Source organism: Nyctibius grandis, chromosome 2 (genome assembly GCF_013368605.1).
Source record: "Nyctibius grandis isolate bNycGra1 chromosome 2, bNycGra1.pri, whole genome shotgun sequence".
Lineage (NCBI taxonomy): Eukaryota > Metazoa > Chordata > Aves > Nyctibiiformes > Nyctibiidae > Nyctibius > Nyctibius grandis.
This window is the reverse complement of record NC_090659.1, coordinates 39,971,013-40,092,908: the sequence shown is the minus strand read 5'-3', so window position 1 is coordinate 40,092,908 and position 121,896 is coordinate 39,971,013. Positions and strand designations below refer to the sequence as shown.

The 121,896-nt window shown below is 43.3% G+C and overlaps 1 protein-coding gene across 3 annotated transcripts; it reads right to left on the bottom strand.

The window, feature by feature from the left end:
• Nucleotides 1–411: 411 nt before the first annotated feature.
• GPM6B (glycoprotein M6B) lies at nucleotides 412–118,224 on the bottom strand. Of its 3 annotated transcripts, none has more exons than XM_068418654.1 (7): nucleotides 118,074–118,224; nucleotides 14,188–14,374; nucleotides 10,395–10,551; nucleotides 7,046–7,217; nucleotides 5,042–5,115; nucleotides 4,666–4,731; nucleotides 412–2,318 (listed from the first exon to the last, which is right to left on the bottom strand). In XM_068418654.1, the coding sequence occupies exons 1-7, from the start codon at nucleotides 118,075–118,077 to the stop codon at nucleotides 2,169–2,171; spliced, it is 810 nt and encodes a 269-aa protein (XP_068274755.1). In that variant the 5' UTR covers nucleotides 118,078–118,224; the 3' UTR covers nucleotides 412–2,168. The 3 variants fall into 3 exon arrangements, with proteins under 3 accessions (XP_068274755.1, XP_068274751.1, XP_068274762.1); XM_068418650.1 differs by lacking the exon at nucleotides 118,074–118,224 and adding an exon at nucleotides 33,007–33,072; XM_068418661.1 differs by lacking the exon at nucleotides 118,074–118,224 and adding an exon at nucleotides 33,007–33,072 and having other exon boundaries at nucleotides 2,227–3,959.
• Nucleotides 118,225–121,896: the final 3,672 nt, after the last annotated feature.

The following is a 121,896-nucleotide window of genomic DNA, read 5'->3' as shown; positions in this document are numbered from 1 at the left end:
AACATGATGTACCAAAAACTGTGACAGAAATAAACTTTGCTTTTAGAAATTAAGATAAAAAGTGGTTTGGTGGCTAGTCTAATTTTACATGCTGCTTAATCTGGTGTTGCAGCAAAGCTGGCATTTACAAGATTTCAGAGAGACGCCTCCTGTTTGATGTCAGGGAGGGGAGGGGTAGTGCTTGTTGCAGTATGCTGGCCTGGACCAACTACCAACACTTCATGCTAAAACACTCGCTGACTTCCCATGCGGAAGGGCACAGCTACAGGGCACCCCCCTTCTCAGCACAGGAGCAAATAGACAGATACTACTGACCAAAACACGTTTAACTTCAGACCGAGACTGTAAAGCCTCGAGATGCACTAGTACAGAGCAGCTGTAGGTCTGTTTTCAAATAAGCATACACAAGTGTTGTCTATTATCTACAAATATTTATTTTAACACTTGGATGTAACTACAGGAAGCCCTTGGCACTGATAGAAAATATTGATTCACTGTTAGGTTACAAAAATTTATACATAGCAAAATTTAATGCTCTTTACATAAAAATATTAGACTACTTAAACAAAACTTCAAAAACTCCCAGTAATAGCTACACTGAATTAGAAAAGAATTAGGCTTTAAGACACTGCCTCCATTATTACCCTTATGCAAACACTGGGCTAGAACATCACCTGCATTGCTGTAGAAATGTCTCCTTCATGCAACAGGTAACAAAATACACTAGGCTATTTCGTCATATTTGCTCTACATTGATCAGCTCAGCCCCTTTTTTGAAACTGTCAAATTAGACTTCAATATTTCACACAAAAAATCATATTTGAAGTTAATACCCCCAAAAAACACCTTTTCTCTTAATACTGACTTGAAGAAGTTTGTGCTTCCTTTGAGTTATCTTCATCAGTCAAAACTATCAAACCACCCGTCAGCTTAACATGGGTATGAGTTGAATATTTATTTTTTTCCAAATGACTGATGTATTTTACTTTTCCCCCAACATTTATATATGTATATATATATATCATACAGAACAAACACCAAATATACCATCACTAATACTCAAGATATCACTGAATGCTTCTGAAAAAAAACATTAATTAGAAGGCAGACTTCTATGGGAAATTACTTTAAAATGGCACCAGTTTGTTTGTGGTTTTTTTTTTTTCTGAACACCACATTTTCTTAATGTGCTAATTAATTTGTAAAAAGGAAAACAGATAAGCACTGACTATAAATTTGCTAAGCACCAAGATAGAGAAAGGTGGACATCCTGTATTCTGTTTTATGGCTGTAATTTTTATTGTTCGTGTAAAACTCTGCAAACTTTCCCATCTGCTCATTTGGAATAGTCAGATCAGCGTCATTTTAAGAAGGTAACACTTTTCACTTACTTAAAATGTAGGATAATGGTCTCCTGCCACTATATAAATGCTAAGACATTTATAGAAAATAAATATTAAGGCAAAGCTGACATTTATTTTCAAAGAAGGGGATCATTATCCAGATTTGGGGATCTACATTCCATTAAATAGTTAATAAAAAGACTAAAACTTGGGATATCTGCTCAACACTCACGTAAGCACAGGAGCGTGACTGCTCCATCATAACAAAGTGTGGCACAGAAGCGGCGTGCTGTTCCTGTGGCCCGTGGAAGAAGTGGTCATAGACTGCCCCGTTGCCACTTAGGAACTGCTGCAACTGTGCTGTCACGTGAGCACGAGCTGCCAGAAATCTCATCCAGCTGCTCTTTTGTTTGGTGTATGAAGTGAGGTACTAAGTCACACACCGTACGCGTGCCTTTGCCTAAGGTCTGTACAGAGGCCGCTGCCTGCTGGTTTGGAGCACCTGCCATCGTTTTGTGCAGGACGACATGCTGTAGAACACATCAAATAGTAAATACCAAAAGTCTCGAAGAATAACAATTTGGTCACCTGTTGTGAAGTGTTGCCTTTTAAAATGCCTGGAATAAAACCTCCATTCTCTGTATGAAAGGATGGAAGGTTACCCACGGGAAGATTTCCCTATGCATGCGTTCCAGGAGCTGGAATGTGAAGCTTTTGCACTTCTCGCTAATTTTGTTTGGTAGACACACATCAGTACTGCAGAGCAGCTATTTGTTGATTTGTCAGAGCTACAGAATTCTTCTGCTGAATTACTGTGGCAAACATTTATGTGTAAGAATTGAGTTGCTCTTTTGACCGAGACTGGATATCCTGAAGCTCTTGCTCTTCTTTTGCTTTGATATCTTGGTAGGCCTGCATTTTGCTTGCATCCTTTAAGTAGGCCCAGTTAGAAGACAGTATCATGAGGAAGTGGATCTGGAAGAGAAGGGTGAGCATGATGGCTAGTGAGCATGTCAAGAGGCAAAGCAAGCTGCTAGTTCGATTAATAGACGCTCTTTAAAATAACAACCAAAAAATATAGTTATTCTACGTTAATATGCATTCTGTTATTAAAACAAGCACAGAGACTATTTTCAAAGATCTCCAGAATTTGGCATGCTAATATTTCAGTTGGTTATTCACCATTTAGAGAAAGTTAGTATAACAGTAATAAAATGAGCTACAGAGTTGTGAGCATCAATTAAAATGCAGAATGGAGGGAAGCCGGAAAAAAGTTTTGTACATGGCAATATATGTAATCTGTAAACTACGAGGTGCTCAGAAGAACTGCTTCCTAAGGCTGTGGTGTTTGTGCATATCCAAGCCCAGATCCTGGTAATTCTTTTCCCCCAACAAGCAGATGAGAATTCCACCCTCCCCCTGGAAAAAGCCTGAAATTGTAAACAGTTTTATTTACGTGAACAAGGCTACATGAACATAGTGAAAAATTAAACAACAAAACGAGTCCAAAACTAAGCAAAAGCATGCGATCTCTGGGTTAAGGAGTCTGAGTCGTATATTTTTATGACTACAGTGTATACTTCCATTGTCCAACCTCAGGTGAAGAGTTTTCTATCATATATAGCAACTGGTTCTTTTTTTATTATTATTGTTATTGTGTGGATTTTTTCTAGCTTGTGCATTCATCTCTTCCCAGCTTCTTTTCACCATACTTCAAGCCAAAAATCTACTTCTGAAAACACTGATTCACTTCTTTTTTTTAATCCCAACAGTGTAAAAAGGTCTCTAAGATCTATGCATGGTTTTGCTTCCCATCCAGTCATACTTTCAGTTTTGAGATCTGGCTACTGAGAAATCAGTTACTAAAGTGCAAGCCATACAAGAACAGAAGCTATTTATATGCTGTTTCTTACTAGTTCAGGGTCCAAAAGAAAGAATGTGATTGTTCTACGCAGAGCTAATACAAGGATGTATTTCCCTCCAGAGAGGGTGTGATTTGGCAGTTACTTAAAAATGAAGTAAAGAAAATAACCAACTTCTTCATCCGTGCACTGGAAATATAAGCCAAAAAATTCATAATACCTGGGCTTCTGATTTCTGCCAAAAGAGACTGGCACAACTTTACTATTCCTTTTCTTTTGTATCATATATATTTTGTATGCTCAGGGGGGTTGTATTTGGTGTTCAGGATGAAGAATAAATTAATAATTCTGACCCTGAACTGTTCCAGTATTTGTTTGAGATGACTGTTAGAAAGCAAGTGGAGACTTGAAGTGGAAACATCCCACCTTCAGAAGGATGCTTTTATAAACACCCCTGCAGTAACTGAATCCTCTCGACATGAAAAAATAGCCAGATCTCATCCACATCATAGTTCATATACAAGAAGTCATTTTATTAATCTGATAAGCTAAATGATGCATACTGAAGCTATTTACAATTACTGTAACAAAATTCAGAAAGCTAGACTTCTAGCCTAGGGTGTCAGTGGTATTTCAAGCTACGCAATGCAGCTCTGTACTGGGCTTATACAAATTAGAATTTAGTGCAGCAATCTTCCCGACTCTTAAACTTCAAAACAGCATAGTTATATGTAGTAGCCATCATGTAGATCAGCTGGTGGAAGAGAACAAAATACAGGAGAGTAAGATACAACAAGGTGACGGCTCAAGCCCGCACGGGCAACAGTTGATACTTCTACAGCAGACGTTACTCTGACCTTCTTCCAGGGTGGAGATGCAAGATAAATAACTTGCCATTTATCCGGAGAGGAGAACCTACATACAGATCTAAGGCTATTTCGTCAACAAATAGTGACTATCACACCTGGATTTGGCTGACATGACATTAGAAGCTGGCAGCCAGAGTAAGTGTTAAGACATATGAAGCAAGTCATCTTGTTAACATCCCTTTTTCCAACTGCTACCTGTAATTGGCGGTGCAGAGTTGGACTAGTCAAACTGCCTGGGTCCCAACAAAAAAAACCAAGAGCTTACAAATGACTGATCAAATAAACTACAAAAATTAAAAGAAATAGCAGACGTAAAAACAGAAATAGCAGGTAGAAGTAGGATTTCCAAAGCACATGCAGAGAATTCTCTTCTATGGATGGGGGAGGTGGGTTAAGATGACTTCTTAAAGCAAAAGTTCGGGACCTGCTGACCAGAAATGACCAAACCACAGCAGCAAATAAAGGCGATTACAGCTCACCCTCCTTAATGTCTAGTATCACTATTTTTAAGATGGACAAAATTTAATCTTAAAGCATCTTAAGCCTGAGAGGAACATGTTACACAATAAAACAACAAAAAATGCTACCCACCAATGCTATGACAGTGGCACCAGCTCCAGCACAAGCCACAATGAACAGGTGGTAAGACATGTAGAACTAGAGAAAAAACATGTTAAAAACATTGAAGTAATTGAAGATAGTAGAAAATGCATTTCAACTGTTCTAGAGAATAAGGATAATAAACCCATCTTTTTAGCAAGGTATTCAAAGCTTTAGAAAATAAAAATGTTCTCAAATAATTTTCATTTTCTGGATGAGATAACACAATAATTTCAGTGTTTTGTTTAAATGAATTCTCTTTATACTATTAGTATTAGTTTTCTCCAAAAAAATTCATCAAGTTATTTATTACACTGTGCCCAAGCGACTTGCAGGCAAAAGCTGCACACAGGTTACATGTCTGTACCTCATTCGTGTTGCAGATGTTCTCTAAAATCAGGCCACAGGCTTTGCCAGGTACAGCATTCCAAGGGATAATACCTGAAATACCACAGCAAAAGAAATCACTAATTTTAGAAATCAACACACGCGTTCTGTTCCTCTCTCATCTTTTCCGCCCACTTGCCAGTTGTGTTCCCATTCTGGGCAGCCGCACGTTGACCAGCACAGCTTTGAGTTGGCAGGAGGAATTAAAACAACTCGCTCAAGTTGTGCTTTCTCCCTATACCACGGCGTGCTGCCAAGACTTGTTCTCAGATGTGGTTTTCCCATACGGCAGACGAATGGTTGGTTGGGTTTTTGCACCTCAGGTCCAGTCACATACTGCCTACTCCCCCACTGAGCACTGAAAGGGATAATCTGCACCTCAGAGGTACTTGGCACCTTTCAGGATAGCACTTACTTACTAGATTAAGTTCTACTTGAACAAGTAACTACTACTTTAGAATAGTGTGAACATGGAGCTAGAGGGAAGAATTACAAACGGATTTTTCTCTGTTTTAGTTCCAGTAGATAAAAAAGCATTAAGTGAACACTGCTACAAGAAAATTCAGTCTGCTGTATCTCACGTACTCCCAATTACTTTTCTTACACAACTGAAAATCTGAAAAGTCACAGGATCTAGAAGGTTTAAAATAAGCTAAACTTTTAGGCCTCTAACAGGTATAAAGCTTAAGGAAAAGCCATTTGAAACAGGAGAAAACCAGTTTGTCTCCTCCATATAACTTGCATTTCAAACTCAGCTGGCTGGAATTAGCAACTCTGTAAGGGGCAGGTCATTGAAATTATCTCAGGATGGTATGGCTTGCTAAAAGATTTTATAGGATTTACTTTAAAGACGTCTTCTTTGCAACTGCAATATACACTTGAAGCCTTTTAGCTACCGGTTCCACCCAAAAACGTGAGGACAGTTTAGTGACACAAGTCGCCTGTTAAGGAGCTGCTCTCTCCCATCACTCATTGAAACCCAAGTGATTTTACTGATCAGAGGAACAGCACAGCCCCACATGGCACTCATACTGCTGTGAAACAAACAGGAGAAACAGAAAGGTGGAGAAGCACATCTTCCCCCTGCACTCCTAGGCTTTGCTGCTGAAGAAAACACCTTCCCAGCCTCTTGCTGTCAGTAGCTACAATAGGATGCAAACATTTAACTCATTCGGGACTTCTTGCTTTTACAATTAGTATATCTTATCTTCTCCTACTGGACTTACAGCCTGGATAGGAAAGCAAAACCAAGCTTGCTTACTTTTTCAACTCTCAACTCATTTTCCCAGCTTTGAATGACTTAGTCCAAAGACAGAAACACTCCTAGAAAATGCTAGCTAAAACAAAGCCAAAAGTAACAGTGACAAAGCTCTTCTGCACGAGGGAAGCTGAAAAGATTAACTTCAGGAAAAATTCACCTTAAGGAATGAACTACTTGAAAAGCCTCTTTTAAGCTACTGTCCCACTCCTCTGCTACCTGCACCTCCCTCGAATTTCTGTGTGTCATCAGAAAGCAGTATTAATTCATTAATAGTTAAGGCAGACTCTTGATTGCAGGTTTTTGGTCTTTTAACTGAAAGTAATTGTTAGAGCAAAGTTCAGGTGTTAACTTCATATTTAAATGTAAAAACAGCTTTTTGAAAGGAAAGAATATATGCATATGGGTTCAAAAACCAGAATCTGGTTATCTGTTTCTCAGCGCAGTTTCTAAGCAGTTTATTTTGAGGCTGATCTATTTTTAAACCTAATATTATACTGCTGGAAACTGCTACAAAATAATTTTAGATAAATGACTTGCCAGTTCAGTTAAATTGATTGCATGTGGAAAGAGATCAGTGTAATGTGAATTAATTAGAAAAGTAATAGCACATTCAGAGCTACAAGATGCTTTTACATTTGGTTGATTTGATAAGGCTGAGACAAAACTACTGAAGACAGACCAAGGAGAAAGGATAAGGCATTTAATCAGGATTAAAATAAGTACCGTATTGCCTGATATCCACGCAGATCTGGTCCCCTGGAACAGTCACATTTGTCTGAAGAGATTTGATGACTTCGCAAGTTGACCATATGTTATAGAACATAAAGACAGGCACAGCAGAGAAGCCAAAGACCCCAAGCCAGGCCACTCCAAGCACATAGGTGAGGAAAACAAACTGGGCAGAGAAAACACAAACAGTTCACATTTGTTCTTTGAAAAGACTACTTGAATTTTGATTAAAAATGCTTCAAAATAATCTTTAAGCATACTTTCAGAAATCAAATAATAAAACATTTGATTTTCAAGCACGAATAAAATCAGTATTCTCATTGCTTACAAATACTTTGGTAGTTTAAGTGCTACTGAGGAAGTAATTCAGACATTTCCTTTTTCATCAGCCTGATTGAGTAAACAGCTTGCCCTCCTGAAAAAGCAGTCCATTAATTTCTCAAGATTCTCAGCTAAGCAGTGATGCTGGTTGTAGGCTAAAACCAATAAAACTCCAACAAAAATCAATTTAAGGAGTTTTTTTTATTAACTGTAGCAAACTATCATTTCGATACAACTTGCAAAATCAAAACAATAGAGTGAATCCATGTTCACAGAGCTCTCCCGTATTCCCTGATTTATTGAAATCAATTTTGAATGTAACATTTGAGAATACCTGTTAAAAATAGGTATTAAATTAAAATACCTGTTCAAAACCTACCACGACCGTTACAGCAGATCAGAAAGCTTCAATTGATCTAATACACATTGCCAAGAAGAAAGTTAGTTACTTCACTTTAGAGAATAATGGATTTTCCATTGAAATTTGCTGGTTTGGCTTTGCTCTTTAAAAAAAAAAAAAAATGTGCATTTTCTTTGGTAAGATTATAAGGTATGGCATGCATTGCTTTGGAAATCACTGGCTTCCCCCTCCCACTGTATCTCTTCCCTCTTCTTCTAAGTTTTATGGTGAAACAGTAGCTCTGGCATCAGTTCTTAGCTCCCTCCTCCTGCTGAGACTAGGATTTGGATCCTACTTGGAAAGCAGGGGAATGCTGTTACATCTTCTGTCTTCCCTTTTCACTGTTGTTTAACTGTAGGTGGACTGGAAAGACTTTCCTTCCGGCAAAGCACTGATACTGTACTATCTCACTTGAAATTCGTGTGCCAGAGAACAGCAGCAAGGATGGGAAAGGCTCTGAAGGGGGAGGTTGTCTCAGCCTGACCCAGAACTGATGGACTGAACTAATGCTGCAGTGGTGGAAGTTTGCATCCTCGTAGGTTTTTGTGCAGACGCGCTGAACAACACTGCAAACGTTACAGCAAAGGCTGAGCAATTGGTTAGGTTTTACAGTCAACAAAGGTGGTATGCATGGGACGTGGAAGTGCTTGCAAAACTGAGGCCCATAAAAAACCCAGCTAGCCTTTAATTTATACACAACTGAAACACCCTATTTCATATTAGATAGTGCCATACACCAGACCTGCATGTTTTAGTGAGAACTGAGAATTCTCTCTTTGGATTTGGTAAGCACCAAGTGGATCAGTTTAAAGGAATTCTACAGATACACTGTATGTAAAACGTGGTTTGGCATATGTGTATGTGGAAGTGTGCATGAGAGGAAGGACACAAAGCCAAAAACACACTCACTCTCACATTTAATGTGATAACTGAGGGAATGGCTATTCTGCATTACCACAGCCAACACAAATAATTTAGGAGAGCTGGAAGTCCGTCTTCTGTAATAACCTTATGCAAGATGGAAGGGACTGCCTTTCAGGACTTCACTTGGTAACGTACAGAGGAAGAAGCAGAGGAGCTCTTGATCAAAAAGGAAAAAAAACAAACCTCTGTATGTTCAGAAGCTTGTTGTCTGCACCTAGCTGCAGCCACTAATCTGTTAAGATACTGTATCTCCTCACAAACGTTCTAACCCTGGTGTTCTAAGCAGCTCTATCACTACACAGCAGCATACAGGCATTTTTACGCCATGACTGTCACCACTGACCACTGATGTGTCTTACTAGAGCTCCAAGCCATTACTCAGCTGCTAAATTCTCTCCTTCATTGTGTGGACAAATATAGGCAAACACAAAAACATGTTTTTCTGTCATATTTCCATGTGTCACATTGGTATTTGTATAAGCAGCTTGCAATCATGTGCCTGCCAATTACTCAACTGCACAAGCAATTGTTTGCACTAATGAGATGCAGGTATGTGTATGTTTCTACTGTATTATGGATCTTTAGAAAACACTGCTTTACATCTAATTTTGCTCATCCGTGAAGATAATACTTGCTAGGAAAAGAACGAGCGAATAGCGGCTTAACTGGAAAATGATTGGATGTCTTATTTTTATTAGCTCTTGAAAAATTCAATAAGTATCCAACAGCACAGTGGAAAATTGTTAACCCTCTTGAAAATAAACATGCATCTCTTTTGTATTTAACCAGCTGAAAGTACCTATTTTTTAAGTACAGGATATAGATTGTATATTAAAATGCAACAATCACATCAAAAGCCTCTTCTCTTTTCACCCACACTTCCCCGTGGGCGATCTGTCATACTGCTTAGCTTCCTCCGTAACTATGAGCTTTGAATTCAGGTTTTCAGAAACAGCTTTGAAATCCTGTCTCAGAAACATAGTTATGTTTCTGTTCTTGCAGAGTGCACCCTAGGGGGCAACGTGGGTGAGAATCTGAAGTTTTATTTTTAGTTAAACTTTGTTTAAAATTTTGTTCTAACACAGAAGTATACTGAAGGGAAGATGGCTGGTAACTTTAAGGCTTTAAGTGTTTCAGCTTTCAGAAAAAGACTCACTATTACGTCTGTATGCCTTTTGGCATCTGCAAAAGCAAGACAGCAATACTTGATTCAAGTGCAAAGATGTTGCAAAGCTTCATTCATTACTGTTTGTCTGAAGGATCCAGACATCCTCAAGCAGAATTGACTATGGAAGTCAGAGGCATTACTGTTTGTTATTTAAATAGCTCTGCAAACCACAGCCATCTGCCTTTAAGCATCACTAGTGTGCTCTAAGTTTAAAAGCACAAATTTCATTTTGTCTCACATTGAGTGTTTTAAAGTTAGCAGTCTCCATCAACTTAATGCAGACCAGTGGGTCAGCTTTATGATAGGGGAGGCCACAGTAGCACCTCGACAGTCCATCTGCAGAATTTGGATTTGACCAAGCATCCTCAAAGTTCAAAGAAGGACTAGCTACAGGGACTGACTCTGACCACCCATAAGGAGTTAAACAAAGAGGGCAGCAATATATTGTGGTTCAAAAACACAGGAGTCAAACCGAGCCCAACAGGTTTTAGCAAGTGAAGATAACTCTTCCCATTTCTAATGCTACTCACCATTCCACTGATGCACCGGCCACAGGCTGTCGTTTTGAACTCTCCATGCAGCTCCTTCACAGCGCTTGTTGTATAAAAACCTTCTGCCAAAAGGATTATTCCATATAAGAAGAAAAATGATGCAATTCCATAAATTACATACTGCATTAGCTGTATTCTAAAATGGAAAGAAAAAAGATACAAATAGATTTCAGTCCTATAAAAATAAAGTCAGTTCTCCCAAATCATAACAGGCATGAGGTAACTCCTCTTCTAGAAATACAGTTCAAGGTTCCTTAATGCATTTTTAGCAAGCAGGCTGCAGGAGAGCACCAGTATGACTGTCACACTTCTACAGGTAAGCAATAATGATATGCATCAGTCTTGCATCCACTCGAGCATCCTGTTTGTGCTGCAGTTCTTACACTGACTGGTATTAGTCACCAGCTTGTAGCTGCCATTTCATGCCTCCACTATGGAGATTTTTTTTTCCTGTTATTGATCCTGACACCTAACTCGGGGAATGTCTGACAGGGACAACATAGGGCTTTGATATGGCAAAGGCTGAAGCTGAACTACTGGCTGAACTACCAGGCTCCGTGGCGATTCCTTTCGCTTAGGGAAAGGAAGCAGTCCCTGAAATCCACTGTTTCCACCTGCAAAATCCAGTTAACGTATGTTTGCAAAAATTTGCAAATGCAGTGATACTTCCCTGAGACAAAACTCAGCAAATGTGCAGTGAATTCTCCTGAGGAGGAATGGTTTGCTCTACAGCCCAAGAGAGTACTTCCAAGAGAGCAAATAGTTTCAGTGCCTTAAGTCACAGCAGTGTTGAGCTCCCAAAAACATAATTAAATTTTTAAAAACTGAAAAAAAATATTTAGGAAGTGCTTCCATTTCAGGTACTTTGGAATCGTCCAGAGGAAGGCATGTGGCATAGGCACTTCCCTCAGATATGATTTGAGAATGTTCTTGATTCCTTAAAAATCTACCATCTCCAATGACACTCTTACAGTATTCTTACTCTGGCTAGAATAGGTAAATGGAAAGAATAATTTCTAAGTATTATTAATCAGATTCAGCATCTGAACCCGATTGTTTTGGAGGACCAGAATGCCATATCTTTCATACAACATTTCTTCTGGTCTCTGAAAGTCACACTTTGTTATTAGCATAACTTCTCCAGAACCTACACCTTCTTAAAAGTAATTTGATTGTTGGGATGGTTATTCTGGATGAAGCTATTCATAGAACAGAGAGGTTAATTTTATACATCCATACTCCCAGTTTTCTAAGGATAAATATATTTTTCCTCAAATGTTTTTTCCATTCTTACCACCCTCTACTAAGTAGCTGCTAGCATACATGTACATCCCCAAGGAGCATCTGTATGCTTTAGTTCAATTTAAAGAGAACGGATTACTACCATTTATATAGTTAAACGCTATCCAGACAGACAGCACACTCCTTGTATCAAAATAGGATACTGCTCATTTAAAATTACATGTGGGAAGTGTTATGTTTATTTTCCAAACTGATTAAAAATAACAGGAGAAATCTGTTGCACCTGTGCTGTAGAGCATGAAGAAATTAAGTCAGTGTTTGAGAGAGAACAGAAGAATTCATTTCACCGTCATTAACAGTCTATGAGGAACTCGACACATGTTACCAGAAATTAGTAATAGAAACCTGGTTAAAAATCCATTCCACAAAAGGTGCTTACTAGTACATTTTTCATTTATTTTATGTCTCTTCAGCCTTAAATCACTTGCCTCTTTCTAGCATCTCTTCTCCCTTGGCTTGTTAAGACCTCCACAGAGCCTAAGACCTCAGCTGCTTCAGTAGCAATTACACATTTCCCCACCTGCTGACACTGACTTGACAAGAAACATTGTCAACAATTCTCCAAAATTTAAAACTTGCTGCCTGTTATGGCTACTTTTGCAATTTCTTCTATTTTGCTCAAATGAAGACGGATACAAGCAGAAGGACGTTTTGTTAGTCAGTCGCTGAGGAACAGCTGCGTAGTTCCTTGCTAAACTCTGTGGCTAACTGCAGCGTCCCTGTGGCTCATGCCCTGGGGCTGGGGACGCGGTGCCAAGCCGCAGCCGGGGCAGCAGGCACTGAGGGGACACGTGGGACCCTGGTGGGGTGCAGTCCCAGAGCCGCGTGGCATGTCTGGGCACAGGGGGTCCTGCAAGGCGGGGAAGCCCTGAAACGGTGCTGTGAGACTGACGCCAGTGCTGCCGTGGGGTGGGAAGGGGCCAGTTGCGGAAGTCTCGTGCTGAGTGCACGCAGACTGGCCCGCAAGCGCGTGCCATGTGGGCCCCCTCTTCACAGACGCACGTGGCCTGCACAGGGACCCCCGCCCTGCACAGGGACCCCCGCCCAGAGCCCTCGGGTGGCTTTCAGCAGGTTTTGGCTGCCCTTCCTTGTGCTGTCCCCTGTCCTGGGCTGGAGACATCTCCCAGGGCTGGCCGGGCGCTGTGCCTGCAGCTGGTGCCGGCCCAGGGTAAGCAGCAGGCGGGAGGCCGCACTCTGGCCGTCAGCATCCCCACACCGGTGCGCTATCATCGTGAAATGCAACTTGAGCAACGTTCCTCACTGCTGCCAGACAAAAGCCTTTCCAAGGCCTGGCGGTCCAGCTGGAGGGGTCGCCTGAGGCCCAGCAGGCTCAGACCAACACCCCAGAGCCTGGGACCCGTGTGTCCCTCAGTGTCAAGGGGAACGAGAGGCTGGCACAGATGGGGTTGGGCATGGGCCCTGACGTAGGTCTCCAGGCCTTCCTCTGGTGTCACTGAGAAGCCTCAAGAACACAAAAGCCCCAAATACTTCAGCAGTGGTTATTTCCAAAGGCTATGGTTGCAGAGACAAACATTTAAGGTCTTTCCAGTCTTCTCTCTCTCTCTCGTTTCTCATTTGTCCACCTTCTTCTGAGGGGGGATGGACCGAACAACACTTACCTGTTATTCCTATCATCCCTTCAAACTTTGTGTCACCAACAAAGACTAAATCTACCCTCTTTCAGATTAAAATCATTACCCCTTGTTCTGTCACTACAGGCCCTGGTGAAAAGCATTTCTCCATCTTTCTTATAAGCCCACATTATACAATGAAACATCACAATAAGGTCTCCGCAGAGCCTTTTCTTCTCCAGGCTGAACAACCCCAACTCTCTCAGCCTGTCTTCATAGGAGAGGTGCTCCAGGCCTTTGATCATTTTTGTGGCACTCCTCTGGACCTGCTCCAACAGCTCCAAGTCCTTCTTATGTTGGGGGCCCCAGAGCTGGACACAGTACTCCAGGTGGGGTCCATCGAGAGCGGAGTAGAGGAGCAGAATCACCTCCCTCTACCTGCTGGCCACGCTGCTTTTGATGCAGCCCAGGATACAGTTGGCCTTCTGGGCTGCAAGTGCACATTGCCAGCTCATGTTGAGCTTCTCATCAGCCATCACCCCCAAGTCCTTCTCCTCAGGGCTGCTCTCAATCCATTCTCCACCCAGCCTGTATTTGTGCTTGGGATTGCCCCAACCCACATGCAAGACCTTGCACTTGGTCTTGTTGAACCTCATGAGGTTTGCAGGGGCTCACTCCTGGCACTGATGGAAGTTATTAAATAGTACTGGTCCCAAAATAAACAGATTGAGCAGGATACACACTCTGGTTCTTTGTGCGTGAACACCAAAAAACCACTGAGTGCTGTTGGACAAACAAGTAACCTAGTAGTCAGGGATGGAGACTGAGGTTTGAATCCATCTCTACTCATTTTGCATGAAGGTGTTCGGAGGAGTAATGGAAACGGGAGGCATACTTACATTTCACTCAGCAAAGCATGGTCGCTGGCAGTCGTGGAGAAGTGCTGCTCAAGGATAGACACGGTTCCAGTGAGCGCCACATGGCCACAGCCACAAAACAACGCTACCCCCGAGAAGCAGAGAATGGTTGCCACGAGCGAAGCATATGGCACTCCTCCTAGGCACTTAATGCAACATTCAAAGCAACCTAAGCAGAAAAGAGAAAGCAAAAGAAACGTTATGAGCAAAAAGCAAATTATGAGGAAAACAATATCTGTCCTCCACTTGGTGAAAGCCATAGGGACTAAAAGGCCCAGGCATTGACATGCTAAGCAAAAATCTATAGGTGGTGCAAGACAGCATCACCCTCTAAAGCAGTGACCTACAGATTTGTCGGCATGAACTCAAAGCCCAGAAAGTGGGCTGAGTGCTCCCATCTTTACGTGATCACGAGGAGATCGATGAGACAGACTACGAAATGGAAAAACTAAAAAAAAAAGAAAAATCACTTGTCTGAAGTGATCCATTGTGATTCAGCTGCTCATACAGAGCTCACCACATTTCAGCATTACTAATGGCAGGAGCACCAGCTACGCTGGCACCATTCAGGAAGCCAGAGAAGCAAATACTCAAGACAATGAAGCCTTTTGGAAAAGTAAAAGATACTTTGCACTTTCATTGGAAGAGGAATACATTTAGGTCTGCAAAACTACTCTATACTCTGCCACAGCTCCCAAGTATCTTTTTGTAGAAATCTGTGTAAGGTTATACGGATACAGGTATTTTAACAACAGGAAAATTAAATGGGGGCCAAAGAGTAGCAATTTTTATCGAGAGCACTGAGATGAAGCTGTATGACACTCACAATACATTTCCAGCTTTATAGGATACACTGGATTTACAGTGATCCCTGAATACAGTCTGCAGTAGCGTAATCAAAGTTTTAATGAAATGTATCATTTAAGCAGTCTGAGTTAACAACCCCCCCCTCCCAGAACTGCTGCTCCACAAACACTGTAATAAGGAGGTTGCAGCTGAATTGCCAGGTTCCTCCCGACCGCGCAGCCTGAAAACCCATCTGCTCGCAGAGCTGGGAAACGTAAATCGGAAACAAACACAGCTTTTAACTGCGCTATAATGGTAATGGCAATCCATACCAATTCATTACTTCAGGGTGATGGCATTAAACTGTCTCCATTAATGTGCATTTCATACAACTGCGCAAAACACAAGCCATTAAGACAACGCTTAATGGAGCGACCAGCGTTGCACGTTGCAGGAACAGCCCGCTGCTTCTATAGGAAGGCGCTAAATGGACAAAACATTCGAAGGCAGGGAGACAGCTGGTGAACGCGTACATCACATCACATCTTCCCACCCCAAAAATTCCTCACGAAGATCAGCAAGTCTCCATCCACCACACAAGACAAGTTTATTTTTATTGCCTTCCCTTTCCCACTAATGAATGAGCTGCAGAGCAGGCACTTCCATGAAGCACTGGGGAATAATATGCATCCGATAATTGAAAGCTTTCCCATTTCATAAGTGGGAAACTCTCCTTTTAGAGAGTCACTAGCAAGTGTCCCAGTCAGGCTTAAGCAGCTATCAGCACCAAAATGACTTATGAAATGCCACTTCTCTAACTGCAGACAAGATTTAATTGTATGGAAACAAGCCTGGGAAACTTTTATAGTCAAGCCCACAGCTGGAGTCCACTCAGCAGGAACTATGTTCACGACAAAAATACTGCCGAATGAACAAACACTGCAGCTTAGCACTGACGGGGCAAACAAAATCCAAATGCGCGCTATCAGAAGAAATCATCTCTGGTTTTCATCTTATCACAGAGGTCCAGAATTGAGTTCAGACACCAGACCTTGCAGAGCGATCCTCCTCTTTGGGGAATCTGCCTGAGTGCAGCTCGTGAGCTAGACACAACGGCAGTCGTACACGTGAGGCTGCCTCGCCTCCGCAGCATCTGTTCCCGGCTCAGGCCCAAACCTCCGAGAGTTAATCCAAGAAACACTTGCACCTGGCACAGGATTAGCAGAGAAGGATTATCCAAGAGTAACCATGCTCTGATCCAACAGGCAACCTCCAACACACATGTGGCCACAGCCCAGCACAAAATGAACAGCCTTTTAGGCCACATTCCTAAAGGAAAAGGTGACTAAACACTAGATCATTGCTCGGTGTGGAGGAGGTTGATTACCTAATCATGCTGATCCACAGATTGCTTTGCAGAAGGATCCCATTAGAGATAGGAAATGAAAAGCCAAGGGACTGCCCAGGTCTGAAAGAAAAGCTGCCAGTTTCAGAAAACGGGGCAGCCTTCTTGAGAAAACTAAAAATTGATGTAGACCCAGGACCAACAATTAAAACTCCCCAACTAGGTACCTGTCCTCCTGGTACCCCATACCGCACAGCCGGCTTTCCAGGCCACCAACAGAACATTCGCCCTGGAGACTCTGTCAGATCCCTTACCGGAACACATGGCAATATCTGCCACTAATCCACTGACCCTCGAACGCAAGCCGACAGTGGCAAACCTCCTCTCATCTCCCAGCAACTGGCAGCTGCACATAGCATCTTTGTGGCCATACTCTTAATGTCTTCCTCTACAGCCCCAGTAAAAAGGCATCACAATATTTGATGGCCTTCATTTTACCCGTGCAAACCAAGGCCAATGAATGCCCTAAGAGGTCTCTAAAGCAACCACACTATTTCGAGCAAAGCAGAGAAAACTGCCCAAATGTGGGACTGCAGAAACGACTTGCCCTCGCACCAAGACTACAGCAGTAAGCAGAGGGACTTCAGTTCACAGGAAAATAGCGTGCTGCCAGCTTGCCAGCGGCAAGAAGCATCCCAAACCAGCATGTTTCCAAGAGACAGCCTCCACCTGCACGTAGTCATTCTGCACCCAGATCGACAGCAGAGCAGCGCAGCCTCCTGCCACAGGCTAACTAACTGCGGGATGCAACCTCATCATGGTGCTGGGGCTGCCAGACTCCCCACAGATCCCACTGTGAACACTTTATGAGGAGCTTAAATCCATGCCTAGCCCGAGCAACATAGCTGGTTTTATAATTTTGTTTTAAAGCAAGCCTAAAACAGTACTGCCAGGAGCAGCTTTCAAAACCAGCGAAAATTTGAAGCTCATCAAGCACTAAGATAGGCTTACCAAGCTTCCCAAACTAGCACTGAAGCAAATTGGAGGATTTCTTCAAAAAAATTAAAGCTTTCCAGGCAACCTGCTGTATGGTCTCTCTCTGTAACCCCAAGTCAGCTAGTATCTTCATACAGTACAACTGACAATCCACAATGATGTTTGCCTAGCTCATGCTCGCAAAGTAACTTGCCAACACACAGGCTGAAGGTCTGTGAACTCAAGCTGACAAAAATAAGTAGCATTTAAATAAGTTTAGTTCCAATTTTCTGCTAGTTTTTACTTTCCATATGGCCCACACGCTGTACTTTTCAGCTGTATATCCACTTCCGAAACAGCAGTGTAAAACGATTTAAATATGAAACTGTACAGCACAAACACACATCACTGCATCTCCCCTTTCAATGGCCATTTTGTGCAAGGCATCACTAGAACCTTTTGTGCAACTCAGCAGAATAAAAACATTTTTTGTCCTCAGGCTGGCGAGCAGCAGTTGCCATGGAGGCAGGTTAATAACAGCCCAATGATTTGCCCAGAGCTGCCTGTGATCTTGGCTACAGATTTAACACACTCCCAGAAGGAGGCCAGCTAAAACAAGGACTGAGATTATTCTCTAGGGAATGAATGCTATTAAACACACACACACACAAAAATATTCTTGCTAAAGGACAAAAATAAAGAGAAGAGAAAAAAACAGGAACCAGCTATTCTTTTAATCTCCTGGAAACTATCAGTCACAGGAAATTGGTAAAGGATGAACCTACATATGTACACAAATTGGCACTGGGTTGCTTAATGTATGAAGAACAATTACACAGTCTACCCAGCAGTGTACAGGCTACTGCATAAACGCAGAGGCTTAGCCATTCAATTTCCCATGTCAAATAGCAATTGTGTGGCTAACCCTTCTTTGGTACTTTAAGTATGGCTTTAAGATTTAAACTCAGAAAAGCAAGGTAATGCAGAATTAATGGAAAGCGGTCTTAAAAAAAAAAAAAGCAATTCTTAGACTCTAACTCATCCCACTAAGGTCAAGACGGAGTGGAACAACAAAATCTGTGCTCCGGAAATGACAATGCAATGGGATCAGGTAGTTGTCTTGAGTATTCCCAGGGCTTGGCACTAGGAAGTTCACACATCAGCTCCTGAAGCCCAGATTTGAAAAGCTGAGACAGGCACATGTTCACAAAGCCATCCCTCAAAGCGAAGCATGGAAAACATGGTGTAAGGAAAGTGCATCCACACCTCCTGGACAGAAAACCAGCCTGTCCTCTAACGTCCCAAACTCATTCTAGGTTGAACTACTGCCTCAATGTATCTCAGGTGAGAACCATTGATCCCATAGTCAAGGTCACTATGGAACAAAAAAACAAGGAACACAGAAAACCTGAACGGAGGTTTGAAAAGCTCTCCATTTCAGGGAGCTAAACCTCCAGGCTCCCGTGGCTGTTTTCTGAGTTAGTTCCCACTCTCTTTTCCTTAGAAGTTTCATTTCTTCCCTTCCCATAAATCCGTCTTGCTGTTCTGAAAGATGAAGCAATGGGCACCATTTTTTCTCATCACTTACTTCCCGTAATTGTGCAATGCATTTTTCAAAATCCTGGCATGCTGGACACCTGTCCAGTTAATACATGGTAGCAATTACACAGCATGTTCCACCACAGAACCACAATCTCTGTTGGCTTCAGCACTACAGCTCAGGGAGCACGGGGGGAAGAACCGTTTTAACAAAAAGAAGGTTGCAAGAGCCCCAAGGAAAGAAAAAGCACTAGATAACATCTTAAATGCAGCCATCACATGTAAATCAGGCTTATTATTACACATCCACGGGAGCCTGGTGTTGGGAGCATTACTACCAATTCACAAACAAATGTAAGAGGAGAACTCAATACTTTACATTCACCTCCTGTTTCCCCAGTGCTGAAGATTACCCCATACCAACCATGCATAATACAATCTGAGTCCTAACCACCATGGATCTCTGTCAGAAAACGAACTTTATGTCAATGAAAGCAAATGTCAATTTTACTTTCTGCCATCTACTGTATTTTTCAAAATCTCCATTCTGAATGGCTTACGTATGCTAGGATGTACATTTTCATACCTTACAGCATGACTGACAGCTATGGGGGAAGCAGTGAAGGATGCAGGAATACGCTAATAGCTCAGAAGCAGAAACAGAATTTACCTCCTTCTTCCCTGTGTGAGAACAAGCCAGTACCTGGCAGTAAGATAACTTTACTTCTCACATTTATCACCCACACCAGCAGCCAAGGGTCAGTGGCAACAGTACAATAAGATAAAACATTTAATCTTACAAGGGTAAGTTTAAAGCATGTGACAAATTTCTCTCCACATTTTAACAGGGGCACTAAAATAAAAAGGCTGCATGTTAAATCACTTGGATGTCTTTGTTGAAGCTCTATCTTTACTTATTCCTGTTCATCTTAAATTTTGCTGATTTACAAAACATGACACAAAGCTAAAACTTCTGTTATTAATTACAATAAATACTCACTCACCACACTTTTGGATTAAGCACATTAAATGGACTAAATAACTTATGAGCTCAAACAGAGAAAATCCTTTATTTTCCTCTTAAAGCTGTTCCACAGAAAACTTCCTTTCAAGTTCAGGCTTTCCTAATTTTGCCTTTTTGTCCTCCCCAAATCAGAAGTTGTGAAATTAACTTATACTGAAAATGAACTCTTCATGAGAGCCAGAAAACTTAATGCAAGGGTACTTCAGCCTAGCCAGATTGATAATCTCCCCACTGCGTTCACATCCTCCTCTTCCAGAGTTGTAAAATCAATAAATAGTCCTTCCTAGCCAGCACAGTATCTGCGATGGAGAAGACGTGACCTTTGGAGACCACAGCCATCAGGGCTGCCACAAACGATGAGACCTGAAATCCAACAAGACCACCACTCTCATCCTTCACAGTGGCTACCACAAGATGCTTCATTCAAGTGAAACACAGCAAGATCTGGGGTAGTCTGATCCATCCAGTAAATCTCACCCCAATCTCTACTAGTTAAGAGCTACTCAAAGAACAAGTAGCTCCTTTCTCAAGGTTAGCAGCAGTAATTACATCTTCTTCAGATACTCTTGATACATGTATAAGATCTTTGGTTTCAGCACTGCCATACAGCCAGTTCCCCACTTCTGAGAAGGTATTTATTGTCCATTACCAGTTTTAAGCCTGCCATCTTTAAACTTCATTAGATGCTTCCGTATTCTTGTGTAGCAAAGAACTAAAAATCCTTCTTCTTGCCTCTTGTGTTGGAATGGGCACAGAGATATGAGGAGAACTGGTGCACACTAAGAACAAGCATCTCACAGCCTGGAAGCACCATTAGCAGACCCCTTTTTAAAACCACGGAGCACCAATATCTCTGTGGTAGTGCATAAGTACTGATAATAAACTGCTCCTGAATAGTCCAGCAAAAACACAGTAAGCATAGGTTTAAAATCCAGTGCATTTTTTTCTAACGCGATTAACAAAAAAAACACCCCACCCTTGTAGAGGTTATCAATGTTCATCAACTGAAAAAGCTAAACGTTTTTCCTTTCACTAAAGAAAACACGGCGTTCAAATTGAAGAAAAGGCTATTCTACCAAGGCAAGATTTCTCTCTTCTGGAAGCTGTTAAATGGCACAGAGAAGTCTCTAAGAACAGACAGCAGTAAACATAACCCTCTTTTTCCTTCCAATCTCAGGCCCAAACCAGCACTTCTTATAGAAAAAAATCAGCATTCCCACTGCAGGCATCAAACCTGTTTCATGTGAGGACAGATGATCCGAATGGTCTTTTACAGGCCTTATCTAATTTATTTTCTTCAAATTTACTGAAATACACACACTCCCCATCTATATGTGCAAAGCTCATTAAGCCTTGCAAGGCTCATTAAGCTCACAGGTGTTCTGAAGGCATCTTTTTCAGACAGTGCAACCTATGAAATATGAATCACTACATCCATGCTTACTGCAAGTGCCCATCCCAGGCATTTGCTGTGTGACAGCAAGGAGTCAGACCTGCACGGGAAGAACACCGCTGCCTCATGAGACAGTGGGACGAGAGAATTGCTCTTGTCCAGCTTTATTTCTCTTGGATAAAGGTCAGGCAAAAGTTTATTTTAATTCATGTCTTCTCTGTTTTACTTTTGGCCCATGAAACAGCAGCAGAAGAAAAATACCTAATTTATAGTTTGGCAAAGGCCTTACTTGAAACCGGTTTATATGGGAATCCTTGAGGATGGCTATTTTTTGGCTGTAAGCTGCTTCTGCAGAAAAAAAAAATTAAGCAGGTGATTTAAAAAGAGACTTCTCACATAAGGAAATGGCTCAAGGAGGATATAAGCTTTGGCATTATTCTTCCCGGAGATTCGTTCTAGTGTTTTACTATCCACAATAACCCTTGGGACTTTTGCACAGCCTGAGCATGTGGAAGGGCTCTTAGAATCATTTTGGTTGGAAAGGACCTTTAAAATCATAAAGTCCAACCACTAACCTAAGACTGACAAGTCCACCACTAAACCATGTCCCTAAGCACCACACCTACTCGTCTTTTGAATACCTCCAGGGATGGTGACTCCACCACTTCCCTGGGCAGCCTGTTCCAATGCTTAATAACCCTTTTGGTGAAGAAATTTTTCCTAATATCTATTCTAAACCTCCCCTGGTGCAACTTGAGGCCATTTCCTCTCATCCTATTGCTTGTTACTTGGGAGAAGAGACTAACACCCACCTTGCTACAACCTCCTTTCAAGGTAGTTGTAGAGAGCGATAAGGTCTCCCCTCAGCCTCCTTTTCTCCAGACTAAACCCCAGTTCCCTCAGCCACTTCTCATAGAACTTGTGCTCTAGACCCTTCACCAGCTTCGTTGCCCTTATTTGGACACACAGTTCGAAGTGCAAACACACTGCACCAGCAAGGGCAGCCTCTGGTCCAAACTGTGGCTGTAACTCTCAGCTGACATATCAACAACTCACTGCTCAACGTCCCTGAAGACATTCCTCCTTTCTGCCTTCACCCTGACCTCACTCCCCTTGCTTCACCTATTTTTGCCTTCTTGGAGAAACACTCAGTTGGGTCAACATGCAAGAACTGCTGCTTCAATAGGTGCCAGCCCAGGTGATTTATTTTGGACAAACTCAAGCCAAAGAGGTAAAACAGATGGAATGATGGGCAGACTGCCAGAGATATTAAAATGCCTGAAGGTCCAGACAGGCTCGCTGGGGGAGGTCCAAAAGCACCTAAGCACTGCCGTCCCATGGTCTACTTCAGCAGTTCTGTGAAACCTTCTGTAAGGACATCTAAGTTTCCTAGATTCAACCATCCTCCAGACCTACCTGTACTTAGCTGACACCATTTTTAGAGCTGACTTTACTTTAATCAAAGGTATCTTACCTGGAAGACTTGAGTTGAGACTCTTAGCTCCACCCTTCTGGCAGCTGTAACTCACCTCACTCTCCATCAGCCTTCAGCACTCAGCGGCAGAGCAAGACTTTTGCAACACTGGATTTCAGCCGCCGCTACCGACCACTTCCCCAGTTGACTCCTCCCTAGCTACAAAGAAGCAAACAGAAACACAACCTCTCTCTCCCTAGAGCTGAGGGCCAAAACCAAGTGTGTGTGGGGATTTCAGCCTGGTGGATCTAAGATTCAGAAGGTAAATTCTCCATTTCAGAGATAATCAAAGCTGCAAAGATCTTCCCAGACGTTTACCCAACTATGGAACTAGAGAAGCGGTAAGAAACCTGAACCACAAATGCAGAAGTCCTTTGCCCTGAAAAAGCTTTCACGCAGGTATTTCCCAGTTGAGTCTCCACTGCACCATTTTCAAAATTCTAAGCTTGCTTCAGTAAGGGAGCAGGCTGTTTCAGTGAAATACTCCACATTCACATGCTGTTATGCGCTCACGAAGCAGCTGAAACACCTCCCAGGATCTGGGGGAAGAAAGTTAAGGGGGGGGCGAAGATTCCCATAAAGCAAACAACGCCCACCCACCCTGGAAGTATGCCTATAGCTAAGCTCATGTTAAACAACCATTGCTAAGTTTCTCTTACTAAAGAAAAAGATGGTACTTTGCTTCCTGGGAAAAAATTGTTTAGGCATTTTGAAAGGCTCATTAAGCCTGCAGGTGTTCTAGGGATATCTTGGCTCCAGCACTGCAGTGAATATCCCACGCTGACTCTTCCCTTGTTGCTCAACTGCCAGATTAAAGCTTAAAATGGGGAAGGGAGATCATGTCGTACACGGAGACTCTGGGAGAAGAAATGGATGCCCCGTGGACTGCCACAGAGGTGCTCTCCTAGTGATGTCCATTCAGATACTGACAGAGGAGGCAAAGTAGAAATATCCATACTGCAAAGGCACCCAAGAAATAATGTGGCTTGTCAAAGAAATGGAGAGTTTATCTCAGCACAGTAGCCAATGCCACCCAGCAGCGGGGAGCTGTATGTCAGTACTGAAGGGAGGCATGTCACAGCTGTGACTTGGGTTGTGACTGAAGTGACATTTTCCTTCCAACCTAAGGGAAAGGAGCAAAGACCATTATTTCCACTGTGGCTGATCCATCACTGGTAGACTGGTCTTACTCAAGACCTGTTCAGAGCAGTTTCATTGCTACCCATTTCATTTCTTTAAGTGCAGCCATTTAAAGCACCTTCCCTTGAACTGGCATTTCTGGGCTTTGTTGGTGGGGTTTTCCCCCCCGCAATGGGCAAGAACCCTTTCATGTCTTCCATGACAGGCACCTGCACATTTACCTGCATGTTATTTCAGAAAGCTTCCCAAGGCAGCCTGCATACAGTTTAGTTGCCTAAACAAGGGTTTCTAGCACCATTTTAGGTGCCAGACTCCCAGCTGCTGCGACAGAAGGCTGCGTGGCTCCTCTGCGACCTGGCTCATCCGTGCCAGCACATACGGACGTGTCTCATCACTGGGGACAGCTGAGGGGGCACAAGACCCTGACAACCAGGCACCTGGCCTGCTCCCTCTGTTTCCTCCTTCCCAGGAAAGCAGCATTCATAATCTGTCGCTCTTTCCTGAAGCACTTCTCCCTCATATAAAATATCCCATTTGCGCTGAACTGAAGTTTTGGAATGTCTTCTGGCAGTACCGAGTCTGTCACTCAGGTCATTTATCATAAATTATGGCCAAAATTAGTATTGATATTGCAGATGGAGATCATGATTTGCAACCTAAGTATTTGCAAAAAAAAAAAAAAAAAAAAAAAAAAAGCCATTCTGAAATACATAAACATTCGAATCCTAAGGAACAAACGTGTGTGAAAATGTAATGGAAAAGGGAAGGATTAGGCCTAGCAAGCTTTGGTGAATATTTCCCTGCAGTTGCTGTTGAAGTCTCTGTTGCGGAGGCAGGCATCTCCAGCAAACAAGCTGTCAAGAAGGCTTCAGTCAATCAGCTCCATAAAGAGAAGAGGATTGCTGGATAGAGCTAGCTGCAAATGCTATCTCTGAGCATTTATATCCTTCACTGTGTTAACCCCCAGTGAGACTGGAATTTTCCAATGCAATCAATCGTGTGCTTGATTTCAGGTGCCTCTCTGAGATGCTTCAAAACTAAACTCCCCCCTAACTCTTGAAATGGAGGTTCAAGAAAACAAAACAATCGGATCTTTTCGAGGACTCAAGCCAGATATTGAAAGGACAGGCATGTAGAATCACCAAACAATTTTTAAAGCCTCAGCTGAAACCCTCCTTCAGGCTCTGACACACACACTTACTGCTTCTAGCAAGGCAAAAATGCAAACAAAACCACGGAATATTGTCTAGGAAGCATATTGTAGGAGACCAGTAAATCAGATGTGCTGTCACTGCTTTAGTGTCAATTGCTGCATTTGTGGCTGATCAGTTTGATAGATTCATCTGCATACAAAACCCATACTATGCTGTCTCATTTGTAAACAGTTTTGAAGCAGTCAGGCAGCACAGTTAAAAAGGAGGTGTCTCTCACCACACATTATTGTCTTTCAAGCATCAACAACCAAATTTAAACTTATGTCAAGTATTATATGAAAGGACTAGATTCCTTACAGCCTTAACAAACAAAACAAGAAAAACAGAAGAACATTTATCTTAAATTGTTAGGACTAGTGCAAAGCATTAGGTTTATGCTACTACCATTTCTGAACTCTCAATTTCCCTTTCACCCAGCCCTTTATTTACCTTGAATCCCCAAAGGACTAATATTGCCTCTCACTGCTGGCACATGATGGTACCGGTGTGGCCTTGAACTCCTGTACATCCAGTGGTACCTGCCAATTTCCATTTCTGGTCTGGTGATCACTGCCAATTTCAGGTGGTAAAAAGTCAGTGTCACCAGCAAGGTTTAGTTCAGTACTTTCAGTCATTTAACTTTAAAAATAAGAGCCCAGAAAAACACCCTGTAGTTTCAGAACTGAAACAACGTAATTTTGCCAAACCAAGGGAGGTGCTGGGAGGGACATCAACAGGGAGACAGTCACACAGGTGTTAAGAAAGGTTGAACAGCTAAAACTCCACCTAGGATTTGAATTAAACACATAAAGGTTTCTCTATTCCTTCCCCCCACCCACTCTCATGTCTCCTGCTCTCTGTCCATGGCAAAGAGCTCTCCTCCAGAAGTAAACAAAGACAAAGTAATGGAAAACCATGTTACCTGTTTTTTACAAGACCCTAAACCTGTCAGATAAAATGGTTATCATCACGTGTAGAGGTAGGGCAAACACATGAGTTTGCACTGTTACTTTCTTAAATTAAAAAAAAGTCGTGGGCTGTATTTCATCTAGGCTCTGCTCACGTCCAAAAATCTGGACCAAGTATTTTAAAACAGACTTATTCCGGGTTTACAATGAAGGAGAAGAGTTATCCTTCTCCTCGTCTTTTCAGAGGACAGATGAAGCCCAGCAATGAGACCCCCGCCACAGTAACACACCTGACCCACTCGCATGCTCACCAGCACAGGGCTTCTGAGCTCCCTGAAAGGGGCCACTGGCAAAACAACATCAATCCACTTTTGAACCTACATGTCCCCCCTCTTGGCACCGCTATGGCTTTGTCAAGGCTGACAGGGCAAGACAGACAGATCTTTATTCAAAATGTACCACAGTCCCACTCTGCAGGGGCTAAATGAAAAAGCTACTGTCATTTCCAGCCAAAATAAATCCAACTTAAGCAGCATTTCAGCAGGTGGAAGAAGTGAAGATTACGATGCTGAAAACCCATCTATCATAGACTAGATCAGAGACAAATTTTGGGGGTTAGGGAGAGTAGGAATGCCATAAAATCTCTGGCCTGCGAGGGTCTAGGAAGGTTCTGGAGCTGGTCCTTCTCTCATGTGTTTTTGCTGTTGGTGCAATGAGGAGTTTGGCACAGCTATATTTGCCTACGTCAAGGAGAGAAAAAATCTTGGCCTCGAATCCAAATGTTGGATCTAGAGGTGAAACAAGAATAAATTTGTCTCCTACACTGGTGAATGAACTCCAATACTAAAGCAGTCTTTTGAGTTTGGGATGCAAACTTAATATTAATGGCTCTCTAAAGGATCCTGCATGGCTTTGTATTTCTCCCCTCTCTGTGACTCACAAACCAGCAAGCAGGTATCAGGTAATATATTTTTCCTAAAAGACATGATTCTGCTTTCTACAGCTTATCCTTCCTTTTAGGAAAGGAAAATTCCACATCTTAAGAACATAACCACATTCAAAATGTGTTGAAGGCATCGTTCCAAAATGACTCTGCACACTCATGATGATATCATCTCCTTCTGCTTACACAGAAACAATCCTCTTTATGAGATCACAAGGAACACCATAATAATTGAATTGTATACAAAATGGAAAATAACAGATTTCCTTAATAGTGCTGTATACTGTCTCCCCGCTCCCTCACAACTGTCTGCTCCCTGCTTTTTTGAAGCTACTTACTAGACATTGGTAACAGAACCAGTTTTAAAAATAAATTAACTAAAAACAACTATCTGCAAAGACTTCCAGGAAGAAAAAAATTCTTCATTTGCATAGCAGCAGCATCTAGACCAAACCCTTCTCACCAAAAGGATTTTATCCCACAGGCCTGAACCCACAATTCCAGATCTCTCCTGCAGGGGCAAACAAAGCCCCTTGCTCAGAGCAGCACAGCAGGCAAGTGGCTTTCTCCCTTACTCTGAGGCGACGCTGGTAGAAGTCACAACTGTCTGCTCTGGGACAAACATCAAACCCTGAAACGTGGAGACAGGATGTAAACTTTGTAGCGTTATTTCTGTACATGAAAATATTCTATAAAGTTGGGGTTTTTTTAATTAGTAATTTCTGGTTTTGCAATAACAGGGCTCCCTTCATTAGGAGATGGTTAAAACTCTGTAAGGAATCTCCGTTTTTCCACTGCTCTGCAAAGAGCCACTTAGCAATGACTGTTTGGCAGCCCTTACTACACGCCTGGCATGACCCCTGAAGGTGAAAAGTATCTTTTGGTGACTTCACTAGGACCCACTCAGGCAAAATCATCACCAGCTTCAGTGGCATAACAACTACTGCACACAGTACGTATGAATTAGAGTTTAATGCTGTACCCCCAATGGTTAGAAAAGGAAATAGGTTTAAATGACTTCTTTATCTTTTGCTTTTTGAGGAATTAACTACACAAATTGCACTCCCAGGTCCAGGTTACAATACTCTCCACACACAGCCAAGCTCATACAGCTTGAAGCCTCCTGCCTGAACCAGGTTGTACTCGATCCTGCACAGACACAGCAGCCACAGGACTAACATTTTCATGTCACACCATGCAGGCACACTGACGGTGACTGCGGCGTTCAGTATTCATTTGGGATGAATCATCTTGCATGCCTGTAATAAAATTCCCAGTGCCCAACGTCCTCGCGCTTGCTGCCGTTGGCATATGGTTTCAGAGGAAACAAACAGTTACGACATTCATCTGTTGCAGCTGACAAAGTAGTCCATGGGAGCGAAGAGAGGGTTGTCATTTGGCCATTTATGATCTGGTGATGAATACTGCATTAGGAGCAAGGCTGGCCAGAAAACGGGGAAAGGTCAGAGTAACCAAGGGGACTCCCCCCACCGCTCTTCTCTCACCTCTTTAGCCCCGTTGCTCCCACTGCAGAGTCCATTGTACACATTGCTCCCACATACAGTGCCATCTGCCCGCCCCCCCGCCCCTCCCAGTACCATATCCTGTGGCACATATGTCTAGTTTTCTGTTTTCATGAGGTCATTCAGACCAGTATGAGTACGTTCTCTGAGTGTTTTTCAACCCCCTCCTATTTAGAAACCAAATCCTATTCATTAAAACCTAAATCACTAAGCTTGCCAAATTATTATCCCCAGAATATCGCATGTCCCAGATTCTCCCTGGGCTGGACCTCTCTTCCTACAGTCGTATTCTTCAGGGACTTATACTTAAAGCAGTTATTGTTTTCAGGGGATCCGAAACACCAATAAACTGCTTGAAATGGGAAAAAATATGCAGCATACTAAAGATCTTTAAACATCTTGACAGCTCTGAAATCACTGTGTTAGCCTAACATTAAGGGGGTATGTTTGAAAATTTTGGCTAATAACCATAACACATATATAAAAAAGGCAATTTTTTCAATTTGCTGCAATGAAAAATACATCTGTCTGTGGTGCATGAAAATGTCGTAAGCTCACTGCGTAAAAAGAACTTTGCTAAAAGTGAAGTAAACCTCACATTAATTCACTCCTTTTTCACGCTGCACTTTAGCAGCTTCATTTACACTATTGCACATAGTTGTACAGTTGTGTTTAAGAAAAGTATTTTCTTCCTATTTTTCACTAGCACATGCTTGTCTATTTAGAGTTTAAAATCGGAAGTATCGCTTTGTATACCATGAAAATAATAATCAAAGCTCAAAGCCATTCATGAGCGTGAGGACTTCTTTCATCGAGAGCACATTAGTAGGGAAGAGCCAATTATAAGGAACCTTGGGTACAGCTGCTCCCCCTGGTTCTCATTATTCCTCAGCACAGCACATGCAATTTGAACATCGTATGCATTCATACAAGGAAACTATATCCTAGTATAACGGCCTTCTTCCATCCTCCCATGTGTAATTGGTGAATTTCATCCACAGTTGGTTTTATTTTGTTGGGTTTTTTTTTATTTTTGCAAGTTGGTAGCATTTCTCATAGTTAGATGAAAAGGGAAACTTCTTGTCCCTGTTAATGTGTATCAGGATCTATATCCTTCACTGCTGATGTAAAACAGCATTTCGTTTTTCTTATTTGTTCCACCTCAGTAAATCTGCCTGCCCAGTCCTCACATTTTGATTTAATTTAATGCCTCCAAGATAAACCCTGTCATTTGTAATAATTTGTAAACCTTCATCTTTAAAATGCTTCCAATCTGTCCTGCAGCCCTGTAAAGAATCTGTTAAACATTTTGCTTCAGCTTGCTCATGGTGTTCTCCTCTGATAAGGGCTGCTGATACACAGTATAAAGCTGACTTATTTCTTATCTCCATCAACATGGGTGTTGTTCCATTTCCAATTAAAAAAACTGGGGCAGCAGCCACTCATCTGGGTGCAGAGAAACAAATGTCTGATAAAGACTGAATCCATCAGCTGGGTAATACCACTGCCTGAATCAGGCCAGAGATTCATGAAAATAATTATTGATATATAAAAATGGAATTCATATTCAATCTAGCAAACTTTAAAAATGTAAATGAGATCAATCATTTTCATTTATCAATCAGTAAATATTCATAAAAGCACATTAGCTTGTGTAAATTGTCTCACCTATGCTGCAATCCAAAATAGCTGGCCATCCACATTTGCCACAGGGATGGGAAACACAAACCGGTACCTATGTGACACCACCATTCAGATCTGACTGGACTTGAACTGAAAATGGATCTCGCTGCTCATCCCAAGCGGTTGGGCAGTATTGCTCTCCAGTGTTCTCCTCACAAGTATGGGCAGCCCTGTAGTTCTAGCCCAACTTCCTGCAAGTATCTGTTCTATACAACTACACTACATCATTGAGGAGGTCCTTGCATTAAAAAACACAATCCAGAAACCTGTAGTTTAAAATTCTAGTAAAGGGAAAAAAACTTTTAGCTTAAAAGTACAAATTGCTAATAGTTAAATGCAGATACTCTCCCCAGAACTTGGCAGTGTAAAGCGTACTGTGTGTGAACCTGAATACCCAAAGCGAAATGTTCAGGATCTTCTCTTGCCCAGTCTTAGCAAAGATGACATCCCCCAAACCCCCTCTGATGCTGGTTTATCTCCTTTGCAATTCATTTCTGGAAGGAAGAGTTAAAAGACTTTGTGATAGCGCTTCAATCGCTTCAAGCTGTGGTGGTTGCCTCGCAATCACTGCCTCTAGGGCATCTCATAAAGGACAGCCATTACACTAAGTCCAGGTGGGATCTTAGAGGAAGAAGCAAATGTTGCAAGACCAGCAAGCATGTAAGGCACAGCAGGCTGGAGATCCAGTCCGGACACATTTTTGAAGGGGTCAGCTTCCATTTTACACCCCAAAGCGAAGCAGCAGCATTTTCCAGGAAGTTTCTTCACACAGAGGAAAAGCTCATTTTTCTCCAAGAGAGCTGCTGGTGAATGAGCCCTTTTGAAAAATCCTGCCATTTCAGAGGTACCTGATGCCCACTGAGCCCATCTAAAAACCTGACTGGCCTCAACGGTCTTAGCACTTTGGAAAATCTGTCCCCCAAAACCAAATATGCCTCCTACATCACCACTTCATGGCAGTAACTTTGCAGGGGGATCTGGGCTATTTATTTTGCTATTGAAAGTAGGAGTAGGACTGTTTCAGCTTTCTGCATTTTAATCCACTGTGAAACATATTGAGAATTGAAGTGAATAGAAATAAAGAGCATGATGTGAGAGACCATGTGTTACTTTCAGAAATTAGGGAACTGGCAAGAACAAAGCCTTGAAGTGTTACATACACATACCTATGTAACAGATCCAAAGTATAAAATTATCACAGAAAAACTAGGAAATGGTGGTAAAATTAAGATAGGAAGTTCCCCTGCTTGCATCCTGTATGAAAACAACAGATCAACCACCTTGACTCGGTAACAGATTTACTGTTCTACATGTTGTACTTTCATCCTTGCCAAAATAAAAAGGAAACCATAAACTCACCATAAACACACTCAGCAACACATTTCATTTTGCACAGCTGCTAATGCATACAGATAACTTTCTTCCGTGCTTATTGTACAAGAGTTTTATCAGTTTAAAAGAAACTCACCAGTCAGAAGAAAAAATGCTCTGATTTTTGAAGAATGACCTACGAGTTCAAGACAGTTTTATAGCCAAGGTATTTAGGACATTTTGTACATTAATTACTCAAAATCTGCAGCTAGGTGGGTTACTGTCCACATACACTAATGGCTTTCAGAGTTTAATCTCTCATCAGTGGATCTCCTTTTGTGAAATCCCTATGGGATTATGTAGTACTATGTCTAATCACTTGACAAATTTCATTTACTTGAAACTGAAGCTAGGTTTGAATTATACAAAGAGTGTAGGAGGAATCAGATTCAAAGTAGGAAAACAAAATCCGGTACTGGACAGTACCGGGATTTATCACTACGTTCACATCTGAACTGTTTAACAATAAATGAAACAATTCTACTTGGGGAAATGTGTTAGTTGTGTATCAGCTGCTTATGCCTATGAGATACTCTGCTTATAAATGACACACAACAGGTTCAAAAGTATACTACAACTCATGTAAAAAGGCAATGGAAATTTTAATAATTTTGTTACTGCTGTATCATTTAACAAAAAAAATATTGCTATGATTTGTACAGTAGTCTGCTACACTGAACGAGGGACATTTATTTGGCATAAATTATATGATGCAGAAACAAAACAGTCCTTTGCTAGTTGAATTTACCCTCTGAAGTTCAGTGCTCCAAACCAAATAAATCACCTGTAAGGCTGGGATGGATGAAGCACCTCTCCTCCTGCACTGCCGTCTCCCTGCTGCAGAATCGCTACCGTGGAACTGTTCTCTCCATTAAGCAGCAATTCTTGGTGATTAACACATCCTGAAACCTAATGTTGTGAAACTCATTGCATTATTCCCCGTTATCATAGCACAGGCAGATCTCCACATAAGCAAAATTTGCCAGACGACACCATGGAAAAGGACTTTAAAATTGAGAGTAGCATTTGGCACCACAGAATCACACCAAGCTAACTACACAAAAGTTGTGTGATATTATAATCTATTACATGTTATTATAACCTAGGTCTCCCACACTGCATTGCAAAGCCTTGCTACATGGCTAGTCTTGATGAAAACACCAGATTATGGCTCTGAAAACGACATGCAAGCACACAGGCACACACTACCTCTGCAAACCAGATTTACCAAAAATCCATCAAAGATGCAGCAATAGCAAGACTTCTTTTGCAAACATCATTTCTGGAAGGGTTAGGACAGATTCAGAGCAAATACAGACGCAGACAGAAAGACTGCTGCTCTATTAATTTGTTGTCAAGCCACGCAGGAAAGGACGGGTGAAAGCCCGAAGATGCAGTAATGATTGTTTAAGAGCTATTCGAAAAAGTGACAAAACTGGCCTGAACCTCTTTAAGCCCCCTGCATGAAAAGATTTAAACAGGCTATTGTTAGACCCCTGGGTACCTTTATTCTCTTGGCTTTGTTCTGCATTTTCCTCCGCTGCAGTTTCCATGGCTGGCTTCATACCATCCACCAAAAATGCCGCCCCCCCCTCCCCCCCCAGCAAGCACTTTTTCTCTTCGCCTCCTTTCTCACTCCCTTCCGTCTTGTATTGACGGCGGCGGTGATTGAGCGGCTCTGTTCTCCCCTACAGTAGATTACAGTCCTTTCCAAAACGCCAGAAAAGTCTTGTCAGCTTCAATTTCGCTCCGCTGACTGGTCCACGAGGAGCCGTGCCAGCGAGCGCTCAGCCATACGTCACCGTGGTCCTCAGCTATAAAATAGCCATCCTGCTCCCGACCGTGCCCCGGCTCGCTGCGTTGTGGGGACCAGCATCACCAGTTCACGCCCTCTTCCCCTCGCCCTCCTTCCCCAATCTCCCAAAGCCGGGACGAATGTTAATCTATTCTCTCAGCATGAATGGATCGGTGACATCAGGAGGGGAGATGCAGGCGAGAAAGAAAGGAGCCCCCAGCTGCCGTGGGGCGAGCCCCCCGGCCGCCGTCTCTAAGGGGAGTGCACGGTGGCACACAATCGCAAGGCTCCCTTTCCCATGGGACCTCGTTATTATGCTTCGTGTTTTGATTTATTCCACATGCCCTCTGCTCTTTCAGGGGGCGGGGGGCGATGGGGCTGTTCTCTCTGTTTGCTTTCTTTGCTGAGTAAGTTCCACTCACCCACAGCAAAAGACTGTGTGAGAGAAGCATAAAAGCAAAAGTGAGCATATATATATACACAGAAAATTTAAATTCTTTCTCTGACTAGTAAGCATGATGGAAAAAAAAGCACAAAAAAAATCCAAGCAAGCAGAAAGGAAGCAAGATCAAGTGACCTAAAATGCATATGCAATACTTTAAAGGATAAAATGTTTAAGAAAACACAGCTTGGGTTTTTAAAAGGATGTCTGCCATTAGAGACCTAAAGCCACGCTTAGAAGTGAGTGCAGAGTTGCTGTTAAGCACGTTTGGTCACTTCCCTAAATCGAGACAGACTGCAGCACGATCTAACAAGCTGTACTAACCTGGCTCTGGGAGTAAGAATACCAGGACATGTCTACATTGCACTGCGCAAGGTGACTTTAGGGGTCCCCAGCCTGCTCTGAGCAGCCCCATGCCGGGGAGCCGCAGACTAGGCACCACCATGTAGGGCTATTACTCACCTTCCAAACCCCAAGATGACTGACATATTTAAGGCTGTACTGTACTGAGGCTAATTAACCTTGCCTATCCCTTTGCTTGTCTCAATGGCCTCACAGTGTGCCACACTGCACAGGGCAGACATGCCCAAAGGCACCCCTTTTTGTGTGTAGGATGATGGTGCAACCATGGAGCAATGACCTTTGCGGTCTGGAAGGCTTCGCTGGTCCAGCCACCGCAGCCGATTCTGCAGGCTGCAAAGATGCCCAGCAGATTCAGCAAATCCTGGGGATGTTAAAACCTACACGCTGCATGTTCCATACAACAGATTCAACCAGGAGAGTGGGAAGAGGGAAGCAGTCCAAAGACTTGTAGATGCAATTCAGCCTCTTCTGGTTAAAGTTACTACACCCACAATTTTGCCGTGCATTTTTATTTCTATAGACACCTAGTGAAAAGCACAAAAAACCTCAGAGCCAATCTTTAGAGAAAGTTCCCTTCTCTTGCAAGCAATCAGTGCACAAGTTCTCTTCTCTCACCATGGTCACCACAGTCATTCCTTTGCTTTGGGCATTACTGCTCAGATATATGCTTCAACCCAGCTGACAAGAGGTCTTGGACTTATCCTAAGCTTTCATATCACAGCATCAAAACTTGATGTCAAGCATTTGCCCAAAAAGCTTTCTTGGAGTCCAGGAAGAGTCTGCAGTTGAAGCTCCCACCTCATCAGACCTTTTTGTAAGCAGGATGAAGTTCATTTGTAGGGGAGACAAAGTTATCCTCAGGAACCAACATGAGGCAATGGGTTGGGTTCCCAAAGGTAATCAAATTAGCAGCCCCAGCAGAGACCTCAACCCAGGTGCACGGCATATTTCTCCAATCTCCTTCTCCAATGCCCACACAGCAGTCCATACACATATTGAAATCCCTGCCCAGCGAGACCATGTACTGCAAACGCACTCCCTCAAGGAAGCAGCTGAAAGGTGAAACTGTAGGTGATGTGTTTGCCGTATTCTTTTAACCATTACTAAAAGTTGTTCAAATCCTGCAGTCAAGAAAGGAGAGGCAACTTCTTTACATTTGCAATAATGATTATACAACGAAAATGTTCTACAAAGACTGTTTTTTTCCCCGCTTAACATCAGTAAGATTGAAAATCCACAGCAAACACACCCTACTTGCTGGAAGTCACACAAATTTTAGTCATTGGTCAAAACAGTTGATTGAATCTGACACTAAAATTCCCTTCTTGGAACTTCTCACTGTTCAGTTGGTACTTCAGCTCGCTGCTGTCATAGTCTAGATCTCAGTTTCTTAATGATCTGTACTTACTTTGGAAGGTCTGAAAGTTTAAAAGGTTGAAACCTTTCTTCTGACTACTTCAAGTTACAAAAGGCCTGTTCAAAAACTAATTCGAGTGGCATAATATTAATGCACTTATCAGTATAAATACACAGAAAATACAAACATAATCTTGAATTTTCCTTCTTTAAATAGAAAATACATTAGACAGAACCTTTGGTTACAGACTGTTCCCAGAGGAAACCCACTAGTGAAGCCCTCCACTCTGTAGCAGTGAGACCTACTCCTTCAAACAGATGCATACTTTTCTTGCTGGCAAGCAGATTTTGCTAGGCAGGCTCTGGACTTCTGAGCAGATGTTTTACAAACACAAAACTAACAGGCTGGGAGACTATCTCCCCTACTTTCTCCCTGGAAAACCCCTTCCCCAAATAAGCAATGAAGAGGTCAGTGCACAGTACCAGAATTAACTTCACAAGAGCTTGTACTAAAGACTTTAGAAGCTATCAACTATTCAAAAGCATTAATTCTACCTACTAATCATCCTCTAAAATCTTCAAGTGATGCACGAGTGTAAAGTTCTCCCCCCTCCCTTCTTACTACTTTCCAGATCGCTGTAATATAGGATGGGTTTTAAGCACTTATCATCTTAAGTAATTTCTTAATCTTCAAACCTCTGTCCCATTGCTGATAAACACAGCAGACAAAACAAACTATGTGATATTTCCTCCAGCGCTAACATGGGTGCTGATCTTGCACTTTGAGCATTAATCTCAGCCAGAAAGTTGTCTCATCCGATGCTCCCTCCCTTAATACAACCTTTTCATAGTATGTGATGAGATTAGGAGACATCAAGTCTATGCCCATGACAACACGGCAAAGGACAAAACCACAAAGGCAGAAATTACAAAAAAATCTTTAAAGACTGACATTCAGCAAAAACCTGCTGTACAGACTAGGCTGATACAGATAATCAGCAACCAGGGAAGGCAGCTAGTTACACTGCAGGAGTTCAGCTCAGCATTTTATTTGCAAACCAAAATAAAAATTAAAATGAGGACAGGGACTGAGCAGTAAGGGTTTCTGCTGCGAAAGCTCTAAGCCCTAGAGCCAAACCTCAGGAAGAACAGCAGTGGAGCGAAGTATGTGAAGGCACTGCAGACCAAGTGACATCCACTGCAAAACAGTTTTTAAAAAAAGAGGTTTTAATCTATTTTATCTAGCTTTTAAAAAACATTTAATCATTTTGCTCCGTCAAATAAAATAGTACAATTGCACAAGTTAAAAAAAGGCATTAAAAACCCAATTCTGTTCATGTGCCAGTTCCTTTTGAACATCTATCTTTAATGTCACTGAATCTAGTTTACATTCCTAAAGGCTGAGGAGCTCTATCATAAGCTACAGAAAATTCTTCACAAGCTTTCAGGAGATGAATACACACTTGCCATCTCTACAAAGGCTTCACAGAGCTGTAATAAAGAGTGCTCTCACATCCTTCAAGAGCAATCTGAGATCAGCCTATGAGATCCAAGACTCAGAAGTTAAAACTCGGAGACTGTCCCTCAAACAAGACTGACATGTATTCCAAACAACTAATTTTAAAGACAACTGGTAGAATACATTTAAGGGTTTTTTTTTTAGGAAATATGCAAAAATATTCAAAAGAAAGAACAAATACTTGTGTAGCCACTTGGTGTGTCTCTCAACGTAACTGCTTATGTTCAGACCAGCTTTAGCCCAGTTACCCAAGACTTGAGTATAAAACCCACTCTGAATGCTTACACAAAAGCAGCCAAATTTTCCACGTGGATAAAATCGAAGCATAACAACAGGTTTTCAGTTGTGCAGCAGTCATATACCTGGCAAGTACTTTTTTTAGGCCTGTTCTTTCAGACATACTAAATTACTAGGAAAATGAAATCCAAATTAATGAACAAATAACAGTAGAAAAAACCTGCACTTTTACCACAGTATAAAATATAAACTACTAAAAAACATGAGTCTGCACTGCACTTTGTGATCTCAATCTTGGATTTCTGTAGAAAGGGCAAAACTAAAGGCTTAAGCATGGATAGTGGTTATCTTTGCAACCAAAGAAAATCACTCGAGTTAACTGATGCAGGTAAGTCCAGGAGGGTGAGCAGACCTTAAAAGTGTGAAGGCGCCAGTCCTGTGACCCCCTTAATAAAGCCAAATGAAGATGGCAATAGCTGCTGCCAAGCTAAATGCCTGGCAGCAAGCAGGGAGGCAAAGCAGACGCCGTTCAGTTGTTGGGTTTCACACACTTCTCTGGCTGGCCTGCTAGCTTCCAGCTGGACCACTGCTTCAGTCCATCGCAGTCACAGCCACTGGCAGGAATCAAAGGCAATAAACAGCCTAAATCCAGAATGTACATGGATGGCTAACCTTTATTTGGAACATAAAGAGGGGAAAAAAAAATCCCTTAAAGAGTGAATAGATGGTTCTGTACAGCTTTTCCAGTAGCTAAGTCTAATCACGTTCAAGTCTCAGAGATGACTCAAACAGCAGACATGTGAAAGCTACCAAAGAAGAAAGCATGAAGAGCTATAATCACAGTCAAAACAAAAGCAAAAGTTGATGATGTTCTTAAGCAGCTGGGAGGTCCATTTCTGCTTATGAAAGGCAGTCAACAGCACAGAAGTAATTAACAAAAATGCCAGCTATTATTTCTTTATCCTAACTAATGGCTTTAGTAAGGTTTTTCTGGGTGTAAGAAACCTATATTTAAAAAACAGACCTGGGGAAAATAATTCAGAGCCCTGACAGACAGAACACGGGAACCTCAACCACACTAAAGACTTTTGAGGGAAAAGTAGTAAAAATTAAATAAAAAAAGGCTACTTTTGAAACTGAGCTGAAAGCAACATCACCTCCTGCACCCCTCTCCTGTGAGGCTACCTGGAGTAGCACCATGCTCTTGGCAAGCCAGAAAGAAAAACGCTGGACAAACTGTAGCCCATTTATACTACAGCTGAAAGAGCACGGAAAGATACGAAACAAAAGCAAAGACATCCTAGCACCTCCCCCAGAAGTAGCTTTCATTCAGCAAGCAACAATCAGAGCGCCAGCCCCGATGGTCATCTTCAGCTTCTACTCCAGCTCAACGATTTTACAGCAGTATGTATAGTTTCCTACAAGTGTAATGCATGGCAAGTTTCAAATGCTTTAAATTTAAAATTATGCAGCAAAGCAAGGCTTTGAGTTACCCAGTCTTACATACATTTTCTGTTCAGCAGTGGCAACACCCTCACATACATGACTAATATATTAAACCCTTCAACAGTGCCTCAAATGCTCCTCCATCATTTTAAGGGCTAGGTTCTTGATTCTGGCACACATAACCACCTCTTTCCCCCCCCCCCCCCGTCACCTTCATAACAGAGAGGAGATTCTCAGCTGTCATGCTTGTGTCTCCATCCCTCTGCCTTGAGTCACACACTTGGCAGCAGCAGGAACACTGCAGTGCAGCAGGAAAACAATATGCTCAGGTTTTTTGTCTTTGTTCCCCTAATGCTGCACCTTGAAGACAATCCAACCTACTTAGCTTTTGCTACGAACCCTCTTCTCCAATATTGTTGCCGAAGCCTACTGCCATCTCAGAAGACAAACAAGAGTTCCTAAATACTTGGACATACTGAAATAGCATCCTAGAGTTTTTATGTCGCACTTTTTGTACTTGTAGAAGAGCTATTTCTGCCAGAGTTTTAGAAGGCAGCAAAGGTATCATTATAATACATTCCTCCTAATACAGCTGCTTAGTCTCAAAACACATGAGAGTTTGAGACAGGATTGGTATTGGGAGGCTAACTGTCGAGGTTTTTTCTCTATCTATAAATAAATCTAAACTACACTGAGTTCAGCCTTGACACAAACTTATTCTTCTGCTCCACAAAGTCAGATTTAATCAGACAATCCTGTGTTAACTTTACATCCAGTCCTGATTTTCAAAATTGCCCTTCCACTCTTCACATAGACTTCAGCATCCCACATACAATCTCTCATCTAATCAGTGCTGGTTTTGTTCTTCAGTCTTGGCCTCAGTCCAGTCTTTTCACAAAGCATGGAAAAAAGCAGGGAAATATAAAGTAGAACAAAACCCTACAGCTCCCCAAAAAGAAAGCAGGGGCACTCACTATATAAAAGGACCCCACACTGGAGGGGCATGGGGAGAGACAGGAATGAAGACACTTCCTGAATTTCATGAGGGGTTCCATGCATAAATCATAGATATAGATGTGTGTGTGTGTATACGTATGCAGAAAAGATGTATATGTGTGCATACTTATGTACATGAAGAAAATATATGCGTATGATTATATATGTATTTTTATTGAGCAGAAAACCTTATCAGCATCATCAGAACCACAATGAGGAATGCAAAATAAGTTTGATAGTGAATGTACAACTAAGCACCGTCCCAGTTCTACTGCCTCCTCCAGCTCAAGATTTCAGGGCTGAGAACCAAGTTACCCAGCATCAGACTGGAGTTTGCGTCAGAGCTAAACCACACGGTGAGAGCACCATTCCTGAGGCGCCATTATCCGCTCTCCTCGGTATCCCATGTTGAAAGGCTGGCTCCACCAACGCCAGGCTCAGCTGTACATCACTCGAAGACCCACTCATGGATTACTGGGTAGTTGTATGTCAACATTTGGAAAAGGCCATATAATTCAGCAGTCAAAATGTTGACATAAAAGAAAGCATCAAAATAATGATTGGTACAAGGTACTGAAATCCATTGTTTACAGTTTCAGCACCTTGAAAGTCAGTGTTACTGTAGCTCTTTCCCTGATACTGATTCCCATTCCAGTGTAATCAAACTATACTTTGGGAAAGATCCTGGAACAGTTCTGTCATGCAGCCCTGGGCCGCCTGTTGAATTGCAAATATAGTTTCTGTTCACACACAAGACACTAGTCATGAAATCCTCAGTTAGGACACTAACGAAAGGGTCCCCAATTAATCATTGTATTCTTTGCAAAAGCAGATATCCTCATTAGGAAAGCGGCAGGACATTAACAAGTTCCACTTTGAGGGTGTCCAATTAAATCATCGACTAAATATGTGCCAGGCAACTTTGACCCGCCTAGCCTTTCCAATCCCCTCTTTCTAGCTGCATCAATTGGGATCCCAGTCATGTATAAAGCAGCGGTTCTTTCTGCGCTTTACAATGCCTTTGAGAACACCGCTGGTGGACAACAAACAACGGCCGCTGAAGTGTTTAACAGGTCTTTCACTTGCGCCCATAAAAAGTTAAGTGTGCGATAGGGGAGTTCAGCACAATTAAAAAAAAAAACCCCACCCTGTACCTTATAAACAGGGAACGACTTAACCTGCCAACAACGAGCACGGTTGGAGCTCCGTCTGGATCATGTCACGCCTCGATTTTTGCCGAATACAAAGTGAGCTCCAAGACAAAAGCGCTACAGGGTGAGTTAAGGACAAAGTAGCAGCTTTCAGCCTGGATTCCCAGATAGGCTGTCAAGTAAAATCCCTTGCCAGGGCAGGATTACTCCCTAGAGTATACACTTCCATCACTTTGTCTCGCCTGATTTTTTAAGTGTCTCGAGCTTGGAGCCTTTCAGTCATTTCACGGGAAAAGCCATTCTGCAGCCCGGCAGGTTTTGACGCTCGGCACAAAGGAGGGCTCACACAACGGGCAGGCTCCCGCTGCAGTCAATGCAGAAAGAGTGGCTTCTCCAAAAGGAGCTGGGGAGGGATACTGGCCTCCAAACTGGCCTCCGTCCCGCTGCCTGAAAACCACCCAGACTCTCTTTTGAGTGACCCCACCCTGACACTGCCCAGTTACACCCCCATTTCTCTGTTTCTTTCCAAACATAATGTTCACTTGTTTTAAACGGCTGAAAGACATCACTTCTGCACTTCATCATGAGTCAGAGTGAAATTTATCTAGCATCTACTTTGCTGCATCTGTTCCCATCCCATTTTATTTCTGCTTTCTGGGTTTTAGCACATTTGTAACCATCTCTCTTGCACTCAGAGCTTCCCACGTGTAAACACTAAGCATTATCATTATGTGTTTGCTCTGGAGATGCTCACATTTGTTATTCAAAATGGCACCAGGCATTTTTGCTCTCAGTAGTACTACAGACACATCTTGTGTATCTGTCACCACTACCAATTCCTGAAGTACCATCATCTGCTCCACCTTTCTGCACCTTTTGGAGAGGAAAAGAAAGGAGCTAAGGAACCAGGGAAAGGGAGAAGAGATTTAAAAAAAAAAAACCAAGGGCAAAAAAAATGGAGAAAAGCACAATGCAGAAACAACATCCAAGCCTCTGGCTAAGGTTCTTTCTTTGGTCTGTAGGAGGAACTGTGTCTCTGTATCAAAAAACTGTACTACATCAAGAATGTGTTCATCATCCCAGAGGTGACCGAAGGCATGTTGCTCAACATGGGACAGAGCTTCTTTCATTGCAGATCAGAGACTTGCCCACAGGTTGCAGAAAAAGATCGTAGCTTCTCATGCCCACACAAAATCAACCAGCCCAATTTGCCTGTTCATAAGTTTATTAGTACAGGGAAGAAACTGAAGATCAACCACTGCTTTAAAAGTATTTCTAAGCACTTAATTCTAGCTATGGCCCTCAGAAATATTTAAATGAACTGTGTCTTCAAAAGTAGCACACGCTTCTATTGCAGACAGAACATCACCAGATTGCAAATGCAATCAAAAGCCCATTTTCTTAGTTTAATTTGCTATTAGCACACTGCAGGTTTATAGAGCCAAACAAACACAACTAAAATCTCATTGCCATTTCAAACCGTTTCCAAGCAAATATCATAGCAACATCATCAGAAGCTTGAGTTCATGTAATCCCAAATTCTCTACAATAAAACAACACTAGCACCTGTTAAAAAGAAAACAGAAAATCACAGAATCAATCAGGTTGAAAGAGACCTGTGGGATCATTGAGTCCAACCATTGCCAAAATGTAGTCCTCATGGGTAAACCAAGCATCTCCCCAGCTCCAGACCAACAGAGTCAGACTCCCAAGACAAAACTTGCCATTTAAAAATCTTTTCATGACTTTAAGAGCACAAGAAAAGAAAAAAACACAAACCCTAGGTTTTTATATATACATCATGCAGTATTTAAACAGTAGTGCTTACAGATTTTTAATACATACCAAACACTAATGAATGTATTTATTTCAACCTAAAATATAATCATATAAATGAGTGGTAACAGACTAAGTAGCAGTTCACAGATTCCCTTCTGTTTCATGACTGTGAGAAAAAAGCCACCCCAACTGCAGCAGCACCCTTTCCTGAGCTGAAGGCACCTCTTTACTGAGGGAGCTCAGCACCGCGCAGCCAGCGAGCACCACCGCCTTGGAAAGGCGGCGACGGAGGCCTTGTCAGGAAAAATCAGTTATTTCCATTTAAACTGCACTTAAAGTGAACAGAAGGTAGCTGCCTGCATTACCCAGAAAGAAATACTGGGTTATAGCACTGCAGGACGGGTGACGGTGGCCGGTGCTTGCAAATCCTGACGGCAGCCCCTCCGCTCCTGTCCTGGCCAGCAGCGGGGTGGCAGACCTGGGGAGTGCCCCCAAGGATGCCTGCCCCTGTAGCAGCAGCGACCGGAGGTCCCGGCAGGGCCGGGGGCAGCCGGCACCCATGGGAACCCGCACGGCCCCGGGGCCACGGGGCTTCACGGGTGAGCGGGCTCGTCAGCCCTATTCAGCCCTGCTCCCCGTGCACAATAACCAGCAGCCGCGCTCTCATAATACGGCCTCCCCCTTCTCCCTGCTTTTATCATCCTTCATATCTCAACGATGACAAGACTGAAAGGGCTTCTGATGGGAAATGTGCTTCGAATTAGCATATTTCCCCCTGCGTACAATGGAGGCATTAAGCTGCTGCGTTTTGGAAGTCCAAACAAAAGCAGCCCAGGCTGTTTTTAGCAGCGCTGTTTGAAGTTTTACTCCCCTTCTCTCTCCTCAGTTGCAAGCATATTTAACAAATTTTCACTCTCTCTGAAAAGGAGGCATGACCGATAAAATCTTTTTAGTAAATTATATTATTTGATACGTTTCAGACTTTAAAAGAAAATAAAATGTCACTCTGTTGATGTGGCAAAGAGCAACATGGTGTCTGTGCAGTGTTTCCACTGAACCACGGGCTCAGGGTCCACTCCCCAGTGAGCTTGTCTGGCTGTCCCCCTCACTTGGCACAGACCCTGTCATCAAGAATTTCTGAACTCAAAAACGTTCACAGTAACCCAGTATAAAGGGTCCTGTACCCACAGCTCCATTTTCCCCCTGCACGAGGGGCACACTGCTGAAAATAGCAGTTTTTGATGGGAAACTAAACCACTGTGCTGCAAGGAGAAACAAACCAGGCCCCCAACCCCTGGGATTATCCTTCGGTTTAATGTGAGAGTTATGAATAGGAGAGCTGAACCTCAGAAATACAACCTTTATGAAATTGCTTCAAATTACAAAGTGAATAGCTATTTATCAGGGAAAGGAGGGTAGGAGAAAGGAGATGGAAGTGACACGAGTTCAGCACAGGGAGGGGAACAAAGCACTCCCGTATCAAAACATCTTTGGGCAACAACTGCTAGGAAAACAAATCTACCTCAGCTCAGTGTGTTGGTCTGTAATTGCTCATTAGCACAGCTGGACCATTAGGAAGCCAGTTTGTGGCTTCCTTGGTAAAGAGGCATGTCTGCCTTCCTCCTATGTTAAACAGAATTTTCTCTTAGAGGAAGACATAAGATTACATGGTCAAAATGTTTCTCAGAGGAAGGATGTGGTGTTTTTGGGGGTTTTTCTTCTGCTTCTCCTTCTTCCCCCTCCCAAGATTTCCAAGGTATTTATGTAATCTTCTATATGCGGCACAGCTAAGAACAAAAATCACGCTCCTTAACAACATGAGATTACAGCAGAAAAGCAGAATGCCAATGAGATCCCAGGCAGGCAGCTTGCAAGCGAGGTGGGATGTAAAAACTGTTCAGATAAAAAGCCTGGGATGCAGCCTGCAGAAGGAGTCTTGTAGAAGAAATGTCTGCTTTGTTCAGATTCTTCTCCTGTTCTGTTTCAGGAAATTTTCCTGAGGATCAGGATCTATCTCCACTCCTTGATTTCTTTAGCAGCAATGCTCAAAATACTCATCAGTCTCTGCTGCGCCTGAGCACTTTGCTCTCAACCATCCACTTTTACCTTTCCATGTGACAAGTGGCCCACGCAGCGCCGTGCTCCCTCCCATAGAGTGCCAACCCAGTGGTTTTTGTAAATCTGCATTACCTGGCAGGAGAGGCGTTTCACCTACTTATTTCCACCAGAGCCAATGGGTTCCTGGCACTGATGTGGTATGGCGTCCATACGGCAACTGTGCAGCAGTGACTGAGGTCTAACAGAAGACACCGCCCTCCCTCCAGCAGATGTTCTCACACCCTTCTCACCAACACCTCCTCTGCAGCGTCAAGCTTCTACAGCCCAAGGGTCCATCCGCTAATGACTTGCACTCTCCCCTGATGCACTAGCTCAGCCAGTAATGAGCCAACTTTCTCCCCCAGGAAAGCTTTTTCATCTATCTCCAATAGCCACACTTTTGCTTTAACGACGTCTTTGCTGCAATTGGGGCCGCATGTGACTGGATGGCGCCTTTCTCACCAAAGGGGGCTAAAGAAATCTGGCTAGGGAGTACTATGCATTATTTGGTAGTATTTCTCTACCACCACCTATAAATTGCCTTTAAAGGCTGGACACACATTTTCCCATGCTCTGAGGCACTTCACAACTTGGTACCAAAATAGCGGACAAGACCTTCACATGTCACCACAGAGAGGTCTCATGTCAAAGCAAAAGGAGGAAGGACTTATGATGCCTTCCAGAGGCCTTCATTCAGTCATTAACAGATGGATGAGAGTAATAAAGCAGTCTAGGCAAGAGATAGAGGAATTAAAGGCCAAAATGGAGATTGGTTTTATTGCTCATACTAGGATGAGCAGAACTTCACTTTGTAAGCACTCCTTCTGAGATGAGTCCTTTGGAAATGGCGTGCAATCAACTGCCACGACAGCTGGCCACAGAAAATGAAATAAAACGGATTTCAGATCCGTTTACAAACAGATATACTTGCACCACCGCAGTTCTTATAGGTCACAAAAAGGCAATAAGAGAAATGCCCACTAAAAAGGTCCAGTAACCTCAGCAATGAGATCTTAGGCTTCTTAGGGATGGGATCTATCAACAGAAACTTCAGATAAAACTGTCTCATCACTTTAAATTTAGATCAAGAACAGAGAGGGCTGAGAAAAAAAAAGTCCACTGATTAGGAGATATTAAGTCTCACCTGTGGAATTTCTCTCCAGCATGGTTGGGGTGTGGAGAATAAAGAAAGTGAAAGAAGTCAGAGCAAGGTAAAGCAGCACCTTTCATGTTGCCAATGCCCCCAAGGGACCTGACCACAGTACTTTTCTAATCAAGGAAGTATTCTCGAATTCTAGTTATTCTTCAGATTCACTGGATCCAGACCAATTATGGATATACAGCACATGCCGCCATCCGCTGTGGTGTTCTGGCACAGGGCAGCACCCTACCAACAACGACACTACTCTTCCTTTCAAAAAGCCCCAGAAAGAGCGCCCTGTATTCTCATGTGATGCGACAGGCTTTTACAACTCTGATCGCTACAGGGTATTGAACCCTGACAGTATTCCTATCAAAGGTTCACTTGCTTCTTCTTAGACCTCAACAGGTACATATGATATCTAAGCTAAAATAAACCATCCTCATTACATTCATTTTGGCATGATGAGTCACTATCTTGCCGAAACAAAACTATCTTCTCACCTCCGCATTGAGTAAGTGCTATTAACTTTTCCAGTATCCCACTTACTGCTGTTTTCTTCTGTGCAACCAACAACATAGAAGTATCTCAGAATATGCTTCACGCTTCAGCTTTCAGTAAGAAGAGAAAGCCACAGAAAACGTTCAGGACATACTATGCCTGCTCCTGCATGCAGAAAGAGTTTCTAGCCTTCTATATTAATCTCATGAAAAAACAAACCCCAAAACTACTGGTACTCAAACAGAGATTGATTTGCTATGAAGTGGGACAAGTCCCTCACGTCTCCTTTCCTGTCCTTTTAACTCAGTCTAACAAAAATGACTTCCTGGATCATTATGATTTTTATTACTTTCTAAACACTGCCCTGACTTGTGGAATCTGGCTGAAGGTATCAAGTTAAGGCAGAGGTGATTTTCGGTCTTCTCAGGATGTGGTAGAAATTTGCTGTGCTAAAATTTCTGCTCTAAATGCAAGAGCCCCAGCACTCGTTCAGACACACACACAGATGTTAAAGAAAAAAAACACCCAGGGTTCTCAAGGCTGCCCTGGGACAGAGGAACATAAAATAGAATACTCCCTTCAAGTCAAGGCTGGAGAGCTGGGAACATCAAATAGTGGAGCTGAGCTGTCGGCCACAGTCCATCCTAGTTGGAGTGCAGTGCCCGGGTGGAGGCCGTCATTCACAGCACTGAAGTTTCCCAAAGGGATCCTTCGTGGTGCACAAGCTGATCCCAAACTGGGGAGGAATATCCTCTGTCCTGCTACAGAGGGGCTTGCTCATAGAAACGTACCTCTGGAGTGTAACACCTCCAATAACACCCCAGTGCCCGCATGCTTAAAAACATACAAACTCTTCTCTCCCCAAAAGCCATACTCCTCTTTCCTTTCTACCTCTGCTATACCTGCAATATAACATCACCAAGGAGGATGACAAAATTTCATCTCTCTTCTAAATATTTCAAAGAGAAAGGGTTTAGAGTGCCATACCAAAAAAGAAAAAACCCAACAATTAATCCAAGATGTAGCAACTAGATATGTGAAATGCCCTACAGAAGTCAAATGCAATTTTCCCACAATTTTGAATCATCCAACGTAGTGTTAGACGTGCTGGTCCATCCTGATAACTATTGTTCGAGATCTTCCCTCAGGACACAAAATACCTACTAACAATACATACAGGGTCCCACTTCCCACCCCTACGAGTTGATGCGCTGTTACGAATATGCTGAGCAAATAAGCTCTATGCAATCCCATGGGAAAAAGAAATGGCACACCTAAAGCCGAGCAGATAGTCAGAACTGCAACAGAGAAGGAAGACATAAAAGCAGCTATTTCCATCTTAAAATATTTGTAATTTCTACTACACAACTCGTCATTTTCTTTTCAAAAAGCCTTTGTTTCTTAGTGCTGGTATAAACCCTAAATTTCGAGACATGGGGAAAGAATTTCTATTCCTCTACAGTAAGCATTCTAGAATGAGTTTCTGTATCCATCTCTCCTTTGGACTACATTTCAGCCTGAATTCAACCTTTCTTCACTATACAAAACAGCTGATGTGCACATAAGTGAACATGATTAGAGGGGAAAGTATGTTTTTGCTTGGAAACATGCCATTACAACACAGTGTTGGAAGACAAAGTACACAAACTGAACAGACTGTCCTTTTGTGTTTGCTGAGATACTTCACAAATGTAGGACAGGTGTACTATCCTTTTTAATGCATCAACTAGGCCAGAAAAATTGCTTTCACAAACACTAAAATCACTTTATTGATCTTTCACAGTATGTGCCTAGATTTTTAGATGGACTCTAAACTACAGGGGTCAATTAGATACAACAGATATCTTTAAACATACCAAATTATCTGAACGGAAAATGTTAACAAACAAAACAGGTTACCATTCATACGTGCTACATCTTCCAGGAGCAGGAAAGCTACTTTCAAGGAACATTTCAGTAATACTTCTCTGAATTTTTAGCTAAGATATTTTTTTCTTTCATGTATTATTTTTGAAATTTTATAAAAGTTTCCTAAACTCTTCACGCTAATTAGATTCTAATCCAAGCCACCAGATGTGGGCACTCATCAGTACTCTTTGCATTAAGGACTTGTGATTCAAAAAAATATTGAAGTTGCTTCAGTTCCTCCTTGGCAAGGGAGTACTCTTCAGCATTTTGCTCTAACAGAAGTATCAACTAGGGACTGAAGGGAGCAGCACAGGTAACATTTCTACCTTATACTGAGTTTCTCTTCTCAAAAGCTTTTGTGTCATTCACCATTTATTTACGTTTGTGCCTAAATGCAACATCAAAAGCATGAACTATTTTCAGCTGCAACAGCAATATTTTATACCTTACCAGGCTGTTCGACAACGTTCCTTTTTAGAGAGGATTTTATGGAGCCAGAGGCAAATGGAAATACAGTTTTAAAAGTGAGATGGTTAAGACTCATACTGTACTTAGGAAATATCCATGCAGCAGGGACAATAACTAGCAACTATGACATTACATTTAAACACTGGTACCCAATACTTACTGTTTAGCATCTTTCTGGAATTCTGCTCCTTTTAAGAAGTGTCGTTTTTTGCCTTCAAAATAGCTATGATTTTCTAATACATGATAAGCCTTAATACCCCTCTGACAAGCTCTACCAACACAGTCATATTTTTCCCACTTGCATTTTCACATCATTTGAATGCATGCATTGTCAGCCTCCTCTGCCTCCACCTCTCCTTTCCTACATTATGTGCAGTACCCATTTGTTTCAGATTATAAAAAGCACTCGCGGATTCTGAAGCCACTAAAAAAGAAGTAGCCAGCATGTGGGATCTGTGGGAAATTTGATCCAGTAAGTGAAATGAGTCTCAACTTTAGAAGTTACTGATAAATAGAAGTTTCAAATAGTATTATTATAGGATGGGTTGGATTTTCCTTTTAAAGTTACACAGAAGAACTGTGGCCACTGCCCTTGCAGAAAACTGCCAGAAACCTGTTGTGTTTTTGTGTTTTTTTTTTTTGTTTGTTTGGTTGTTTTTTTTTTTTTTTATTTTAGGAACAAGGCAGATGGCCCTGGCTTGAAATGTAGAAGACCTTCCTACACAAAACAGAGGTGCTGGCACATGATACGTGGGTGGAAGGATTTTTCTGGGTACTTTCCCAGGAATGTGTGCACCCAAGAGGTGAAATAGCAGAACAAGAGAGAAAAGGAAAAAAAGATTAAAAAAAAAAATAAAGCTGAGAAGCAAGAGTGAAGGCAGCACCAAAGCAGCAGGCTCAGAAGGCATGGTGACACCATGTTTGTGACAGAGGAAAATGCAAAAAGCATCGCTTCCTGAGCAGACAGGGAACGCAAATGCACCCTTACATGGGGCTTCAGTTTACCACATTTATCAGTATTTCTGAATGACTAAAGAGGACTTGAGAAGGTGAGCAAAGAAACAACTCCAGTTCAGAGGCAGAAGGTGGCAGAGCTCTGTTACATTTCATCCACCTCCCACGTGAGTGGGAAAGCAGGGCCTCAAGTCCTGCAAGCAGGCAGGGTCATGCCAAACCCACGGTGGGTTTCACCCCGCAACTGGACAACTTCAGGAACCCAAATTGGAGCCTCTCCCATCCAAGCAGCAACTACCAGCAGTTGTCTCCTCGCTCATGGTCTTCCTCCCCTGCCGCCTGTCACGGCCACAGGCTGGCTTTCTTTGTCTCCCTCCCAAATAACTCCTCCTGCTTCCAGTCGGTGCTTAATCCTCCAGGAAACCTCACTCTCCCGAGAAGAAGAGTGCTTCTGTACGTAATCTCCAGACAGCAGCTGTGACCCCGGCACCCAGAAAGGGGATCATTGTGCAGAACCGTGGTATCAGGGATGAACTTCCCCTCTCCCCCCCACCATGTATTTAAGGGCTGCTGGAAGCACGCTGTTAGTTTATGCGCACACGCTGCCAGCAGTGATTTTCGCCAGCAGCTGTGGGGTGCTTGTCCCTTCACCCTTGTTGCAGGCTACCCTCAGAATCTGCACAACCATCTACTTTATTATTTTTTATTTTGTATTTTAAGGGATTGAACTTCCCACCTGCCAAGAGAAGGAGCACTTGTTTTTTTGCATTCGGTTCTCGAGGCTATGGCAGTATTGCTGAAAAGTCACTTTGTCCATTTTTAATATCCAGAAATAAAGAACAGCTGGGATTTCTCGTAGTCCTTTTGTATAAGAGTGGCTCAGAGACAATAGTAAATTCAAGGCTGATAAAGGTTAGATCTGAACTGCCTGAAAAAAATGCCCTCCACCCTTTTTTTTTTTTACACTTTATGTCAGTCCTTAAGACAGACTACCCTACCAGCACCAGTCAGTAAAGCAACAGGTGTTATTTTAAGGCAGAAGAATTCAAACAATGTAATCCCTCATGGCAGGCTTATCAGCCTTTTAGCACACTCAGCTTTTATTATTCTGACACGAGATAAATTTACGTAACGGCACAGAACGTACTAACTCACGGGATAACAACATGGTTGCCGAGTTCAGAACACTGTACTTTTGTTTCACACTGTGGATATTTCCCATACTCCCAAGAAAGGCATATGCTGTGCAAACACTTTTAAAAGCATCCAAGTGGAATTCAATATATTGAAAGAAGCTAAAGTACTCCGGAGTGATTAACAAACACGCTTCAGCAGAATGGCACAAAAGGATAATTAAGGACCAAGCTCACAGAGATACTGAGACAACTAAAATCTCTCCAATTTCTTCTGCAATTGATCAGAAAAGCCCACTCGCCCATTGACAGTGTACAGGTGGATATAAAAGTGGTTCCAGATCACTGCAAGTAACTACAAACCTTCCCATCTTCTAATGCAAACCCTCACTTTTGGAGGATTTAAGTGCTCCTGTTTGGAGATGGTGAGGATACACGTGGGCACGAAGCTGAACAATACCCCTTCTCTGCCTCCTTCCCTGGCTAACGTTTCTCCCTCACATGCAGAAGAGTACTGAAAGCCATCCACCTACGAGCTGGTCTCTGGCAGAGTAAATGTCATAGCAAAAATGGTAGAAAGACAGAGCTGACTGAAATGGCAAAAATGCCAGGGGAAAAAAATGCCGGGACTTCTTAGTTTCCAAGATTAGCCCGTTTGACACATCCTTTATCCCAGAGGACAAATACAAAACACCTCAAGGACAAAGAAATGCCTTTTTTTCCCTCTACCTCAATAACAGTTTTCCATACTCTGCCTACGCAATCCAAGGCATCATCTCCCCACTGAAACAACACAACTCTGGTGAAAGGCAAATGGTCACCATTCATCTTACCAAAATGGATCACAGCAAAACTATTTTCTTTGCTCTGGTCCTTCCCAAAGTCTCCTATTCACTCCTTGAACTACTGTTAATATCGAAGTCCTCAAGCAGAAAAGAAAAACAACCAAAAAAGCACTCACAGTACTTTCTCAAAGGCTGAGACAGACTCTAAATAAAATCCAGAAGGGATTTTATACTGAGCTACTATTTGCCCACCTTTAAAACACACCTTCCCTTCCCTCCTTGGAGAGAATTATACTTTAAAAAAGTACATACACATTCCTGCTAGCTTTGGCACACATCTTCAGGATTTGCGGACCTGGTGATGAAAGACACTTTGCTACCATGGGCCAGAGAAAAGCTCCCAGCTGTAACTCCACATTGGTGAGCCCTTCCCACTCACGCCTGCTTCCCTTCTGTCTTTAAAGAGAAGCACTTGCTTATACACTATCTGCCATGCTAGTGCTGCATACACAGGCTGTTCTGTGTATCCAAGCATTTATATGACGACCCAACCCTTCTACAGACGAGCTGCCTCCAACCACTATGGGAGGACCCCATCCCATAGTGACAAAATGCTGCAGGCAGCAATGGGCCATAAATATTCATATATTCCTCTATCTGTTCATGTATCATCAGTGAGCATCAGTGCTAGTTCAGGTGGTTGGCACCGGGGCTGCCTTCCTCATTGAGTGCTTCACAGTGAGTAAGCAGCTCTGAGGCAGATCCATAATCACTGCAGATGCTGTTTGCCTGTCTTCACTGTGTCTACACAAGTGAACATATGGCCTTCTAGCACAAGGCCAGCTTATACAGTCATTAATTAGATATAATTTGAGCCTGTTCAACGCATCCGATACAAAAATCTGTCCTCTGGCAGGAATGCTCTTGTGCTGCAGAAACTTTCTCTCTTTGTGAATGGCCTCATCTCATGAGGAAGAGTTCATTGCTTTGCCTGTGACAGGCTAAATTTCTGTTTATTGCAAATGCAGGTGTAGCAGCATAAACACACCCGAACTTCCCAGTGGGTTTCTTCTCACTTTTTCTGGTGAGCAAGTTGTCTCACTACAAGTAGAAGAAGGGTGCTCCCCTCTCTCCCTCCAGCATGCAAGACCTAAGATATTCTCCAAAAGCACCATCACAGCCCAGCGAGGCATTACGATGCCAGCAATTCATTTACCCTGCCAGGCGCAGAGAGCTACTCACCAAACTCAAGGAAAGCTCATGGAAGTAATCATCTCACAAGCAGACATACCTCACGCTTCTGCATATCAAATTGTTGGAGCTGGCTTATTTTTAAATGAATAATCAGAAAGAGGATTAATTAAGGCTGAAGACTCAGAAAAGTTGCTATGCAAAATATGTGTTTGGTAAAAGAAGGTAAAATTTTGTGCAGATTTTGTCTCACTGCTTCATTTTCTCACAAAGCAGCACTAAACAGCACAAGGCACATACACAGCCCCAGACTGGGCGGCTACTCGGAAATAGCCAGAGCACATGAGAACCTCACTGGGGTTTCCTCATCAATCCGTATGCGGAGGAGGACTTTAAGTCACACTCTCTTCCTTCATCCCTCATAGCATCATGCAGAAGTTTGCAATACAGCACCGTTTGCAGAAAGCATAGCAAATTCATGGAGTTTGTAAGAGTTTCCTAAGATCAGATGAAGTGCAAACTGCCAATTTATAAGGAGAAAGACCTGACTTACAGGCACAACCTGGAATTAGAGGGGAAGAAGACCTTCCATGTGAAATCTGAGGAGTTTTCAGAAAAGCAAAATGTATTTTACAGAAAGCAGTGAGGATTTAACAGCAACAACAAAAAAAGACATTTGAGTCATACCATCCAATTCAATTACTCTTCTTTGATGGTACTGAACTATTCCTGAATTCCTGGAAAAGAACTTTTTAACTTCTCTTGGTAGCTCTTGATTAGACACCAGTTACAGAACAAAAAGACCCCCAACAATAGTGGCCCTTCAAAACACAGTGATGGGTAGAAGTGCTTTTATGTGGAAGGAGATGGGCAATAAGATCTTTCCTTTAGAAGATAGTTGGTTCACTGGTTTCCCCTTGAACCCTGTAAGGTTTGCATATGCTTATTTTTAGCTGAGCAAATGAACTTACTTGAAAGTGTACTGAACCCCTCTTTCATGTGAACCCTGTCAGCTTTACTGAATTGTTTTGCTAGAGAGACAAGTCTCTCACAGAGCTGAGTAGTTACAAATTACATAGATCTACTGATTATTATGAGAGGAAACCAATTCTAACTTCTTTGTTGTGTTTCGTTGCAATGGATTATTTTTTAAGACTGACTTCCAGCAGATTCTCATTGTTAGTAGAAAAGTTATATTTTAAACATCTATGGTATATGAATAATGCTGTGCTTATGTAATATATTCATCCCTTCTCAATTCCCAATTTCCAATTGTTTAGTATTTACTTAGTAGTCACTATTTTAATATAATTCTTTACTGTCAACTTCTGAAGTTGGGAACTGCTGCCAGCTGATCACTGTTGCCTCTCTCCAGATGAGGTACCTCCAAGCAGGAACAAGGCAGCACTCAGTGGTCTACGTACAATCTAGGATTCCTTATTATTATTTATTTTTATGTCCACAGACAGTATCAAGATCTCTACAAACTGAGGAGTTCTAGGTTTGTTGGACAACTTTGCCATCTCTATCCGTTTCTCAAAAGAAAGTCGCAAAGAGTGATGACAACCTGCTGGTAATGAAGAATCACTGAACATGGTTGATATTCACACGGAAGGCTCTAGAGAAAGACTTGTCACCTGGAGATCTGAGTCTGCCCTAATAGGCTGAAGACAAATCACTGAACCAGCCCAACACCTGGTGATAAAGCGCTATAGTAGGTCAGGGTGTCACAAGTCAGGTAGGAGGACAAGACTGACTGCAACATCAGAAGATAACCTTCTTATTGGCATTTAATTGGAGGTAACACATACCACATAGAGACTTACCAAGCTAGACAGAGTCTGGTACTCTCAAAACCTACAGGTCGTATGCTTAAATAGTACTGCAGAGTAGTGAAGAAAATTAAGAGAAAAGATAGAGTACAAGAGACTTCAGTTTCCCTCTCAACATTTGCATGGTCTACATTTTGCATCTCAAACCACATGCACCTGCCATGAGAGAAGCAGAGCCCCTAGGAGGTCAGGTTTGGGAAAAAGGGACACCTAAGTCAGCACAAGGTCAGCACCCATTTCAGTGTAAAAGACAATGACATTCAGCTCTGACACCTGTGAAAGGGCACTAGCCCCAAACCGGTATAGTCTAAGCAAAGAGAGAAGAAAGGTTTGCTGGACAACAGGAATACAGAAGCAGACACATTTCCCATCTCTAACCTTGGTGAGTTCAGCAGAAGCTACTCTCAAGCAGTGACACATAAAGCTTCAAACAAGTCAGAACTGTCAACAGAAAATATTACATGATCTAGTAAGCTGCTTCTAGACGTTTCCTGAAGAGTGGAACTTAACTGCACGTAAAAGCCTCCAGGATCTAGTCTTGCCCTTTCTTCTCCACAGGGCACTGATCCAGATTTTCGTTCTGTATTTTCTTTCGTTTCCTCTGATGCCCGAACAAATGCTCTGCTAGAACAAATTATAATGTGCATCATCCATTCCTGTGGTGAAAAGACTACAAAGCAAGCCCACATTTCCTTCCACTGCCAAAACCACTTAGACATTTTGGCAACGTAGGACACATTCTTTATGTTAACTGGCAGCTACTGTCTGACAGCTGTTCAGCAGCCTATCTGAAAAAAACCTGATGGCCTCACTCCAGTTCCTGACAGACTTATTCCAGATCACAAAGCTTCCAGATTATTATAGCCCACAAGACTTCACCCAGCAAGTCCTGCGTCATCTCACTGTCTTCTACCTTTGCTACAAAGCTATATCGTTCCTTCCAGAGAAAGACAGCTAATCTGATGTCTTTAAAGACATGGCCAGAGGGGGAACCTACCAAATTTATGCCTTAGTTCTGTCATAAATGAATTATTAGCGTAATAAAGAGTATTACTTATTAGTAGCATGCATTTTATGTTCTAACTTCCAGATAGATAATCTTGTTACGCCTCTGCCTTATGAATCCAATCTCTGTCCACTAGTAAAAGTATTCTCCCACACAAGAGACTGACCCGGCAACATCTCAACCTTCTCTAGGATCAAAGCAAAAGCTCCCTCCCTCACAGCTTTACTAGACTTACTCTTCTCCTTGCAACTCTGGTGAATCAAACACACAGAGTACTGAATCTTCATCACTCCTGTAATGAGGGATCAGCTGCGTTCCTTTATTGAGTACACTACACTCGTTTCGCTATCCATCAAAAATCGTATGTGCCTCTCAAGCTGCAGTTCTTCCCCTTCTTGGATTGTGATCTACATTTGGTTTCTAGATACAGTCTGTTTTTCAACTGTTTCAGTACTCCATCTTCATCAATATTCTATCTTTGTCACCTATGGCTGGTTGAATTAATCAAAAGAGATTATCCTTCTCAACCATCCACTCCCTGGAAAAAAACACTTACTTGAAGCCCACTGGATTTTTATGAAGCCATTTTATGTCATGTATAAGTAACTCACAATAGCATTTATTTACAGTTTAGATGGTGCTACCAAGATTTTGTTATGCATTTTTTTTTCTTTATTGGTTAATAAGAATGTAACAGTCACACTTAAATAAACTTGTTGGACTATGCAGCCCAGGTACTCCAGGAACAGCTAACATTAAGTGAATTACTTTACCACTTCCAGGATTGATGGGAGGGACGAAAAAAATCCAGATATTGCTTTGAGTCACAGCTACAAAGATTTTCATCTCAGTTCAGCAGTGTGACGATTTTAAATGGCTTCTGCAACTTTGCACAGTATAGAAGATAAATCTCAACATTACTTGGCTGAGTTCTTCCCAGAAAGAAAATGATTCTTCAGAAGTATCTCAAAACAAGAGACTTTGTCTTTCAGGGAACACCGCCTAGTACTCCTCCTCAAGTCAACTGCCACTTTAAAAATTAAGCATAAGGACACCAATATGCAGAATGTAACAGGAAACCAAATTCTCTTAGCTATCTCCTCCTAGTCTGGACCACACACCTAATTGATTTAGAATTTCGTTGACATTGATGGCCCAGAATTTCTATGGACCCGCAACAGGACAGCACTGACACATCCGTGTTAAAAACAAAGATATCTGAATTAATTAATTACTTTAGAACAGCAAGAAAGGAAACATCTAGAATAGAGAGCATAACATTTTCTGGAACCCATACTTATTTTCTGTGGAAACATTAAAGTTAGTTAATGCCAAGGAGTTTTCCCTTTCTGATCTGTAGGGTTCAGAAGCATCTACAATACCATGTCTTTTTGCTCATCTTGAATCTCTCTGGCACCAGGCAATCGATATCCTCTCCAACAACCATAAAGTAAATCAAACAGCTTACAGAGGATAGAACTGGATCTCTCTGCTACTTCATGCGTTTAGTTTAAGCCACGTGAAAATTTAACATTTAAACATGTTTTGAAACAAGTACTTACTTGGGAAAAGTCCTGGAGTTTGGCTGGGAGGAGACAGGTGTTTGAAATAGCTGCGATTTGTTTTTCTCAGCATTCAGGGACTACTGCTATGAGATTGGATTCTTCTAAACTGGTCCTGCCAAAGGGTCTATACTAGGGAAAGTAAAAAACTATACAGTAGTTTAAACTTACTATTTTCATTCACCAACACATTTTTATGCACATAATGAAAATAATCCCTGGCATACTTATCTTCACAGCTACTTAAAACATGACAATCCTCAGTTGCCAAGGAGTAATGTACACACACTCCCCTCCGTTTCATGGCTGCAGAATAATATCCTGAATGTGCAGCAGCTTGCTGCTCTGGACTCCTGACCTCTAGGTGATCACCAACTAGTTGCTGCTGTAGACTTCTGACCTCTACCAAGACCATCCCCTCTCCATTTCTTTGCGGTTGTCAGCAATCATCCAGAAAATACAATTGTATAATAGAATGACAAACTCATCCAATACCATAGATATTGCACATACAATGAAGATTAATTTCATAAAATCATAGAATAATTTCGGTTGGGAGGGATTCTGGGTGGTTTCTAGTCAAATGCCCTGGACAAAGCAGCATTAGTTATAGCAGATCCCTCACGGCTTTGTCTAGTTCCATACTGAGTATCTCCAAGGATGGAGTGTCCACAGCCTCCCTGGGCAACCTCTTCCGGTGCTTAACCACCCTCACAGGGGAAAAAAAAACATTTCCTTGGATCTCATCAGAAATTCCTGTGTTCCAGCTTGAGGATGTGGCTTCTTATCCTAACATCATGCACCTTCAAGGTGAGCCTGGCTTCTTCTCCAAACCCTTCCATTAGGGCATGAAAGACTATCCACCACAAAAAAAAAGGATATACCCGCCTTCTTTCCCCCATTTAAAACATTTTAGCCTGATGATAAAGTCTTCAATACATTTTGCAATCACTCAATTTTTATGGAAGAGCTGAAAATATTTGTAAAAAAAATATACTTTGAGAGGATGCTTCAGAAAGAGCCCCGTTAAAGCTCTTATTCTGCACATTCACAGATTTCAAAAGAAAACTGACTATGCAGTATTAAAGAAAAAGCAGAGAAGAGGGAGAAAAATTTCCTTTGTTAGTGCCAAAATCTTCAACTCTTTAAAAAAAAAAAAAAAAAAAAAAAAGGGAAATCACATCCTGTAGTTCTAAAAGCTGCTGCAAGAATCAACATGGCATTTTTTCTTCCAGGAAGAAGAAACTTAGTTTCCCATCAGGCGATCACGGCTAAAACAATTCATCCGCATTGTGATTAAATGAAACTTTTAAAATGTACTCAAAAGCTACATTCATTCCTGTAAGGAAGAATGACCTCCTTCATAATGAACTCTGAGGCTGGCAGCCAGCTTACAGAGGTTTTATAATGACCAGTTTTGGCTTCAGAGTAGCTGGTAGCTTCATTTTGCATGTAGCATAGCAGATTTGTGGGCCTGCTGAGACATTGAAGAACTGGATTCCAGAGTCTGCAATTGGGGCTGGCAAATGTCATTTTTGTATTTAAGTAATATACAATAAACCTCAAATTTAGCTTTTAATTTTGTGCTTATCTTCAGATAAGCACTAGAACTGGATTACTGCAGGCAATCTTAAATGCTGTATTTTAGTTTTAAATAAGTATGACATGAGAAAAATGTTCCTCACATACTAAAGAACATAAGTTGGATCAAGCGACGGACAACACTCCTGACTGCAGTTTGCCTACTAAAATCCTAATCCATGTAAGAGCCAAAAGGCATCCTACCTGCACCGGAGCAAAAGGTGAAGGAAAGCTGAGGAAAAGCTAAGGTGACGGACTACAGGACCAAAGGGTTGTGCAGAACAGATCCGTTATGCAAGGCGCACAGCAGGGTCCCTCTGCACCCCACCACTGCGCACGTTTACTCCCAGCACCGCCTCGCTGCTGGTAACACAATGAATTGAACAATGAAAGATGTATAGCTGCTGTACGTGGCTAACAGCTGCAGTTGGTCCATCCTGCTCTAGACAAAGCAGCGAGACAACTTTTTTATCTGGCTGGATTTCAGTACTTTGAGCTAGGCAGTAAGACTCCGCAGAAGATGGCTGTTGCATACAGACTGGAAGCCAGGCTGTGACCCAGAAGTATGATCACACCGCATGACAAGAAGAGATCCTCAGCTCTAAGCTTTTTCAGTTCTCAAGTGAGGACTCCTGCACACTCCAGACCCACGTGCAGAAAACTCTGGCCAAGGAAAACTTCTTGAGAGCCTCCCTTCCAAAATCTGCTGGCCACGTGAAAAGAAGGCAGAGGCCGGGGTGACAGCAGTGGGAGTCACTTAGGTACACAGCAAGAACACACACATGCGTGTGAGAGCACAGTCCATGTCTACAGCTCCGCCTTTGTGCCCTCCTCCTCACCAGAGTTTTAGAAGAACACAGTGGCCATCAGTGCACGATGTCAGGTACCCAATCTCAGAAACTCGCATTCATAGGAGACATGTAAACTCTCTTCTGCATCCCTCCCTGCCTTTGGTACAACATAGCTCAGGACTAGGAAGAGGGACTGAGCTTGCCCAGAGCTCCAGATTTAAACAGAAGAAAGTTCCCTTGGTTCCTCTGAACAAAGAAGGGGTCTCACAAGTTTTCCGAATGTAATTGGGGAGGGATTTTCACATTTGTAAATTCAGCCTTAGGCAGCTGAAGCCTCTCCTGGTGTGGGGGTTTGGCCTGAAGTTACTGTACCTTACAATAATACTGCCCCTGCTGCTACAGCACCAGTCTTTTTTTCCAGTTCAATGTACTGGACACATTATTGCTGCATTAAATCAAAATAGAACATACAGAGCTCAGACGTGTGACTGCAAATCCAATTAAATGTTAAGAGTCCAATAACCATCCCACAGATGGATGCACAATTGGCAAAGTTGAGAAAGCAGTTTGCTAGTGAAAGATCTCTCTGAACCAAACCTCTCTTCCTTTAGGGTCAACATCAAACTATCAACATCAATCCTATTCAGGAAGCCCTTTTAAAAGGATATACCCATTTCATCTTAATTATCAAGAGGGCATTCCATTCATTCAAAAAGGATCAAAAGCAAAAAAGCTTTGTTTGTATTCTCATACTCAATGCCTATTTCTGTGGGACTCATGGCTAGAACAATAAAACCAAACTAAGAACATATCAGGACTAAACTGGGAGGGGGGACGACTGGAAGTATTAATACTGTCCCATACAGTTTTCATCCATTTTTCTCCAGCACACGTTATTGTCAGAGGCATGATGGCAGCACAGGCAGACATGCCCAAATTAGATTCTCTCTAGCTAGCACAGTTATTAACCACAAGCCAAGTCACAAGGAAAGACGCAAGAACAAGCTGTACGAATTCAAGTACATGGGCATTTCATCTGAAATGAAGGGCAAACCATCACAATTTTGCTGCAGCCCCCGTGAAATGGTATCTACTCTGACAAGTCTGACTTGACATCCCTCAGACTTGCCTGCATTTTCTCTACAGCCATATCCACCATCAGGGATTGCCACAGCCCTTCAGGCATGTGGTCCTTCCCTCCACTGGCCTGCATCTGCGTTACTAGTAATAGAGCACAGTAATAGTGATAAGCATAATATAGGCCATTTTCTTTCCTCTGTAATTTAAATCTACTTTTGGGCTGCTGCAGCAAGTGTATGTTAAATACATAAGCACCGTAAAAGCCCTAAGACTTAGGCATGATGAACTCAAGGGAAGAATGGGATTCTGCACTAGCACAAAGTACAGTATGCAAATACGACAACTACAAATATTTTACGTGGAAGATTTATTGGCAAATCTCCACAGGGCCTGTAATCCCCAGCACAATTTCCTGTTCTCTTATTAAAGGAAGATAACCTTTTGGCAATTGTTTTTTATAAGACGACAGTAATTGCTCATGATAAAGAGCTTAATTAGAGAAAGATAAAGTATTTAATTGAAGAAAATGCCAGCAAAATACATACTGTATAATTCTCAATTTTTGTAATACTTGATAAAATGAAAAAAAAGTTTTCAATTTTGCACAAGAAAATACTTAATAAAACATAGGATGGGGATTGGAAAACACTTTCCAGCCAGCTGCAGATAGCTGGACAACAGCATACACATATTCAACTTTCCCTTGGGTCGTTTGTGGGTTTCTTGTTGGAAATGGAAGTCACTGTGATATACACAGACTTCTAATGAAATGTTGCAATGGAGTCCTTTGTTACCGTGTGACTGGGACACCACATGACTGAGTGCTTCACTTCACTCAGAGATGAAGCCTGAGGAATTTTAATCAAACACAAACGCAACACAACCAGAGTGTGGCCAGAAGTAATCTAAGACATCTTGTCTTAGACAAATGCCATCCTAAAAAGTTAGCAGTTTCTAGCCTTGAACAAAAGAACCCCCAAACCCCACAACACAGCCGGTCTAGGGAAGTGATTGTCCCTCTGTACTCGGCACTGGTGAGGCCGCACCTTGAATACTGTGTTCAGTTCCGGGCCCCGCACTTCAAGAAAGATGTTGAGGTGTTGGAGCGAGTCCAGAGGAGGGCGACCAAGCTGGTGAAGGGTCTGGACGGTATGACCTATGAGGAACGGCTGAGGGAGCTGGGGCTGTTTAGCCTGGAGAAGAGGAGGCTCAGAGGTGACCTTATTGCAGTCTACAACTACCTGAAGGGAGGTTGTAGTGGAGCGGGAGTTGGCCTCTTCTCCCAGGCAACCAGCGACAGGACAAGAGGACACAGCCTCAAGCTTCACGAGGGGAGGTTCAGGTTGGACATTAGGAAGAATTTCTTTTCAGAAAGGGTCATTAGACATTGGAACGGGCTGCCCAGGGAGGTGGTGGAGTCACCATCTCTGGATGTGTTTAAGAAAAGACTGGACATGGCACTTAGTGCCATGGTTTAGTAGATATGGTGGTGTCAGTGCAATGGTTGGACTCGATGGTCCCAGAGGTCTCTTCCAACCTGATTGATTCTGTGATTCTGTAACATGCGATAAACCGAGAGGCATAGAAATATGAGGATTATGAAGCAAGAAGGCAAGACGAGGCAACAACTGTTCCATGCCTGTAGGTGCTCAGAGTTGCCACAGCAACAAGAGACAGGCTGGAGGAGGCAGGAGGCAGCAAGGAGATATCTAGGACTGCATTGCTCACACCCTCCCATCCCACAGCTCGTACACACCACTAAGTGTTGGCAGTTCTGAGACATCTAAACTGCAGAGGAAATACGCAGGCAGGCCAAAAAAATATCCACCAAGTATTAAGTGGACTTTGCACTGGCTTGACTTCTGCAAATACCAACTCCTGGATTGATTTCTAGACACTTCTACCCACCAAAAGCAAAGCATAGGCTTAAGAAACAGGGCACTAAACAGCATAACTCAGGCAGCAGTTAAGCATGGATCCCAGCTCTGTGTCAGACTTTTCCTACCAAACCATACTGGTTTGCATACAGGTGCCATCAGAAGCACGCTTGCACAGAGCACCCTGGAAGGGCAGAAGTTGCACCAGAGTGACCTCCCAAGCTCTCCCTCAGCAAGGAAGACCAAGACGGATGCTTTGAACATAAACATCTACTGGGCAGCCAGCGAAGTGACAGAATATAAACAAGTCACAGCTTGCCATGTTCTAGCCTGCCCCTTAATTACATGTAGACAGCACACGCTAATGAAGCACTTAGGGCTCAATGCCTTTTCAGGTAGCAGCAACTGCTGCTCCTGGATAGCGAAACCAAGTAAAGCCGACCCATGTTTGGAAGCAGAAGCCCTAGCATTAAAAAAAAAACAAGCAAAGTAACCACTTTGTTCACTTGGCTGTAGGGGGAAATTTTAAGAAGAAAAACTCCCTTAAGAAAGGAAAGTCAGGAATAGCGAAAGGTTAACAGGAGATGACATGCGTAAGAGCTCCCCACAGCTGATGACTACCTGCAGGGCTGGCAAGGAGAGTGAAACTGGCCTGACACGGGAAAGCACCAAACTTCAGGGAAATGAAGTCAAAATTATGCAGCTGAGATCTGTTTTTCATTATTCAGATCATGAATTGGCAAGGTGCAAAAGCACAAGAACAGATCTTAGACACTTTGGGCCCTCAGGTCAGGCGTGTGCATAGGCCTCATCAGCAATGTAATTTATGCAGTAGTTTGTGCAATACTTAGTCACAAATAGAAACACCACCACATTCACTACGCATCGCTTATCTGGTGGACCAGAAAATTGGGCACAGCTAGAGGTAACAGAAGACAAATGTCCCTTCCTGGGTCCCACTAAGAAGAGGTGCCTGCGCTGAAGCGCTCATCACCCCATGTCTAAGCAGGAGGGGTGCTGCTCCCCCAGGGCTGCTGCTCCCCCAGGTCTGCCACTGCAAACCCCGTGGGAGCCAGGAGGTCTCAGACAAGCAGCTATGGGGAGAGAAACGAACATCTGGGTGCTGGTACATGGCTTGTGTGCAGGGTCCACATCTGCCTCTGCCCAAAGGGAATAAGCATTCCATGGAAGCATTTTCTCCAGATGTCAAACTAGTTTCTAAAGCCAAAGAGAACCCGGAAATGTATCTCTTTGCTTGGCCTGGCCTCAGAGCCTAATGTGAGACACTCGTGGCAAACTTGGGCTCACGCCAGCAGCAGTTTAAACGCGGAGCTTTTTCCTCCTTTCCACAGCGACCGGCTTGAGAGGTTTACATTCATGATCCTAAGCAAGCACGGACACAAAAAAAAGGAACAAGGAAACCAACCTTTAGGACAGTTATGGAAGGTGGCAGGAAGAACTGAACTGGCATCTCATCTGTCCTCCTGCACGCAGTCACCAGGTCTCTGAGAAAACAAACTGATAATCTAAGGCAACACACAAGCCTTGAGACGACATGGATTTCGAGCACACGTACAGAAACAGCACTTTCAAAGGACCAAATCCAAGCCCAGGTGAGTCCTGTAAGGCTACTAACAGCTAATTTTGCACACCTGTGAACAACTTCCAAGCTCTAGCAAGATTTCTATCTACAACAAATAGAAGAAATCCTGCTCATCTCTGTAAGTTTATCAGAAAGGGCAGGCAGTCGTACAAAGGACAATATGGCATATGTGTCCAGCTAATTTTCATTGAGTAACTAAATACATTTTGTGTTCATTGGAAACTATCCAGGAAACAGGTCATAGATAAGCACTGTTACTAGAAACCACAAGAACAAGATACTTCTGAAATACAGGATAAACATTTCAAGGCCTTGTTATAGCACATATGCATGCACATGTACACAGATAGGGAGAAATGATTTGTTTAGGGACTAATCAGCAGTGTTGAACAGTATCTGTGCAGCACTCAGCTGGGCCAAGCGCTTTCCAATCACTCTCTTTTCCTCCCCTCCAGTCGAGAATCTGTTCAGAGCAATTCACCAAGGGGGATCTCAGTTGAAAAAGCTCTCTCCTTCTTGTAGGGCATTCTTAAGCGCTACCCTTGAATCACACTCGCTAAAACGCTTTGCCAGCTCAGAGGCATACCAGCCAGCGCAGGACAGCAACATCCTCGGTCTGTGTGTGGCACTCTGTATGTCAGCTGGGTAACATATGGCCCAAATGTGAAAAGCCAGCAGTGCAGATATTACTTGCACCATCTCCTACGTACCTGAAGAATCTGCAAGTTGGGCTCCTGTGAATGCACCTCCACAGACAGGGACTTTGAAACAAGGCTACAGGAGGTTGCAGAGACAGTTTCACAATACCCCGCTTGCCTAATTGGAAACAGAAGCACATTTTTCTTAGCAACTGACATCTCATGAGACTCTCTGTTTTCTGAAGTACAAAGCATGTGTGCAGGGAAATACGAGGTCTGTCATATGACCTTCATGTCTTTCATAATCATTTTTGGGGAAAAAAAATGCGTCAGCCCTTGGCACATCAGGTGGCCTTTTTCTGACTAAAACGCGACGTCTGTTTAGTTTTCTTTTAACAACTGAAAATCATCATCTTTCCAAGCAACTAGTGGCATAATAATTTTTTCCAGTGTACTTGTCACTTGTATCTTAAGTCTCTACAGAGGTAAAGCAATGGCAGGTAAGTCTACAAAGTATTAAATATATTGCTATCCCCAATCCAAACCAGTTGACTTAATTTATACTTGCACTGAGCTTGCCCTCCTCCTCAAAAACATTAAACCAGCATTTTAAGTTAATATTAATTTCCACGATTTATACTGTGCTATTTGTCACAAGCACTATCAGATTTCTTTTTGAAACACTACCCTGCAAACTGCAAGTAGTTGAATGAAGTATTTTACTTGCACACAGCCCAGTCTTAGATTAAAATTTAATGGCCATACTCCTCCACTGTTCATATACTGTGTGCTGAGTCAATGCCTATCATAAAATGGCCCACACTTAAGGTAAAGGGTGAATAAAATAGCCATAAATTTACATGATGTTCTAACTGTGCAATTTAAGATGGGCCGTTCATGAGACTTCACCGAAGAAATAGGCCACGGTTTTAAACACTGAAAAAAAACAGAGATATTTGCTTAAGAAACGTATTTTCCTTATTTTAAGGCCAGCTTTTAAACATCTGCATCCGATAAACATTTTATTTCCATGGTATGGCATACAAAACTGATGACAGATCCAGTTACTATTGTAATTCACTTCAGAGCTTTAAAATATGGCCCTATTTTGATACAATAATACATAGTCATATTTGTTAGGAAGATCATTAGCAATGCTAAGGGAGTATTTCTGTAGCTCTAAAGCAAGTGTTGAAGCTCTTCAAAGCAGGTAAAACGTGTAATATACTCGGCTATTCAACTTTACATCAGCAAATACTATCTTTCAGAAGGCTACCATGCAACTTAACCACCATCCACCCTTAGTTTAATCCCACAGAGGACAAAACTCTTGAACTCCTTGATACCTGTATCAAACTTTTCACTTTGGCCACCATGATCCATTGCCCTCATCACTGTAACTCCACTCTTCTGGAGCAGACCGCAGGTACAGCTGCAGTCCTGCAAGTCCTCTGACTTACTCTGGGGGAGGCTGAAACTCCCACAGACACCGGGTAAGAGAAACCTCCACGTCAGATACTCTCAGCATCACTTCAGAACACCTAACCACCCAGGAAGCAGATGAGTAGTGGGAACATGCACTGACAAGGACTGAGAAGTTGGGCTGCTGAGAGATCACTGAGTGTTATTTGCACTTGCTCTTGTCCTCACTGTTCATTGCCAGTGATCCCCAGACCAACTGATGCTGCATTAATAGCACAGCTCTAGCCAGCACCAGCATGGGCTGCTGGGTCAAGAGTTAAACTTGCTCATAGGCAAATGGGGGTGTGAAAGGCCTTTACATCCGAGTGAAGTCTGCATGCACACGTCTATGGGGACCAAAACACCGTGGCATGCCTGTACTGGATGGACATCTGCTTGTTGAAACCATAAGGAAGACATGTCACTGTTCAGCCATTTGTTCATCAAGTTAGGAGAGGAGGAGGTGAGCTATCTTCACTTCCCTCACACTAACTTAGCACTTTTATAATGCAGCAAGTCAATACAGGACACAGAACATTACCATGTGCAAATGTGGCTCTCACTGTTGAGTAATACCACTATTTTAAACCCTCTGCTGCTAAGCAACACTGACAGTATCGTTAGAACATTTTGGAAATACTGAACACTTCAGTTCTTCCCCCCACACACACGTACAAAAGCTGCTCCTGCACTGTACATCCATCCAGAAGCTATTCAAAGATGGGGCTTCAGTTTTTATCAGGCTGGTTCTCCACAGCATTGCAAGGATACTGGTCTTATCTGCGCAGAAGCAGCCCCTTAAGAGATGCGCAAACCTGGCCCCTTGATTTGTATTTAGGCATCCCAAAGGCACCATTCCCAGAAAGGTTCGGCAGTCAGCTGCTTGTGTCAGACACTCACAGCTAATAAAGAAACAAAAAAATGTTCAGTTCCCTTAATTCGAGAACAACACAGGCTGGGATCACCTCCAAATGTTGTGCTTACCTGAACTGTCCAAGAAAGGGCAGCTTATATCCCTTCTTTTAAGAGTCAGAAGGGTATTTGTGACCAGCACTACAACCCAAAGAGTAATGGCTGACTGCTAACATGAAAAATTTCCAATGCTTGCAGAGCAACGAGGACAGCAGAGAGCATGGGGAAAGCACAACATTTCATGTCTCAGGAGGCAGCCAAGATATGGGAGGACTTTGGTCATATTGCACTTAGTATGCTGAGGAACACTGATTTTAAACCCGTCTATTTACCTACGCTTCAGTAGGAGAAGGTGTGAAACCGAGCTTGGAGGGCTCTAGCCCAGGGGCTGCCAGCAGTTAGTCCCTTTAAACTGGTCTCACTGTATGAGGGACTTCCGTGCTCCTCTCTTTACTAAGCAATCGGTGCAAAACGGCCTGGCGCCCATTACCTCTGGACTGTTTCACAAGGCTTGTCCGTGTTTCCGCAGGCAGAAGCATACCTCTTGAGATATGCCTGATTAAGAAACTCCCAATTTTGACCGAACACACTTCAAACTTTTCATAAGCTTACTCCTCTCATTGTTATTCTAATTTATTCAGGAGTACTTCATTTTGCCACAGACTTTAGCGAGGTTACAAATATTCATGTCTCTCCAACTATTAATTTTATGGCATCTTTCACTTCATCGTCTATTTACCCATCTATTAACTTACATCGATGATTTCATTGCTAATCATTTCTACTAACACCCTTCTAGACATTTGTGACTTCAATACCGAAGATGTAGGTGGCTGGAAAGACTTGTCTTCCTCCTCCCTCCTGCGATCTAAAATTAAAATGATGTGACCAGGACAGCGTGCCTCACACATCCTATACTTCTTTGACAGATAGCACAGATCTAGCCCCAATTTCCACCGAAAAAGTGAATCACTGAAGAATGGCAAGGCAAATCTTCTCTCAAGTAGGCACACTACAGCCTCCTGGGGCTACCAGCACATAAGGTAGACGTAGAACCCAAATTTGGGTATCATAAAGGTACCATTATGTAAGATGCATTGGACAAAAATGGTGTTTATCTTCCAGTTGACTGATTTTTTACTGGAACAGTAAAATTTGGTAAGATGAGAACTATATTACTGTATGATTATGCAGTAGTTGAAAAAGGTCTTCCTACCTACAGAAAATGCATTTAAGATAACATGTCTTTGGACTATTCTCTGTTTATTGCAAAATAAAGTCCAGCAGTCCACTCTCCATAATTAACAGAGCCTGCTAATCCTAATCCCATCATATACGTCTCCCTGATCTGCAGCACGACTATCTCAGTGATCAGCTGTTGTGGAAGACAGTATCATTCAAGCACAGCAGCCTTCAGCCTGGGGTATTTAAGAGCCCTCTTCAGCTATAGAAAGGCAACTCTTTTCATCACGACGCACTGCAAAACAAGAGATTACAGCATGACTAATGAAACCCTGAATTCCCACCTGCCAACACAAGTCAGTCAGTGTTTCACCCGCTCGCCCCCAACTACTTAGCGCTCCAAAGCATCTGTTGGGTGCTGCACCTGATCTGCCTCAAAATTGGATGGCTGAGAACCACAGCACACACCACATAACCAAAGTCCTCCTGGCAGGGCACTGGGCACCTCTTGCTTGATTATGCTGTCAGACAAAAGGGTATTTTTTATACTTTTCTCTTCTTCTGTTCCACCGTCAAGTTTCATTGGCTGTAAATCACAGAAAGACTACAAAAAAAAGCTCATTTTCATTTCCACGTCCAGTATCACGGTTTACTTTTATGACTGCTGGAACACGAGACAGGCATAGATCATTATCTAGGATGTAATTTAATGATTTGCTTGCAAATTTTCTGTCCTCATGAGAAGTCTCTTCTTTACATTAAACCCCTCAATGCGAAAAAAAAGAGAAAAGCTGCTTTCTGGAGCATTTCCTGCCGAATTTATGGCAGGATGAAAAAATGAGCAATAAATTTAGAGATGCTTAAAACAATGTGCCTTTAAGGTCCAAACTAGTGAAAGGTGGTGACAGACTGGAAGTGAGGGAGCTCATTCTCCTCTGCCTATTTCAGTGGTCACTCAATGACCTGGTTTGCGAGCCCAAAAAGTCAAAATGATCCTCCATCTCATCTGTTCTCTCTCCCTTTTCCTCAGTCTACCAACAGTGGGTCCCACGGAATCTGAAAACAAACACTGCTACAACTTTGCTGATGGATAAAACCTAGAGCACAGATACTCAATAAGGGCAGAATAAAAATCAACTAAAGGTAGCACGGACAGAATCCAAAGCCATTTTGATGCAAGTTTGCTCCGTCTGGTGAAATGCAGAAATGCAACTGACCTGCTCATGGTAGTACCTTGCCCACCCTGCAGCTGTGTTGCATGAGGGTATCCTTGTTCTGCTGAGAAGCAATCACATGCTGTAAGCTGTCCTGATCAGCAAAAGTATTACTGCATTAGCACCTACAAGGCTCAATTAGGGAGAAGGCTCCTGCTGTGCCAGGCATGTCAGAAACGAAGAAAGCAGACTGCTGTAATTCTAGACTGAATTGTCTGCTATATAAACAAGTTGCAGGAGCTGAACAAAAGAAACAGATGGGAGGGAATATCCCTCAACTAAAAGGATAAAGCAAGACTGAAATCAGGGCACATTTTATCAAAATCTGATATTTCAGTCATGCTTGAGATCACGGCCAGTCTGATACTACCAAGGCAGGCGCACTCTGGGAAGGGATGAAATGGCTAAGCATCACGTCTCCAGGCAGGGAGCTCCTTCCACATTCACACAGCAGCACTACAAAAAAACAGAAAGTATGTGCAAAAAATGCATGATGAAAGTCAGTTTTGACTTGAGTTCATATCCAGACCAAGCTGGTGTCAGAATACCTTGTTTGTTCACATGCATAAAAAAGGAAAAATGCTTTAATCAATTTTTGTGCTTTTGGGAACATACTTAGTAACAATGCAGCAGGAGGTTAGCTCAGAGCAGGCAAAAGTCAGCACTGTACCACCACATAATGTTACCAAATCCCACTAGTGTATGCATAGAATACTGCAATTAGGAAAGGGGTTGTTTTTTTCCCCCCATCACTTCTTGTTCACGAGGATGCAAAGGTCAAATGTGGCTTAAATAAGTAGCGACTGCTCAATGTTGTCAGAGAAAAAGTCAATGGGAACACACTGGGCATACTGTCATGAAGACGCAGAGGACGGGGGAAAAGACAATGGCAGTCATTCATTTTTAAAATGACGTGTTGCAGCAAGACTTTTGGGCAGGGCTTTCCTTAACAGAAAGCAGCAAATATGATCAAATGCACATCCCCTTGCTTCTTTCACTTGAATTTGCAAGTAGAACAAACAACAAATTTTAAGCAGCATCACTCATCCTTCACTTCTCCAAAAACTCTTCTAAGAGCACCTGGTTATAGAAAATGATGCCTGGCCTCTCAATTTCTGATGCATCATAACCAAAGCTGTCACAGAAAAAGAAAATATTCTTCCTATGAAGCTGAGAACAATTTGTTTCCATGGCAGCAAGGACAGTGATGAGCAGCTCTGGCAAACAGCTCGAGAATTATTAGGAGCACTACGTGGATCAGATGATCTACATACAACATAAATAGTGCAGGAAGTGACGAGAGCAAGCAATAGCCTTTGAAGTATGAGAACGGTAGAGCCAATCATCAGATCTAGATTTCTGTCTTTCCCTTTCACCCCTGTGCAAAGTCAGGAGAAACCTGTCAGCGCAGACAGATAAACAGCACCGGAGGAGATACAATGGCATCTCTGAATCATAACACTGTAATCCCAAAGTGGGCTTGCAACAGCCGACATCTGCGCGAGAACAGCAGTAATTTTAACAATTTTCAAAGTGAGGTGTAAACTGTGTTTATCTACGCTCTGCAACACACTGTCAACTGTTACGTGAAACAGTCTGACAGACACTGTACTACTCTGTTTGTGGAAGCTGCACATCTAAAACGACATCCACTCAAAACTCCTTTTCATCAGTGAAACGAGTGTTATCCATCCTCAGTTTTGAGGGGACCAACACAGAAGTTCAACACGACACGAACCCATGAGGAGAACCCAAGTCAGGCTCCCAATCATCTGTCCTGAGCACAGGATTTCACTCCCTCCCTCCACCTGTTTGTCCATAAATGCCCTAAGTTATTAGAGGATCCCACCTTAATATTGTTGTGTCTCAGCTCTTTACAACCTTGAACTAGAATTTTGGTTCCAAAACTAACTGAACTAGATACATTGATTGTCAACCAGATGCAACAGTTTCTGAAACAGGGCATTTGCTAAAAAAAAAAAACCAAAAAACCCACAAAAAAACCCAAAACAAAAAAAAACAACAACAAAAAAACAAAAACAACAACAAAAAAACAACAAACCACAAATTCTGTAACTTCTAAAGTACAAGAAGTTGCACATTAGCTATAAGTTTCTACACCGTGATAAAAGATTAAACTCCCTGTGAAGTTTTTCCACATCGATTCACTTCATTTTGTTTATTATTAATATTGAAGATTGCTAGCAGGTGCATTTTGAGAGCAATACTGCTAACACCGTTACGACACTGCAGCCTTGAAGGCACCTTGAAGACTGAGTAGCATCGCAGCTATGCCAGGGCTATTCCACTTAAGAAAATCAAGATGGAACTCATCTCTTGACACTTCTGAGAACAAGGTGACAAAGTTTTAACAAACCTATCATTGAAAGTACTCTGTATAAGACGACTCAGAGAGTCTTCATGGAGATTATATCCAGTCTCCAGTATAGATTATATCCATACAGCTTGATGTAAATACCTAACTGAAAAAAATGAGGTGGAGTAACTGGGTGGAGAAAATTATTTTCTTCCATGTGGAGCAACAAAACATTCTGCTGTTCCCTTCAGGTTTCTCAGCCCCACATTACACAACAAGAAACATCCCCTCAACTAATGAGAAGTGTGCCAGAGACAAGCTTTGACAGAAGCTAGACCTGACATCTTCCTGTTTGGGGAATTATCTTTTGCAGCCATCAAATAGTCTTGAAATAATCACACAGGAAGATAAGCACTATGAGAGTGCATCCATCCCCAGGAAATAAACATGTCCATATGTATACACAGAGGAAAAACATCTATAGCATGATGTTTGTGGGAATATGGGAACAGGAATTTTGTGTTGCTTAAAAATATAAGTAATGATGCCCAGCTGTGTCAGAGCAACAGCCATCTAGCCCAGTAGTCTGGCTCAGAGAGTGACAAAAGCAGATGATATTTAGAAAGATCATGCGAGTCTGGCCATTTTTTGAAGCTCTTTCCCCTTATACTCCCTGAAGATTTGGAATTGCTATATTAAAGAAGCTAGCGGGTACTTGCAAGTTACCACTAAGTTTTCCCTGAAATCCTGAATCCTTTCCTACCTGTAAATCACAGCCTTCCAAAATTAACCTTCGCTGTGGTAGATGCCGCAGAGTTTGATCAACAGCAGTGCACAGATTTCAGTGACACAAAAACCTTCAAAACAAGACACAGGCAGGTATCTGCACCCCTTTAATATCTATAATGATTTTTTCCCTTTATTATCTGTGTATTTCAAATGGAGAAAAGTTCTCCTTTAAGTTAGTTCAATTCTATTTGTTCATTTGGGAGCACTTGAAGTTGAATTCTATTAAAAATTACTGAAGTCAAGCCAATGTGCACTGGGGATCCTGGCAGAAGAATGTAGGTGCCATCTTTATTTCCTTTCTAAACGGCACAAAGGCCCTTTCCAAGACAGAATATTTTGACATTTCATTGCCCTGTTTTAACCCACCATTTTTGTAATTGTTCCTTCTGAGTCCACACTCTTAGACCATGTTTCATTGCTTATTACAGCACTACAAGGGACCAAGGGGCTGCCACCACTGTATCATCACACAAAGCCAAGCTCAGTCACCTGAGTTTACCATAGCTCTGAAGAAACTGCTACCACCACACCTGGCCTCAGTCAAGAGCCAGTTACAAATCCCAGGCCTTATTCTCTTGAACTTATTTGCGTAAAGTAAGACTGTTGATTTCTGTGCAAAAAAGTCACATATTGAAGTTAAATTCTCACCCTTGCAGTCCATGGAGAAGGTTACCCCCACAGCAAGCAAGCTGTTTAAAAGCTTATCCCTGCACCAGTTTGGTTTACTGTCTAGCCAGGAAATATTTCTGCCTCCTCCTGCTCAAAGGACATCAGCGTTATTCAAGTTTAGTACGAGCAGCCATTATTCTGGCTGAAAGCAACAAAACGTCACCCTTTGAGTATACTAACTGCGGGAAAGCTTTGGGATGAGAACAAAAGCCTAGGGAAAAAACACAAGTACATAAAGGGTATAGTTACCCTTTGATCCACGGAGAAAGATCTTGCTTGGGACTGGATCCTAGTTAAAGGGCTGCATAAGTATGCTGGAATCTTTTTTAAGCTCAATATGGAAGCATTGCAGCTTTATTACAGTGCCACCAGACTACGATTAGCAAGCAACATATGACACCGGCTTCACAGAAACGTCTTCTGGTGGCACGTGTTAGCTGAGTTTTGATGCACCTGGCAAGCCCTTGCAGGCAGGGTCTCAAACATTTAAATCTCAAACACTTAAACACAAGCTTATAAAGCACTGCCTGCATTAGCCTGACATAGCATACTTGCTCCAGATCTACGGTACACCCACACCCCCACTGCCGATGCCCTCGTTCATAGCATGCCTGAATAGACTCGGGCTAAAAGCTATGCACAGATGCAGCCAGAAGGAGTTGAAGGATCACTTGACCCTGTCAGGGAAAGCTCGCTGGTTGCTGTTAGGCCAACAACGCCCTTGTGGTTGAAATGGGTTGGATTAAATTGAAGGACATCAGTCAAGAGGCCAGAGCCTGAAGGGACTGAGCAGAGCCAGAGCACACCTAACACCAGCCAGCTCCAAAGGGTTCTTCTGTGAGCTCCCGTCACCACACATGGTTACCTAGAGAAAGCCTCCTCAGCTATGAGGCTAAAGTTAGCTGGTAACATAGAAACACATTCTCACTACCCACATCTCCAGATGTCAGATTAATTTAAGCATACTTAACCATGTTCAAAATCTATGCGTTGCCAGGAAAACAAGCGCACTAATCTGTGCCTGTGAGAACCTCAACTGGCAAATCAAGAAGCGACATGTAAGTGATAAACAGGTTAGATAGTGGAAATAATCATGCATTTAGTCTTGACTGTAATTTATCTATATAGGACTTCTAGCAAGCAAAAAGCATTTGCACAGAGATCTAGAAAATGAAGCACTGCCAAAAAGATCAGCTGCTAGAAGCAACACTGCCATCTCATGATTTTATTTCAAGTCTCATGATAATCAGTGCTTTTATCAGGGCTTCAGCTTCTCAACTGTTAAACCTCAGCTGTAATCTGTTTAAAAAAAAAAAAAAAAAAAACAAAAAAAACCAAATCAAATTTTCTAGCCTCCACATTTTCTGAGAAAACACCTGAGAACATAACCTTTAACAATTCACAAACAGGCAAAATTGATGAATCCAAAGCACACAATTTAAAAACAAACCGTGTGCTTTTGGGGTCATGAGGTTCCAACAGCCTGACCTTCTGCATCAGACCACCATCCTCATGAACTAGGTAAGCACTGATGGAAACCCAGCAGATGAGTTCATGGACTGATTTGAGAAGGTCTGACCCTCTGCTCTACCAGCTCCAGGGCTCAACTTTTGGGCATCTGAGGGGGAAAAAAACCCTCCGAGATAAGTGCCCACACCTTCCCTCTATCACAGCTGCTGGAAGGGACCAGCACATCCCAGAGCTCAGTAACATTTCTAGTTCCTAGCAAAAACTAAACACCCACAGACCCCTCTCCCCCACTGACAATTTACTGGCAAAAGGGCTTTACAAACAGGCCATAGTTTGGTGTTCACAAGCAGGTGAAGAGTCATTTAAACCCGAGGCAAGAAAGCCTTCTGCTGTTCAGAGCAATGCCTTGCTCTTCAGCTGAAAAGGACAGAGGCACAACCTAGACAGCAGCTCCTCTCCATGACATTTCTTGCCCCAGTTACAGCTTCTCCCCATCATGCAAACACTCTCCATGCTCTCCCTGGCACACAAACCCGCTGACGTGCTTTCTCTGGCCCAGCAGGAGCAGGAAAGTGCCCTGTACCCACATCAATTCGAAGTATTCTCTCAGCAATAAACGTGAGGTTTCTTACAAATAGCTCAAGGCCTCTCTTGATTTTATCCATTTTATTACATCCACAGCAGCTGGAAGGCTTCTAAGTAGTTTTAACTACCTGTGGGATTGAATTATCTTGGAAAGGCAGGAAGAGGTTAAGCCAGACTGCAGATACTCCTGAACCGAAGCAAGCAAGCCTCGCCAAGGAGCACCTGGAGCACAGCACCCTAAGTCCCCCTGGCTGCCCGACCCCAACTAGCCTGCAGTTGCAACCCAGAGCCAAAGCCGGCTGGAGCTGTGCTGTGAGGCTCACGATCAGTTTCTCCCACTCGATATCTACTCATGGAGGCAACAAAAGCGTAACGCTCAGCAGGGGAACGCACGCAGCTCTGAGAGCTGTACTCCTGGTGGTAGACCTTAATTCAAAGGGCTCCCCACAACAGCAGATGCCCTAGAAGGGCTTTTTTTCATTTCTCCCCCCAAACTTCACTTACAAAGGAGACATTTTCTGGACTATACAGTTTCCAAAGGAGCAAGCTTGAACAGTCGAGCTCTTGATTTCTTTCCTTTGCAGAGGAACACCAGTAGAGGCCACCACAAACCCAACTGAGCAGGTTTTACAGTTGCACAGGCAGGTGCATGGGTTCACCCACACTGATGGGAAAAGGGACTGGAGATGGGATCAGGCCTTCAGGTACATCTCAACCAGCGTTTGAACGTCATCAAAGTGAGCCTCCTCACTGGCAGCCAGCAGGAGCCCCTCTTGTATTATTATTCACAGTTTTGTTTTTATTTCCCTCTTCTTCATTTTGAAGCTCATTATTACACTCAGAAGTGCACAAGGGAAAAAAATGGTAAATAATATGACAGTATTTCCTGGGTATCATGCAAAGTGCTGGGCATTCAGCAAGAAGAAACCCCAGTGAATCTTTACCAAGAGAGGCTTGGATTAAGCTGTCATCTCCATAACCTCTTGCAGCTCACAATAAAGCCTCATCTACCAATTTCAAATCCTGTTTCTGCTAGGAGAAACTAATACAGGCCAGTTATTTTTCCTCTCAGTTTTCTCCCTAGCTAAGTCATCACCTCCAACTCTTATTTTACAAAGGCTCCATCCTTATACCCACTCGTTTCTTAAGAACAACTACTGGCCAAACAAAGTACACAGAAAATATGCAGGGGGCCACATCTGTACCATCAAACCAGGCTGCTTCAATTTAAGTTATACATTGCCACTGGACTAACAAATGCAGTCTGTCCAGGCCAACTCAAGTCAAGACTTGTTTCAGAGCTTACACACGCCAACGTGAACTCCAGTCTGAAATGCAAGCTCGTTTTGCATGGTCACCAAGTGTACATTTCCTGTAGGTGAGGAGTTGTGGAAGGGAGATACACTTAATCGAGGTATTTTTGGCTGATGCTCTTGAAGGAAGACAACTGGAGCCAAGGGCAGGGTGACTTTTTAAAATAATTTTTTAAGAAGGCCTAGATTTTTAACGAACTACAAACAAGGTGATCTGGTCATTATTACTAAAATATTGAATGAACATTGTAATTTCAAATACTGAAGCAATCTTCAGCTCTCCCTTTTTTACCTATGTGCATTTCCATGTTGTGGCTTGAGGAAAGATCAGCAGATGAGCAGTATGCCTAAGTTTACAGAGACCATTTGTTTTATCACAACACGTGAATACTAGTCCTTTTTTCTTACTGCTTTTCTATAACTTTCCTCACAGAAACTCCCGTCCTAGTAGTATTTTTTATTTCTATTATACTATTGACTACAGATCCCAAATAAGATAAAGCTAGGTGTTGATTATTGCACATATGGTCGTTATTTATAAGACGTGTCTCAGCTGTAGGTGTCAAGGTAAAGAGAAGTCCCAGTTCAGAGGCTGTGTCTTAGGGGTCTCATTTGTTATGGAAGGACAGAGCTCTCCTCAGTATCTATCAATGCACAGTAACCAAACAACACTGACTGCAGGAAATAACTTCCCCCCACAGCCAGAAGTTTTGACACCTGGCAATTCCTGAGCTACCACAGCCCCCATACTGGTCATACACAACACCTTTAAGTCACTTGCTGCTCTGGACCAGTAAACAGAAACTCCTAAAATTGCATGCTTTCTGACTTCTGCTAGAAAGCATCATCCGTCAACCTCTTCTAAAATGTATGCAAGTTTTGTTTGAAGGTGTGTGTAAAAAAGAAAAAATACAACCATATAAAACTGTTTAAATATAATCCATGCAGCTTTACACAATCAGTGGCAGATTCTGCAAAGACACTGTATGGAAAATGCTCTCCAGTGAATGCATGTATATGAGCTCATCAGGCTTGAAGAAACCTTAAGAATATCTTAAGCTTTTGCTTAATCCAAAAGCTTTCATTAAAAAGACATTTTTTATTTCCTGAACAGGAGGGCAATGCCATCTAGAACTTCTGTAAGCAGAGTGCACAGTTCCCCTCATTAATATACTTTTAAAAGAAACCATAAAACCACAAACCCGCAACCCTGGATCTCCAGCACTGTTTCTGGATCTTGGATGGGGTCATTTACCAGAACCAGAACGCCCTTTTCAATCAAAAAAGTAGACCGGCCTCTCTTTGCCCTTTGCACTCCATAAAAACGAGAACAGCAGCCTTCAAGCAAGGCCAGATTAACATCCCCCACTCTGGCTCAAGCAGAGGGGTGTTTCATTGCAGATTCTGCGGAGACTGACCCAGCTGGGCACACATCAGAGAGTCACAAAACCCATCTATCACAAAGCAAGCCCAACTTTCCAATTCACCCACAGGCAGCATTTGGACCTGACTGGCAAGAATAAACCAGCAGCTGTAGCTAACTACTGCTGCCAGCTATTTCTAAGTCATTCTTCACTGTCTAGATATGTGTTATTGAGCATTACGGGTCATTAACTGAGCATTATGGGTTAAATCACAGAATCGTTTTGGTTGGAAAAGACCTTTAAGATCATCGAGTCCAACCATTAACCTAAGACTGACAAGTCCACCACATGTCCCTAAGCACCACATCTACAAACCTTTTAAATACCTCCAGGGATGGTGACTCCACCACTTCCCTGGGCAGCCTGTTCCAATGCTTGACAACCCTTTCAGTGAAGAAATTTTTCCTAATATCCAGTCTAAGCCTCCCCTGGCGCAACTTGAGGCCATTTCCTCTCTTCCTATCGCTTGTTACCTGGGAGAAGAGACTAACACCTTCCTTGCTACAACCTCCTTTCAGGTAGTTGTAGAGAGCGGTAAGGTCTCCCCTCAGCCTCCTTTTCTCTAGACTAAACAACCCCAGTTCCCCCAGCCACTCCTCATGAGACTTGTGCTCTATACCCTTCACCAGCTTCATTGCCCTTCTTTGGACTCACTCAAGCATCTCAATGTCTGTCTTGTAGTGGGCGGCCCAAAACTGAACACAGTACTCGAGGTGTGGCCTCACCAGTGCCGAGTACAGTGGGATGATCACTTCCCTACTCCTGCTGGCCACACTATTTCTGATACAAGCCAGGATGCTGTTGGCCTTCTTGGCCACCTGGGCACACTGCTGGCTCATATTCAGCCGGCTGTCGATCAACACCCCCAGGTCTTTTTCCGCCAGGCAGCTTTCCAGCCACTCTTCCCCAAGCCTGTAGTGGTGCATAGGGTTGTTGTGACCCAAGTGCAGGACCCAACACTTGGCCTTGTTGAACCTCATACAATTAGCCTCAGCCCATCAATCGAGCCTGTTGAGATCCCTCTGCAGAGCCTTCCTACCCTCCAGCAGATCAACACGCCCAACCAACCTGGTGTCGTCTGCAAACTGACTGAGAGTGCACTTGATCCCCTTGTCCAGATCATTTAGATAAAGATATTAAAGAGAACAGGCCCCAATACTGAGCCCTGGGGAACACCACTTGTGATTGGCCACCATCTGGATTTAATTCCATTCACCACAACTCTTTGGGCCTGGTCACCCAGCCAATTTTTTACCCAGCGAAACGTACGCTCATCCATGCCACGAGCAGTCGGTCTCTCCAGGAGAATGCTGTGGGAAACAGTGTCAAAGTCTTTGCTAAAGCCTAGGTAGACAACATCCACAGCCTTTCCCTCATCCACTAAGCAGGTCACCTTGTCATAGAAGGAGATCAGGTTAGTCAAGCAGGACCTGCCTTTCATAAACCCATGCTGACTGGGCCTGATCTTCTGGCTGTCCTGTACGTGCCCCATGATGGCACTCAAGATGATCTGCTCCATAACCTTCCTCGGCACCAAGGTCAGACTGAGAGGCCTGTAGTTCCCTGGATCCTCAAAGTGCACATAAATCAAGGTTAGAGTGATAAAACAAAGAAAGTGTACATGCGCTTTCTCCCAACTGCTTATGCTACATATTTGCTACTGAACACACCCATGAGTTCGCAGATATCTTTATTTTTTTGACTCAGACTGCCATCTGTCATTAGACCAATAATCTATAAAGAAATGAAGGAAGCATGACAAAAGATTTTGAACATCTGAAAGGTTTCCGCAAAGAGGATGAGAACGTATCACTCTCCCTATTCACCAGGGACAGACAGTACAGTTGGCTTAAAATGATGATAAAAACAAGTTTAGAATGGTTATTAGGAAACTGTGGGGAGGCGGTGGCTGAGGGAAGACAAATAGCGTAAAAAAAAGACAACCCCCCGCCCCAGGTGTAAGGACCAGAACAGGTCACTCAGAGGTGCCCACAGTGTCAGTCTCTGGGGGCTTTTCAGAAAGGTGAGACAAATGTGTGCTCGGAACTGCACAGAGACTGCAAGGAGCTGGGGGAGAACCAACAGGATGATAGATATCTGTGTGCTTTCTTACAGTGTCATGATTTCCAGATTTAATTCACTTTCTTTTTGTCTTACAAGTGCTTCCACCAACAGCCATGTATCTATTATAGCTGACAGGAGATTGCCATTCACCTCTGGTGAATGCATTTCTTCTGAGTGGTAATCTCAGACTTTTTTTAAAAGGTCTGAAGAGAGGAAGAGAAGCTCTTACCTTCCACAGTTCACCACTGCCCCATCTCATGACTTTGAACTACCCCCTACTGACTACCTTTGACTACCCCTCCCGCATTTCAAAGCAATGCAAAGACCCATCTGAAGGGATTTGACAGGTTTTTAGGAATAGGGAGGTTGCAATTTCCTTTTTGATTCAAGGAGTGAGAGGAAATAAATTTTCTTTCACCAATTTCAGCTATCCAGTTATCTTTTACTGGACGGTACGCGACAGAAAAGAATAATTCCTTTGGTATTTTGTTGTTCAGTCATAAAGATCAATATTTTGAAAGCGTAACAATTATTTCTCCAGGTCAGTAAAAGAAGGTTGGTGACACTGGATTTTTTATTGACTCAAGGACAGTACAACTAAGCTCTTTTCTTCCCTTTTCATGCTCATATATATTAATCCTTTAAAATGAAGTTTTGTAGAAGTTGCTTTTCTTTAACTATGTAGTTAAATAAATTGTACTGGATATGCTCTGGATAATGCATAACAGCTTTTATCCACAGATTTTTGGCATTTGTGTCCTTAAAGCTGTCACAGAAAGCAATAGAAAATTTAAAAATAATACCAAGAATTTCTGAAAATCTTTTATAGTTCATTAATGACCAGATATTTCCAGTATCTCCTAAGACTTATGCAATTCTTTCCACACATTGGTATTGGTATTTTTTTGAGCTGGGGAAAATGCATAAAACTGGCGGTACTATTTATTCTGGCTTCTTAAAACGGTGATCTGATCCTTGAGCAAAGAAAGTAACAGGTAAACCAATTAATTTGACTAGCTAATGTATAAGGACATGATTAAAATTTCATCAACACTTTAAAATAAATGTTTGCTATTTCAAGGTGAAAATGGAAAATTGTCTTGTGTTGACTGATGCCACTTTCATCTTCCACCAAAGGTTGCCCAGCCTTTGCATTATGCAGTGATCACACAGTCAGCCGTAAGTTCTCATAAAATGGCCTGACTCATTAAATCATGCTTAAACAACTGGCGCTTATATTAAATCCTCCATTAATGAAGTATTCAGAAGATGTTTGCCATCAACAAAAAACAGTAACAGGCTATAAGACTACATGATAAGGGTGGAGGAAAGGACAAGTGTGTATTAAATGAGAGCTGCAACTTGACCTCATTGCAGAGTCTTCACCCCGCAGCAGGACATTGCAAAAAGCAATGAATGACACTATGTGGTCACATACAGCTGCTACGAGTTATAGGAACACATTCCCACTGACATTTAATTTCTATTTAAAATTTGACTTGGATCTTTTTAACCAAGAAAGTCATGACAAATCACAGATGAATTAAGTTTCCCTGTAAAGTTTGGCAGTAGTTTGAAAGACCAGTTGTCTGACGGGACCTTCTCAAGTAACTCAGATGACAAGCATACAAAGTCTTCTTCATGCTAAGGATTTCTCTCCCACAGTTACGTATCCGTATTTCCCTGGAGGGGGTGCAGGGGAAATGGAGGAAGAAACAGGACCGTACACACCTCACAAAGGTGTGTTATGAACTGTGTAAATTGTCAGAGTATTTTGAAGGGACCTTTGGAGGTAAGTCCAACCTCCTGCTTATAAAGGGCTAGTTTCAAAGTCAAAGCAGGTTGCTCAGAGCCTTGCCCAGCTGAGTTTTTAAAATCTCCAAGGTCAGTTTCCACAATCACTCTGAGCAACTTCCAGCACTTAACCACTCTCACTGCAGTTTCTTCTTCCTGTCCCATAAAAAATTTCTCTTATTGCAACAAGTGACAATTGTCTCCTATCCTTCTGGTGTGCACATCTGAGAAGTATTTATGTCCACCTTCTCTACAACACTCCCATTATGATTTGAAGATTGGATCTGGCCCTCAACCCCAGCCTTCTTCCTTCCCTCAGCCTCTTTTGTCATATGCTCCAGTCTCCTCAACATTTCACTGGATTTTTGCTGGACGTCCCTCTCTGACCACTCAATCCAAGATAAAGCAGTTACAAAGAAGTGGCAGCTCAAGGAGCAACAAATCATTATTAATCTGCTTTGAGCATTTAAGTGGTTCTTACACTGAAAGAACATGGAGAGAAGCACCAACAAATCCTTTTCTGAAGAAGCAGTGACCATAAAGTACCCAAAAGGCATGCTCTTCCTGCAACAGTTAGGTTGGTCAACAACTTCAGTCTCATTGACCTCTCTCTAAGAGACACCATCCTTGTCAAAAGTCTTCTACCATAACAGACAAAAAAAAATTCTAATTGCACTGTAAAAACAATCAAGAAATACCAAGACAGCATTTGGATAAAAAACAAACCTGCTGGACAGTAAGAGTTTACTGCTTTTAATTACGAGCTGTAACAGACACCTAGCAAGTTCAACAGGAATTTTTAGAAAATATTCCAGCAAATATAACATACGCATTTCATGTTAAGACATGAGAGAGGGATCACAATACTAGATAAATACTCTGACCATGCAGAAAAGGTTTTTTGTATTTATATTTTCCCCAGGGCTCAGTTCGGGGGCCGGTGCTGTTCAATATCTTTATAGATGATCTAGATGTAGGGATTGAGTGCACCCTCAGCAAATTTGCAGATGACACCAAGCTGGGTGGGAGTGTCCATCTGCTGGAGGGTAGGAAGGCCCTACAGAGGAATCTGGACAGGTTAGATAGACGGGCCGAGACCAACGGCATGAGGTTCAACAAGAACAAGTGCCGGGTCTTACACTTGGGCCACAACAACCCCATGCAGCTCTACAGGCTGGGGGAAGAGTGGTTAGAGAGCGGCCCGGCGGAAAGAGACCTGGGGGTGCTGATCGACAGCCGGCTAAACATGAGCCAGCAGTGTGCCCAGGTGGCCAAGAAGGCCAATGGCATCCTGGCCTCTATTAGGAATAGTGTAGCCAGCCGGTCTAGGGAAGGGATCGTCCCTCTGTACTCAGCACTGGTGAGGCCGCACCTTGAATACTGTATCCAGTTCTGGGCCCCGCACTTCAAGAAAGATGTTGAGGTGTTGGAGCAAGTCCAGAGGAGGGCGACCAAGCTGGTGAAGGGTCTGGACGGTATGACCTACGAGGAACGGCTGAGGGAGCTGGGGTTGTTTAGCCTGGAGAAGAGGAGGCTCAGAGGTGACCTTATTGCAGTCTACAACTACCTGAAGGGAGGTTGTAGTGAAGTGGGAGTTGGCCTCTTCTCCCAGGCAACTAGCGATAGGACAAGAGGACACAACCTCAAGCTTCGCCAGGGGAGGTTCAGGTTGGACATTAGGAAGAATTTCTTTTCAGAAAGGGTCATTAGACATTGGAATGGGCTGCCCAGGGAGGTGGTGGAGTCACCATCTCTGGATGTGTTTAAGAAAAGACTGGACATGGCACTTAGTGCCATGGTCTAGTTGACAGGGTGGTGTCAGGGCAACGGTTGGACTCGATGATCCCTGAGGCGTCTTCCAACCTGGTTGATTCTGTGATTCTGTGATATGTGTGTATATATATGTTTGTGTGCAAGTATGTGTGTTAAATACTTTCACTGGCTTACAGGAAGGAAAACCCAAAGAAGTCTGTGTTCTGACTGATTTTATAGAAGTAGCAGTCTCCTGAAAACAAATACAATTCAACAGTCCAAGCCCCGACTCAGCTCCATAAAGCAATCTGAGAAGCAGTATTCTGTCTCCCTCCCAATAAACAAAACATGACCTTCCACATTGGTATAGCATTCTTTCAGCTCAAAACAAAAAAATTTCTCCTCACACGAACCACTTCCCCATCAAGAGTCTGCAAAAAGCACGAGGCTTCCAACTGACCTCCATCAAATGGAAAGCATGTAGTAGTCATTTATGGGGGTTTTTTTTAAGAGTAAAGTACTTTTGAGTGATTTATTTAGAAATTGCATTTTAATAATTTTAAGTTAGCAGTTTGCTAACTTAGCTAAATTAAGCCAGCAAAGACAGAAAGTAAGCAAGCTGTATAATGCTAAAGATACCATAGTGAATGCACTCATGTTGTTTTGAGGCAGAGGGAAAATGCCTGCACAACAGCAGTAGTAACTTTTAGACTAGTAGAAAGTTTGTCAAGAGATTACTGTGCAGAGTGACACATGACCAGAGAGGAATTCAAATACATAGCTTCTTCCGTATAAATGCCTGATCAATTTTGCTTATGGGGGTACAAAGCAAACACATCTGTGTTTCCACTTCAACTATCCATCTTCCCAATGGTAAAACCAATAAACAATTACAGAATCACAGAATCAACCAGGTTGGAAGAGACCTCAGGGATCACTGAGTCCAACCGTTGCCCTGACACCACCCTGTCAACTAGACCATGGCACTAAGTGCCATGTCCAGGCTTTTCTTAAACACATCCAGAGATGGTGACTCCACCACCTCCCTGGGCAGCCCATTCCAATGTCTAATGACCCTTTCTGAAAAGAAATTCTTCCTAATGTCCAACCTGAACCTCCCCTCGCGAAGCTTGAGGCTGTGCCCTCTTGTCCTATCGCTAGTTGCCTGGGAGAAGAGGCCAACTCCCACTTCACTACAACCTCCCTTCAGGTAGTTGTAGACTGCAATATAAGGTCACCTCTGAGCCTCCTCTTCTCCAGGCTAAACAACCCCAGCTCCCTCAGCCGTTCCTCATAGGACAGACCCTCCAGACCCTTCACCAGCTTGGTCGCCCTCCTCTGGACTTGCTCCAACACCTCAACATCTTTCTTGAAGTGCGGGGCCCAGAACTGAACACAGTACTCAAGATGCGGCCTCACCAGTGCCGAGTACAGAGGGACGATCACTTCCCTAGAGCGGCTGGCTACACTATTCTTAATAGAGGCCAGGATGCCATTGGCCTTCTTGGCCACCTGGGCACACTGCTGGCTCATGTTTAGCCGGCTGTCGATCAGCACCCCCAGGTCTCTTTCCGCCGGGCCGCTTTCTAACCACTCTTCCCCCAGCCTGTAGAGCTGCATGGGGTTGTTGTGGCCCAAGTGTAAGACCCGGCACTTGTTCTTGTTGAACCTCATGCCGTTGGTCTCGGCCCATCTATCTAACCTGTCCAGATCCCTCTGTAGGGCCTTCCTACCCTCCAGCAGATCGACACTCCCACCCAGCTTGGTGTCATCTGCAAATTTGCTGAGGGTGCACTCAATCCCTACATCTAGATCGTCTATAAAGATAGTGAACAGCACCGGCCACAGAACTGAGCCCTGGGGAACACCGCTAGTGACTGGCCGCCAGTTGGACTTTGCCCCATTCACCACCACTCTCTGGGCTTGGCCATCCAGCCACTTTTTAACCCATTTAAGAGTCCACCCATCCAAGCCCCGGGCAGCCAGTTTGTCCAGGAGGATGCTGTGGGAGACAGTGTCGAATGCCTTACTGAAGTCTAGATAGACTACATCCACAGCCCTGCCCTCATCTACTAAGCGGGTCACTTGGTCATAGAAGGAGACCAGGTTGGTCGAGCAGGACCTGCCTTTCATGAATCCATGTTGGCTGGCCCCGATGCCCCAATTGTCCTGCATGTGCCGTGTAATGGCACTCAGGATGATCTGTTCCATCACCTTGCCTGGCACCGAGGTCAGGCTGACAGGCCTATAGTTCCCTGGATCGTCCTTCCGACCCTTCTTGTAGATGGGCGTTACATTCGCTAATTTCCAGTCAGCTGGAACTTCTCCAGTTAACCAGGACTGCCGGTAGATAATAGAGAGTGGTTTGGCAAGTTCGTTTGCCAGTTCCTTCATTACTCTGGGGTGAATCCCATCCGGGCCCATAGCCTCGTGGGTGTCCAACTGGCACAGCAGGTCACTAACCGTCTCCTCCTGGATTACGGGAGGTTCACACAGCCACCCGTCCCTAACTTCAGGCTCTGGGGGCCGAGTCTCCTGAGGACAACCGGTCTTGACATTAAAGACCGAGGCAAAGAAGGCATTAAGCACCTCTACCTTTTCCTCATCCCCTGACACTACACTACCCTCCTCATTCAGCAAGTGGTGGAGGCTCTCCTTGACTCTCCTTTTGCTGTTGACGTTTCTGTAAAAGCTTTTTTTGTTATCTTTGACTGTAGCAGCCAAATCGAGCTCTCATTGAGCTTTGGCCCTTCTAATCTTCTCCCTGCACGACCTGGCCACGTCCCTATAGACCTCCCAAGTTACCCAACCCTTCTTCCAGAGCAAGTAGGCTCTCTTTTTTTCCTTAAGTTCTAGCCTAAGTTCTCTGTTTAACCAGGCTGGTCTTTTTCCCCAACAGCTTGTCTTCCTACAGACTGGGACAGCCTGCTCCTGAATATTTAGCAATTCCCTTTTGAAGCATGTCCAGCCTTCCTGGACTCCTTTGCCCTTCAGGACCGATTGCCAAGGGACTCGGTCCACCAGCCTCTTAAACAGGCTAAAGTCAGCCTGCTGGAAATCTAAGGCAGAAGTTCTACTCTTGCCCCTCCTTACTTTCCCCACTATCGAAAACTCTAACATTTCATGGTCGCTACTCCCAAGACGGCCACCGACCCTCACATCTCCCACTAGTCCTTCTCTGTTCACAAACAACAGGTCAAGCAGGGCCCCTCCTCTAGTGGGCTCATTTACCACTTGCATGAGGAAGTTGTCCTCCACACATTCTAGGAATCTCCTAGATTGCTTCCTCTCTGCCATGTTGTATGTCCAGCAGACATCCGGCAAGTTGAAGTCGCCCACGAGTACAAGGGCCGGCGACCGGGCGGCTTCTGACAGCCGCTTGTAAAACACCTCATCCGCCTGCTCATCCTGGTTGGGTGGTCTATAACAGACTCCCACCATAATGTCCACCCTGCCGATCTTCCCCCTGATCTTCACCCATAAACATTCAACCTTGTCATCCTCACCATCTTCCTCAATTTCAACACAGTCCAAGCACTCCTTAACATACAGCACTACCCCACCGCCCCTCCTGCTTCGCCTGTCCCTCTTAAAGAGCCTATAGCCATCCATAGCTGCACTCCAGTCATGAGAGTCATCCCACCACGTTTCTGTGATGGCAACCACATCATAACCTTCCTGCTGTACAGTGGCCTCTGGCTCTTCCTGTTTGTTGCCCATACTGCGTGCATTGGTGTAAACACACTTCAGCTGGGCTAGCAGCCTTGCCCCCGACGCAGACCTGTCACCCCTAGGTTCATTTGTGGCTGCCCTGGTCTTATCCCCCTCCCCCATCGAACCTAGTTTAAAGACCTCTTGATCTTCTTCATCCTCTTGATGAATTAGGTGGCTTCCTCTTTGCAGGAATGGGATGAGGTATTTTTCAGTCATTTTAGAAAGCAGAATCAAATGGAGAGGATTTTTAGGTAAGACTATAGATAAATGGCAGCAAGTTCTCCTCCTGCATCCCAGGCAGCAAGCAGTAATACTGTTGTGCAACAATTCCCGGGATGTGGCAATTAGCAAGTCACGCACACTTCTGTCTAATACTTCAGCATCAATTTTGACTGGTCCTGGAAACATCCCTTATTTTGTGCATACCATCCCAAGAACGGCTAAAGCAGTAAACTGATAATGATAAGGAAATGGCTGGTTCCAGCATTGAAGCAGGTAGGAAATGACTGGGGGCAGGTGGGACAAAAAGCATTCTCGATCAGTCAACTGAGAACTGAAGAAGGAAAAAAAAGTCCAACAACTGACTCTAAAAGACATTCTGCACTTCAAAAAAAAGTTTACACTTCCATAATACAGGTTAACTATCAATGGTCAAGTTCTTTGCTCAAACTTCATGAATAAATGATACTTCCCTCTTACAATGATTTAAAACCAAATTAGTAAGTTTGATCATTATTAAAGAAAAAGAAAGTAGCCTGATCCTCTGCATTTAGAAACCACAAATAATAAAACAAGTACAGCCTTATGATCTTCACTCATAGAAGATGTGAGGTGCAAAGACACTAGCAATGACAACATCAACAGCTGAGCAGAGTCAAAGATGCAACTGTGGCAAAAAGGCACCCTCCATTTCTCCTTCTCCGCTTGCTGCTTACAAAGAAATATCAAGATCTGAGCCTACACGGGCAAACAAATACTTTCAGTTTATTATCACTAAATCTTGAAAATTGGGCTTTGCTGAATTGGAGCATCACTGAGATCAGTAATTATCTTGGCACACGTTATCCTGAGTGTGTGTCGTCCCGTTCCCCTCCACCGGAAAATGGCCTGACTAATCAAAACACATTTGAATGCAACTCTATAGGAAACAACCTAATTTTGTTTGCCCAGAATCAACTTCTGGGTCTCCCAAACAGTGAAAGTCTCTTTTCCTACTTTGGAGTAGTTTTATTTCAAGAGTACTGAAACAGATTACAAAAATATTCCTCAAGTGCGGGACAGACAAGTTGCTGATACTCATCTGCAAAAGTTCAGTTTTTCATTCTTCTCAATTCCTACAACTGCCAAAAGGTACGCAATTTAAATTTCCATTTCAGTTTATTGCTGTAATTATATGGTCTGTATTTTCAGCTTATGTAATGATTATCTACTTAGCAAGCAGATGCAAAGGCTAACACACAAGTTGCAGGATGTCAGACTCCGGGCAGGTGGCGGAAGAAGGGGAACAAACATATCAGGATATAGAGTATTTCCATAAATCATTTTCACAAAGCAGTCACAAAGAAAGCATTTATCTGAAACTGAGTAATTTAGTGTTGCGCTGGTCTGCTTTCCAGCTGCAAATTAAACTCTAGCACTGAAAGGAATGTACTAAACCTGTTCCAAAATGACCAGATGTGCACACTCAAACACCGTTCACACCACTCTGGTGAACAGCTGGAGCCAAGTTTTGACAAGGGCAACACTGCAGTTTAGTACTGACAGACGATATCATCTGATCTATAATCAAGTGATATGCTCCAGCCAAAAACAAACCAAAAAACAAACCTAGGGAACACATTCAACAGCCAGGGAACACTAATGCTAAATTAACAGGCAAAATTAGCACTGTCCTCTTACAAGAACACACAGGGATTGAACAGCTAAGGAGCATCTATACTACAAAACTCTAAAAATTACTATTTGGATGAAATGACAAGTGCGCTTCTGACATAAATCTCCCAGTCATCCCCCCTTACCATACCTTGTCCCACATTGCAATGTACGCTCAGAGCACACAAACTGGCATTCTTTTTAATGAAACTGAACCAAAACTTGTGCTCCAGGAGCACACTTAATGCGGCCCAACTGTGTAAATGCACTCAGTTTTCAGGCTCAGACCAGAGCTAATTTGACATGACCCTCCAGCCTCCAGTAACATATTCAGCAAGGACACTGGGACCTTATCAACAGCAGTTTCACCCTACAGATCCAACCCTAACGAGCCCCACCACTTGCTCACGTAGGACATGGCCTCCTCAGGCTGAGTCTACCAGTTGTGCACAGCCTCCTCTCCATGCAGACCTGGGCCTGGCACAGGAGAGCCACAGCTCTCAGGCTCAGCAAGAGATGCAGGTTTCACCTACCGGGCTGCAGCAAGCTGTGGTACGTGTCTAGTTTTGACTAAAAATATTGAAGTATTTCCTTCAATACTCTACCTGAATAAGCACTTCAGAAGCGCAGAAGTTGTGCTACAGCCTATTCAACACCACCATTTTAGCATCACCTCATAGTTTTACTTCTTCCTGAAGTCTGCCCTGTCAAACCTAAACACAATTTAAAGAAAGAACTACAGAAACTACTACAAATCAAAAAAAGGCATTAAACAGCTAAAAGCCAAAGCGAAATACATCACAATAACTTCACTCCCTTGTGGCATACCTTTTACCTTCTCACTTTTCATACTTCACATGCACCATTTCCTTGGCACAGACGTTACTCTGAACCCCAGTCAGCTATCCAAGCGTGGCTGGGGGCTGTGTGGTGGGCGGGGAGGGACATACCACAAAAGTAAATTAAAAACCTAAACTAAAGACTTCCTTTAGTTTTCTTCAAAAGTAAAACTACTTCTGAGCTTTGAAAACCTATGCTGAGGCTTCCATTGATATATCACCTACATGATTCCTGTATATAGCACATACCCAAGTAGTTTATGCTTTCTGTCAGGTTCTAAAGACAGACAAATCAGATTAGCAGCAGTCACTAGCTAAGCACCCAGAATTAGACGTTACTGAAATGGCTTTTTTCTTTAAATCCTTATTTTCCTGCTGTGGTGCAAACATTTCCCTCATTTCGATTTATTTTCTAGCCCAGTCACTTAGAGTTGAGACAGCGATTCAGATTTGGAAAAAACCCAACCTCAGCCATCACCTTCACCCACAGGGCCAGGAAGCGCTCCCCACAGCCAGCCCTGCACACCCCTCCCATGACCACAGGATTTTTGTGAGCCATCTTGCCAAAAGCAGCACACCACCAGACCGCACGGAGGGTGGACAGGCATGAGCTCCCCTGCCCCCCCCACCTCCATGGGAGGGCTACCCACATGCCCGTACCTTCTCATAAAGACTTGTGTCAAAACAAGTGTGGACTGCTAGCAGCATGTGGGAGATCACATGCAGGTTTAAAATACAGCATACACATAGTCAGGAGTGATCAGAGGCAACTATTTCTACTTACTAGCTACACGTGGCCCTTTTTAATGCAGGTTTGGTACACAGTATTATTTAACTTTGTTTTAGTCAACTAATAAATACCGAAGGTGTTAGAGTGCGCTAAAAGCCTGTGCTCTTCATTCAAACAATGCCTAACTTTGAACTGATTTATTGTTTAAAAATAGTCATCCTCCATCTTGTAATAAATTAAGAAACTCAGTTTATGTTTCTTCTTAAAATAGACCCGCATATTGTATGCATAGCAAAATCATGTGTAAATTAAGCACAAGTCAACACTTTTTAAGTGGTTATTAGAGAATCAACTGAGAAATAAATTTGCAAAGCAACAGCAGCCGACTTGCAGGGCAAACAGTCGCTGCTGAGACCTCAGTACCCACTGAACATGCACTTCCAGAGGAGAGGAGGCGACATCAAGACAGCTCTAGCCTGATCCCATGAACTGCGCAACCCTCAGTGGTGGGAACTTTCCAGGGGCCCTCCTGGAAGGTACATTTCAGTCCAGTTTCATCCAAAAGGAACCCAGTTCGCATGCTCCAGAACTGATCTGAGATTTGAACCAAAGCACGGTGCATGAGGATAAATGAGATTTGCTTCAGAGCCTCACCCCTGGGTCAGAAATAAAATGCAAATACAGAAACACCCGCCATCTGTTATGGCCATTTACTTCACTACGGATTTCCCTTCGTCCTCTAAATTTAAAATATTTTGAGCTTATACATTCCTCTGGCACAATTTTGACTGTGAAATAATTTCGCCTACAGTTCAAAAGAATTAGAAAAATTCCCTTCAGCTTCACAGCTCTCAATTTTCAGCTTTGTCTGGTGACCCCAGCTCCTACGAGTATAGCACAGCTGGGGAGCAGAGAGGGCTGCCTTCTCTGTAGTCCCCTCTCTCCTTCCCCGTCTCATTAAAGGGTTAGCTCATTTGCACACTTATTCACGATTCCTTCATCTTAGGAATGCAGTACTGGGTGCAGCCACTGCAGGACAGTTAATTTTAGGAATATATCCTCATTTAAATCAGAAATTTTGCTCTGTACATAGACTGAAACAACACACTGCATTAAATGCAGCAGATAAACATTTTTCAGCTGAGTGAAAATGGTACCTCAATGGTGATTCGCAGTCAATCACACTGCTTGACCTAACTAAAACAGGGTACTGGGGGGTGGGAAGGAGGTCTTCACCTACCATTTCGTCAATAAGTTAACAACTATCTTACCAACAGTACGACAGTACTTTTCTCCACAGGTTACTTTCTTTCAGGCCACGAGATATATTTTCACAGCTCTCTTTCAAGGAAAATAATCCTTTGAGCTTGACACTTCCATTTACCCTCCAGCAAATTAAAAATAAAAGCAGCACAAACATTAATGTTCAATAAAATACAGTCTTAACATGTACCTTAAAGTCTGTCAAAGCTTTACCTAGCTACTATGCTCAATAGTAATCTATATTCCTCACTGCAGCATATCTCCAAATGCACACACACGAAAAAAGAAGAACGTGTTGGTGTCAAATATTCACATGCTTATGCCTGGGTTCAAAGTCCTGGTAAATGAGCATGCAAACATTCTGCTCAAAATTGAGCTGCATTCTATACAAAAAGTTGTGTGGCATCTACAGTGCATCTAATGTTAAAAAAAAAAAAAAATAAAGAATTTATACACATGTAATCAGATACTCCGGAGTGTGACTAACTCAAAAATTATGTCCAGCTCTTCAGGCAAATCTGACAGCTGTTCTGGAATACATCTTTTCTCCTCTTTTCATCCTTTTTCTCTTCCCCATTTTCACTCTTAACAGATGCTTTTATTCTGGTTTGGGTTTTTTTGTTTCTCATCTTCTCTTCAGTGGCAGCGTCGGGGGGAGGGAGGAAGGGAGGAAGCGTAGGGTGCTAATGCACAAAGCAGCACTTGTTAAAAACTGAACATATCCAGGCAATTCGCCAAATTTAATTCCAAAGACCCCGCTTGTGATTCGATGTTAAAATGGAATATAGCATTGTTCTATCTGTCTGTAGGACACTGTGTCTTCTATGGAAGAGCGGTTAAAAACAAAAGGACAAAAACCAGCTTGACACTCCCCCAAGTCTCCAAACACACACTTCATTCCAGAAAATACCATATTCATTGGCCTTCAGAGTTGTTAGAAAGAAATCAAGTAGCAAAAAAACGTGGGATTATCTCACAAACATCATGAAAAAACATTACTGAAGTTCACAGCGGACACGGTAAGAGCCAAAAAGGGGTCAAATTCTGCTGCTTTTATCAGATTTGCTACATTCAACATTCGGATATGGACCTTGTTGCAGTGAGAACTGTTCATTAAGAAGAGATATCAGAACATGGCCTGAAAATACTGTGCCCTATCCGCTTGAAAAAATGTAAAATATTGACAAAGCTTCCCAAATTCTTTTGAACCAGACTGTGAATCCCGTATTTATTTAATAAGCAATCATTACCTGAGGCTAGAGGAGAGGCTGCTCAGGTGAGAAACTGCTCAGGCATGTAAATCGGTGGCTCTGAAGCTAAGACTGAGATTAGTTTATGAAATGACGGAGGGAGAAAGACAAAGAGAGATTACTTACGCTTAAAATTGTAATGAGTAATAGTCACACATACTTTCTCTCCCACAATTTGCCATGTAGCCCGATTTGTCCCAACAGATATTAAACCATAACTCATAATAATTTAACAGTAGAAAGGGGTACTAAATTGTGAAACAGGCACAATGTGAGTTTAAATTCCATTTGATTTATGCCATGTTCCATTACTAGCATTACATACCCAAAATGAAACGCACATACTGACATCCACAGAAGTAGTAATACATTAAACTATATACACAAGTTTCATGCAGAAAGAAATCAGTATTTGACTGATGGGGTCCCAAGCACAAATTTGAACTCGCTTCACATTTAGATCGTTTTTGCTTTTTTAACCTCATATGGAAGAAGTGCTTCTTTTCCCACGACTTTCCACTTTTCCCCCACGTACAGCCTTTCCCATCTCTTCTGCAATCCCCCTGCTCATCACCCGCCCCCTCTCCTCTTCAACCCAGGTCACTCAGTCACCAGTTGAGCAGGGATTAGCACCTCGTAAGGGCTCACAGCAGATGTTCCTCTTCCCTGTTCCAGCTGTGGGGTCTCTGCCTTCATTTCAATGACCACTAACAGGGTACAGCTAACTTTACTTGCAAAGCACAAGGAAAAAATCATCTTTAAAGATGGGTAGACAAGCAGGAAGGGACTGCACATCTCAAGGCCAGGGAAGAGTAGAAGAGCTTCTCCATTCAAGAGCCATCAAGCACCTAAACTCTAGGAAATGCAGTTACTTTTCTCAAAACCCTAAACCCTGTCAGACAGATCTTTCTCAGTCACGTAGCAGAGGTAGAGGTCCTTCACCACCTGGATGACCATGTAGCTCAGCCTTCCCATGTAAACACAGAAAGCAACAACGGGCTGATGTGCAGCCAGGGCATGCTTCTTATTTCTGAAGCTCCAGAGGTGGCAGAGACACAGAGAGCTCCAAATCAAAAATCTGAAGCAGCAATGGGCTTTTTCAGGGTTTTTTTCTTGCTTAGTTTTGGGGGTTTGTTTTGTGGGGTTTTTTTTTTCCCTCTTAAATGATAAAAACCTGTAAGTCTTTCATATTTAGACAAACATACGTGGAAAGGCACCGAGGAAAGATAACATGCTGGGGGAGTGCTGGAAGGAAACTAACCGCAGGAAAAATTTGACGTTGGTTTCCGAAAGGCAAGGCAATGCTTCTTTCCTCAGCTACAGCCCATTTCTTCTTCCAGTCTTCTGCTTTATGGTTGTAATAGGAGAAACCAAAGGGACAGGATTTACGAGCCTTTTCAGACATCACTCTTTTGGAGGGTGCAGACACACACACCAGTTGAAAATACTAAGAACAAGTATGAATCAAACCTGTAACTCTAAGTCATGTTTTTTTTCCACACAGAAACCTCTTCAGCATCACCCTCCATTTAGGCACTGAAGCATTTTGAAGATAATAATTACCCATTAAGTATCCTGAATACATAAGCAAATGAACGAAGTGAGCTAAAAGAATTCAACTCATTTGCTCAAAGCCATAAAACTAAGAAACAGGTACAGATATGACTTAAAACTCACATAAATCACATGATGTTTGCCACTACAGCACATTGCCTTAATGAACAGCTTAGCATCTTGCTAAGTCAATATGCTTGTTCCTGTAAAAAACGCACTTCGGAAGATTCTCAAGAGCATTTTCATCAGACAGCACTTTCTGTAGTCAAAAACATAATGCTCTCTCAATAATGTTAATGTGCAAAATTGACATTAAAAAGCAAGAGTGACTAAAAGGGCTTTACAGTAACGCTACAAATTATTCAGCTGCTACGGAAGACTTGTGATCCTCAATGTTCAATACATGTAAGATCCACTGACCCCTCTCATTACTGTTTAGGACACCATGCTCTTGACAATTTTAGCTGTTAGGAAAACTAGCATGTTCTCTTCTGAGTCTAGTAAAACTACATTATCCTGTTTAGTGTCACATTTAATGAAGTTTAAACATCACAGCAAATGAACTTTTTCGCAGCTCTTGTGTTCCAAATTCCCACAGACCTGGACTTTAAGGGATCAAGCTTTTCTGGAAATTCAAGAGTTAAGAGAGCTGTTGAACACAAAGTGTTCATTTAGAGGGGACATAAGTTCTGCATCCTCAAGTATTTTCTTAAATACCCCATTTTGTAACAAGGCATTTATTTCCCAACCTGTCACACAAAATAACCTGGTGGTTCTTCAGTAACTCTACTGCACTCTTCTTAAAACAAACTAACTTGTGTAACTTCGATAAGATGGTGCACTCAAAAGTACTTTTTATGCTGTTGACATAGCATGGGTAGCTTGCAGACTAGCAAACCTGCTGTAATGAACGGAGTCTGAAGACAGACAGCCCTTTCACACCTTGCTGACACAATGTTTTACACAGAGGAAAAACCCAGCAAGACTGGGCCACCATTGCTCATAAACTGTTGAGGTTTTAGCTTTGTTTTCTAACGGTTCCTCTAATCAAAGCACACAACTATTCTTTGTATCACCGTTATGACCATATAACTGAAGAGCCCTAAAGAAGTCTCTTAGTCACGCAGGAAAGCGAGGGTTTCAGCCTAACTACTTTAATGCTTTAGTCTAATAGCTGCGAGCTATTAAGACATCTAACGATGTCTTAAAATAGAGAAAACTTTTTCCCCCCCATATTGTTTCCCATAATTGCCACAGACCATATAATTAGGGTGAGCTTCAGCTGGTAGATATGCAACAGAAGAGTCTATTTCTGACCATTCAGACAGCTAGAGAAAATATGCTATCAATAAAACAGAAGGAAGTTGCTTACTTTAGTCTTCTCAAAGGACACATTTCCGGCAATACAAAAGTATCACAAAATTCTTTCTTTTAAAGAAGCTGAAGAGTCACTACAAAGCAACACTGCTGCATTTATAGTATCACTTCATTTTTAAAAGGCACAGTTTCTGCCACCTAGCTGCTACGTGTAGGTTTATGTATGCCTGTATCTAAAGGACTTTCAGCATTTCGGAGATTAAAGTTCATGCACAATATAATGCAGTTTTGAAATAGTATATGTATTACAGCATTAGTTTATACCACTAAATGCACGTAATAAGGGGAGCTACCTATATAGGAGGAATCACCCAGGAAGGCTGCCTTTAAAGTATTTGTTAGCATTTCATTACTGAGAAGTTAACTGGCATTTGGGGTTGTCTTTGCATTTTTACAGAAGACTGAAAAACGCAACTCAGAAAAGCTCAACCAGCACGTTCCCCTGCAGCCCTGGCAATCAATTCAGCACTTCCCAACACATCCGTGACTCTGACAGAAGCCCTGTTTTCAATCAAGTATAAGCACGTTTAAGGTATTTTGCAACTATGAAACAGTATAAAATTTGCAGTTACAATCTCCACCACAGACCAAATCTTTAATTATTACAATGCATTTGATTGCTACATAGAAAACAGTGTTAACAACAATTTCAAAAAGAAAGTGTTGTGTGGCTCTGGGAAAAAAAGTTCCAAGTCAAAGCTTCGATGCACATTACCCCACTGCTAGCCTGAATTATCTGTTAGAAGCCAGTAATCACATTTTCATGTGACATTTCTCTACATAAGCTTAATCATTTGTACCCAAGTTGCAGTGTACTTCATTTCCATGAGAGCTATCACCTACCACGGTAGCGACTTTCAATCACGATTTCCAAGATGGTGGTCATAGCGTGAAACATGTTTTATAGATCTTAGTATAATCAAAAGATTCTTCTGGATTACCAAACAGTAATGCATATTTCTGTAATTGCTTACCTGAAAGATGAAGCTAAGGAAATATTCCATTTCGTCTTTAATGCAATGTGCCAGCCAAACCAAAATTATTCCAAGTCATGCTTTGTGAACCACGCCAAACCATTTTTTTTCCTACTTCTAAGTCTAATATAAAATGACTTTTCCTGCCTGTTAAAGCAAGCAAGCATTTGCAACGGTAATAAAACACTATTGCAAAGTGTCAAATTGGCTGAATTCTACCTGCTGTGCATGTATATTAATTATCCTATGTGTCTTTTTAACACAAAGATGCACATACAGACCCTGGCCTAGCAGACTGCTTACATATTCTACAGCCACTACACTAAGCACTGCCTCTCGAGCTCACGAGGTTGCTTGTCCATGTATAGGGACATATCAGTGCTTTTCTGAACCAGGACAAAATTTTGTATTAATGAGTATGTGCCGCTAACCGATTGCACCCTGAGACACAGTTCCCCTCTGAGAAATAGTTATTTAAATAATCATGCACTTGGTTTCACATTTTAGGCACTTCATACTTCCATTTGCGCCCACTGCCTCTCTGCAGCTTGCCATGTAATAGGGGAAGGAGGGGCCAACACTGAGCATTATAAGACAACTAGTCCTAGGTTTCCAGAGATGAGTTATCCACTTCAAAGCAATCTTCACTACTTTTAAAACTATTTGTATTTGGAAGTTTCAGGAGAAAGACATCCACTAGTGTAATATTTTGTAGAAAGCAACCCTCTAAAAATAATTAATGCTTTTATTTTTTTAAGCTCTTCAGCCAAAACAAGGCAAAACAAGTTATCTCTCCTGTTGTTTGCAACATTATGGCAACATCACCTGGCTCTAGATCCTCCTATTTCTTCTCATGGAAGATAATGGAGTGAATTGCTTCAGGACTTTAAAAAAGAAAATTACCATTTTTTGTTCTTAGGTTCCTTTATGGCAACCACCAATAAATATCCAGTAAATCATGGTTAATTTTTAACTTTAAATACAGCACCGACTCAGCTTGCTTTGGGTGAAGAGTTTATTAAACTCCTATTATCTGGAAGAAGTTCAGCTGAATGTAAAATCCTCAAATCAAGGACACCTGCATTAGATGTCTACTGAGCCTCTTTTACAACGATGGACTTTTTTAAAATTAAATTGGCCTGCATGAAGCCTTTTGTCAAAAAAAAGACCTATATCAAGGCAAACCAAACCTTCTCAGGATAGCCTGACTAACACACAGTCAAAAATATATAAGCCATTTAGACAAGATAGCCCAAAGCCTCCAGCATTTCTGCCATCACATTAATTACATTTACTAGAGGCTGAACAGGTGGCAGAAGCGAGATTTGAAAACATATTCCTTAATGTGAAGTAGCCTAACACCTATGGAAGCTGTACAGGGCAAAAAGAAATCTACGCAATTATTTCACAGCACTGTAAATTAATTGCACTTCCAATTCTCAGAACACAGTTTTCAATTTGGTCACAGTTTGGAATTTTGTACCTTGACATAAACATGCTCCACGAAAGGAAAATCCCCTCTTCCTTCTAAAGGGAGTTTGAGGACTGTGCGCAGATCTTCATCGACAGCTGCTTGTACCAGACCACAAAAGCCGCAGTGACAAAATGATGCTCTAACAGTAGCTATAGGCACCTTCTCTTCCCTCACTGTGGTAACTCCCTAACTGTTTTAGTAAAGGGCAGATGTTGTGCATGACCCAATTGAATACCCATTTTTATTTTGTTATGGCTTTGGGGAAGAAAGAGAGTGTTGCACACAGAATTCAGCGTTGATTAAAAAGCACTAACATTTGGCTGAACAAAACCCAATTTAGCCCCCTGGGCCTGTCTGACCCACTAACCACTGCTTCCTAACTCCTCTGTTGTGATGAAGTTTGCCTGAAAAACACAGAGCAAAAAAATATGACACTTACCTCAGTTTTGCAACATTTCCTTAATGACATTACTGTGAAAATCCCCATTCCCCCACCCTCAAGTTTATTGTTTTGAAATTAAACATTTGTAACAAAGACATAACAACTGATGGAGCCCCTTTAGTCACCGAACAGGGAATGCGTGGAAGTATCAGATAGACACATTACATCGCTCAAATGCAAGATGCAAGATCTTGTTTCACTGCAGAGAAAAGATGGGGGAAGAAGCACAGAGTATTTTGAGAATTTAAAATGTACCATCCCTCATGTTACAGGACAACACTTTTCCTCCAGGCACTCTAAGTCTATCCAAATAGGTATCACCTACCAAAAAAATGATCCCCATTTCATTTCCACAGCTTGCTTTCAGATATGCTTCCTTAATACATAGGTCTTTCATATGTGTTGTAGGCTCAGGGTTTGTGCTTTCCTATAGACCTGCAACAGTAAACCCTATACAAAAGAGAAGAGCGTAAAAAGCAGAGGTAGGTAGCGTGAAACATTTAGCCTTTTTTTCCCAAAGCAAGAGCAAAGGTATCAGTGTCACGCAGGAAGAGAGGCATGCGAGCTACCCTTGAACAGCTGCTTGCAATACCATCACCAAGTTTATCAAGGTCTGGTGCCGAACTTAAGTCCCAGTTCTAAAGCACACATGAAAAACCACATATTTTAATATGAAAAGAAAAAAAGTAGATTTCCAGAGGGAAAATTTGAAATAAGTACCAGCCACTAAGTGCTCAGAAACCAAACAGTAAACAAAAGCCTCCAAAATAATAGCAGGTCTTGTGATTTTTTCAGCATTCAAGGACCACAACAGACAATGGCTGGAGAGGAACAGGAACCAAGAGCAAAGATTTTGTGCTGCTTAAGAACTAGACACCTGCAGCTCTCCAAAGGACGCTGATCCACCTCCTGCACAGAAAGTAAGGAAACAGCAGAGAGATCCTCTCTAAAGAGCATGAGTCATCTTACGGGTAGTGGAGGTTAATGATGTCTTGCAAAAATGTGATTCTTAAAAAGGGAGAAGGGATTGTCATGTTTAGACATCATCAATGCTTAATCATTTTACAGGACCAAAGAAAATTATGTTTAGTGATCTCTAATTTCTCAGGCTTTCCAAAGATAAATTAGAACTTAAGAAGAAACAGGGAAAACCAGCACAGCCCAAAACATAGCCTCTCTCTACACCTCATACATTTGCCTTCCTTTCCAGTTGCTCCCAAGCTAAGGGGATGTCCAACACGAGCCTCCAAACTAAGGACTGGTTTCATTTCACAGCAGAGAATTCTTTCAGAGGGGAAAAAAAAAAAGCAGCATATCACAATGCACATTTCAAACATTTTTTCCACAAAAGACGTTTCAATTTCTTATGAGAGAAAGGCCTTTCTAGTACAAGTATCCTGCTTGTCTGGATTAAAAAAAAAAAAATTCCTACTGTTTTTTGTTCTTCTGCCAACATCAACTTCTTAAACACTGTAAAAACAAACGATGGTGAAAAAAGAATAATATTCACTCCATCACCAGAGATCACAGACATAGAGGCCCTTACCACACCACTGTATGGCACAGCAGAACAAGGCAGGGGCATCAGGGTACCCAGGCACTACACCAGAGAAGAATTTAGGAAACCATTTCAGCAGCTCCCAGGGGATCCTGTCTGAAAAAACGCCTTGCAAAGCAAGTAGCACAGCTGTACCATGAAAGACTCTGAAACCAGTGCTCCATAGCCGTGACCTGATGACAAGACAACCTGATGCAAAACAAGACAACCTTCTTTTCAAAAAAAGCTTTACTGCACTTTTTTAATCAAAACCCACATTCACAGTTTACCATCCCCATAAAGAAGGCTTGAAGATACTCTTTTAAACAGTGTCATCTACATATAAAGAAAAAATAGGCACATCATCTATCTCCTGTGAAAGAAAACCATAAGCAAGGGGCTCCGAGACCTCAAACTGACAGAGCTTCCACAGTTTGAGATTAAAACTCTGTTGTAGTCTTGCTTTTTCCTGAATTTCCCACACACGCATACAAAAGGCAATGCCCTTAAAGCCCAAAGGACTTGTATTTAACGTAGTAAATCCACGCAATCCGATTTTGTTAACTAACTATTCCAGATGCCCATGAGAAGAACTGCATTCAGTACAGTTCTGCATGCAATAAAGTTACCTTTTCACTCCCTGTTTTCTGCTCCCATACTCCTGGCTTTCTGGAGGTGGGCTAACGCGAAACCCTGTCAGCCACCAGCAAACTCTACAGTGGGCACCGCACCCCTGACAGAGTCTCACCAGGGCTTGCGGTGCGTGTTAGCTGAGCCCTTGTTTCCTCTGCAGAGATGAGGGGTTTCATTTAAACAGATATCACCCCAGCAGATGTTAGTGAGCTCATGGAGTGGCAAGGGAATGAACAGCATGGAAGGAATGGGAAAGATTTAGCAAAGCCAAATACTGCTACAGTTAATAATCATGCCCTAATTCAAACCAGGCTCCTCTAAAGCAGTTCAGGTTCATTTTAATTACTACACAGGTTTTTTCTTGGCGTAAGCCAAAGGGGTTCACATCAGAATGACAGTAACCACTTTGTAGGCAGCAAGCTGCTGTGATTATTCTAGGAGTATCATGACCTGAATTAATCAGTATGCAGTGCTGCACATTTCCTTAAATCATCTCCAGTGCACACATTCCTGGTCCCACATCCAGGGTCACCATAGCCACGAAGGACACAAAAGACGGTGGTGAAGCCTGCTGGCACTGCCGCCCTGCCTCTTCCACTTGCCTCCACAAAGGCACAGCTGCTGGGGCTAACATTTGGGAAGGTATTTCCTCATGCAAACTCCTACCATGCATGCTGCAGGTAAGGCCACACACAGCTTCATGAAAAGAGACAGTAGGAGACGGAGCTCCCAGGCAAAGCTGGAAATTAAAAAAGTCTGTATGCTAGCATGTGAGAGATTGACTTAATGGCCAATTTAAGCTCATGTGAACAAAGACAAGTTTAGGTCACCATATGAACCCTGGTAGGAAAGAAGCTATACAGCCCAGCCAGAACACTACCAGACATCCACACTGAGCAACTTTGGCCTTAGTGCATATAGGGGTGTTGTGACTACCCTAAGATGCAAAGCCACCTAGTCCACAGGGCTTATCATAAATGAAGTGTATGTCAGCAGTATACACAAACACAGCGAGGACCCCTTCATCCAATGTTACTGTTACATCTGAAAAAAAGTCTTTTCCATTGCATTCCATAAACAAAAAAAAACGAACCAAACAAAAAACAGACACCAGGGGAAAAAAAAGAAAGCTTGCCTTGTTTCACACTAAGCCCATAAAGGCCACACAAGCACCACCCTCAAAACCCACTGTGGAAAGGACTGCAGATACCCAAGCCATGCCTTACACTTTGTCCTGCAGCCACAAAAGACCCTGATCATGCTGGTCTCCCACACAAGGGACCCTAGCAGTGGGCACACAGCTAAGAAGGGCTGTTATCCTGCTGTCCTTCTCTCAAGCTTCATGTTTTGCATCATTAACTTCAGTGCTTAAAAGAAACACAGCTGTCTTAGCAGGCCATGTTCAAGGAAGAAAGACGGTTTCTGAAACACTAAGTGCAAAAGCTCCTTAAAAGCCATGATGACCTAGGGGAAGGATTTTAAATTAATTGCCAGTATCTCCTAGGAGGAAGCACTAGCATGGTACATCCCGAGTGCTGTGGGAGGCCTGGGATGCAGGCTGTCACCGGGGTGCTCTTCCCAGCTGTCTCCTTCAGGACAAACAGGGGGCACGCAGCAGCTGCCAATCCTGAAGGCTTTAAGCATCCCAACTCCAGCCATGTCAGCCACCAAAGAGCAAAGGCTCCTGCTGCAAGTCCCCTCATGACTACGGAAGTCATCCGAGTGCCGAAGGGCAAAAGTCTGAATGTCTCTAGGACCACATAAAGCAGCTCAGGATCAATTCAGTTTTGGGACACTGCTGTGATGTCAGTGATTTAGCCTGACACAAGAAAATACTACTAAAATGGCAAATAAATGCAAGCTCAACAACACCAAGTGTAAGGTCCTGCACCTGGGTCAGGGCAATCCCAAACCTGGATACAAGCTGGGAAACGAGTGGATTGAAAGCAGCCCTGAGGAGAAGGACTTGGGGGTACTCGTGGATGAAAAGCTGAATATGAGCCGGCAATGTGCGCTTGCAGCCCAGAAAGCCAACCATATCCTGGGCTGCATCAAAAGAAGCGTGGCCAGCAGGTCGAGGGAGGTGATTCTGCCCCTCTACTCTGCTCTTGTGAGACCCCACCTGGAGTACTGCATTCAGCTCTGGGGCCCCCAACATGAGGACATGGAGCTGTTGGAGCGAGTCCAGAGGAGGGCCACGAAGATGATCAGAGGGCTGGAGCACCTCTCCTATGAAGACAGGCTGAGAGAGTTGGGGCTGTTCAGCCTGGAGAAAAGAAGGCTCCAGGGAGACCTTCTAGCAGCCTTCCGGTACCTGAAGGGGGCCTACAGGAAAGCGGGAGAGGGGCTTTTTACAAGGGCATGTAGTGATAGGACGAGGGGTAACGGTTTTAAACTGCAAGAGGGTAGATTTAGATTAGATCTTAGGAAGAAATTCTTTATTGTGAGGGCAGTGAGACACAGGAACAGGTTGCCCAGAGAAGCTGCGGATGTCCCCTCTCTGGCAGTGTTTAAGGCCAGGCTTGACGGGGCTTTGAGCAACCTGGTCTAGTGGAAAGGTGTCCCTGCCCGTGGCAGGAGGGTTGGAACTAGATGATATTTAAGGTCCCTTCCAAACCAAACCATTCTGTGATTCTGTAATTCTATGATTTCTCTCCTGTGTTTAAACTTGTGCAAGGAGGAGAAATTTCTCTCCATAGAGATCTAATAACCAGATACAAATGCAAAGGACAAATGTTGGAGCAATGAAGCATATGCAACAAAAAGCTTGACATATTTTCTGAGTAAGGCAATAGAAAACACTTACTTTATTTACAAGGTACAGGACCTAACATAAGGGACATTTCACACATGCAGAAGACTGACCATGTGGGAAGTGGGCATAGCAGTCACACTCGCAAATGCACATGGAAGGAACAAGGCATGCTTCCCTCCTACTAATCTTACCATCCTCTTCCCTAAAAAAAAAAAAAGGGTTAAGGATCAAGTATTTTAAGAAGGATTGCAGCAGATGAGAACTTAAGCAAGCATGACAGCACTTTTTGAATCCATAAACCTGCCTTATACCATGGGAAAGAGGAGGAATGCTTCAGGAACTGATGTTTTGGCTGGGTAACAGCTTCTCCCCTTCTGCGTCATCTTATGAAGTCTGTGTAAAACCCTCCTCAGGAGCCCTGCACAGGGACCCATTAAGCATGCCAGAGGAAGAACTAATGAACAGAGATACCACCTTTCCAAGTAGCCGGTAGGGTTTCATTTGTTTCGTTGGGGTTTTTTTCAGCAGAAACTCAGGTATTGTTTCCATTCTCATCCCTCAGTTAAACTCTAACTACCGCATTGCAAACAAGGAATCTTCCTAATTGTCTAATCCATCTTAACAGAATTCTTTCTAACAGGGGAGATGAACTTCAGAAAGTAGATTACCATCCTACAGCAAGCGTACCGACCAATATGGCAAGTACCTCTACTTACAAAAAACAGCAATGCTATCTAAGATCAACTAATCAAGCATGAAACAAAATAGTTCCATCAACTAAACACATTTTGTAAGGGGAAGAAGTAGATAGCACTGACTGTAACTACGCTGGTATTTTCCCAAATTTTTTCTTTATATGTTCTTGTAAGAACACAAAAAAGATTGTGTGCAGTAATTAACACATTTATGCATCAGGTTTTAACAGCAGCTGGGACATTCCCATTAGCCTTGGCAACAACATTTAATATTCCACGTGTGCCATACCCTTCTGTCACTGTGGAAACAGCCAAGCCTCCAACTTCCCTCCAGTAAAACATTTTATTTTGCTTTAAGACAGTGTCTCCTGATTTCCTGTTTTTTTTTAAAGCTGTTTCTCCCAATGTCCCCACTGTTTTCTCTGTCTCAGAAGTACACCACTTATGCTGAAACAGATAAAAGCTAGCACCTATCACAGAAAGACATTGCCTATGGAAAACACACCTGCACATGCCCAGTGCACCATCGGATGGTGTCACAGCCGTGCTCATCACGCGTGCAAAACTGGCAAGTGCTCTTGGCCACCATTTCAGGGAGGAAGCCTTCAATGGAGGATCAAATGTCAACAGGAATAAGGGAGGCAGGGAACCATCTATCCACACACATACCTCTGCCCACAAAACCTGGCAGAACACAGCTTAGAGGGAGAGAAGAATGAGGTTCAACCATGAGGTCCAGCACTTCCTCTCTGCAAGGACTATGGAAAAAGCCTAGACCATGCTGGGGTGCACCGGGGAGCTGACCATAATGGGGAAAACATGCAGTAGTTTTTATGAAGACAGCCACAAGAAACCTAAGAAAATCCAGAAATAAAGTTTTACAGGAAAATAAAATAATTTTAATGAAATCTGCAGTCTGTTTAAGGCTAAAATCATTCAAGTCTTGACTCATGCTGCTACCTCATTTGTGTTTTGTTTCAGTTCCACCCACTCCCCTCATACTTACCTTCAGTCCACCATGGCTACTTTAAGTTAGCATTTTCAAGAATTATTTTACTCCTTCCTGTTCTTTTCTGCCTCCCTAAGCTTTCCACTGAGGAATAAGAGGAATTTAATACATGGTAGATTACAACAATTTCTCAAACACAGCATTGGAAGCATATTAGTGGCAAATAGGATGCAAAACCTCTAAGAATTTCAGGAGGAGGTTAAAGATTAATTATCTATTATATACCTCCCATAGCTCAAGTTTGAAGAGAAAAACAGGTATTTTCAAAGTGTTTAAAAATAATTTAAAGGAAGGGACTAAAAATTACAGGCTATAATTAACTGGCTATTTTTCAATCCATGTCATTATTTCTTTAAGTTTACAGATGTTATCTGAAATGGGGGATTTTCATCAGCCAGTTACCAAGCATGAGAAATTGTCACTTCAATTTCAGCACGGAATGGGAAAAATGCCTATGGAGTGAAGGTATACACTGCATGAGGGAAATAATTACTAACACTGGCTATATCAGTCATGCATAGCAAAGCCCCCTCTGCACTGCATTCCTTGTATCTGCTTGTGTAAAAATCTGGCTCAACGAAATAGTTATCAGCTTTAGTACCTAATAACTTCACTGGCTGGAGACAGGCAATAACAGGTGATGCACTAAGATTCTGTTACATTCCCCTGACATGGTATGACAAATATCTCAGAGATTTCAAGGCTTTTGTACCAGTGCCCATCACAGAGCCTAAGGAGATGTTGCATGAAGTGTTATTGTTCATTACACCTTGCAAATGGTGGGCTCTTGACAGATGTGCTGGAGCAGATCCCTGTGCTCGCACTGAAAGTTCTCAGCTCCAAATACTCCCACTAGTCATCTCTCTTTCCTCCTGACTTTTTTTTTTTTTTGGTAATACATGCCTACGCAGCTCAAGAAAAGCATTTGATTTCCCACAAGGGAAGTTCCATGTGGCAAATTTATTTTCAGCTGTGTGCCTAACAAATGCAACAACTCATTTTACACTTTTGTTTGGGAAAGTGCATGACATGTCAACACAGTTCTGGTAACAAAAGCCTAAGTCTACACACAAACAGCGATCATTTAAAACCTTCCAAAAGTTATTCCTTCAAAAAAACACGAAAACCAAAATACACAAAAAAACAACCAACAAGAAAATAAAAATTACTTTAGTAGAGAAGTTAGGAAAAAGCACTGAAGATCCAGCCAGAGCTCTGCACTAATTCAGACTTGCACAGCGTTTGTTGGCACGGTGCGTGCCCAGGACTTCATGCCAGCAAATCCTGACAGAGGTTCCCAGAATCTCAAATTCAAGCAGCTTTAAAAAGACATCTTACGTTGACATAAGCATTTTCTTATGTTGCAAAACACTTGTGTCCCATCAGAAAGCAAAACACATATAAACCCGAAGAGTTTAATATAATTGGTGGGAAATCTCTCCTGAATAAGGTGGAACGGCAGCCACTCTCCCAGGCAGGCTCACCAAGGGCGCAGGCAGGAGCCTGCAGGCAGCCAACGCTCACCTTCACCCAGCAGCTTCACTGATGCGCACTCAGCATTAGGACTGAAAAGCCTCAGTGAATTTTCTACCATGTGAACTGACAAAAAACAAGATTAAAAGGTAAAGCGAAAACCAGACATTGGAGACTCCCAGTTAGCTGTGCCTTGCCAGCAGCACGAGGGAGTCAGATTCCTCCTCGGTTAGCCATCAGCAGCAGGCTCCACGGCTCCAGCTCAGCAAAACCACCAATGAGCCCAAATGTATGTTTCCAATATTAAGAAAACCAGTACACTACTAAAAACGTAATCCTCCTCTGGCTGGATTCCTCCCATTTACTCTGGTCTTTGGATCTCCCGACCAGCTGCATTGTTAACCCAAGGTGTCCTTTCTACCTGCCAGCCCACAAACCAGCACCTGGAGGGCAAGCCAGCTGCTTCCTTACTCCTGAGCTACTAACAGAGCAAGTTTTGCCCCATTTGCCTTCAGTGCAATCCCACTCTCCTATTACGTATGGTTTAGTCTGGGGCTATGCTTATACTTTCACTGGCATTGAAGGAATGTACACAAAGACAGAGTTTTAGGCTGCAATATGCAATGATTGCTCTATGCTCTTAATAAAACATTAAAAAAAACCCCACAAAATTATGAAGGCTGTATCTTATGTTGGATACTCCAAATCAGTTCATAACTTCAAAAAGTCCAGTCTTCTTCATGACACAGATCCCAGCCATCTTTGAACCAGAGTCCTTTCCAACATTCTCCCCCCCGGGCAAAAAAAAAAAAAAAAAACACAAACCAAAAAACACTAAGTACAAACACACTCCTGAAAGTCGTTTTCTGTACATATACTTTAGGCTAAAATTTCCAAGTGTCACATGCACTCAACTATCAAAGCATAAAACAAACACACACAAAACTGATGCACAGCAACTCACTGAGGTTTGTACCACTCAACTGATCTGCATCAGGCACATCTTTCTATTAATGAAACATAAGCTCCATTCACATTTTGAAATTGCTGCTAGTCAAACAGCTCCAAAACCAGGGAGAACAAAAGATGTTGAATTCTCACAGTTCTTTGCGTTGCTTGTAAATGTTTCCCAAGCCACAACTCCACATGCAAGCTTTTAAGCCTAAAACCCAAGAGACAAATAATTACAGAGGGAGACTGCCCAAGCACTGAGACAGAGCAGCAACAGAAAGTAACAAAGCTGAGTGGTCATACGATGCTATCTATTTGTTACACTGAATGGTGAAATCTCCTCCACTGTTGTTCACTGCGTTTACAGGGGAGGGGTGACAGGGAATTTTGACAGGCACAGCCATCCCAGCACCCCAGCTGTCAGAGGTTCACGTCTGCCTGCAGAAGAAAAGTTGGGAGAGGGTCAGGAGATGTGAATTCCTCCCCCTGTACTGTCATGCTGCGTTTGCTTCCTCTGGGCCACAGGCTACATTGCATACAGAATCACAGAATCAACCAGGTTGGAAGACACCTCAGGGACCATCAAGTCCAACCGTTGCCCTGACACCACCCTGTCAACTAGACCATGGCACTAAGTGCCATGTCCAGGCTTTTCTTAAACACATCCAGAGATGGTGACTCCACCACCTCCCTGGGCAGCCCATTCCAATGTCTAATGACCCTTTCTGAAAAGAAATTCTTCCTAATGTCCAACCTGAACCTCCCCTCGCGAAGCTTGAGGCTGTGTCCTCTTGTCCTATCGCTAGTTGCCCGGGAGAAGAGGCCAACTCCCACTTCACTACAACCTCCCTTCAGGTAGTTGTAGACTGCAATAAGGTCACCTCGGAGCCTCCTCTTCTCCAGGCTAAACAACCCCAGCTCCCTCAGCCGTTCCTCGTAGGTCAGACCCTCCAGACCCTTCACCAGCCTTGTCGCCCTCCTCTGGACTCGCTCCAACACCTCAACATCTTTCTTGAAGTGCAGGGCCCAGAACTGAACACAGTACTCAAGATGTAGCCTCACCAGTGCCGAGTACAGAGGGACGATCACTTCCCTAGACCGGCTGGCTACACTATTCCTAATAGAGGCCAGGATGCCATTGGCCTTCTTGGCCACCTGGGCACACTGCTGGCTCATGTTTAGCTGGCTGTCGATCAGCACCCCCAGGTCTCTTTCCGCCAGGCCGCTTTCTAACCACTCTTCCCCCAGCCTGTAGAGCTGCATGGGGTTGTTGTGGCCGAAGTGTAAGACCCGGCACTTGTTCTTGTTGAACCTCATGCCGTTGGTCTCGGCCCATCTATCTAACCTGTCCAAATCCCTCTGTAGGGCCTTCCTACCCTCCAGCAGATGGACACTCCCACCCAGCTTGGTGTCATCTGCAAATTTACTGAGGGTGCACTCAATCCCTACGTCTACATCATCTATAAAGATATTGAACAGCACCGGCCACAGAACTGAGCCCTGGGGAACACCGCTAGTGACCGGCCGCCAGTTGGACTTTGCCCCATTCACCACCACTCTCTGGGCTCAGCCATCCAGCCAGTTTTTAACCCATTTAAGAGTCCACCCATCCAAGCCCCGGGCAGCCAGTTTGTCTAGGAGGATGCTGTGGGAGACAGTGTCGAAAACAAATACGACATGGAAGAAGCCACCTTACAAGATGGATGTGACGGACAAGAGCCACCATGGCTCTGTTTCATCCTTTGCCCATTTTGAGTATTGACCCGGTAATCCTGCCAGCGCAGGCTTCTGCATCTGCACAGAACCTCACAGGCTAAGCCGAGATCCATTACTTTAATGCAACCATCTTTAATGTCCCACATGGAGACTAAACTGTCTTTCCTTACACTTGCTCACCACAACTCACACCCAGAAGCGCTTGTACCCAAACAGATTTTAAGGAACCAGGCAGGAGAACAGAAAGGATTTTGATTTCCCTGGATGACTCAAACCAATCCGGCCACAAGCACACTGAGGTAAACCCTGGAGAATGATCCCCCAAATGTGCCACCATACAACCCACCAGACCAGCGCACCCCAGCAAGATGCTGTGCGCTCCACTGGGAGCAAGCCTCGACTCCACACTCCAGCGTAAAAAGCACCTATGTTAAAAGCATATTATAAGCAAATACATACATCCTCTGCAGCACTGTGGTGCCGTGAAGGGTTCCAATTTTTTGGAGGTGGACCCGAGCAACTTGCAGGAAGGTGGCTCCCGCAGCTCCGTGAAAGCTCTCGGTCCCCCAGTGGGAACAGCCCAAGGAGCTGCACAGAGGAGGAAGGTGATGTGCAGCCCAGGCAGGTGCTGGGGACACATTCACAGGGACCAGGTGGGTGCATGTCTGAGGAGGGGTGAAGGGCACACACAGCTGAGATGCACATGGGGGAGGTCAAAAAGAAGAAAAATCCAGGAGAACTCTTCAGTGGGAAGAACAGCCATAGTAGGGAGTGTGGTAATGTAACAACCCACAGCAGCTCGCTCTGCAAACGCTTCACCTCAGTGAAATTTCACTAGATACAATGCTCTCCCACTTCTAGAAAGATAACAACGCATTTACATCCAAATACCATCAGTGCAAGTACAATATGTGCAGTGAGTCTGGGTCTGGCTGTACCACCTGTATATCTCAGGGAAAACAAAATCCTCGCTATGAGAACATGCACCCACTCAGGGACAACATGATGCTGCTGCACGAAGAATAAAAAAAAAAAAGATACCAAGAAGTGGGCTTCACTGGGTTTATTTTCAATGTATTTTAACCTTATGCTGAAATGGACTTTGGACTTATTTTTTTAGAGTACTGACTTTAGGTATTACTAAATATTGCTCAGAGAAGTTGCGGATGCCCCATCCCTGGGTGCTCTATCCCTGGAAGCGTTCAAGGTCTGGCTGGACTGGGCTTTGAGCAAGTGAAAAGACATCCCTGCACATGGCAGAGCGGTTGGACTAGACGATCTTCAAACATCCCTTCCAACGCAAACCATTCTGTGATTAGATAGCATTAATCTCGAAAAACAAAGGCTATAGAAAAAATACTGTATAAAAAACACGACGCTTGCAATATGATGACTGCTGGAATAATACATGGAAGATAATTGAAAAAAAGATACGTGGCTTGAGAAAAATAATTAAAATCCTTTAAACATTGAAAGCAACCTGCAGATTTCAATTGGTTTAAGAAATTCTAGAAACACTCTGAAAAAGACAGATAATCAGGCACTGCCACAGTTCAGCCCTCCCAGGGATGTAATCTATAATCCAGTATGTTTTTTCTGAAACGTAACATTTCAAGATCTATCAGACATATCATAATTCACACACGGGACAGCAGACTTCCTATACTACTGAACCACATATTTAGAAAGAGAACAAGAGGGAGAATCTGCAAATATGGTGAAACCACAAATTGTTTAGGATACTGGGAAATATCCGAAATGCACAACATTTTGTCCTCCGCCTCCTTCTCAGACAAGAAGGATTACAGTGAGAAGGCAAAATTAAGTACTTTTTAATAGCCTAAGCGGATGTTGTAGAGATAGAGGAAGGGCAGTAGTATAAAATTTTATATTTCACAGGTTTTAAGAGAAGATAAACTTAATATTAGTTTCTTTTTTTTAATAGGAACGAGGTTAAATATATGTAAAAGGTGCAAGATTTAACAGAATATGGACTAGAACACTTGGCAATTGAAATCCAGCTACCCTTAATGACCGATACTAATCGGATTTTACTGTTACTGTGACACACAAAAGATTTCATCTCCCGCCTGGACAAAGTCTGTAGCTGAATAGAAAGAAAAGAGGACTGATTCTCTTTCAAGATTTGCCCCCAGCTGTTCATAAGAAGAAAGACTGGTTTAGGGAATATTTGAACCTACTTTGGACACGTTTCACACAAAAGTGAGGACCGTTTCTATGGGTGGTAGAAGCTCCTAAGGTGGACCTCCTGAGGTTACTGCCTACAGGAAAGGCACGGTCCGCTCCAGGATGCAGGAGCGAGTACTGCTGGGGGAGCTGGAAGAGCTCCAGAAGGTGTGAAAGACAGGGCAATGGCCCCAGCATGGCACAGCATGATGCCCCTGGGAACTCCTGGGTGTGTGGGCTCTGTGGGGCAGCAGTTCCTGCACAGGGACTGCAGAGAGACGGGATGCAAACCCACATGAAGACGCGCATCATTTCATCCCCTATTTGTGCACAGTGTTCTCCTCTGTACCTTTTTTTAAAAACCAACCAAACAAAACATAATACATGTACCCACTCTGCTCCAACCACTTTTCTTAGCGAAAGCAACGCTTTGGGTAGTATAAAGAAGAAAAGGTGTAAAATTATGAAAACACACAGTTCCCAAGAAATTACACTCTATCATGCTTTTGAAACGTCTAGGAACAAAAACCTTTTCCATTTTTTGTTCATTTTGTAAACTAACAGCCCCCTCCCCACCTCCTAGACAAGACACTATGTTTAGGAGAGAGGGTGCCACGATGTAAGATGCCAACGAGTGGGTCTTCTCACACAAGACACACAAAGCACTGCACTGGTTATTACTGACAACCCTCCAGCTGACACAAACCCTAATTGGTGTTGAACACAATGTGCCCAACTTTCAGAAGCACTGAGAGCCAAAAGCTCAATGAACAACAATGGCTGTGGTGGGCTCTCAGCACCTCCAAAAAGAAAAAAAATAATAATCAGCCTCAGCGAGCCAGTCCTACACAAAAGTTTTCTGCGAGCAAGGACAATTCAAACGGTCCCAATGAGAACCAGTCAAACACATCCTCGCTATCGGATCTGGAAGCTCGATACAGCGCCAGGGCTCCAAACAAGTCCTTGTTAGACGGTCACATCGGCCTCAGCCTACCTAACCCCAAAGCAGCAGTTACACAACGGCATAAACAAAACGTTGTATTCATGAGGGACTGGATCCCCAGCTGACAAAGACTTCTTTTTGTGACTTCTTTTTTAAGTATTTCATCTACAATTTGTGCTAGAATTCCCCTCTCCTGACTGACCACACCACCATTACCCCATCAGGCATGGCTTGATCATCCAACAATGTTTCTAACCAAAGAAGCCAACAGATCTTCGAGTTTTGTGCTGTTATCATTATGAGCAAAACATTCAAGAAATGTCTTCTTCTCTCCCCTCCCCTCTTCCCAGCCGTTACATTCAGGACAAGACATTCTACATGGATGCTGGCAGGGGTGATACTGTTGTGGGTGTCTATTACAGGCCACCGGATCAGGATGAGGACGGTGATGAGGCCTTCTACAGGCAGCTGAGAGCAGTCTCGCAATTACAGGGCCTGGTTGTCATGGGGGATTTCAACTACCCTGATATTTGCTGGGAGGCCTACTCAGCCAGCCATCCCCAGTCCAGGAGGTTCCTCCAGTGCGTTGATGATAACTTTCTGATGCAAATGGTGGATGAGCCAACTAGGAGAGGAGCGCTGCTGGATCTGATCCTCACTAGCAAGGAGGGTCTGGTTGAAGAGGTGAAGGTTGAGGGCAGCCTTGGTTGTAGTGACCATGAGATGGTAGAGTTCAGGATCTCATGTGGCAGGAACAGAATAGCTAGCAGAATCACAACCCTGAACTTCAGGAGGGCCAACTTTGGCCTTTTCAAGCAATTGCTAGGGGAAATCCCATGGGACAGGGTACTAGAAGGTAAGGGGGCCCAAGGTAGTTGGTTAGCATTCAAGGACTGCTTCTTCCGAGCTCAAGATCAGAGCATCCCAACAGGTAGGAAGTCAAGGAAGGGTACCAGGAGACCTGCATGGTTGAACAGGGAACTGCTGGGCAAACTCAAGTGGAAGAAGAGGGTGTACAGATCGTGGAAGGAGGGGCTGGCCACTTGGGAGGAATATAAGTCTGTTGTCAGAGGATGTAGGGAGGCAACTAGGAAAGCTAAGGCCTCCTTGGAATTAAACCTTGCAAGAGAGGTCAAGGACAACAGAAAGGGCTTCTTCAAATACATTGCAGGTAAAGCCAACACTAGAGGCAATGTAGGCCCACTGATGAATGAGGTGGGGGCCCTGGAGACAGAGGATAAAAAGAAGGCGGAGTTACTGAATGCCTTCTTTGCCTCTGTCTATACTGTTGGAGGCTGTCCTGAGGAGCCCCGGACCCCTGTGGCCCCAGAAGAAGTCAGGATAGAGGAGGAATCTGTCTTGGTTGATGAGGGCTGGGTCAGGGACCAATTAAGCAATCTGGACGTCCATAAATCCATGGGCCCTGATGGGATGCACCCGCGGGTGCTGAGGGAGCTGGCGGAAGTCATTGCTAGGCCACTCTCCATCATCTTTGCTAAGTCGTGGGCAACGGGAGAGGTGCCTGAGGACTGGAGGAAAGCGAATGTCACTCCAGTCTTCAAAAAGGGCAAGAAGGAGGACCCGGGTAACTATAGACCGGTCAGCCTCAGCTCCATCCCCGGAAAGGTGATGGAGCAACTTGTTCTTGGTGCTGTCTCTAGGCACATCAAGGACAGGGGGATCATTAGGGGCACTCAGCATGGCTTCACCAACGGGAAGTCTTGCTTAACCAACTTGATAGCCTTTTATGAGGATGTTACCCGGTGGATAGATGATGGTAAAGCTGTGGATGTGGTCTATCTCGATTTCAGTAAAGCGTTTGACACGGTCTCCCACAGCATCCTCGCAGCTAAACTGGGGAAGTGTGGTCTGGATGATCAGGTAGTGAGGTGGATTGTGAACTGGCTGAAGGAAAGAAGCCAGAGAGTAGTGGTCAGTGGGACAGAGTCCAGTTGGAGGTCTGTGTCTAGCGGAGTCCCTCAAGGATCGGTTCTGGGACCAGTTCTATTCAATATATTCATTAATGACTTGGATGAGGGATTAGAGTGCGCTGTCAGCAAGTTCGCTGATGACACAAAACTGGGAGGAGTGGCTGACACACCGGAAGGCTGCGCAGCCATTCAGAGAGACCTGGACAGGCTGGAGAGTTGGGCGGGGAGAAATTTAATGAAATATAACAAGGGCAAGTGTAGAGTCCTGCGTCTGGGCAAGAACAACCCCATGTACCAGTACAAGTTGGGGGCAGAGCTGTTGGAGACCAGCGTAGGGGAAAGGGACGTGGGGGTCCTAGTGGACAACAGGATGACCATGAGCCAGCAGTGTGCCCTTGTGGCCAAGAAGGCCAATGGCATCCTGGGGTGTATTAGAAGGGGTGTGGTCAGCAGGTCGAGAGAGGTTCTTCTCCCCCTCTACTCTGCCCTGGTGAGGCCGCATCTGGAGTATTGTGTCCAGTTCTGGGCCCCTCATTTCAAGAAGGACAGGGAACTGCTAGAGAGAGTCCAGCGCAGAGCCACAAAGATGATTAAGGGAGTGGAACATCTCCCTTATGAGGAGAGGCTGAGGGAGCTGGGTCTCTTTAGCTTAGAGAAGAGGAGACTGAGGGGTGACCTCATTAATGTTTATAAATATGTAAAGGGCAAGTGTCAAGAGGATGGAGCCAGGCTCTTCTCAGTGACATCCCTTGACAGGACAAGGGGCAATGGGTGCAAGCTGGAACACAGGAGGTTCCACTTAAATTTGAGGAAAAACTTCTTTACGGTGAGGGTGACTGAACACTGGAACAGGCTGCCCAGAGAGGTTGTGGAGTCTCCTTCTCTGGAGACATTCAAAACCCGCCTGGACGCGTTCCTGTGTGATATGGTCTAGGCAATCCTGCCCCGGCAGGGGGATTGGACTAGATGATCTTTCGAGGTCCCTTCCAATCCCTAACATTCTGTGATTCTGTGATACCCTGTTGCAGACCCACAACCTGCAAGACTAACTTTAGTGTTTTTCTAAGATTTGAGGACTAAAAGAGTTTCTTCTCCTCAAAATGAATCACCCACAAAGATTCAAAAAACTTTTTGATATCAAACCCCTAGCAGCTTAATTTGCTGAAGAAAAATCAATTTCATAGACTTAGTAGCAAAGACACTTAAGAATTTTACATGTGTTATGTAACAAATTTTATTCCCCCCCAAATAAGATGCTATAATCTAATGAATACACTTCTCTCAATAAGACACTTGAAAACATTCCTTTCTCTTTCCCTCTTCCATCCCCATTCCAAGATTTATTTGACATCAATTCATGGCAGTAAAGTAAAAGTGTACGTTAAGAGAAGGATACTAAGATACAGACGTGGGAGAGGCTGTCAACTTTACAGTTTCATTTAATATCAAAAGTTCACATATGGAAAGCATGGTCTAAAAAGTGAGTATCGGGATATGCATGCAAAAAATAAGCTTTTTGGTGCTGCTAATACAGCTGGTTTGTTTGTTTCAGCCTTCAGAGCTGCAGAGGCAGCAGGAATCAGTACTTTTAATATGTATTGAAAGGGGTGTTGGAAACTTCAAAAAAGCTTAGTAAAAAGACCATAATACTACAGGAGTCTGATCTTTGCTAAGCTAGGCAACAAACCAGTTAATAAGCATTTAGAAATTAAGGAATTAGGTGATGCGAATTAATTTAACAAAGTAGCAACCACAGAACTTCTGTCAGCTTCCTTTGGCTTTGGCTGAGTAATTAATTCTTTTTTTTTTTTTTTCTTCTTCTTCTTTTTAATTAAAACCAGAGACAGTGTCAGCATCAGTATGTGCATATTAACACACGGGCACACACTGATAGCTCTGCTTCAGCAGCTGCAACCTCGGGCAATAATACACCACTGACAAACTGGACCCAAGATACAGCTGTATTATTCTTTTTTTTTCTTTTTTTCCAAACCTCATAACTTTCATTACGACTCAATTCATTTGGGTCTATTGTTGATTGAAAGGAAAGCTCACAGGAAGCAGCCCATGCCGAAAGGCCCATGATAAAAGGACACGAACGCTGAATGTGTTGACTATCAAGTGACCCATGTGCACTACGAATCCTTCCCTAGCCAGGGCCCCACTTGTGCTCTTGTTGACACACTCACGAAAGTTCTTCTCGCCCCATAAATTTGGGAACAGAAGCCGCCACTTTCCATTGACGACCAATTCCCTCCACCACCCAATGGCCCACAGGATTCCCTCATGCTCATGCCGAAACTCATTATGCCTGGCACCACACACGCACTCGATGCTTCTCACCTTGAAAAGGCACGTCCACCCTCGTCCCCATCCCCCGAGTTCATCCCTCCTCCCCCGAACCACACTTCACTCCCTGGCAAAACCTGAACCGCACCCCAGCGGACCCGCGTTTGGGGCAGAGGGGCTGAGCGGGACCCCCGTCTTTTACCTTCCCCGAGGGGAAGCGGGGACGAGGCCGAGTCGCTCCCCAGGGCCGGGCGGCGGCACCAAGCCCCCCGAGCAGACCCGCGGCCGCCGCACACCCCGCGGCGCTCCGGCCTGCCCGGCCCTGCCCCAACGGCCGGCCCTGCCCCAACGGCCGGCCCTGCCCCCGGCGTGCGGCGCAGCCCCCCGGCCGCACCGCTTTCTCGGCTTCAGCGGGACAGGGAGAAAAGTCAGGCTACGGGCTGGCGGCGTGCAACCGCCGCCAAGAAACTACAGCTCCAGGATTCTATAGTAGTAACAGTATTATTATTAATTTATTTTTAAAGGAAAGGAGCGCTCCGCAGCTGACGAGGTCCCGCTGCCCCGCCGGCCAGAAGCCCCCCGCGCCCGCTGAGTTTCTGTGGCAGCGGCTCGGCCCCAGCGGGGCGGAGGGGCGGCCGCCCCCGGCCCGCTCCGCCGGGGCGCTCAACAGGCTGCTGTCCCCGCCCCGCCGCGCGGAAAGAGGCCGGGCCGGGGCCGCCGCGACCCCCGGGGCTGCCCCGCACCTGCCCCAGCTCCCACCCTCCCCCGCAGCCCGGCTCGCTTACCCATGGCTGGCTCTCGTCGCCCGGGTGGTGCAGGGGGAGCAGGGCAGGGGCTCGCTCTGCCGTGCCTCGCTGGGCTGGGCTGGGCTGCGCCGGGCTGGGCGGGAGGCGCGGCCGAGGACAGCGGCGGCAGCTCACACACTGGCGCGCTCCGCTCGCCTCCGGCGGCTGCAGCGCGGCGAAAGGGGCGGGGACGGCCCCGCCTGCCTGCACCGCCCGAGGGGTTCCCGGCCCGGCTCGGCCCGGCCCGTCCCGCCGCGGGGCAGGGGTGGCGGAGCGCCGCCACGCGGCCTGGCGGTGGCACCCCCGGCGGCGGGCAGCCACGCCGCCCTCGCCCGCCTCCGGCCCGCTGCGGGGCCGGGGGTGCCGCCTCCCGCCCGGTCCCTGGTGCCGGGGTGTCACTGAAACCAGCGCTTGCTTTCTTATGCTGGCCCCCGTTTTCCTCCAGTCCTCAGAAGGCTGCCGAGAACGAGCAGCCCGGGTCCGGGCAGGACCCCTGCCCCTCTCCGCTTGAGGTGCTTGCCTGGGACACGGGACTAAGGGCACCCCTGACCTTCAGAGGCATCAGCTTCTTAATGTCCCTCTGTGGCAATGGCAAGGGCACTGTGTGCCCGAACATAACCTTATTTCATTAATATCTATATTCGTGCTCAACAACGTGATTCTCATCTCCACAGCCTCTTCTGAGCCCATGAATGCCGCTTCACGGCGTTACATAGCACTGCGGTAGCTGCCACGCAACCTTGCACGGCTGTGCTTGCATTGACTTCGTTGTTTCTTTAAACCCTGTGAGAAATGTATCTTAGCTTTTGGGAAAACCAGTGAAGGGGACCTCTAAGTAACAGACTGGGTGGTTTGGGAGCGTAGGGTGGCTTTTCCACTGGGAGCTTACCAGTAAACCCCCTCCATGCCTAGACGCGTTGGGAGCAAAAATAGTTGTGTTGCACAGGAGTAAGCGTTTGCAGACACAGACGATGGGTATGGAAGAGAGTGGCAAAGTCGGCTTTTTCAGTTTAGTTGCTTTTCTAAGTTGGGCTTTTACCATCAGAGCTATTTGATTGTTTCTGATGCAAAGGCCGGCTCTTTAGTCAGAATAAATGCATCTACAGTGACTAATATCAATCAGATTGTGCTAATTTACATTAATTGGGTACTTGGCATGCATTTCCTTTGCCTTTGTCACAATAATAGTATCCTAATTTTCTGTTATTTATGTACAGTATAAGGAAATATTTCATCTTCTCCCATGATTATTAACAAATTGATCTATTAAATTACATAACCATATTATTCCCCTCTAAATGAGATCGGTTGCTTAAGAACACATGTTAATAAAACACGAAAGCAAAGGAGTGAGTAAAACATGAACACTTCCTTTCAGGGAAACCAGTTCATACTTTGCAATTTTGGGCCCCTGCTCCCAAAGTAATGTGTGTCTGTGCCCACGTATAAAGTTGCAATGTTAAACCTGTGGTTTAGTTTTCCATTAAAAGAAAAATCCCGGTCTCTCGGGACAAAATCATTCAAGGCTTTCACACTGATTAGGCAACATACACGTTTTTCCAGTAAGGACTATGGGCCCAACACCATGCTAGCACTGGGGGATCAGGGAGTAAATGCTTCTTCTCTAAGAGGTAATAAGTGAATTGATTGAGTAAGCCATTTTGTAAAGACAGGAAAAAAAATTCATACCAAAGCTGATCACTAGCAAGCTGCTTTCAGTCCCCACTGGGAATTCAAGTAGATGAGCTATGCACCTTTGAAAAATTAGATTAATTATGGAAATAGCACATGACCCTTAACTACAGTGGCATTAAATAGCACTGAAATATGGCGGGGACTGAAGGCAAATGGTAAGAGCACCCTGCTGTGTGCAGCACTACGTGCTGTTGAGGGTATAAATTCATTTTATTTTTAAAAAAGAAAATCTTTAGTTAAATTTATGTTCTGTGAAGTTCTTGTAGCATACTGCTTGATTAATATTAGGATCAGCTGAAAAATATGTCCCTGATTCTCACAGCGGTTGCACTTACGAGTAACTTGCATCCTTGAAATCCATGGGACTAGTTGCTCAAGAGAAGCTGATCAACAGTCAGTGCTGTCTGGAGTGGGTTTATATACTTGCAGCAAATTATGGGGTAGACATTCCTATGGTAGTACAGAAGGAGTTGTCCATATCAACACATATGCAGTGAGAGGACAGACTCGCTGTCCTTTATTAGCTTTCTGTTATCCTCAGAACTGTTGGTCATTTTTCACTCCAAAGAGTAAAGCAAAGAATAGCTGTCCAAATATTGGTTGTGGCTCAGCAGTCAATGGGGATTTCCACTCACAGAGATACCGAGTCTCTGACAAGTGAAGAGAGAAGTTGACAAGGCTGATGTCAGAAGTTTTGGTTCCTTAAGCAAAACTACATTACAATACTCAAATTATTTCAAGAAGGCAGGAATACTTAGCTGGAATTTCTCCTAGGAATAGAAACTAATGGATTTCACTTCAGAACTAAGATGTCTGTAGAAACAGGTACTTCCCTAGCTGGGAAAGGCTTATGACTGGATTGTGGTCCATGCTCTTACTCTTTTACCTAGTACGGAACGGAAAGGAGAAAGGCTGGAGTGTGCGGCATTTCAGTGAGACTCAGTAGCCGAATGGCTCCTTGGGTGCTATAGCTGGTAGCAGTATGGTAGTGCTAAAGGCCTGCTGTGAGTTACGCTGGAAGCCAGATTGATCCAGACCATCTTGGCATCAGGGATTATAAAATGACCTGGTGCCACTGCAAATTTGATCTATAAAAGAGAAGGTGAAGGTGAGAATTCTGCACTGATTAATGTCATTCATTGTCTACGCTGGGTGCTCGAAACCTTTTCCATAGCTTGGGTAACAACCTGGAAACATTTCTCTATTTGTGGTGTTACCCTAATATCAGTGTGATGATACCAGGTATTTCAAGAAACACTTTCACTTCTCATAGCAATATGCTTGGTGTATCTCCTAACCTAGTCTGGAGCAGTGTGTTCTTCTCTGGAGATGTTTTAAAGAGGCCATCTGATTTGCAGATGAAAATTGAAGCTAAGCGTCAATACCAAGATCAGTCAAGGAGAGGTAAGATGGAAAGGGAGGGTCTTGTCAGTTGTAACTGAGGGCATGGTATCAGTCTGAAACTCCATATTTCACCATACATTTCACCATTTCCAGCAATCAGTAGTGAAACAGATTTCAAGAGCAAATGAAGGCTGGTTGCATATAATTCTCCATTTTTTTTTGTTTAATTTACCAGGTTCCATCTGTCTCCCCACTTCTTCACTGGAGGCCATCCTAGCTCTAAAACAAATTGCTGTTTTCTTTGTGGACAGAACGGTGTGGTAGCTGCCGCTACCTATTTGCTCATCTCCATTTTTTACTCCTACGTTTTTCCTCAGGCCCTCTAACTAGACAGATTGCCCTAGATACGGAAACCTTCCCAATTAAAAACAGAATCAAAGGCAGTGTTTCCACCTAATGTTTTAGCTTTGACTAAACATTTCGTTGCATTAAAGATAGTGCTTTAATAAAAAGATGTTGTAGTGGGACACCTGCTTTGGTGGGTTCTCAGCTCAAACCGTGTCCTACCATTGGCTGTATATGAGCCCCCCTCCCATGGCTCCCTCTGCTAATAGTGAAGGTAAGGGTTAATTGCAAATAATACTCCTTCTGACTACTACACAGGCAGTGCCCGTGGGTAGCAGTCACTGCCAGTCTCCAGAGGATTAGAGTGAGTGTTTAGGGTGCCACTCCTGTGCCTGATTTTACAAAAATCCTGTGAATCTCCAAAACCCTGTAAAATCGA

What these genes read in the sequence shown, in the direction of transcription:
- GPM6B (XM_068418650.1), bottom strand. Translation starts at nt 33,067, where the DNA reads ATGAAGCCAGCCATGGAAACTGCAGCGGAGGAAAATGCAGAACAAAGC. An exon ending in GCCGGTGCATCAGTGGAATG is followed by an intron (nt 7,218 to 10,394) that starts GTGAGTAGCATT and finishes TTCTCTGCCCAG; the next exon opens with TTTGTTTTCCTCACCTATGT. An exon ending in GTGCCACTGTCATAGCATTG is followed by an intron (nt 2,319 to 4,665) that starts GTGGGTAGCATT and finishes CTTCTCTTCCAG; the next exon opens with ATCCACTTCCTCATGATACT.